The sequence below is a fragment of the Bos mutus genome, chromosome 24 (genome assembly GCF_027580195.1).
Source record: "Bos mutus isolate GX-2022 chromosome 24, NWIPB_WYAK_1.1, whole genome shotgun sequence".
Classification (NCBI taxonomy): Eukaryota; Metazoa; Chordata; class Mammalia; order Artiodactyla; family Bovidae; genus Bos; species Bos mutus.
Window position 1 is genome coordinate 45339860 of NC_091640.1, and position 140006 is coordinate 45479865.

General features: G+C 45.8%; 1 protein-coding gene and 1 long non-coding RNA gene across 2 annotated transcripts; one reads left to right on the forward strand and one right to left on the reverse strand.

Annotated features, from left to right (window-relative positions):
• Positions 1-25624: 25624 nt before the first annotated feature.
• On the reverse strand, positions 25625-75337 carry LOC138985412 (uncharacterized). Its single transcript, XR_011462464.1, has 3 exons — positions 75118-75337; positions 44607-44835; positions 25625-31314 (listed from the first exon to the last, which is right to left on the reverse strand). It is a non-coding gene; the product is annotated as an uncharacterized lncRNA (long non-coding RNA).
• Positions 75338-84632: 9295 nt separating this feature from the next.
• On the forward strand, positions 84633-120267 carry LOC106700695 (urea transporter 2-like). Its single transcript, XM_014477176.2, is given in 10 exon segments — positions 84633-84726; positions 84729-84811; positions 99921-100101; positions 101065-101254; positions 107352-107480; positions 112084-112276; positions 116249-116396; positions 117645-117779; positions 119516-119565; positions 120085-120267. Coding segments are annotated over 10 exon segments (1386 nt in total).
• Positions 120268-140006: the final 19739 nt, after the last annotated feature.

The window sequence follows — 140006 nt, forward strand, 5'->3', positions numbered from 1 at the left end:
CTGTCCTCCACTATCTCCTAGAATCTGCTCATATTCATATCCATTGAATCAGTGATGCTATCTAAACTATTTCATTCTCTGCCAGCCCCTTCTCCTTTTGCCTTCAATCTTTCCCAGCATCTGGGTCTTTTCCAATAGGTCAGTTCTTCACATCAGGTGGCCAAAGTATTCAAATTTCAGCTTCACCTTCAGTCCTACCAACGAATATCCAGGGTTGATTTCCTTTAGCATTGACAGGTTGATCTCCTTGTAGTCCAAGGGACTGTCAAGAATCTTCTCCAGCACCACAGTTTGAAAGGCACTCAGTCTTCTTTATGGTCCAACTCTCACATCCATACATGACTACTGGAAAAACCATAGCTTTGGTTATACACACCTTGGTCGAAAAAATGATGTCTCTGCTTTTTTAACATGCTACGTTTGTCATAGTTTTCCTTCCAAGGAGCAAGCATCTTTTAATTTCATGTCTATAATCACCATCTGCAGTGAGTTTGGAGCCCAAGAAAATAAAATCTGTCACTGCTTTCACATTTTCCCCTTCTATTTGCCATGATTGCCATGATGGGATTGGATGCCATAATCTTTGTTTTTTTAATGTTGAGTTTCAAGTCAGCTTTTTCCCTCTCCTCTTTCACCTTCATTAAGAGGCTCTTTAGTTCCTCTTCACTTTCTGCCATTAGAATGGTGTCATCTGCATATCTGAGGTTGTTGATATTTCTCCCACCAATCTTGATTCCAGCTTGTGATTCATCCAGCCCAGCATTTTGTGTGATGCACTTAACATAGAAGTTAAATAAGCCAGATTACAATATACAGCCTTGTCATACTTCTTTTCCAACTATGACCCAGTCAGTTCTAACTGTTGCTTCTTGACCTGCATACAGGTTTCTCAGGAGACAGGTAAGGTGGTCTGTTACTCTCATCTCTTTAAGAATTTTCCACAGTTTGCTGTGATCCACACAATAAAAGCCTTAAACATAGTCAATGAAACAGAAGTGGGTGTTTTCCTGGAATTCCCTTGCTTTCTCCATGATCTACTTAATGCCGTAATTTGATCTCTGGTTCCTCTGCCTTTTCTAAATCCAGCTTGTCCATCTGGAAGTTCTTAGCTCATGTACTGTTGAAGCCTAGATTGAAGGATTTTGAGCATAATCTTGCTAGCATGTGAAATGAGTGCAATTGTATGATAGTTTGAACAGCATATTAAAGAGCAGAGACATTACTTTGCCAACAAAGGTCCATCTAGTCAAGGCTATGGTTTTTCCAGTAGTCATGTATGGATGTGAGAGTTGGACTATAAAGAAAGCTGAGCACCGAAGAATTGCTGCTTTTGAACTGTGGTGTTGGAGAAGACTCTTGAGAGTCCCTTGGACTGCAAGGAGGTCCAACCAGTCCATCCTAAAGGACATCAGTCCGGGGTATTCATTGGAAGGACTGATGTTGAAGCTGAAATTCCAATAGTTTGGCCACCTGATGCAAAGAACTGACTCATTGGAAAAGACCCTGATGCTGGGAAAGATTGAAGGCAGGAGAAGGGTATGACAGAGGATGAGATGGTTGGATGGAATCACTGATTCAATGGACATGAGTTTGGGCAAACTCTGGGAGCTAGTGATGGACAGGGAGGCCTGGCATGCTGCAGTCCATGGGGTCAAAAAGAGTCAGAGCGCCTGAGCTGAACTGAACTTGAACATTCTTTGGCGTTACTCCTCTTTGGGATTAGAAGGAAAACTGATTTCATTCCAGTCCTGTGGCCACTGCTGAGTTTTCCAAATTTGCTGACATATTGAGTGCAGCACTTTCACAGCATCATCTTTAGGACTTGAAATAGTTCAGCTGGAATTCTGTCACCTCCAGTAGCTTTGTTCATAGTAATGTTCCCTATGGCCCACTTGACTTCACACTGAGGATGTCTGGCTCTAGATGAGTGATGGGTGGCAGTATCCAACTTGATTCCAAGGTTTGAGTAACTGAACAATGCCCAACAGGTGCATACATCTTATGAGTAAATAATTATGATTATTTAACAATAAAATATAAACATTATTTTTTCTTTCAATTTCTGTGTAATAGGACTTAAACACTAACTTGTTTGTTTGTGCCTGCATACTTAAACCTAACTGTAAGGCATTTATTTTGGTCTAGGGGTGTTGTAAAAAAAATATTACTGAGACAAAGCTTGGGAATCTTCGGCATATTCCTTGCAGAATGAAAGGTAATGCGTTGTCTGGTTTCACTCCTGCCTGACTGATCTCAAGCCACATGGTCACTAAGTCACTAGAGCCTGTAATGCCTGTATTAGCTACATCAAGTGTCTGTCAGCTGTCCCTGAGACATTTATATTGCCTTTCACTGTTAATAAACAAAGAGGAGCTTCTTCATAGCTAATATTCCAAACATTCAGGATTATGTTCTTAGAATAAGCTCCTAGAAAAAAAGAATTTCTGAGTAAGATTAGCCCCAGTTTTAAGCTTTTGAAAATTATTTCTGGACTCACTCAGCTTCATTTGAGAATCCCCAAGACAGAGAAAACTGCGCGACACACAAGTAGCACTGAAGTTGTACTAGGAGTACAAGGGAACTGAGTTGAATTGAATCACAATGAAGCAAATCCAAATCAAATTGAATCTCTAAAAGCACAAGGCTATGTTTTACTTCCCTTTGCCTAAAGTTGCCTCCACCTCTGATACAGGCTCTGGCCTCAGCAGTCAACAGCTTTGGAACAGGAGAGCTCTTGCTTCAGAAAAGAAGCTTGTGGACAGATATTTTTTACAAAAGACTTTGTCTGAGCCCTGAAAAGCCAAAGAGCTTAACAGTTAAGTCTGGCCTTGAAGCCAGACAGATTTTAAATCCCCCTGTGACTAGTGGTTGGGAATGTTACTTAAACTTCTGTGACTCAGTTTCCTCATCTGTATAATGGGAACAATAATAGAACCTATCTCATGAGGCTGTGATGAAGACAAAAATGACATAGTCTATATGAATGCTTTGTACAGTGCCTGGCATTTTAAGCTCCCAATGATAGCCATCAATTTTATTTGTTCTCCTGGATGCTTCTGGATGTTCTCAAAGCAAGATGCACCTGGATTTCCATTCTTCCTACAGGCTTGCTATTGGTTGAAAATGTGGGGAAGACATACCAATCCATTCCCAGCCTTCTTAACCCAGGAACTAATCTATTTCCTTATCATGGTCCCTGGATCCTTTTGCACCAACCCTAGGCAGGAAGCACTTTCCAACCCCTTTCTCATCAGAATACTGGCCAGGAGGTCCTGGGTCTCTTGTCCCAGGAGGTCCTGGGTCGAGGCAGCTACCAGAGCAAGCAGTTCTTTGAGTAACAACATCAAGACTATAGTCATCTGAGCTAAGCAAAAGGAAAGCAAAAAGAAAAATCACTATTGATTTTGGCTTAAGAAGCAGAATGATTTCTTTCTTGTTGTCATCATGTTTAGTGACCCATTGCTTTGAGCATTAGAGGCTAGATCCCCACCTGTAACATACTCTTGGGGAGAATTTTCTCAGGAACATTTAGAGACTGACTTTGCATCCCTGAGATGCCCACGTCTCTAGTCCCCTCATAGTTTGTCTCATCCTGCAGTAGTTTCTCCCTGGAATCCTTGGGCAACTTCAGAGAGCTATGAAAAGAGAAGCAAGAAGCTCTAGGATAAACTAAACCAACCAATGGGAATGGCCACAAGTCTCTATGAGTATTTAAATTTCTCATCCTTTCTTGCACCTGACAGAACTCTTGGCTTGGAAACTGGGAGTTGCATGAGTCCCTGCCCTGCCTCTTGTGGGCCCCCTGGTGACAGCTTCGATCCTCATTCTATTCACTTCTGAAATAGGGGTGATAATGTCTGAGAGATGATAAAACGAAGATGACCTCTACGAAAGTGCTGTTAAAATATATATGTAACTAAGAAGGATTTTGATTAAGAAAAAAAAAAGTTGAAGCCCACTATATATTTATTGATCAGGCCTGGGAAGACTTCTTGTAGAAGAGGACTTTAGAGACCAGAATGGGTGCATAGCCGATGGCTAATGAGAAAATCTATAAGGGCCAGAAGGCCCTGGTTGGGATGAAAGAACAAAAAGATTGACCTGGGGTGGACAGAGGAAAGTAAGACAGAAAGATGGACAGGGTAGGGTAGGAAACTAGATTCGAATAAGACTTTGTAACCCAGAAATGGGAGCCTTTTCTGATTAATCAATCATTCAAAATATTATGACTGAGAAACTTCCAAGGGCTCAGCCTGGTGCCAGCTTGATTACAGCTATCAGGGTTGTCTGTAATCTGTTTGTGGGAGGCAGAATTGTCAAAGTCAAAGCAACCAGAGATGATCCAGAAGAGGCAGTGGATGCAGAGCCAGGAGTCCCATGGAGGGTCTCAGAAAGGAGGAAGCGGGCCTGAGGCTGCCCTCATTGCGGGTTCAGGGCTGGAGACGGGCTGGGAGGGTGGGGCTGTGACGTCATAGGACACTCTGTGACCCCTCTTAGCTTTTCCCAATAGTGAATGAACAAGAGTTCCTTCAGTGACAAGACAAGGTGCTGAGGACTGTGACCATAGGAAAGATGATTTTCGATGCGGAAAGAAGAATAGCAGAGGGAACAAACAAAGAGATCACAAATGTTAGCGCCAAATGGAATCAATTAACCCCAACCCAGGGCTTTCATTGTGCAGTAGCTGGAGCATAAATGGATGATGTCACTTAACCTGGGAGGGAAAAACAGGTCTCCAGCCTCATCATCTGGTGACCTTTTGACTCCTTGACGATGACCTAGATGGAGCTAGGGCCTTAGACCTTGGGCTATAGGGACGGGCCTAGACGGCACACTGGGGCACCTGCAGTGGGAACTGTAAATTCCTAGGCACCAGATTACGGTGAAAAGGAACCCTAGGGAGAGGGGAGAGAATAGCACTCTTGATCAGTGCTGTAATAGGGCCAGAGCTCTGCCTCATCTTTCTTCCTATGCAGCCAATTCCCCATGTTTCACAGCCAGTATTCGGGATATGTGTTTCAGCTTGAGTGGAAGTAAAATAGGCCAAAGGCTGTAAATATGACCACAAAGGGCTCGTGTAATGTCCTCTAGATTGGAGCAAGTAGAGAAATAGGAACTTGGCTTCTGATCCATTTATGCTCTGCCCCCAAGGGATACCTAGAGCCAATAAACTCCAGAGCCTCAAACGAAGGGCTATGGTGTGTTGGGCTTGTAATTTACACAAATAGCTGATATTCAGATGTGCCACTGAGTCTGTGCAGATTCAAAAACTGTAGTACTTTGGTCACCTGATGCAAAGAACTGACTCATTGGAAAAGACCCTGATGCTGGGAAAGGTTGAAGGCAGGAGGAGACAGGGATGACAGAGGATGAGGTGGTTGGATGGCATCACTGACTCGATGGACATGAGTTTGAGCAGGCTCCAGGAGTTGGTGATGAACAGGGAAGCCTGGCATGCTGCAGTCCATGGGGTCACAGAGAGTTGGGCATGACTGGATGACTGAATTGAACTGAGATGTGCCAAGAGCAGGGCGGAGCCAGAGTCAGCTGAGCTGTGGCAAGCATTTGAGAAGGCTGGGTCAGCTGCCTTCCCGACTCGCACACCAGCTCTGGGCAGTCCTAGCTATGCCTTCCTCAGACAGGAGACAATTGTGTTCCGCAGACACTTGTGAACATGAAGAGGGAGAGGGAGGGAAGCAGAGGGGAAGAGATCTATTCTGCCTCACAGCTCTCCATCTATACCCCAGTGGAGCGTGGGTCATTTGTTATGCCTAATGAGTTAATGCCACCTTATGTGGAGGCAAAAATGCCAATGAGATGATGGGGTGGGTTGCTATGGGAGACCATGGGACCTCCCTGTAATTTGTACAGCCTAGCAAAGGAATCTTCACGAGAGAAAAACTTGGCTGTCTCCTTCCATCAGGGTAATAAGCCTTTGTGTTTGCACTGAGTTTTATGTATTTCAAGACTTTTTTGCATCTATTGTTATAACTGAGTTTCATAACCATCCAATAAAGTAGGTGGGTCTTAGTGTTACTTTTCCTATATTTCAGGTGAAAAGACAGGCTCAGAGGAGTTAAAGAAATTATTCAAAGTCATGAAGGAGGTAGATGGATATATCTCAGAAGACCTAGTTTGCGAATGTTTTTCCATATGTCTTTTTTTTTAAGAACACATCACCAGGCCGGTGGCAATAAGGGGAGTTTGATCGGTTAGAACAAATGCCATAGCAAGATGGAAATGAAAAACTTAAGGTGAATCCAGAGAAGTCCCAATTCATAGAGGACAAGTCAATAGATCTTGTTACCAAAGAGAAATTTAGATAGATACCTGCACACATTGCAACTGGAAGAAATGACCAAGGAAAGCTGGAGTGGGAGTCTCTAGCTGAACAGGTTAGGGCTCCTTGTCCTGGCCTTCCTACCTTTCCAGGCCAACCTCTCAGCACTCCTCCAGCCACACTGAACCACAGCTGCTCCTTAAATCCACAGGACTCTTCCCATTTCTGTGACTTCTTGAATCCTTTTCCTGAAATTTCAAGTTCTAACCCCTCAACATCTTAAACCCCATAATGAGTTCATTGCTCCCTCCTCTGAAATCACATTAAAATGCTGGGATGTCCCCCATCTATCTCCTCCACTAACAGTGAGCTCTTTGAAGGTAGGAACAGTGATTCAATCATTATTCAACACCCAGCACTTGCCAAGGGACCTGGCACTTGTTAGGATCCCAGCAGATGTTTATTAATTGAATGTTTCCATCATCATCACCATCTTAATTTAAACTAAAATCATTTACTGAGCAGCTCCCCTGAGCTGGTCATTATGTAGGTGACGGGCTGTGAGATGTTACCTCCACACTCTAGTGCTCAGGAAGACTTTTGGCAAAACAGAAAGAACATTTGCACCATACTGAACTCAAGTAAGCTAACTGACATAGGAGTCTGAGTGTGGTGAAAATCTGATCTGTTCAAGGTAGGATCTGAGGAGCCCTGAAGGAAGAAAAGGAATTATGGGACATCTTAAGACTTTATTGAGGGGGCTTCCAGGGTGGGTTCTACGACTGCTGTAAGATCAACATGAGGCAAAGCCCAGTTGTCACCAAGCTGAGAGGTACGAAGACAACACAGCTGTAGCAAAAGAAGAAAATGAAGGACTATTGCTAAGGAGCGCCCAGTCCTGCCAAGGAGTGATCAGAGGAGGGCAAGCTAGAGTGATCGGGAAGGTTCCATGGAAGAGGTAACATGAGCTGGGTTTTGGATTCTATTTAGATAAGGAAGATAGATAGGCAGTCCTAGAATACGGGACGACTGTTAGCCTTGAACTGATAATTTATCAATATGGCTCAAAATAAGCAATGCATAGTTCTAAATCTATCCTCTACCGTAGGACAGATTTCACTGCAGGCAGAAAAGACAAAGATTTGAAACCTCTACTCACATCCAAACATTAATTTCTTTTTTTCACATGAAGAATTAAAGAAAAAAACTAAAACTCCAGATGGATTTTAAACACAGTGGGAAATTGGGTGGCGAGATGGCAGATGGCTATTTCAGCTGCACATGAGTAAAAATAATTCAACTTCCCAATACCCAGGACTTCCTGAACTTGTGAAAACCTCTTCAGGAAAAGTTCAGAGTCACAGCAGACGGAGTTCGAGGCTTAGAGTTTCCCAACAAGAAGAGACCTACCTGTGCTGGAGCAGTAACCCCCAGACCATTCAGGGAGGCTTCTTGCTCACAGACTGCCAGGGCTGACCCTCAACGTTAGCCCAGCCTGATGAAAGTACTCTGGCATTTTTTCCCTATCTTGGGAAAGTGGGAAGGGAGATGAGTCAACTTGAGAGTTAGGTGTGATGAAGACATCAGGAAGCAGAAACTATCTGAAGGGTTTAGTGGTGAGTGTGCCCATTGTAGGGAAGGTGGCCCCAGAGGAGGGCAGGGTGGTGACTTAGAAAGTTGATATCTCTGGGTGTCTGATGGCTGTGGAGTTTGCCAGACTGGCTTTCCTGGGGCAGGCTGGATTTCCCCACATTTACTGTCATCTGCATTTCACCCTAGAGATAGAACAGGAGCCCTAGGTGGAAGCTCACTTTGTCCGTGTGACTTCTACCTGCAGGAACACAGATTTTTTTTGTCACATCTGCTGTATAGGCTACAGGAAAGAGCTGACCACAGGAGTCAGCCAGGCCACCAGGGCATGATGAAGCGGGCATTCTAGGGATCCAGTGCAAGGGACAAGCGGGTAAAAACCAGGATGGGCAAGGGTCTACAGCCCCTAGGAGATTAAACTCCAGAGGAATCATGTAGAACAGGAGTGGTTAACAGAAGTTCCTGACTAGCTGGTCTCTGCTCCAAGGTCCAGAAAGTCAAAGGTACAGGCAGGAGACAGCAAGGAGACCTCTGACCTTAAATGGGGACAGTCCCTTCTGCCCTATGTAATAAGTCCTGATGATTAGGGACCACATTCATTCATGATGTGTGCCATGGTTTCCTGGACAATACGGATTTGGCTGGGCAGTATGCTAGGGGCACATTAGCCAGACACAAGTCACAGCATAACAGAAAGGCTGGGGACATACTGTGACATCAGGGGAAACTGAGTTCTAGAAAGGAATTATTTACTTGTGCTCCATCTGTTTTGGCCTCCCTACTTTTAACAGTGGAGAATGAGGAAGGCAAAGCCATGGGTTCATAGGCAGCAAAGACTCTCAGTGACCAATACAACAGGAAGGTCTCTCCAGGTGTATTCAAGGGACTCCAGGGTCAGGACCAGCCCCAAGGAGAAGCATGTGATGGGATCTGGCTTAGAGTCTGGTCTATGGCCTGGACTGGGCCTCAGGGCTCAATTCTAGCCCAAGGAAAATGAGAATGGGCCTTTCTTCACATGCCACACCACAGAGGACAAATAAACAAATATTAACAAAGGACACTGCTGCTTTCTCTGTTCAGAAAGAGACTCGAAAGTCTCCTTGTATTGATGTGTGATGGGAGGAAGGAGGCTGGGGTTCTGGCGTGAAGGTTATGTCCACCACGCCAACTCCTAAACAGCCAGGCTCTGTGTCCAGCTCGTTCTCACCAACCGTGAGATCCAGATCTTCCCTTCTCTTGCTCCCAGCAGCCTTGTGTCATGTCCAAGTGGGCTGAATGCCCTCAAGAGAGCTCGTGTGACACCCTCTGCCCCGTGTCAATCTCATTTCTTCCTTCTGTCCCCAAGACAACGCTAGACAACGCCTCTCTCCCTGATTCTCCCACGGTCTGGGTCAACCACCAACAGGAGGCTGTGCCTTCTGCCCCTAAATGGCAGCTAGACAGGATACTGGGGACAGCGGAGGCCATCGGGTAAGTGAAGGTAACGTGCCTTGTCAGTTGGCCACCCCCTGAGGCTGAGTCAGGATGGGCAGCGCTGAAGCTGCCCCACGTGGGAGTCAAGGAACCTTGAGGGGGTAGAGGCTGGAGCTCCCAGTCAGGTTCTGCAGGGGAAGCAGCCCCTCATGTGGCCTGTGCACAAAGGAGGGTCTTCAACAGGTGGGGAAAGGGGGGCACAGTCACAGATCTGGGATTTTTCTCAAGGGCCCCTGACAGTGCAATATCACCGCCTAGCATCCCACTCCAGTACTCTTGCCTGGAAAATCCCATGGATGGAGGAGCCTGGTCGGCTGCAGTCCATGGGGTGGCTAAGAGTTGGACACAACTGAGCGACTTCACTTTCACTTTTGACTTCCATGCATTGGAGAAGGAAATGGCAACCCACTCCAGTGTTCTTGCCAGGAGAATCCCAGGGACGGGGGAACCTGGTGGGCTGCTGTCTCTGGGGTCGCACAGAGTCGGACACAACTGAAGCGACTTAGCAGCAGCGGCATTCTTAGAAGGGCTTGGAGCTAATTTGCATCTCACAGCCCTTTTCATAATAAAATCAAACAGATGTTGAAATTCTTCTAGACAAATTCTTTCATCTTGTGTATTTAAAAAAAAAAAAACAAGGCCCAGAAAAGTGAAATAATTCGTTAGTGGCAGATCCATGACCCGTATTGGGATCCCAGTAGCAGGCTTTGGTCCATATATGGCCTTCATCATTAGTTCAGCCCTTGCTTGGGCTTGTAAGATACAGCAGACAGAGGAGAGTGAAATGGACCCTAGCACACTTGGCGAAGTTTGTCAGATGGGAGACACGGGCAGCCTCTCGGTGCTACAGACCATGAGTGACTCCCAGTGCCTTTACCACAGAAGGGGGACCAAGCAGGGTGGGCTTTCCCAGGCTCCCTCCTCCCTGCATATGCATGGTTCCTTTCTCTTCCTTTCTTAGTCCCCCAGTGTCCTGGAGCTGGGACCTCACTCAGAGTGGATGTATCACCTGAGTACACATGGTTTGTCCCTCACACACTACAGATTCAGTGCAGACACCCCAGACAAAAGTCTTGTTCTCTGGGAGCTGGTATTCTGATGCAGTTCGTGCATGCCAAGCCGCTTCATTCATGTCCAATTCTTTGCGATCCTATGCATGATAGCCCGCCAGGATCCTCTGTCCATGGAATTCTCCAGGCAAGGATCCTTGAGTGGGTTGCTATGCCCTCCCCCAGGAGATCTTCCTGACCCAGGGATCCTACCCACATCTCTATGCCTCTTGCATTGGCAGGTGGGTTCTTTCCCACTACCACCGCTCAGGAAGTCCATTCTGATGGGGAGATACGATCAAACATAAATAAATGTGAAGTCAGGAGGCGTTGAATGCTGTAGGGAAATTGGGCTGGGAAGAGGGCTCAGGAGTGCTGGTGGCAGCGGGAGCTCTGTTAGCTGCAGTGCAAGGGGAGGCGGCTGCATGAGGGTTGACTCCTGAGCAGCAACCTGGAGGGGGAGGTGTCTGCTGATGGGGCAAATGGTGTCCACATTTCCAAATGAATGTTCCTATTGCAGCAGCATTTACATACATTTTGAAGGAGTCCTACATGGGTGCCTGCAAGTTGCGTTATTAGGTCTGCAGACTGTTCAATGAGTAGGTGACTTCAGACCTCCTCCTCCACCACCATTGTGGCCCCAAAATAGGGCACTGAAACTCCACGCCCTCACCTTTCCCATTGTGTTGGCCTGCCTAAGGTCTGCTTCCTCAGGCCTCACTGCTGAAAGGTTCCAACAGGCTCATGGGGGCCGGGGTGTCAACGTCAATGATGATAACTGAGCAGGAATTCATGACTTGGAATTGACCCACCGTTGGAATTTGAAAGAACGAAAAAGAAGCCAAAATTGTAGGCAATACATATGTGAGTGTGTACAGTTTGAGGTCAGCTTCTATTCACTTCTGAATAGTCCTTTACTAAGAAAAAGAAGGAGGCGGGGTAAGAACCACACAATAAATTGGTCATTCTTCCCAGATACTATGTATGTTTTAACAGAGACTTTCAATGCTTATTCACAAAACGTGAGTACCCGATAGGGGTGGGCAGACATTCTGAAGCCATATCCAGAAAGATCCACACAATCTGTAGATAAAGATGTAATATCTCTGATTCCAGAAAGATAAGTTTTCTTTCCCTCCTAAAGTCAGCCTTGAACTATGCCTCTAACATGCTTAATAAGAATGTGTGAGATGAAAAAAAGCCATACGAGTGTTCCAATCTGAGAACAGAAAGGCGTGATCATTCAGAAGGAACTCAAGTATTTGGAGCAATAAATAAATAAATAATCCATCCAAAGCCTGTACTCTACCTTTGGATAAATTATGCTTGATTTGAAGGTCAAGAGCGTTACAATAGCCTGCTTCACCAAGGTGCATGAAAGCTGAAGCTTGCGGTTTGGCAGAAGAATTTGCAGGGTATAATTATGCACCCCTTCAACATCCCCACTGCCTTCCACGTGATGTGAAACAATGTGTCACAGTCCTGTACCGTCAAAGCAGTAATTTACAAGAGTCAGCAATTCCACAGGGCAGGTAGGCCGTATTTCAAAACGGGAAAGGAGTTGGGGGGTGTGGAGGCGGGGACCAGCGGATCAATTTACAAAGATCCTGTTTCTCTGCCACTCTGTTGACCTTTCAGGCAAGACCTAATGCCAATTAGCTCCGTTATAAAGTCCATAACTCTTGCGAGGAAGGCCGTGTGTAGCACATGATCATTTTACAATGTTTGCCCTAATTTGCAGCCCCCAAACTTGGACTCTTGGGGCTGCAAGGCGGGGGTGGGGCGGTGTATTGGCAAGCGATGGGAGCAGCTGGAAGGGATCACAGAGCACAATTACTGTCTGCGCATGGCCACATCTGGAAAACAGCTCCGTGCTAGCTTTAAAACAGCATTAATGAAGAATGGAACCTTGTGCTGGGAAGGATGGGGTGGGGGTGATGGGAGGAAATAAGGGGGAGGGGGTGCCCTTCTCCCCAACTTGGTGAGGATGAAAAGACAACAAAGAAAACAGCAGGCAGGGTATAAGACCGAATCCAAGGAGAAGAGGGTGTTGACAAGAAAGGGGAGGCAGGGAGGTACTGTGAGTTTAGGGTGCAGTCTCTAGTCCTCCTCATTTTTTTCAACTTCTAAGCTGGGTATCCACACAGGACTGGCCCTCTCTGCATTGACTGAGCAGACATTTGCCTATGGTGTGAGATCTTACTGGCATCTGGAAAATTCCACCAGTACCAAAGTCTACCACTAAACATTCAGTCCTTTGGTCAAGGGGTCCCCTTTCCTGAGACGTATTTGAAAATGCAGGTGTAGCTTGTGCCTTTCGGGTCTCAGGCACATAGTAGTTGCTCAATAAATATTTGTTGACTATAACTGAATGAATGGGTTGAATAAGACATTTGTGACTATGACCACAAAATTTTGTGACTATGACCTTCAGCTATAAGGGTTACCCTAGACCAGTGATTTTCCATGTGAGGGCAGGAGAAGAGGACAAAAGTTCTTTCCAAGGGGTACAACAAATCCTATGGGGAGGGAAGAAGGTAGCATTTGTGGTTGAGAAAAAAACATTCAATTGTAAAATATAGTTTTATTTTTGGAAAACTAAAGAGTCTGCTCCTAATACAAGAGACTTCTTTAATATAATTCACAGAAATAAAAGGTCAACTGAATCTTCCTGGCTGGTGAGGATTCATAAACTGACCTTAGAATTCAAATGGGCACTTACCATCCCACCAGAAATCAGAGCATCTCTAGATCTTCCAGAGAAGGAGGGGGGTTTATTTTATTGAGGATCAAAAAAGGCTGAGAAACTCTGAGTAGGGGGATTTGAGGCCCCCAACTCCCATCTTCTCCATTGGGCTGTTGCATGTTCCTTCGTTAAGACAGATCAGCCGCTCAGGTTCCCAGGAACTAAAGTAGGACATATTGCAGATAAAACAGGAGTCAGGGAGATAGAAACAAACTTAACCTTCCTGATCTTGGTGCCTGTTTCCCTGCCTGCTCAGTGCTGCATCTTTGGCCTTGTGCAGGCACGTGGAAGGGCATGGCCCAACTTAGCATCTGTTTCAGCGTTTGCCTAAAAACCCCAGAGGCCAGATATTGACCTGGAGAGGTGAAAGAAAACCTATTCATCTCTACCCCTAAGTCAGAAATTCCCCTTATTGTCCCTAAGTCACCCTACACCTCCTGATCAGATGCCTCCAGCAAGCACAGCTCAAGTGCTGCCTCAGCCATCTACCAGCAGAGTGACCTTGACCACTTTACTTAATCTTTCTATGTCTTGGTTTCCTTTCCTGTAAAATGTAGATAATAGTACCTACCTCCTTCACGGGATTAATGTAGGGGTTAAATGAGGTACTATATGTTGTTTTCTCGCTATTTGGAATGTTATATTTCTATTTATGTGGTGCATGCATGCTAAGGTGCTTCAGTCGTGTCCCATTTTTTGTGACCCTGTGGACTGTAGACCCCCAGGCTCCTCTGTCCATGGGATTCTTCCAGAAAGAATACTGGAGTAGGTTGCCATTTCCTTCTCTAATTTATGCAATACAACTTATGTTTATTTACATGTGAGCTTATAGGCAAACTGTGTGTGGTCACAATCAGAATGAGATGAATGCACAGGTCAAAAATGACATAGGCAGTTATTTTTGCTTGAGTCAACCACTCACATTTAGCACCCGTAGAGGGTGATGTTTGCGTCACTTTCACAGTCCTCAAAGCATGCATTCCTACATGCCTTTTGCCAATATTAAGTATAAAAATTTTATGCATATGAGAATTCTTTAAAATACTTCTATCAAAGAAATCATTCCCCATATGTTCCAAATAAGCCCCCAAATAATGTCCGGCTGCAGACCTGAGGGCAGCCAGTTTTCTGCTATAAGAAATATAGCATCAGGCCCTGTGCATAATAAGTGCTCCGAAAAGAGCAGGCACTCCTGGTGCAGGCAGCACTTTCCCTGGAGTTCAGCTCCTGTTGAAAAACCCACATCCTCTAAATTCCCAGTTCTGCCCTAGCAGAAGTACTACCCTCAAAAGGTGAACCCCTCACCCAGACAACAGTTCATCACATCTGTGACATATCACATGTCACATCACATCCGTGACATGTCAGACATGCCGTGCCCTCCACCCTTCTCACCTTCTGTCATCATATCCCCATGCCTCCCATTTCCCTTCCCTAATAGTTCCTGCCACCCTGACCTGGATGCTCCCTGTGCCAGTGTCTCTTAAAAAGGGGGTGCACAGTCAGGCAAGCTGCTGAGCCTTGTTTACACGTCTGAGTTTGCATCTACTTTGCTGCCAGCCCTCTCATGCCGTCAGTTCCAGTACTAAAGCTACGCACACCTGAACTTCCTAAGGAACAGGTATTTGGAAATAGCCTGGAGCAGCTGGGTTTGACTCACACTCTCCTATCTTCCCACCAAAATGTTCCCAACACAGTTTCTTGCAAGGCCTCAATTCCCAGCTTCTATGGGCTTGAATTATAGTGATGAGAAGTTCTTGCCTCCATAAGACATGTCAAAGGCTCCATGTATTGGCCCTGAAGTCTGTGGGTAAGCATCCCCTCAGTGTGGCTTCCTCTCCTACTTTTGCCTGTTTTTTTCTGGTGAGCTTCCTCTCTTTGAAGCACCAGGAGCCTAGGCATCATTTCTTGCCCACTGAATTATTCTTGCCTAGAGACTATTCAGGCAGCTGCAGAGACTGTTCAGGGCTTCCCTGGTGGTTCAGAGGGTAAAGCGTCTGCCTGCAATGCGGGAGACCTGGGTTCGATCCCTGGGTTGGGAAGATCCCCTGGAGAAGGAAATGGAAACCCACTCCAGTACTCTTGCCTGGAAAATCCCATGGACGGAGAAGCCTGGTAGGCTACAGTCCATGGAGTCACAGAGAGTTGGACACAACTGAATGACTATTTACACTTCTGAAGCAGATAAGACATATAGATGAGACCATCCCTAGACCCACATGGCTATGGACCCATGAGGATGCCCTCCCCACAACCCTTAGTCATCTGTAAAAGAGTATATTCACCTTGTATCTGAGGATTTGGCTATTTCCAAGAGTGACGCAGGCATAAGCCACTCTGACTGTCCCTGGCCCAGCACCAGGTGGTGGGCCAGAAACACTTCGGGTATGAATACTTTGTCAATATGGACAATTCTCACTCCTGGCCCACATTCTACCTTTCTGCCCCATCTCTTACTGTCCTTTCCAGCCACTTCCTCGGATGGTATTAATCTGTGAATCTGGCTTACCCCACCCCACGTCAGTGGAACTGCAGGAACTCCAGTATCAGGTACAATGCAGAGAAGGTGGAAATGAGAAAGGAACGATGCCAAGGAAGACAGCTGCGGCGCACCACCCTGGGCCGCGAGCTTGCTTCTTAGGAGCAGAAGGTGCTTAGGAATTAAGGAGGTGAGGAGTAGAGAACAAACCACAATGGCAGTATCCCCACGGCAGGGTCACACATGTTATGTAGGGACCAGTAATGGGTCCAGCCTCACTGGGGTGGGGGGCGCAGGGACATGGAGGTGGGAGCTGAAGCCAGGTAATGGTCACCTGTGTATGCTTGCACCTTGGAGAGAATAAAAATCCGAATTCCTGACAAGTGTCCATTTGGTCATAGACACCAAGGGACATGGGATTATTTGGTCACTAAGGATTCTATCTTCCCAACCAGTCATCAAATCTTTTTGGTTTCACTATGTGCTCAGCACTGTACTAGGTAGATGAAAAGGCATGAAATTATAACCTAAAGTAATCAACACCTTCAGAGAACAGACAACGTAAAAGATGAGATGAGATACTCAGCCACGATGCTAGACAAGGACTCTTGAGTCAGGTGGAGGTGAAGGCAGTGAGCATTCCAAAGGTTAGGAATGGGAAGGTGATGCAGAGCAAAAGGTGCAGGAGAAGAAGATGGGATGCAGGGGTGGGTGGGTGGCGGGGGGTGATGATGAGACAGAGCAGGCTAGAAAGAGAGAAATTAGACAGCGTGTTAAAGTGGGTTGGTGTGCTTAGCTCCCCTCAGCAGAGAGGAGGTCTGTGCAAGGCAGCCAAAGTGGAAGGAACACCAGAAAGATCTTCTGGCTAGTTTGTGGAAGGCTCCAGGTCCGATCCGGATGTTCAGATTTTATTTCCCAGGGAAGTAGGAAGTTGACCATCCCAGAAAGACAAAGCTCTATGGTATAAACGTGTCTGGACCTTACGTTCTCCTCCAAGCATTTCCATCCCAGATTTGATTCAGGGTCTTCCCAAGTTAGATTTATGCTTGCTCACTGTCTTCCAAACATGTGGTTTTGGTGCTCTGTGCCATTTGATCAGATTACTAACATCGGAGGGGCTGCTCTATTTCCTGTGTCCTCTGTGGAGTGACTCAATCCTGGGCTCTGATAGGGGTGCTTGAACCGTCGGTGCCTAGATACTGCCTCTGCCCATGTGTCCACACCCTGGGTCTCTGGGCCACCTGTGAGCCATGCCCCTCTCAGTTCATTCGCTCACTTGTCATTTGCCTGTCCATTCAGACTGGCCCGTGTTGGTCTGGCATCCGTCACGTTGCCACACTGATGCCACTTATTTGTATGGCACTTGGGGTTGATAAACACTTTCACATATTTCACTTGTTTACATCCCAGCAGCCAGCAGAGTCGTGTCATCCTTTTTCTAAAAGTAAGGATTCTGAGACTCAGGAAAGTTAAATGTTTTGTCCAAAAAATAAAAGGTTAAAAAAAAAAACTGACTTGCCATTGCCACCCCACGGACGACGACCCCATGCCCTCTACCCAGACCTCCTCTCTAGCCTGGGCTCCCCCACCCCACCTGCCTTTTCCGGTAAACCTCAGGGCTTACCCCAGTTGCCTCTCCTTCCCAGACACCGGCTCCCTTGCTCCCTCCTGGACCTTCTCCTCTCCTAGGACTGGCTGAGGACTAGGATGTGGGTGTCTCCTCACCTTCCTGGCTGCCTCTGAAACAATACCCTTGCATTCTATGGGATCTGATCCAAGGTCCCTGCCGAGGAGCCAGTGTTAGGAAACCCGGGCTGGAGTTAGCCTTGATCTTCTCTGAAATGCGAGTGAACCTCAGCCTCCAGGTTCAGAGTCCTAGCCCCGCTGCATGCTTTGCTCTCTCTTCCTCAAGTCCTGCCTGTCCCTACCCCTCTCGGGGAAAGAACTCTTTTACACCAACCCTGGAAATTCTGAACAACGTGACATAGGCCCATGAGACTTGCAGAAGACACCAGATGAGGCCCCAGGATTCTCATCTCCTTGCTCAGCTCAGATCCAGTCCACCGAGGTCCTTCCCTGACAGAGCTATACAAAGATAAGACATCCTTCTGGTCACTAAGACAGAAGCAACAGCACAGGGCAGTTTGCAGTCCAGCCAAACAGGCAGTACGGCTAGGAGTTCTTGGACCGGAGGGGCAAGGGAAGGGGACACGTGAATCACAAGCAGGGCCTGGGCCAGACAGAAGGCATTTAAGGTTCAGAGCTCCGTAGGGGAAATCTGGATGCAGAGCAGGTCAGGAATGACTGAGGTGCATTTTGGGGACAGTGAAGAGGCCAGGCAAGATGAAACAAAGGGTAGACCGCCTGTTTGGAAGCCCAGCCAGCAATCAGAGTTCACACTCCTCTTGCAAGCTGCAGACTTGGCTCAGTGATCGTCTTCCCCCTACCCTCTTGTTTCCTGCAGCCCAGCAGGGTTTGGGGAAGACCCTTAGGGAGATCACAGCAAAGTCAATGACCAATTTGCTGCTGACCCAGCCCAGGTGTTCCACGGGCCAGGACAAGAAGTGGTGTCTGTCGCCGCAGCCCATGTGCCCGGGCCAGACAGAGGTCATGTGGCTACAACTCACTGCCAAGGAGGCCGGGAAACAGGGTCCAGGTCTGGGTGGGGATGAAGAGCAGCCCACAGAAGGAACATCTTTCCAGTCTCTACGTCACAGACAGTCATGTATTCACCAAGCCAAATTAGCAAGTGTTAACATTTTCTTCGGAGAAGGCAATGGCACCCCACTCCAGTATTCTTGCCTGGAGAATCCCATGGATGAAGGAACCTGGTAGGCTGCAGTCCATTCGGTCGCTAAAAGTCAGACACGACTGAGCAACTTCACTTTCACTTTTCACTTTCATGCTTTGGAGAAGGAAATGGCAGCCCACTCCAGTGTTCTTGCCTGGAGAATCCCAGGGACAGGGTAGCCTGGTTGGCTGCCGTCTCTGGGGTCGCACAGAGTCGGACACCACTGAAGCGACTTAGCAGCAGCAGCAATATTTTCTTAATTGCTTCAGATTATCATCATGAGAAGAAAAATTACCTAGAAGGAATTAAAGAGTCTGGGATCTCATTCCCCGTTCTCTCCTCTCCCTCTTCAGAGGCAAGCAATGGCGAGATTTGTATGTATTTCTTTCTCATTGCTATGTTCACACATGGATATATTCACGTGGATCCATAAAATGCTATGTAATATTGGCTTATGTGGCACTGAATCTATATAAGTTATATCTTAACCAACATATTGTCTTACACTTTGCCCGTTTCACTCAGCATTTCTGTCCTGGGAATCTATACATATTGATCATTCAACTCCATTTTCATTAACTGCTCTTAAGCATGTCATCATATTCCATATTCTTACCCATACTCCATTAACGAATATTTTGCTTAGATTTTTCTGTTATTTATTATTACATTTTTTATTTTTTCTATTCAAACAAACCTGCATTGAAATCCTATTTCCAGAGACACACAGTTCATTATCCTGTTGTAGAGAAAACTCTGAGACTATTCCAGTCCAAATGTGATTATGAAGCCTCTGTCCCACAAAGAACAGCAAACTAAATACAATGCGTAACACAAAGGGTGCATGCAGACGAGTTCCTGCCTTGGAGGGGCTTACAGTCTGGAAGCAGGGATTAGCCTGTTAGAGCCTGTGTGTTAAAAACTCTAGGATGGGCCCAGGCAGCCCATATACAATTAGGAGAGAATGTGCAGTTGACTCAATACAGAGGAACTGAAGGCAGTGAGATTAAGGGGAAAATCCACATAGATATGGATTTTCTCAGGAAAACTTTCTTAAAAGAACTTGATCAGGGCCTCAAAGAAAACATAAGATGGAAGTTCTCAGGGGTAAAGTGTTCATGAACAGGAGAGGGCATTCCTGGCAAGGGAACTGTCGGAGCAAGTGCCCCGGGGCAGGACTAAGTGTGGAATGTGAGATGTCTGGTCTGGCTGGAGCGCCTAGTGGAGATGAGCGGGGAGCCGTTCTTTCATTTTCAGCGCTGAACTCAGGCCCACTTGCGAGATGGAGTCCACGTGGCCTGTTGCCCTGGGCAGCCAGCCCGGGTGGTATTTTTCCATTACTCTGAGCAGGGAAGAAGTTCAGTCACTTGTTGATAGCAATGTGACCATTCAAGGAGAAAACAATTAGGGATGCTGACCTCTGGGCCCTCGAGAGGAGGGAGGGAAGGAAAAAATTCTCCCGGAGGGAAGGGGCCGGGTGGGAAACATCCAAAGGCTAATTGGTAAATATTATTGTTTCATTCCATGTTTGCCTGCTCCGCGCGGGTCCCTCTGCAAGTGGTGCGTTTAAATCACACTGTCTGACTTTGGCAGGTTTAATTGAGTCGCCACTGAAAAAGAAATTATCCCTGTGCTATTAATTTTTATAGTTCCTTGGGGCTTTTAAAAAGTGTTTGGATTTTCTAGGTCTTTGAAAATGAAAACATTAAATTTTATTAAAAGGAAACGCAGGGGGGGCTGGCAGGGCCCAGGCAGGCCCTGACGAGACTGTTGGTGGAAAGGTTTGGGCCCTCACAGACGGCATGACACCACTTTTGCCCCTTTTAGAACTAGAGTTAGGTGGTCTCCAAGGATGTGTGATGTCAGCCAGGCTCGGGTTCCCCGCTGGCTCACAGTGGGTGCCCTGGTCAGAGCCACCCAGACTCTGTCTCACGTCCAGACCCCCTGCTGGCAGCCACCGGCCTAGGAACAGCTGCGAGAGGCAGCTCCTAGCCAGGGATGAGGGGTACGCAGGACAGACCCAGCGAGGTGGGGCCAGCAGCGTTTACAATTTGGGGAACTGCTTGAGGAAAAAGAATTCAAAATTCCAAATACAAATTCTGCTTGAAAGTGAAATTATATTTATAAGGAGAAGGGCCATCACAACAAATTAAAAACTTGTAAAAGCTGACAAATTCTACAGGCATCACAGAATCTAAAAGAGGCGCCCCTCATCCGTAATATGTTTCTTGCTACATTTTTTTTAGCGACAAACTCTTTGATCGTCTCTTTAAATGAGCATCATTTTCCCATCTCATTTTTATAGAGGGAATACAAAGGTAATTCAATCTCTCCTCTAACAAGTTGATCCGATTTTGCATTTTATTATTCACAGTTTAAAAAGGTTTCTTTCCGTCTCACAATTTGTCACTGGTAATGCCGTGTGAATCTCCAGAATGGTTATCAACTTTGGGAAAACCGCTGTCAAGTGTCTTTCATACATGAGCTATGAGATTTCAGGGCATTTCAACTTCTCTTTTTTAGCAACACATCTAAAATATTCTGTGAATTTATGAAACTTACTAACCAGATTGTCATCGATGTCCTCATTGTAGTGGCGCATAATGAGTTTTATGTTATCTCCGTCAATGTCAGTATTTCCTGTCAAATCAGCAAGGCATTTAAACACGAGGAGTCTGATAAATTCCATGTCAGTAATTCCCATCAAAAAGAAACAAAATGAGTAGTGCATTTATGATTGTATTACTTTTCATGATTGAATATAATCCTGACAAAAGAGAGCTTTCATTCTGAGGAGGCGGTGATGGGAAGAGAATCCTCTGCTCCAAGACCTGACGACTGGAGGACCCCCACCCACCAGCTTCGGGCTTTGCACGAATCACACTGACCCACTCCCCGTGCATCTCTAGGACCCAGCACCCGAGGGCACACTCACTCAGGTGCCCCTTTGTGGCCCCACACGGAGTCTGCTGCACAGGCCAGCAGGGTGTTCCTAGAAGCCTTCTCCCGACGGTGACAGCTAGCAACATATGACTTACAAGAAAATCGACTAAACACCATGTAAATATGTCCCAGTAAACCCACACCAACACACCCCCAATTCAGCTGTCCCTTAGCTAGTATCCAAAGGGGCCACTCTGATGCCTCCAAAATGAGGATAGTACCGTATGACAGGGGCAAGTCAGAGGGGAAAGAAACAGTGATATTAACAGATTACAGTCAACTTTATGAAAATGTATGACCATGTGAACACACTGTGCTGATGGAGGGCCAGAAGTTTAAGTGTTATTAGCCCCACAGAAAATTTACTTCTGCACACTATGGCAGATCTAGGGAGAGGACCTTGAATTAACTATGCATCTGGAGATGTAAAAACAGCACAGGACTTCACACAACCCAGACAGGACAAGGAAACTTAAGGGACTTTGTGTAGGGCTGTCATTGAGATGCAGACCAGCAAGTGGTCAGGGTGTGCGTGTGGTAGGAGCCCAGGAAGGCAGGAGGTGAAACCTAACCTGAGTATGAGTCAGACGCTGAAGAGGAGTGTAGGTGTGTTTGTGTGTGTGTGTCCATGTGTGTGTGTGTGTGTGTGTGTGTGTGTACCATGTGCCTCTGTGAGCCTGTATGCTTGGGCTCACGTCACGTGCCCATGTAGAGAATGTGCAAGGAGGGTGGTAAGGGACAGCATGAAGTCTGCAGGGAGATCGGCCTGGCGTGGTGGTGGACCTCCATCTGTCACATGAGGGGGGCCCTGAGGCCCTGAGACAGCCGGGCCCTGCCTCCGCAGTTGGTCAGAGATAGGACACAGAGCCACTTCAGGCCTTTAGAAACCACGTCCAAGGTGTTCTCCTCCACACCACACACCAGCCTGGCTCCTCTGCAGGGCTGGACCAGTGTACCCTGACCTGCTTCTCCACGGAGAGCAGCCTTCCCCCCAAGGAAAGATGCGGGCGAGTCTGCTGACCTCCTGCCTTCTCGTGCGGTCACGGCTGCTCTGCCCTCTTACTCTGTCTCCGTTTAAAGCCACAGGTGCTGGGTGCAGGCGGGGAGGTCAGTGCAGGGGGATGTGCCTCTTGCTTCAGGGGCAGAGTACTGGTGCTCGCACACTGCTTCCTTAAGGAAATGAAGGAGACGGGGGTCATTTCTGTCTCAGAAGGAAGAACTCTAGGTGGTTTATGTATGCTCTAAGGTGAGGAAATGAGAATGTGGAATAACTCCAATATCAGTTCAGGTTGAAAATCAGGAACTAATAGTAACTTCAGATTGCCAGCCCTGTACTAGGCATTCAGCTGTCTCAGTTCTATAATGAGAATTTTCTCATCATGCCCATTTCATAGGCAAGGAAACTGAGGCTTAGAGAATGAAGACATTTGCCTAAGCCACACAGGTAGAAGTAGCAGGGCCAGGACGGCAATTCAGAGAGTCTGCTTTCAGAGCCTGTGTCTTAACCACTATGATCTACTACCTATAATGAATAAGAGTGGGATAGTGCTCTTGTAAGCTCAGAACCTTGACCAAATCTTGTAAAACCTGAGACTATATAAAACCTGTCTAAATAGAAATCTGATGGCAGCCTTCTCTCTGCTGTCATCTTTCTCGCACACACAACACAGGCCCACATCACTGCCTCCCTGACTTGGCCAGAGGTCCTTCCTATGACTGTCCCTGCCCCAACAATTAAGGCTCTAGCCAGTCAGGTACTGACTTCTTACTCTTGTTTAATCTCCACATAAACCTTCAATACTTGTAGCTTTTGCATCATAATATTTCAGTGTATTAAAGGAAAACTCTCAGGGACAAGAGATTGTATCTCCATCATCAGATAACTGCAGGACTAGGCAGGCTGAGAATACCTCCAGCTTTGCACAGGTCAGGCTTATGAGAGGTGCTGGAAAGGGCAAAGGAGCAAGATGAAAGGTTTTCAGAATGTGTATGTGTGTGTGTACCTTCAAGGGATTTTCAAGTGACACTAAAGTTGCAGCCTTTAGTGGTCGATGGAAGTCTGGTGATTAGTTTGGGGTGCATATTTGACAAGATCTAGAGGCCAACTACACTATTGCTCTATCTCATTTTACAGCCGGTATATGTTCACACCATGTGTGTGTGTACACAACTCACAAGGAGAGAAAGAACCAGAGAATTAGCCTGACACAGGCTGAAGGATACCAGTTCCAAACTTTCTTCATAACTCTGTTTACCATTGTTCACGCCAAGAAGTAAAGACCAACGCCCCCTCCCAGACTGAAGTCATAAATCTCAGGCCTGTGGGAACAGGGCCCACCCTTCCCAGCAGAGATAGACAGAGAAGCTGGCCGGGACACACGGAGTGTGGAAACTTCCACTGGCCTGCATTTGACCTCCCTACCTCCAAGTTCTTGCATCTTAAAGGGACCCTGACTGACAGAGAGCAAGCTGGCTGGAGATCCCGGATCTCTCTGCTGGTTTTGAGGGGTTATCCTTGAGCAGAGGGCAGCTTCTCTGTTTTATTAAAAACCTAGGATGCCTGAAAACTTGGGCAGGGGTCAGAGTGTCCCTTATATCCAGAAATTTGACTTATTTCAACTCTACTTTTAAAAAACCTGAGCTGTCTGGGGTTTAGCTGGGCAATTGTGTAGACGCAGGGCATGCGGGGAGGCAGGACCCCTGGGCTTTCGCTGCCCTGCCCTGAGCAAGCTGCCCACCTTCTGGGCCTCCACCTTTGCCAGCCATTTCATTGGAGAGTTGCTGGGTTCAAAGTCAAAGTGGCCAGTTACTTCAAAAGGAGATCTGTTTTTAAAAAAATGTTAATAATAAAAAATAAATAAATAAACTAGGCAACCACAAATAATTCGTGAATAACAAACACGTGCCAGGGTCTTTAGGAGAGAACAGTGAGGACGTGCAGAAGGGCAGCTATGCTTTCTTAGAACCTGCCCCTCAAAATCACAGGGCTTGCCCCAGACTGGTCCTTCCAGTATCTTGATGCTCAATTACTGCAGTTGAGCAGCTGTCCTCATCCCCTCAGTCAGACCCTCAGGCAACGCCCGGCTCCTGCTCCTGAAAGGCAATAGTGACGAGACCTCTCACAAAGGCAGCATTGGTACCGCCCTCACTGAGGGCAGCCTCTTTTCTCTGTCTTATTGCTTGTTCCTCACATCCCCAAGTTCCTTCCCTTGCATCCGCACTCCCAACAGGGCCATGCCCCACCCATTCCTAATTTGTCTGTCTTCTGCTTTTTGTGGCCTGTGGCTGTGGGACCATGTGGGTGGTGAGTTCTGTGGGTGCAGCTGGCATACCACTGTCTCGTGCCTGGCGCTGTGGCTGCCCAATACGGCAGGAGCCCAGCATGGCCTTGCCTTCAGAGAGCATGCTATGTGGCTGGAGGAATAGGGTGGCTGTTAGAACTGCTGGTTAAATATTCATGGTCCTGTCCCATCAAGGTGTAGGATTATACTTCCTGCTCACTGTGGAGGGTAGAGCTCCAGCCACTGAGTTGTGAGCAAAAGTGTCATGTCACTTCCAAGCCAGAACATCTAGCCGCTGAGGCAAGATCTCAAAAACTCTCTCATCTTTGGCATGAGGACCAGCTACTTCAAGAAGTCAGCTCCTTCAGCACCCTGAGTCTCTGAAGAACAATGTTAAGCAGAGCCCACCCCCTCACCCCCCATAAACCACATCAGACATTTAACATGAGCAAGAAATAAGCCTGGTTGTTTTAATCCCCAGAGATTTGAGGGCTGTCACTGCATCATGGCCTAACCTACCCTGACTGGTACAGAGACACAAGAAGCGGAGGTCTTGGACGAGAGGAGAGTAATAAAGGGCTGGGCATGGTCATATTCTAAATGTTACAGAAATGGTGGTAAATGCCAGATGCAGTGAAGAATTATCATAAGTTGGCATGGTCTGGGGCACTTCCAGGAATTTGAGTAGGATTTTAATTAGGTTGATGAGAGTGGGAAGAAATGTTCACCTCCCCTAGTTCCCATAAAACTTAGGCACTTATTCTAACCTAAATGCACTTCCAACATTTCATTAGTCAGGAGGGTATCAGGCTTCAAATGCATCCCTCATGACCCCCTGTCCCCATCCCAACTGTCTCTCAACACACATTTTCAGTCTTCCATCTTCACATACTCTTACCTCCAGTCTGAGAAAATGTGGTACCCTTCCCCTGTCCCTCTCCAGTTCACCCCCCAGTGCTCAAGGGCCCTACCCCCAATGATCCACCCTTCTCTTCTCCTGTGTGTATACCTCCCTCTCCACTTGTTCCTTGCCAGTAGCCAGCAAATGCTCTCAAATGCCTCTCAGTTTGAAATAAACATCACCTCTAAGCCTTGAACCAACCTCTGCTCTAGTCTGAACGATTAATATACTAATTCTATACTTCCCTATTCCTTCAGAATCCACTGTGAGCTTCTTCCTTACAAAATCAAATTCAAGATTTAGGAATCAAATGCTCTAAAAAGCAACTCAAAGTATATTTATTCCAGACTTCATATCTCATCCCTGGCCAGTGTTAGCCACATCACAATATATCTGGGAAATCAATATTTTATGAAATAAGGATTTCAAGAGGAAAGTTTACCTTGGCTGGCTAGATGTGGGTAATTAGGTATGTGGTAATGACAATAGACCTGATTTACTGTGAAATGCTCATGCCATTATGGTAAAATAATTTGGCTCATTAAATAATGTCTGCCAAGAGTACTGCTCCAATGCACTTATCCGCGCTCAGTGACAGTGGGAGAAAGAGCCCTGGAGAGGCAGTCAGGAACCCTGGGTTCCCATCCCAGCCACCAGCTGGCCAGCTGTGTGATCTTGAGCTTCATGTGCCTTCCTCAGGCTTCAGTTTGCAGCCCACCCACCTCTCCTCTTAATCAAGAGAGTTGGACTAAAAGCCATGCATTGGCCTTTAAAACTGCAACACTATTGGATTCTTTCTCATCTTTTTTTCTGTGCTAAATTATAGTGGTGTCAAGAATGAAGAAAGAATTGGAATTCTATCAATTTGTTCCAGATATGCAGGAACAAAATACTTTTCAACGTATAGCAAGTGTGTGCTATTGAGGGGAACCAGCTGGTGAGCAACTGATCTAGGCTGGTATGCGGTTAGTACCTTTTAATAGAGAGGAAGTCTACATAGAGCTTGGCACTCTGTTCTTGTCCCAGCAATACCTCTGTTGGCTGTATGATCTTGAACTTGTCACTTAACCACTCTGGGCTGCCTTTTGGCTCGAAAATTCCATAACATCTTACATGTTCTTGAAAACCCCATCTGCAATCTCCCCAGACTCTCACTTCACCCTCACCTTGAAATGAAGTTTTTCTTGGAATATGTAGTTAGCCCCTAACCTAAATAGTGGACCCTAAAGCACCATGGCAGAGGTTCTTCCTCTCATCTCCCAAACCAGATCGCCTGGGCCACTTCCTACTCTAAGACCACCCACGCCCTGTTGTTGTAGGTGCTTACTTGCCAAGTCATATCTGATTCTTTTGTGACCCCATGGACTATAGTCTGCATGCCAGGCTCTTCTGCCCAGGAATACTGGAGTGGGTTGCCATGTCCTTTTCCAGATCTTCCTGACCCAGGGATCAAACCCGCATCTCCTGTACTGGCAGGCAGATTTTTTAATTGAGCCATCAAGGAAGCCCCACTCATGCCTGCATGTCCCCAAATACTGGGATCTGAGAGTCCCAGGAGATTAAGAGAGCAGTTTAGAGAATTCATACCTTTCAAACACTGAATCTGCTGTTTTCTAGCACACAGTACATTAGTGACTTGGAATTATAAAATTATTGTAAAAAGTAATCACTCTTCTGAGTTCATTCCCTGGTTAGTTAACTAGATCCCACATGCCAGACCAAAGAGTTTGCCTGCTGCAACTAAGACCCGGCACATCCAAATAAGTAAGTAAACACTTAAAAAAAAAAAGTAGCCATATTTACATAGTGTTGAAGTCTGCAAACAGTGTGACTGCGTCATTTCACTCGATCCTCAGGAGACTCTCCTGAAACCTTTGGCGTATTCCATGGAAGACCAGGGGCTGGGTCTCCTAGAGCACTGTGTGACCTCAGATAATAATGTTTCCTTGTTTCTATATTAAATAAACACAGATAAATTAAGGAGTTTATCGTCTGTCTCTCCACTAGAGTAGAACAACAGGAGACCAGGGTCTTTTTATTGTTGTTGTTCTTTGCTGAGTCCTAAGTGCTACAGTAGGGCCATGCATACAGTAGGTGCTCAATAAAATTTTGATGAATGAATGAAGGCACACTGTATATGACATTTTAAGCTGAAACTTGAGACTCGGGGAAATGGTGTCATTAAAGACACAGCACCTTAAGCTCCAACCCTAGACTCCTTGAAGTTCGTTAGTTCATTTGCCCTGAAGACTGGATATTAGGATATGATCTACCCCCTCTTTACAGAGGAGGAAGAAGAGCTCTATGAACGAAAAACATACTCAAGGATACACAATCCAGAAGGAACAGAAGCCAGGACTAGAACACACATCAACTTGACAGTCATTTACTTCACAAATTCTGTGTGCTGAGAATTGGGTATGTTGCACTTTTAAACACAAGGAAGCCACAAGGGACTTCTGCTCCCAGCTGGCTTCCTTCCTGGCAGCCCTGTTCTTTTTTAACAGTTGTCAATATCCAGGCCTGGGCTGGGGGTTCCTTCCTTCAAGATGTTATGTCACAAAGTCTCCCATTTTTCCTTACAAGTCCTAAAAACAGGCATGCCATCCATTTTCAATTCCAAAGATTTACTGGTAGTTTCTATGGGACTACAGAGAGGAGGACAAACAAGTAAACATGCGAGAGATATAAAGTCTGAGAAATTAGACACACTTTTACAATTACGGTTCTGATCTGTAGCTTCTGACTCCTTGTTGGGCTTTATGTGGAGGTCGTCAGATGCCTATACCCAGAGTCCTCTCCACTGCTCCACTGCACCTTCTGTTTTCTTTCCTGGGTCCATATTTTTTAATATGCCAGCCAAGATCACTCACGTCTGCCACACTCCTCAGCCTGCCAAGACCATGGCAATCTGCTCCATTATTTGAAGAGCCACCAAAACTGAGAGACAACTGATGTCTGAAACAACAGAAACACTTCCTTGTTGAGCAGAATATATCACAAATTGTTGGGGTGGTTGAATACTATCTGTAATAGAACCACTTGGGGAGCTTTTAAAACATAACAGTGCATGGGCCCAAGCTGGACAAGTTAACTCAAAATCTCTGGGGTAGAATCCATGTGCTTTTTTTTGGCTGTGCCACATGGCTTGCGGGATCTCAGTTCCCCAACCAGACCAAAGCAATGAAAACCCAGAAACAAAACCAATAGGCTATCAGGGAATTCCCCTGGTATACGGTCTGGATATGGATTTTTTAAAGCCCCCATGTGATTCCAATATGTAGCCAAGATTGAGAACCTGCTCCCTTTCCTCTGGGGTATCTGAAACTGTGGTTAGGCTAGTCTTTAAAACTACTGGGAATTAATTAACATGTGTATTTAGGCCAATTCCATGGAGCTAGCCAAGGCAGTTCCCACGACAAGCTTCAAGGGTTCAGTCCTCAGACTCTGTCTTCTTCCCTGAAAGTATGTGATAAGATGTCCCCAACATACCACCAACCAAATATCCCACTGATCCTAGAAAAATCTAAAATATGACCAGTGACCTATTCTGCCAGTTTTCTCACTCAGAGTTTCCAGATTCCTTTCCCATCATCAAGACCCTCAATACTTGGCCCCAACATCCTTTTCAAACTTTTTTCCACAACATCCCTCAACATCGACCCAATCACTGGCAGATGACCCCATCTCCACCCCCATTTTAGTTTGCATATTTAATCCCGGCATTCATGCACGAAACTAATCAAAAGTGCCCTTCTCCACTATCTGTCTCTCCACAGCTTATCTTTAAGACCCAACTCAAAACCCATATTTTATATGCAGCATTCTGTGTGACCATGCCAACTCTCAGAAGCTGCTTCCTCTTCTAAGCTTATTATCCATCACATGTACCATTTATTCCAACACCTCGAATACACTATACGGCCAAGTGACTGTGCACTCCCCAGTGGGCTGTAACACCTACATATGGTAGAAACCAAGGTTCCTTGATTGTGCAATCCAGTGTAGAATATTGAGAATCTGAGCTCCCTTGATAATTCTAGGGATTTTAGAAAGAATCCTGCAAGAGTGTGCATGCAATGAACTATTTGATCTTTAAAAATCCTGTGAAGTAAATATCATTGTTATTTTCACCATGTTGCCAGTACAAAAAACTAAAATGAGAATAGCCCATCTTTATCCCCCAAGACACTAAGACAGACAGAAAAGCTGGCATGAGGAAATTAAGACTTAGAGTGAGTCACACAGGCTTTTAATAAAAGAGGCAGAGCCAAAATTCAGAGTCTCCACTGCCAGCTCAGTGCTTTTTTTCAACTAGTCGCCAAGTTGTGTCCAACTCTTTGCGATCCCATGGACTGCAGCACGTCAGGCCTCCCTATCCCTCACCATCTCCCAGAGTTTGCCAACTTCACGCCCACTGAATTGGTGATGCCATTCAGCCATCTCATCCTTTGTCACTCTCTTTTCTTTCTGCTTCAATCCTTCCCAGCATCAGGGTTTTTTCCAATGAGTTGGCTGTTCACATCAAGTGGCCAAAATATTGGAGCTTCAGCTTTAGCATCAGTCCTTCCAATGAGTATTCAGGATTGATTTCCTTTAAGATCAACTGGTTTGATCTCCTTGCTGTTCAAGGGATTCTCAAGAGTCTTCTCCAGCACCACATTTTGAATGCATCAATCCTTTAGCATCCTGCCTTCTTTATGATCCAACTCTCACATCTGTACATGACTACTGGAAAAACCATAGCTTTGACTCTACAGACCTTGGTCAGCAAAGTGATGTCTTTGCTTTTCAATACACGGCCTAGATTTGCCATAGCTTTCCTTCCAAGAAGCAACTGTCTTCTAATTTCATGGCTGCAGTCACCATCTGCAGCAATTTTAGAGCCCACAAAGAGGAAATACGTCATTGCTTCCAACTTTTCCCCCTCTATTTGCCATGATGTGATGGGACCAGATGCCATGATTTTAGTTTTTTAATATTGAGTTTTAAGCCAGATTTTTCACTTTCTTCTTTCCCCCTTGTCAAGAGGCTATTTAGTTCCTCTTTGCTTTCTGCCATTAGAGTGGTATCCATTTCTTCTAAGGGATTCTTGTCCACAGTAGTATATATAATGATCATCTGAATTAAATTCACCTTTAGTTCATCGATTCCTAAGATGTTGATGTTTACTCTTGCCATCTCCTGCTTGACCAAGTCCAATTTGCCTTGATTTATGGACCTAACATTCCAGGTTCCTATGCAAAAGTGTTCTTTACAGCATTGGATTTTACTTTCATCACCAGATATATCCACAACTGAGTGTTGTTTCCACTTTGGCCTGGCCACTTCATTCTTTCTGGAGCTAGTAGTAATTTTCCTCCACTCTTCTTCTGTGGCATACTGAACACCTTCTGACCTGGGAGTGCGGGGGCGGGGAGGGGGGGCTCATTTTTCAGTGTGATATCTTTTTGCCTTTTTACACGGCTCATGGGGTTCTCCTGGGAAGAATATGGGATAGCCATTCCCTCCTCCACTGGACCACATTTTGTCAGAACTCTCCACTATGACCCGTCCATCTTGGGTGGCCCTACCAGGCTTGGCCCGAGCTTCATTGAGTTATGCAAGTCCCTTCACCATGACAAGGAAGTGATCCATGAAGGGGTCAACTAATAAAGTGGTTCTCAAACTTTAGCATACATAAAAATCACCTGAAGGGCTTGCTCAAATAGAAGATCTAGTAATAATGATGGTACTGGTCCAGGGGTCACCCTTTCAAGAACAACTGTTTTTATATATTTCCTAAAAAAAAAAAAAAAGATAGAAATAGGGATTCTGTTAGAAATATAAACCAAAGTCATGTGGAAATAATAAGAAATAATAAATTACTGAGCCTATTTATTTCAACATATGCTTGTCTATGAGAGTAATTTGTTATAAATTGCAAATAAAAACTCAAATTTGTAATAAAGAAATCATTCTCATTAAGACTTCAAGTCAAAATATCAATATGTTCAAAAAGGTTGAAATAAATCCCAGCATGATAGATACATAGTGGATAGATCTATCTATGATAGATACATAATGGAAGAGAAATAAACTAGTGTGATTTAGAAATAGAAATAAACTAATGTGATTAACTAGAATGATTAAAAATAAAAAAAATGGCAAGGAGAGAATGGAAGCCAGACTATCCAAGCTCTTTGCAAATTCCTTTATGTGGGAGGGAGGTTTGTGGCTAACCAACTGATTGCTCCATCAATCTGCTTATTACTTAATCAATAGATCTTTGCCACATATCAACTCTTTACCATTATCCTCTGTGACCAATGAGTGGAATGTGAAAGTGACCCAACAGAGAGTTCCCACTCATGAGAAATATGCTATGCAGCTTCAGATACAAAATATATAACTAAGAAACTTTGAAGAGCATGTAGAAATGCCAGGGTCTTACTGATGAGTCATTCAATGAAGGAATTAATGGATAAACAAAGTTTAAAGTTCAACTTGAACAAGATCTTTAAAAATGGGTAGGATTTGAATGGATGAAGAACAAGAGGAATGGTATTTGAGAAAGAAGGTGTTGTGAGTAAACTGAGAGCAAGGAACCTGCTCACCCGTGTGTGTGTGTGTGTGTGTGTGTGTGTGTGTGTGGTAGAGGAGGGTAGGGAGAAGTAGTGAAGTTTTTACTAGCACACAGAAGGTCCATGGAAGCAAAAAAGATAGTTGTAGAAGGTAGGTTTAAGACAGCAGACTAAATCCAGAATGTTCCACAGATCTTCAGGGCTCTTCCCATAAAGGAGAGGAGCCATGGCTGACTCTTGAGCTGAGAAGACATGTGAGAGAGATTAAAGTTGAAAGCAATACCATCACACAAATACCATCCTACCCTCAAGGGAGAAGGCTGGTCAAAGGCCGAGCTCCCTGTGGTCAACGCAACAGACCAAAGTCACGATCTGTCTCTGCCCTTTGCTCATGCCCTCTCCTAACATCTGCAAGCTGGGGCAAGAGTGCATACGAAGGCCCATGTATGCCATATGGCTACATAGGCAGGAGTGATAAATCAAGATAACAAGTGCAAATTAAATGTATCCCCTCCTCCTCCATCCAAATATATCTTTATATCAACCTGGAAAACCAAGTTTGACTTTAGAATACTCAGTTTTCTGTACCAGAGCCTGGGAAGGTATAGGGTCCGGGGTCCAGCCAACACCACTTTCTTCTTTCCATCCTTGGCTTTGTCCACATTTTAAGGTCCTTGTGCACGTGCATGTGAACTTGCCAGACCATGTGTCCCAGCTCCTCCTCCTGTAAATAGCCACCACCAGTCCAACCCTCAAGTCTTAAGGTACACACAGCACCTGGTGTGTTTTCAGAAGAATGAACCAAAGAGGAAGCCCATGCAGCCCCTGGCAGTGGGCTTGGAACCATTTAGTCAGGAAATTACAGATCCTAGATACCCAGGGTGAAGTCTAGACAGTCAGCTACTGTGAGCATGTCTTTGTGGTCCCTAGGTTTCTTGCCCAGGTGGAAGGCGGCTGGGAGAGGGGTAGAGTAGGGAGCCTGGATCAAAGCCTCCTCTTGCCTGGGTCTAAAGGTGATTCAGCCTCTGAGCTGCTGTGGGTTTGATTTCTACTGTTAACATTCCACAGCCAATCCATCTCCTCCCTTCACACATCTGTCATTCTCTGTGCTAGAAGTTTCTCCCTTCCAGCTAATGAAGGAAGGGTCACCAAATCATAATGCCAGCCTGGGCTCTCAGGGCCACTCTTTGATGGAGAGAGCTCAGTCTACAGGGAGCCAAGCCAAACAAAGCATCCTGCAGGGGTCTCACCTGCAGCGATTGTAGCCCATCACTCATAAGCCCCCCTCCCTACACTCCAGACGTCTGCAGATCAAGGGTTTCAGAAGCCCATCTCATCACTTCCTTTTTAATCTCCACGTTACACTTGTGCCCTCCTTCAAGTGCTCCAAGGTAATTTTAAAGAATATCTCATTTTGCTTTCATTTTGCTTCAGCTTGGCCTTCCCATAAATCAGGGCTGGGGCAGAACTTGAGAGGACTAGGCTAATCAAGACTTCAATCTTGAGAAATGTTTAAATATAAATCAAAAGACTTGAAGGCTCTCCAGATCCTCAATTTTCTTTGAAAGCCTGGTTTGTCTCGTTTTTATTTTCTCCCCTCTTCTTTTTTTCTGATTGGCCATGCTGAGCTCTGAATTTCATCCTGGTGCCCCTAGAAATATTTCTAAATAGTTTTAGATGTTTTCTTTAAGGCATTGCACCAAGCGATACAAGAGGGCTATTACTAACTGCCCTGGGTGGCGGGTAGGGTCAGTCTACAGAATCTTGCTTTGAAGAAGCAAGAATTGAAGAATTTCAATTTGAAGAAGAATTTCAAACTTCAGGAATTAAATGATCCTAAAAGGCATGAACAGTGATTCGACAGCCAGAGCGAACAGAAATGAAATCAACAGAACCATGACTTTGGTCATCCCTCCTGTTTCAGATACCTTTGACTCTGTAACAAACCATCCAAACTTAGTGATACAAAGTAATAAGTCACTCATTGGAATTATCTCTCACAGTTCTGGGAATTCAGTGGCAGTTCTTGCTAGGTGTCTTCTATGAGGTTGCGATCAAAAGATGGCTGGAGCAGGGGTCTTCTCACAGGATCCCACACATACCCAGCACTGGGGTTAAAAAAGGCTCCAACATCACCTGGGGCTCCTTGAGCAGCTCCTTCCTCCCCTGTGTCATCTCTACATGTGGCCCCTCCGGTATGGTGGCTTCAGTATACCCAGACTTCTTACATGGTCTTTTAAAATCTAGGTTTTATAGTTATTGAGGTATAGTGGGATCAGGAGACACTTTCCACTGAAAAGACAGTTTAGTAAATTCACAGATCCCAAGAGAAAGAGGCATACTACACCACAGAGAGCCACACGGGGAAGCACCAGGGTCAGTTAGCGGGTGGGGTAGGGTGGAATGTAGGTGAGAACCTTTACTGCATTTCAATGGGAGGAAATGGTGGAGCAGAGGAAGCAGGCTTAAGACTGGCTAGTTTAAATAATCTCGTCAGGCTCATGGGCATGCGAGCTATCCCTAGTTGTCTGGTATCTGGCCCTGAGATGATCAGAGCAGATGAATAATGGCCCAGAATGTGAAAGCCCAATATAGGAGGTGACTGGGGACGTGGACTCTATCTGTATCAGCTAGTTTGCATAAGAAGGATGTGCTCCCAGGTGAGTTCCTTGCTCTCTCTAGGAATTAACTAATTTTGGAGGGACAGTCCCTTTGGTGTCAGCAAAGCATTAAAATACAGAAAATAAAAAATAGGGGTGATATACATGGTGGCTCAGGGCTCCAAACATGCAAATCCAAAGCTACAGAGAGCTAGGCAGAAGCTGTACTGCCTTTTCTGAACTGGCTTCAAAAGTCAGTATCACTTGTCACCTTCTGTGTATAAAAAGCAAGTCACAAAGGCCAGCCCATAATCAAGAGGAAGAGAATAAGTGTCACCATTTTTAAAATTTATTTTTTGTTGAAGTATAGTTTGTTTGCAATGTTGTGTTAATTTCTGGTGTACATACATGTGTATATAAACCTGAATCACTTTGTTTTCTTTCCTATTGTGGTGTATTACAGGCTATTGAATAGTTTCCTGTGCTAAACAGTAGGACCTTGTTGTGTATTCACTCTCTATACAATGGTTTGCCTCTGCTAATCTCACACTCTCAATCCAGCCCTCCTCCACCTCCCCTCCCCTTGGCAACCACAAGTCTGTTCTTCGTTTCTGTGAGTCTGTTCCTGTTTCATAAATAAGTTCATCTGTACCACAGTTTAGATTCCACATATGAATGGTATTCTATGGTGTTTGTCTTTCTCTTTTTGACTTTTTTCACTTTGTATAATATTCTCTGGACTCATTCATGTTGCTGCAAATGGCCTTATTCATTCCTTTTTATGGCTGAGTAATATTCATATATAGACATGGTACATGTATGTGCATATGTATACACACACACACATGTATATGTATATGCATGTTTACATATACTATGTCTCCTTTACCTGCCCATCTGTCAACGGACATTTAGGTTGCTTCCACGTCTTGGCTATTGTAAATAATTCTTAATGACCAAAGACTTAAATGTAAGGCATGACACCATAAAATTCCTAGAAGAGAATGTTGGCAAAACATTCTCTGACATAAATCATACCATTTTCTTAGGTCAGTTTCCCAAGGCAATAGAATAAAAGCAAAAATAAACAAATGAGACTTAATCAAACTTAAAGGCTTTTGCATAGCAAAGGAAACCATAAATAAAACAAAAAGACAACCTATAGACTGGAAGAAAATATTTGCAAACAAGAGCTACCTTTTGATGGAAGGATTGCCGAAGAACTGGCGAACGTGTTTAAAACTAGCATATCTCCCATAATAGTCTCCATAGCATTAATGGCTAGTAGGTCCTTTCCCCCATTCCATACAATCCAGAAGTCAGAGACTTAAAAGCTATGAAATCCAATTCTCTCTCTCTATTAGAATCACATTTCCCCAACCACAGAGCTAGGCCGACTGTTGTGATTAGAATAATCTTCAGGACTTCCTTAAGCAGGAGTCCAGGAGAGGAATTGTGATCCCAGTGCTGTGAGTTATAGGAACCTGACACAGTGAAGTTCATCAGGTGCTCAGTGTACAAGTATCAACTCTCCCAGGAGATAGTCAACCGTAAGGATGACATCAAGAAAAGAGGAAGCCAGCTCTGCCCTTCAGGAACATGCACTCGAGAGTAGGAGAAAAGTCATGAAACACTTATTGCAGGACATGAAGTTCAGATATAAGATAAACTAGTCTTTGAGGGTTTCATGGAAGACATGGGTCTTAAAGGACTTCTCTGACACTGTCCCATTTCCATGGTTAACTCGCTCCCTTCCAAGGCCCAGCAGCCCCTTTAACTCTGTGAACCAAACCTCCTGATCTGTCCCGCAAAAAATAATGCTCCTTCCCTCCCTGGAGCTATATCATTTTCCACCCTAAAAAGGCTCTTTCTCTCCTTCACTCATTAACATCTTATCCTCCTTTTCAATCCACCTTTTCCATGACCCCTTTTCTGAACACCCTCAGTCAACCACTATCACAGCTACTGCACTCTGAGGATCCAGAACTTCTACTACCAAGCTCAACATGTACAGGTCACTTTTAATACTGTTCATCATCATTTCAGGCTTGATCTGTTTTCCTCCCACTAGATTGAGGTTATTGCCAACCATAAACCACATATTCTGCTTGCCCTGAATGCCACCAACTGTTTCAAAGCCAAATCTAAGTATCTTATATATATTACACTGGGCCACAATGTAAATAAACAGTATATTTAGGGCCCTGGACCAGCTTCAATAGAAAGAGTGTTCTGTTGACTAGTTTTCCATATTGGGACTCCATACAATTTTACTTGAAGGAAGGACTCTGTGATCAACCAATTATTGAAAACCATTGTGGAAACAGCACTGAATTAGGAACTGGAGTTTTGGATCATCAAGCCTCCCCACCTATAACTGCCATTCCTGTCCTACTTCTCTCACAGGGAGTGTTATCAACTAGCTAGTGCTACATAATAAACTACCCCAAACTTACAGGCATAAAAAAACAGTTTAGCTCACAAACTGAGCTTGCCTTGGGTCTAGGACGGCCCTGCTCATGGGCCTGCTAGCATGTGGAGAGTTGGCTTTGGTGGGCTTTGTTCATGTGGCAGCGGTCTTCACTAGGATGAATCAGGTGGCTCTTAATCTCTAGAAGACAAGCCTACACTTATCCCATGATAGTCACAGGAGTCCAACAGATCGAAAAGAAGCTGCAAGGCATTTGGTGGCCTAAACTCATATTTAGCATGATGTCACTTCCAAAAGTCCTACTGGCCAAAGCAAGTCTCGAGGCCAACACAGATCCCTGGGATAAGGAAGTGGATTCTGCCACTGTAGGAAGAGCTGCAAAGGCTCTTTATAGAGGGCACATGTCCAGAGAGAGATGGAAAATTAGAGCCATTTTTGCAATCAACCTCATGGAGGATATGAAGATCAAGTGAGATCACACATACGGAGGTCTTTGAAAAAATATACGACTTTATGCAAGGGATAAACATATTCATGGGAGTTTCCTTTTTCTTATCAATGGGTTGGCATGGTAGTGATGATCTAAGACACATTCTGGTGTTCACACTGACAGGGATGTTTACACAGTAGGGAAATTACTTCCCCCTCCATAAATGGTTTTCTCAGTTATGGTTATTTTCAAATGTTTTAAAATTATGTCTCCTTCAAAAAGAAAGGGGGGAAACCAGCTTTCATGGTTGTGGGTTTGCTGTTGCTCCGCATATGTCATTGCCATGCCTGCCGCTTCCACGTCAGCAGCGTGGAAGCAAGTGACTTACCCATTCATTTACTAGGCATGGGCCAGGCACTAACTCTGCACCAGGCCTGCCACAGGCACTAGAGCTACAAGGACAAATAAGACCCACCCCTGCCCTCAAGGTGCTTATGGATTAGTGGGGGAAACACAGTGCAAAGTCCTGGAGGTATAAACTGAAGCCTGTAGGAAATGTAAAAAGGAGCAGCTAATTTTGCTTGGGGGGAACCAGGAAAATCTTTGTAACGAAAGGAAACGGTGCCAGAGAGAGAGCATGTGGACCACGTGGAGGGCTGATGGAGGGAGGAGCATGTACAGAAGTATGGAGCTGTGAAAAGAGATGGTGAGTTTGTGGAGCCCTGAGGTGTGTCCCGAAACCAGAGTGTGTGATGTGTAAGACAGCATGTTGGGATATTGATGCTGGGGAATAGATTGTGGTGGAGTATGAAGAGGTCACAATACCTCAATCTTTAGGCAGAGCCATGAGATCAGACCTGGAAGACGTCTGCTGGCAACAGGGAGGTGTTCAGTCATGAAGGAAACCAGACGACATGAGCCAGAGTCACAGCAGAGCCAGGAGGGGATAAAGTGTTCATGAAGGGTCATCCTTCTGCCCTGGGCAGGGAGGGTAGAGCTGGGTGTGGGGGGTGGGGGATGAAAAGAACAGCCACTGTTTGAATGGGCACTTTGGGAATAAGGAAGGGAGCTGAGAACAGAGGGCAGGAAGGCTAGGGACCCAGAGGATCAGCCACCTGATAGGCACAGGCCATGAGTGTGCCAACATCCCCAAAGAGCCCCGCACCGTAAGACAGGGCTGCAGGGCTGAAGGACAGGCATGGGCTGACAGGGGAGCAAGGGGTCCAGGGTCCTCAGGGGAGACACCCTGGGATGAGCCAGCTCAGGATCCAAGCTAAGTAGAGAGGCCATAGCGCAGAGCCTCGGGCAGCAGGGGGCTAAGAGAGGGAGCTGAGAAGCAGCACTTGTAAGAGGTAGGCTTCACAAGAGGAAGGAGAGCCAGGGACTGAAGGAGAAGAGAGAATTAGCACGCCACTCATGGCTCAGCTGGTAAAGAATCCGCCTGCAATGCAGGAGACCTGGGTTGGGAAGATCCCCTGGAGAAGGGAAAGGCTACCCATTCCAGTAATCTGGCCTAGAGAATTCCATGGACTGAATAGGCTATGGGGTGGCAAAGAGTTGGACACGATGGAGCAACTTTCACATTCACTTTACTGGTGGTGGCCAGAAGCCACACCAGCACCTGCTCTGAGTCAGAGAGACCAAGTTTGAACTCTGGCTCTGCCGTACACCTGGGGCAGGTGGTACGTCTTCTCTTAGACTCAGTTCCGCTAACAGAGTGGTGGAGGGGGGCTCAGCACCAAAGCAGTCAGTGTGGGCCGCTGCATCCTGCCTTAGCCTCCAGGACAGCTATCCAGTCTAAGGTCTGAGTAGCACAAAGAGAACCACGGTCTGAGCTGCTCCTGTACTCCAGAGAAGCTGCCCTCATTTTCACATCTGTCTGGGGAATAAGCAACCCCTTCGCAAGTACTTCTGAAGGGTCCTTTGGTGCCCACAGCCCATGACGCATGGGACAGCTCTACTTAGAAACTTCCTCCCTGAGCTCTCCGCCCGCTTCTGCATGTTTACAGACTCCTCCCACCTTCCAGCTCCATTAAGCCAGCATCTACCACCAGACAGCCCCTGACATGTTTGAAAACAGCTTCTGTAACTGCCACCACCCTGAGTCTTCCCTTCTTTTTTAACTAATCATGCTAGGTTCCAGACAGACCGATGGCCGAGTTTTCCTGTTTGTATGTTTATCAGAGAAATAGCGTTAGGGAAACATCACTGGAACTACTGTCATGACACGTAATCGATCCATCACTGAGGGTTCAGAAATCAAGGCCTGGAAGGGGCACCTCAGTTCCACCTACTTCCTGGTCGCTCATTAAGCCCTCCAAATCCTGTTTTTTATTGTCCACGTTGATCCTCCAAAAAATTCTCTGTGAAAGAGGACAGGGAATATTATTCCCATCTTACAGACAAAGCAGGGAAGGTGCCAACGAGCTGGAAACTTGTCCTGGGGTTTATTTGCCAGCCGGCAGGCATCTCCTCCTGCCCCTCTCCCTACAGGGTCCCCATACTCGCAGACCTACTGTGTGCTTTGGAGGACAAGATGCAGACCTGAAGGAGCAGGCGAGGACCCACAGCAAATGTCTATAGGTGATCAGCGAAGGGCGGGGGGGGGGTACAGGCTCGAGACTAGGGAGATTTCACAAAAAGAACTTGAAGGAATTGAGTCAGAGAGGAAACAGGAGCTGTCTCTGGAGCTGGGGGCTGGGGCAAGTGATCATGCCATCAGGATGAGGAGAAGGAGGGCTCTTGAGAGCCGTCTGACAGGTGGCCAGAGGAGAGCCATGCTGGAAGAACGGAGCCTCCCTCATCCAGTGGAACTCTGTCCTCTGACTCCCCAAGGATGACTCTAGAGCAGAGAGAAAAAAGCGAGACAAATCTGTCATGAAGGGGTACCTTCTGACAGAAGTGGGCAGAGTGGTGATGAGTGAGCTACAGATGCAAAAAAGAAATGGTCAGACAGAGCACGCACCACCCAGTCCAGCCCAGAAAACCTTTGCTCTTGGCCCACTGGTTTCTGAAGTTTCACGAACCCTTAGTCACGGAGAGATGATGAAAAGAAGGGCTCACCCTGGGCACCTAGTCTAGCTGAATCTCTGCCTCTAGCATCTAAATAGCCCCTGATCTAAGAATAGACTGAGACAACCCCTGACAAGCGAGGAAGGAAACGATACTGGACCAGAGAGGAGAAAGCTTTTTTTCCTTATGCACTACCGACCAAAACCACATCAACAAAAAATAAATTAGGGTTTATTTATGGGAAATAGAAAATATTCTTAAAACCCATGAAGAAGAGACATAAAATAATCAACAACTATTATAAGTGTTGAAACACAGAATCGAATATGACTTAAACATTTTAGAGATGAGAAAATTGAGGTCAAAACGAGGGGATGGTTTTCCTACTACAAACATCAAGCCTCTGGCCACACTCTTCAGTACCCTTTGCTGTAGCATCACTGTGCCACTGGCACCAATAGGCAGCGAGCTTATTTCATGTTCACTCTTCATCTCAGTGACACACTCTTTGGTTCCAAAGGCATCCACCTCCTTAGGAACACTCCAAATAATGACATGGAGCACCCCAAACTCCGCACACAGAGTCTCTGAATCCACTGCCGTACGAGGGGTCCAGGCTGATCTCCTCATCACTCCGCCCAGGCTTTGGCATGAAAAGCCTTATCTCCTTCATGGAATCCCTGACCCCTGGGAGAAGGGGCTTGAAAGGATAAATGCTCTACATTCCAATTTTCCATTATTAGAAAGAGACATTGGGGAAGCGAAGAAGGAAGGAAAAGAGAAAATCTATCTGAGGTTTTTTTTGCATGTTTCACAAAGGCTTCTTCTTTGTGTCCCAAAATTCTCTTCCAGTCTTATCTAACATCACTCCTCTGTCCTGTATCCCACGCTGTGGTGATCCCAAGGTGGAATGATCTTTCCCAGATTCTCTCCTGACAAACTCCTATTCATCCTTGAAGACCCTGCTCAAATAACCCTTCCTCTCTGAAGCCTTGCCTGCCCCTGTGTCTCACCTTTGCCCATACTCTGTAGGTCGTCCTATTCATTTGACCTCACCTTCACCACTGCTGAAATCCTATGGACAGAGGAGCCTGATGGGCTACGGTCCACGGGGTCAGAAAAGAGTCGGACAGAACTTAGCAACTCAACAGCAGCACCACTGCCACAGCAGTTTGCCCCAACTTCTGTTCTCATTCCCACTAGATCCTGAGTGCTCCCTGGAGCAGGACTGTGACTTATTCATCATAAATCTCTATGGTCTAAAACAGTACCTTATGCACAGTGCTTATTCAATGATTGTGGATGAATGAATAAATAAATAAAAACAAGAATATAGGCACTAGGGAAAAGAGACAGAGGAAAGCACACAAAACTCCCACATGCAACCTGCATACCCAGAAAGGAAATCTTAAACAAAACACCCAGAATAGAACTAACAGGGAAATATAATGTGAGGAGTGGTGTGTTGATAAACCAGCTCTTAAAAAATCCTAATTTCTAGCACTCTGCCAATTTTAGTGTTAAAAATCCCACCCATACTAATTTCAAGACGCTAACCTGACCTCACTAAGCACAGAGTTGGGAGGAAAGGCTCACAGTTGATTCTCCCGAGCTGGCATAAGCCAGTTCCGGGGACGGCTGAATGAATGCAAGCCACGTATGTCATTTTAAAATGTCCTAGTAGTCCCTTTAAAATTGTTAAAAAGAAACAGCCAAAATTAACCTTAATATTTTTAACTCAATATATCCAAAATATTACTTCAACGTCCAATCCTTATAAAAGATCATTACTAAGATATTTTACCTTCTGGGTTTCACACAGAGTCTGCAGAATGCCAGCGTTATTTTATACTGCAGGACACCTCCCCTCGGACCTTGCACGTGACCGGCCACCACCGGCGCTGACAGCGCCCGTCTCAAATCGAAGTCAAAGCGACACAGAGACAGGGTGACGGGGACATCCTGCCATTTTAGGATTTTTCGATGGGGATGATTTTTAAAATGGCGTTGTCCTTTTACAACTCGGGCAGAAACGGTGCTTGTCCCGCGGGCTGGATTAATTTCAGAGGGAGCCAGATCTGCTGCACCTTAACAGGACCTCACTGCCTCCTCTCACCCACAGGACTGCTCCCTTGGGAGCCCGAGTGCTTATTAATTACCACACATTGCTTCCAGCTTTCAATGCGCGAGACTGAAGGCAGCTAATGAACCCAGCTGCACCCTCCTCCGCTCCGCGGGCCAATTTAGCATCAGAAATGGCCCTCCCCCTCCCCAGCCCTCCACCTCCCCTCCCCGCAACCCCTCTGCCCTCTTCTCCCCCCACCCCCCGGCCCGGGCTGCTTCTACTGGAGAGTGCGGATCCTGGAGGAGGGGGCTGGATTTCTCAGAAGCCAGATGTGAATGGAAGTGCTCAGAAACGCACCTGTCGATTAGCAAGGGGGCGGCGGGTTACCGCGGTGCGGGGTGGGGGGACGCGGGGACAATGACAATGCCAGGCCTCCTTCTTTGAAAGGCGAGTTCTGCAGCTCTGAAGCCCTGGCCGGCGGACGCTGTGGGCCCTGGGTTCCAGCCCTAGCTCCCTGTGACTTTCAGAAAATCCCTTCATCTCTGAAGTTCGCTTTATGCTTCTGTAAGCTGACACTGAGAATCTGGCAGCAGGTTTCTGCATATAGGACAAAATGATGTTTGTGGGAAATGCTCTGGAAAATGGTAAATGCTGAAATATTCAGATCAAAATCAGCAGGCCTTAATAAGAGATGCACAGGTTGGAGACTGGATGGCTTGAGCTCTTCTCTTGGGTCCCTCAGAAACACGCTGTGGACTAGTCCTTTTACCTCTCTAGACATTTCCCTTAGCACTAGAATGAAAGGGCCCATCTAGTGACACAAACAAGACAAAGTTCCCTTCCCTCTTGTGACAGAGAGAGACAATAGACAAATATGATGATAGTACACTATTAGGTGGAGAAGGCAATGGCACCCCACTCCAGTACTCTTGCCTGGAAAATCCCATGGACGGAGGAGCCTGGAAGGCTGTTAGGTAGTAATAATACTATGGAAAAAGGTGATGTGAGTTAGGGAGAGAATGGCAGGGAATGCTGCCCTAGATGCAGTGATCAGGGAAGGCTACCTTGTAAAGACCTTGAGAAAACAAGGAGTGAGTCACGCACGTATCTGGGAACGGCCTATGCAAAGGCCCTGAAGCAGGAGTGTGCCTGGCTGGCGTAGGCAGGATGGAGAATGCTGTGTGGTTAAGGAGCGGAGCACAAAAGGAGAGGAGGCGGGAAGTTAGGTAGGAAAGATAGTGGGAAGCTGGTTCTCATAAACCTGAGAGGCATAAACGTGGGTTAGGATATCGTTCCCAGTACTTTGGAAAGTGATTGAAAGATCCAGAGCAGAGAAGCAGCATGATCTAATTTGTTTTCAAATGTTTCTTCTGGCTGCCGCGTGGAGCATATTCTGTAAGGGAACAAGAGGAAGCAAAATGGCAGTATCCAAAGGCACGATGGGGGCTTGGACCAGGCCCTGGCTGGCTGCACTCCCCACCCCTACCCCAGCCTGGCGCAAGCTTTGAGTCCATCCTTTGAGGATTTGCTTTGTCTTCAGACCCACAGGTCTCTTCCCTCTGTCCTTCAATCATGTGTCAGTGGTTAGCAAGTGTTGGCTACCATCCTCTGTGAAATAAACAGGGCTCCCACAGACCACAGATTCCCAGGTAAGGGGTGGGGCCCCCAGGTAGGGATTGGTGGGGCACGGTTCAGATTATGGAAAGCAGTAGAGATTAAATGCCAGCTATAATTGTGCCCCTTTATCTACTGCTTTAAGAGCCTGTCATAGATTGTGCATGACTGAGAGTAATGGTATAGAAAAATATTCTTATTCTGCTTTATTTTTAATTATACACTCACAAACACAGGCCCTTAACTGCTACTGAGAACACTGGGCCTGTAGCATACCACCACACAACCAGCTGCTTTTACCAGTGTGTCAGCCCTGGGAATGGGAACCCCCTTCCAGGATACTCTTTCTGGCACCCACCTGGTTATAAGATGTCTTGCCCTGTCCTCTGGTTCTGTCCTCTGTGTATCTCTTGTCTCATGAACCAGAAGGTAGGTTCCCAGCAGACAAGAGCCATATCTTCTTTAACTTGGTTTAGTACTCCTCATTAATTCACCAGTTGATAGATGAGCAGAAGGCAGTAGGATCAAAGATGTAAAAGCTTCTAGGGCGTTGGCTTCAGTTGGTGTCAACACCTGCCCTTGTGAGCCTGTTGAACCAAAAGGAATCTTGGAGGTCATTTAATCCAGCTCTTTGATTTTCCAGAGGAAGAAACTAACCCCCAGAGAGGTAGAGCGGCTGGCCCAGAGCCACACAGCTAGGAAAGACAACTGAAAATGGTGAGGAGAAAACGGCTCACTCTCACCAGCCAACTGTGTTAGCGCTGAAGAAAAGTGCAACAGAAACAGTATTCCATCTCAAGGCAATCCTCACAGCCATTCTAGGCAGTAGGAACAAATGACAGAATTACCCCGATTTTGTAGGTAGAATAAACGAAGACCGAGATTCTGCTGAGTGGTATAGACTATATATTAAATTGGGGAGGTGGGAGAGGGGCAGAGTAACTGAAAAAGCTGAGTTGGTCCTTTCTTAGTTCTTGGAAAGGGAAAAGTTGGGATGAATATGTTATGATGTAAATATGATAATAATATAATATGAATATGGTAATGATATGATATGAATATGATAATGATATGATAGGAATATGACTGTCATTCAGAGGAATTTGAATTCTTCCATGTAGCTTCAGAGAACAGAATGAAGCCCAGCAAAGGCAAAGAAAGAAAATATGAATCTGGGCTCAATAGGAGAGACAGCTATCTGATCATGAGAACTGTCACAAAGGAGAGGAAACTGGCTGAGGGGACAGTGGGCTTCCAGTTGCTAGAAGGGCCTGGGCACCACCAAGAAGACCCCAGATCTTCAGGCACAGTTGGACTGGATGGCCCCTGAATTTCCTTTGAAGCCTGATATTCAGCAGTTCTGTGCAAAGGGAACTTGGCATTGGGTTTCCTCTCTTTGAAACCCCTAGGACTTGCTCCTACCCTCTTGGCTGGAGGCATTCTCCCAAATGAAGTCTTCCCAAAAATGACATGGAAAAGTCTTCCACTTCCTAAGGATGTGATGAAGAGAAATGGCCTTAGGTCATGTGACTTTCATAGGACCTGTGAAACACTTCCTATACTGTAAGCTTAGGGATGTGGCTCAGTTTCCAGAGAGTGTTACACAAACTCCTCTCTGGGTGATCCCTGAGGAGAGGCGGCTACCCACGGACCTCAATGCTGGAGATAAAGCAGTGTGGAGCCCGGGGGATGGACTGCACGACCTCTCAAAGTTCCTGCCAGCTCATTCCAGCTATAATTCTATGATAAAACCATTAGAGGGTCCAGAGGTGGTTTAGCCTCATTTCTCCCATCCTGGTGATTGAACACATTTTTTTTTAAATCCCATAAACCCTAAGCCATAATTCTTTTACAGCAGAGGGAAAGACAGAACAGTCATGCACAGTTTGAAGCAAGGGAGTTGCGGGGAGAGGTTAAAGGGAGAGGAAGGCTTGTTTAGATTGCGGTTGTCTTTTTTCGTTTGGGGTTGATGGGGGGATGTTAAATGTGAAGTTTGATGACTGAACAAAAGCAGAGCAAATGAGAAAAAAAGAACGTGAAAAAACTCAAACCTGCAGTTTTCTGATACACAGAAAGGAAACCCAAACTCTGCTCATTATGGCGCATATTTCTGGCAGATCATAACATTAAATTACAGCCCTGCAGCCTTGGCCGGGACTGGGGAGTTCTTCCCATGTGCTTCCAATTAAGCGCGTTTGAAGTTGCCCTGGATATTTATTTGTAGGGGATTTACTGCACAGAACGATTAAAGTTTGTTCTTGTTAGGAGTTTGGGGCTAGTCTGGGGGCAGGGGAGATGGAAAAGAAGAGAGTTAGCTAGGGAGAACGGGGGACGGCCAGGGTACCCCGTGAATACGTGTGTATGTTAGAAAGTGCACACAAACACACACACAAGAGCCCTTTGTTTTAAACATGGGGAGGGTTCAACATCTCTGACCGTGATTTTGTTTATAGGAAATCCTTTATAATGCACGTTTAGTGTTTCCATATGGAATTCTCTTAGGATATTTCTCAGCACCACCCTCCCCCTCCCCCTTTTTATTTGGATAAGGCAAGAGAAAAGGGACTGTACATTCCAAAGATTCATAGTCATTCCGGATCAAATTCAATGGATTTTGGCAAGAGTTGAAAAACCCAGATGCAGGGCTTCAGCCTCCCGCTGAGCCGCCTCCAGCTGCGAGTGTCTGGTGGAGGCACTTTGTAAAATCATGAAAACCCTATTAAATTCATGAAATATGATATACTGTCGTTTCAGACTAACTTTCCATTGAACTGTCCATGAAGAGAGAATTTGGTTAACTTGCTGAAGAAGGGGGAAGTGGCCAGGCTGGGGCAGGGTGGGGGCCCAGAGGCTCTGTTGAGGAAAGCGTAGCGGTGCTGGGAATCCTAAAGAGGCTGCACACTTGGCGGGTGTGGAGGTCGTGGGAGCTCCTCCAGACCCCAGCAGCACCCAACTTTGGAAAGGTTTGACTCCTCTCAGAGAGGGGTGTCACCCTGACTCCCCTACCTGTCAAGTTGCTGACCACCCCACTGTCACCAGTGAGCTGTCAAGATGACTTTTTAGAGCACAGGAAACTTCAGCTAAACCAGGGGATACTGTTAGGTTCCATTCCCTTGTTTTACAGCTGAAGGGCCCAGGATAGAGGGAGAGAGAAGGATTTGCCTGAGGTTTGGCAAATTAAAACCCCAGGGCTCCTGAGTTCTCTCCACCTCCCAGCACAGACCAGGCAGAGAAGTTTGCCTTGAGCCCCAGCTCTCTCTGCCTCCGATCAGAGCTGCTGACATGGTTTTTTGCAAGAACTCACAGGCCCAGACTCCCCTCAGCTACGAAATGACCCATCCTAAAGGAATTGGACACTCTTAGTTCATTTCCTATTGAACTATAATTCACATCATAAACTATTACATGTTTATTTTCAAACAAAACAGGGTGAGGACTCCCTGGAGGTGACTTGGTTTTGTTTCCTGGAAACTGCCCCAGGACATGGCAATGGCAGTTCACGTGTGTGTGTGTGTGTGTGTGTGTGTGTGTGTGAGTTTGCCTTGCAGAAAGCCAAGTGGGGCCCTTCTTCCTCAGGCCTTGGCACCCCAGGGACCGAAGTCCAGACCTGTAGAATGGAAGGGTACAGAACATCATGATCACTTGTCATCCAAGCAGTTGTCCCTAAAATAGGAATGTCATACTCTGTGGGCAGAACATCTCTGACCCAGCTGTCAGGATTGACTTCAGGCGTGGAAATGATCAGAATAAAAATTGACTTTAATTAAGCACGTATGGTGGCTTCCTAGGTGGCTCACTGGTAAGAATCCTCCTGCCAATGCAGGAGACACGGGTTCGATCCCTGGGTTGGGAAGATCCCCTGGAGTAGGAGGTGGCAACCCACTCCAGTATTCCTGCCTGGAAAATTCCATGGACAAAGGAGCCTGGTGGGCTGTAGTCCATGGAGTTGCAGAGTCGGATACAACTGAAGCGACTGAGCACGGCACAGCAAGCATGTACAGTGTGCTGAAGTACTGCTCTAAGGGCTTGCAAGAGTTAAATCATTTCCTCCTAATGAATAGATGATATAGTAATACTATCATCCCCATTTTGCAGATGAGAAAACTGGGGCAAATTGCCCAAGGTCTCATTAGGGACTAAGATCACTTAGCTGACATAGTCACTGAGTCAGTATTTGAACCTCAGCAATCAGGCTCCAGAGCCTAAGCTCTCAAATGACCCACTACCCTCCCCACCCCACCCCACCCCACCTTCCCCATACAAAAGCGCAGACCTAATTACCAATGACACTAAGGTCTTTACTTCCCCTCTTCTCACCTACAGATGGAGGTATACTTTTTGAAACAAACAGTTCACTCTCGCCTTACCCTTTTGTTATGTAAGTACCCTCTGAGTGCGGCAATGAATTAAGTCACTAAGATTCTAAACCTGGGCTTCACAAACTGTACTGAGCACACAAATTCCCTAGCAGTCTTGCTGAAATGCTGGTTCTTCAGCATGTTTGTGGAGGAGCTGGGGGTCCACAGTTCTAACAGGCTCACAGGTGCTGCTGCTGGGCCATGGAGGCACTTGAGCAGTAAGGCTGCAGGCTATTCACCTGACTGCTTCCCTCCACCAACGGAGACATCCCCCAAAAGGCACGCGCACGGGAGGCAGCTGGAAGGGCCAAAGCCATTTCACTGACTTCACAGCTGTGACCCAGACTAGTCCTCCTGCCGCCTGTGCCTGTCGGGAGAGCCAACAGATTCCCAAGCTTCCAGTCTCAGGCCCTGGGACACCTGGGGAAGGTGCAGAGTCTTTGGGGCCATGAGAAGCCTCTGACTGAAATCTTTGCAGTAGCTGGCAACAGCCAGGGACCTGCAGGAACAGATTCCGGAGTCTCTACATCCCCGGCAGGGGCGGTGATTGAGTATGTGGAATCACTGGGGTCAGGAACGGTCAGCACCAATGCCTCTCCCATGTCTTGAAAGGAAGCTGCTGGCCAAGGGACACTGGCCCAGTGTGGCAGTTTCCACCTTCTTGCTGGCGAGGTTGGACAGACCTTTAGCATTTCTGCTTCCATTTATTTGACATGTAAAATGAGAGGATCACACCAGATACTCTTTCAATCTTTCCTCTCCTTCTCATCTCAATCTGAGTCTCTAAATGCCTGTACAGTAAACAAAAACTCAGCCAGTTGTCTGCATGTCTAAATATTCTGATGTCCTGTCGCCTACGCCACACATCAGGATATCAAATGGAACCAGTTTCCTTTCCATCTGGAGGCAGAACGCCATAAACACAGCTCCCCGTGAACCTGGGCACCCCACCCCACGCCACATTTTGAGAAGCAGATGCAGGAGGTTGATTCCCGCAGCCATCAAGCCTGGGCCAGAGACTGGAAGGTGGAACCTAGTCCCCAGGGCTCTGCTTTACAGCCCAAACGCGCAGTATTGTGCCTGAGAGCTCTGAAGGCCTCCCTCAGCCAAGAGAAACAGGCATTTTAGAGCAGAAAGGGGGCAGCACTTGACCCCTGGCCTCCTCCATCCAGCTTTCTCTGACAAAGGGAGACAGAGCATCGTGGCCTGGTAAGGCGCAGGGGGCCCAGTGGATGGCTGGTCCAGCAGAGCTGGGCTTGGATCCTCGCGCCCCCAGATCTCAACCTGTGTGGTCATCAGCGTCCCTGTGAGTGTCATTCCTGGGGCAACACACAGGCACAGAGTAGGGAGGCAATAAGGTGAAGCTATTCCTTCCTTCAAGCGACTGTTGGTAATAAATCAGATACTTCCCAGATCTGTTCTTCAAACTGATAGAGTCCAAGGGTACCTCTGGAACCAGCATCAACAAACGATAAAAGATCCAGGGTTCTAAATCAGCACTGTTCCATAAAACAAATCATGAGCCATTGATGTGTGTCACATTCAGTCAGTTCAGTCTCTCAGTCGTGTCTGACTCTTTGCAACCCCATGGACTGCAGCACAACCCCAAGGCTTCCCCGTCCATCACCAACTCCCAGAGCTTGCTCAAACTCATGTCCCTCGAGTCAGTGATGCCATCCAACCATCTCATCCTCTGTTGTCTGCTTCCCCTCCTGCCTTCAGTCTTTCCCAGCATCAGGGTCTTTTCCAATGTCAGTTCTTTGCATCAGGGGGCCAAACTGTTGGAGCTTCAGCTTCAGCATCAGTCTTTCCAATGAGTGTGTCACATACAACATTTAAAATTTTTTACTAAAAAAATGTTTTAAAAATTTTAGTGTATTACATCTTTTAAAGTAATAGTTCTAACTAATTTTAATAACATATTTTTAATTTAGCCTAATATATCTAAAGTAGTATCATTTCAACATGTAATCAACATTAAAAATTATTAATGAAAAATATCACATTCTTATGTACAAAGTCTTTGAGACTCAGTATACATTTTACATTTACAACATACCTCAATTTGGACTAGCCGTATTTCAAGTGCTCAATAAGCATGTGTGGGCAGTGATGACTTACCAAACAGGGTGGATACGGAAGAACTGCTTGGCACCCTGCCAGTGTGGTGGCGCTGCGTAGCATTTAGCTTCTCCATCATCTCCTACACCACCCCCTCAGCCAGTCCAAATAATAATCCTATTACTAACAATAAAGCCCTAAGAATAACGTTCTTAAATACAGTGACTAGGCATTTCCTCAGGGCTTCCCAGGTGGCCCTGGTGGTAAAGAATCTGCCTGGCAATGCAGGAGACATAAAGGGTGTGGGTTCAATCCCTGGATCAGGAAGATCCCCACTCCAGTATTGTTGCCTGGAGAATCCTACGGACAGAGGATCCTGGTAGGGTAGCAAAGAGTCGGACACGACTGAAGCAACTTAGCACACGGGCGTTTCTTCAATCTTAGGCAAAAGGAGTTTTAGAAAAGTTTTAGAAAAGTTTGCTATTTTTATTGTTCTCTAGTATTCGACCTAAAGAAGAATGCTGGACTTGTTCTGCACATGCTACTTGAGGATTTTAACACCGCCCCTTCCCAGCCAGACTGTCACCCCTAAGCTCCTTCAATAAAAAATCTCCGGAACTATGACTGACCAATGGAGAAGACAAAAAAAAGCACCTGCAGGAGCTCCTCAACTGATGAATGCTCAGTGTTGTTTACTTTTTTAAAATGTGATTTAAAGAAGGACCTTGAATACCAGAGCAGAGGAAGCTGGTAGGATAGACTGCAGGGCTACAGGATTTAGAACAGTCAGGGCAGTGGGGCCAGAAGGATGGCATAGATTATTTGCTACCATGGTACAGACTCCAGCGCAGGGTACTGGGCTAGAGGACTCAATGATGCAGAGCTTTAGGGGTGTGCTATAGCAATGAGGGATTGAAATATAAGGTATATCATAGAATGTTGGGCATTAGCTATGAGACTCAAGGGATCCTGGGGTGAAGGGAAAGCAGCGTTTAAACAGCCCATGTCCTCCTCCAATCGGACAGCAGTACTTCGGGTCTCCCGCACCAGCCTCATGGCGGGCCCACCTAGCTTTCTTCGGTCCTCATTTTATCATGAGGATTGCAAGGGCCCACTTGCCATACCATTCCTCCCCTCCTTCTCTCTTCTCTCTCCTGGATGGGTTATTACTTCTGCCAAGAGAAGAAGTCAGGACAGATGGGTGAACCGGGGAGAGTGGGGTCTGTGATACCAGGCCCCTCATAACTCTTGGCACCTTATGAGTCTCTTCCTTGTAAAAATGTGAGTTAATATTTACTAGCCTGATAGGCTGGAGGCTGAACCAGATGTCTTCTAGTTCTAAATTCTGGAACTCCAGGAAACAAGCCAAGAATTCTATAGCCCAAGTCTTGCTACCAAAGTGAGACTCCTGCACATGGATTTCATGGCTCACCACCACCCTGACTCCACTGCCCTTGGCAGCGGTCACACCTGTCAGAACAGGCTCCTTCCAGGCGTCCACCTGCCATCCTTCCCCAGGCCACACACACACACACACACACACACACCTACACAGAGATCCACACATACACACACACACTCTATACAGAGATGCACACATATACACACACACCTACACAGAGATCCACACATACACACACACACTCTCTATGCAAAGATGCACACACATACATACACACCTACACAGAGATGCACACACACACACTCAGTGTCCTCCCATCTCTGTCAGCCTTTAACCCTCCAGAAACAAATGCTCCTTTCTTCCAGACATGACCCTTTCCTCTTTCCAGAATTTGCCCAGACATTTATTCTTCCATGAAACTTTTCTGCATTAATCACTCCAAAATCTGATCACCTCGTGTATTCAACCATCCCTTCCATAATTTTACCTACTTCCTCAACCACCTTTTTCAGCTATTTCCTTGCATTATAAAAATAATAGTATTCTTTACACCCTTTCAGTGTGTTTGCATATCTGTGGAAGTACCAAACATATGTTATACAAAAAGCAGGAGCTAATTTAAAATGAGCTAAAAACTGATCTCCACAATGTACGCATGAAAAATTAGTGATACTTCACTTATTTAGCATTTAACAATGTGGCTGACCCTGCACTAAGTACTTTATATGCAATATGTCAGTTAATCAGGAACCCTATAAGGTAGGTTATTTATATTCCCATTTTATAGAGTTTTAAAAAGCTATGGCATGGAAGGTCCTAGAATGTAAAGTAGGCTGACTTCACACCCCACAGTTTTTCTTCCATTCTACGCTATCTTTCCATTAACCAGTAACTAAACTGAGGGACACAGGCATTGAGTGATTACCTGAAGTCATATGTTGATGCCAGAAACCAGGTACTTTCCACCAAGTTCACAGGCTCTTTGAAGCTTTGCAATTGGATTCGCCCCTCCATGTGAGAGACATCTAGAAAACAGCTAAGGCTTTAACAACAAAGCCTCAGTTTCCCCTTCTTCAAGAAGAAAATAGTAGTAAGTACCCAGCAGTGTTGCTATGAGGATGAGAACTAAGAAGATTCTCAGGCGTTTCCTGGATGGACCTAAGTGCTCAATGGCAGCCTCCAGCGTCTTCTCTCCCTCCCAGCCCTTCCCTCTCCCTCCCACACACTCAGGTGGCATTGCAGGCATCATCATTTTTCAAGTTGCCTGACTCAGTCCTTGGGAGCCAGCATCATACTGAGCCCGCTGCCCCTAGCAGATGCATTAAGAAGATCTTTGCCACCCTGACAACCCTTAAGACAGTGCAGAAATGGGATCATGGGGCCCACGTTGCTCGTGCTTCATGGAAGCCCTCCTGCTGAGCCATGTAGATTACATCCAAGAAAAAGAAAGCCACACATCATCATGGGTGGAGGTGCGGGGTTGGGTAGAAGGGAAGGGGCGTTGGGGGGAGGAGGCCTCCTCAGCTCACAAGGACCCTCCCCCATCAGCCCTCCCTTAAACTCCACCTGTGCACCCAGTTTCCCTCTCCTATCCCTCCATGGCAGCATGAGGCTAAATTAATTAATGTGGGTAAACCATGTGGAAATGTTTGGCTTGCCAAGCGCTCTCGGTGAGTTTGAAATACTACTGGAAGCAGTCGAAATTGGCACAGCTATCTGGAACAAAATTGATCTCACCCCCAGGATTCCTGAGATTGAGTTTGGTTAATTGATACATATGCAGATAGAGCAGGATCTTCATTAGAAACTTGGTGGATATATTTCAAGCCCTTATAGGGGAACAGAGAGTTGTGAGAATTAAAAGCGATGGGAAAGATAGCAAGGATGGGGATTCTCCCATGATGTGATAAACCCACAGAGAATTGCCCAAGAGTTAACGAGACAGCTGGGGCTGCTGCTAAGTTGCTTCAGTCATGTCAGATTCTGTGAGACCCCATAGACGGCAGCTCATAAGACTCCCCCGTCCCTGGGATTCTCCAGGCAAGAATACTGGAATGGGTTGCCATTTTCTTCTCCATAACTAGAGAGAGGGAGTACTTATAAAGTGAGATGCACTGGGCTAGGTTGATTTGGGTCTCTGAGAGGCAAGAATCAGTCCTCGCATTGTAGGGACATGTACTTTGGCACACACATTGGTGGATAGAGATGTGCTCCCCTTCCCCGGACAGACTCATCTTTGCTACTGGCTTCTCCATGGGGCTCCTGATGAAGGAGGAAGAGGCACCTTCCCTAGGGAGTGACAAGACTGCAGGGGAACAAGAGGTCTTCTCCAGGCAAGATGCTGGGTTTGGTTCCCTCATAGCTGTTATCAGTTGGATCGGCCAGAAAAATAGAACCCAGGGGAGCTTAGATAGATAGATAGGGACAGACTTATTGCAAAGAACTGGCTTATTGCTATGGGATTGTGAGGGCTACTTGGCAAGTCCAAAATCTGCACAGGACTCTCAAGCCTGCAGTGAAGCTGCTATCCACAGGTAACAGTTCTTTTTCCCCAGAAAAACTTCAGCTTGTAAGGCTTTTTGAATCAGGCCCACCCGGATCATACTTAAAGTCAGTTGATTATGACTTATATTATGTCATTATTAGATTATGACAGCAACATAATCAGCTGATTATGGACCTTAAATGCACCTACAAAGCACCTTCACACCAACACCCGATAAGTGTTTGATTGAGTAACTGGGGACTGGAGCCCAGACAAGCCGATGCACCAAACTAACCATCACAGCCACCTGCCCTCCTCGCCAGGCAGCCCAGCTCCTCTATGGTCAGACCCTCAATCACCTCCTGAAGTCTCCCCTCCTCAAGTAGCTCCTGGTGTCCCTGTCCCCCAGGAATGGCCTTTAAGCTGTCTGCCAACCAACCCCACCTGAACCTCAAATAGATCTCCAAGGTGGCTGCCTGAATGACTTCTTTCTGTGCCTCGTTTCTCAAGTGAGTTGCTGAACTATCTCTTGGCTCATCTCCTTGCATCCAAGTCCATGTTCCCCAGTGAACTTCTAAGCTATGTATAAGGCCAGCCCTTTCTGTGCTAAACCCCTTCAGAGCTCCCACAGCTCCCGGTGATCCTGTAATTCTCCCCTGCCCACCTGACCATCTTTGTTGCGACCACCCTGTGCTTTCATGGTTTCTGGACCAAACCCACTCAGCCCTCAATCCTGATGAAACCTATGCTGCCCTCTGACCATCGCCCATGTCTTTGCCTTACCACCTCTTCCTCCCCATTGAAGACTAGCTCAGAGCACACCGTTCTCGGGTGTGGGAAGCCCCTTGTCTAGACTCCCTCAGCACCCCTGCTTCCCTGCACCGGGCACTCATCTCTCTGTGGCATGACTCCCTACCTGCCATCTGCCCCTCCACAATCCAATGAGCATCTCACCTCTGCCCCCAGCCCCAACCCAGCACAGGCCCCAGCGTCTGTCTGGCTCACAAAGTGTGTTTCATCAATATCGGCTGAATTAGTGAACAAGGTGTTTGCCGGTAAAATTACCCAGTGCCCCTCTGTTTCACCATCAGCTCGTCTAGCGGCGTTCCTCACTTTCTTCCTCTTCCCATAGTTCCATCTGAAATTTATTGGGGTGGGGAAATGATATTTTTCTTTTCCCTCTCCCTTCCCTGTCAATTTAAGAACTGTTTTGAGCAATAATAGTGTCATGATAATTTATGGCGTAAAAAAGTTATGGCCTGAAGCTGGGGCCAGTTTCAGGAACTGAAAAAGCACAGGAGGGCTGCAGCCAAGAGGGTGAGATGGGTGTGGTGGGCAAGGGGCTGGATGCTGGTCTGACGCGCCATTCCCTTGGAGGCTGCCAGGAGCCTTGGCAGGGTTCTCACAGGGGAGGTACGGGCTCTAGTTATATTTTAGAAATGCTCTCCACAGAGGATGGGCAGGGAAGCCAGCTACCCAGCATTTGAAAAGGGTGAGGGATGAAACTAGGCAGGGGCACCCTTGAGACCAGGAAAATCAGCAAAATTCCCGGTTCAAAATCTGGGATGAAAAATAGAAAACCTGCCCATACAAGCAGGTGTTCAGGCATTTTCACAGAGTAAATTACTTTGCAGTCCCAATCTTTGCTCCGTTCATTCAACAAGTATTATTTGAAATGTGATTTCTTTTAAGTCTAGAGATACAATAATGAGAAAGACATGGTTCCTCCCTAGGGAGGGGAGTACTTCATCCCAGTGGGAGGGACAAACAGCAAAAAAAAAAAATGAAGGTTACTAGAGTGGTGGGTGGTGGTGAGCGTGTGGAGGAAAGTTTTGCTGGGGCTGCTATAGTAAAGAGGGGGCTGGAGGATGCATCTCTGAGGAGCCATGGCTAACCAGGGGAGGGTATTCTAAGCAGAGGGAACAGCACATGCAAGTGTCCTGGAGTAGGCGTGAGTTTGACGTGTTCGAGACAAAGAAGGAGGCAACAGGAAGAAGATGATGTCAGAGCAGTAGCCAGAGTCCAAGTCCTAGAAGCCAAGTGGGTAGAACACTTCTGACTTATATCTGAGTGAGCTGATCAGTCCCCAGGGGATTTTGAGCAAGAGTAGGTTTCCAGCTACATATCCGAAGGACCACTGACTGGACTGACTCAGGCTGGACTGAAGTAGAAGGCAAAGACACAGGTCCTAGTCAGATGGCTGTTCACATAACACAGGAGGGACGTGATGATGCCCTAGGCTTGGCCACCTAGCAAAGAGGTGATGAGAAAAGCTGATTGCACATGTGATTTTTAGGAGACGCTAATAGGAATAATGGTCCATCTGGGTGTGGAGTATGAGAGAATGTGGGACCTGAGTCCCTCTGGGCCCACTCTGTTTGGGCCACCATAAAAAAATGCCATAGACTGGGTGGCCTATAAACAACAAACACCTATTCCTCACCAGTGACGTTGCTCAGTCATGTCCAACTCTTTGAGATCCCATGGACTGTAGCCTACCAGGCTCCTCATGGAATTTTCCAGACAAGAGTACTGGAGTGGGTTGCCATTTCCTTCTCCAGGGGATCTTCCTGACCCAGCGATCGAACCCAGGTCTCCCACATTGCAGGCAGACACTTCACCATCTGAGGTACCAGGAAAGCCCCTATTCCTCACAGTTTTGGACATTAAAAGTCAAAGATGAAGGAGCCAGTAGATTTGAGATGTGGTGAGACCTGGCTTCCTGATTCCTAGAGAGTTGTTGCACTGTGTCCTCATATGGAAGAAGGGACTAGGGAACCCTCTGAGGCCTCTTTCATAAGGGCACTAGTCCCATACATGAGGGCTCCATCCTTGAGGCCCAATCACCTCCCAAAGGCCCACCTCTCAATTCATCACATTGTGGGTGAGGCTTCAAAACATTAATTTAGGGGTGACTTAAAGACTCAGTCTACTGCTGTGAGTGACTGTCTATCTTACTGAGACGGGAGAACCTTGAAGGTTGGTCAGGTTTGAGGAGGTGCAGGCCACCCAATGCACACCCACCCAAAGATATGCAACACACCTTGTATTTTACTACATGGAATCTTCTATATATGGGCACCCATGCATTCACACAGCAGCTGTGACTCAAACATACCATAGAGACCTTCAAGCGTCTTCTGGTCAGAACTGAATCAGCAGAGGTTTGCTGCTCAGTGTGGATTTGCCCAGGCTTTCCAGCTGGCGGAGTGGTAAAGAATCCACCTGCCAGTGCAGGAGACACAAGAGATGTGGGTTCCATCCCTGGATCAGGAAGACGGAGTAGCAAATGGCGTGCGTATGTGCTGAGTTACTTCAGTCACATCCAACTCTTTGCGACCCTATGGACTGTAACACACCAGGCTCCTCTGTCCATGGGATTCTCCAGACAAGAATACTGGAGTGGGTTGCCATGCCCTCCTCCAAGGGATCTTCCCTTCCCAGGGATAGAACCTGCACCCCTTATGCCTCCTCCATTGGCAGGTGGGTTCCTTAACGCTAGCGCCACCTGGGAAGCCCAGGAAATGGCAACCCGCTCCGGTATTCTCACCTGGAGAATTCCACGGACAGAGGAGCCTGGCAGGTTACAATCCATGGGAGTCACAAAGAGTCAGACATGGCTGAGCAACTGACGGCACACGCATGTAGATTTGCCCACGTAGCTTATTTCTATCACTCGTTGCCCATCCTAATGTGTAATTCAGAGCCTCTCTTCCCTGTTTGAAATGACCTTTCTGCAGAGAGGCAAAAAGACATTTGAGACAAAAGGGCTTACTTAAAAGGAGCAAGATGGGGAGGGAGCAGAGCCTCATCACCATGAGGAGGGGCCAATGTGGAAGACTGGGTCCCCCACCCTGAATTTCTCCTATGGCTGTCTTGTTTGGTTTGTATCAGCAGGGCAAAATGATGACTTGTGGGGGGCCCTAGGCACTTGACTTTCATAAGTCCCTTCTTCCATAAAAAAAATTAAAAATTGTATTTTATGACTGCGTTGGTACCGAGATGAGCGACTGAACTGAACTGAACTGGTACTGAGATAAATATAATCCTGGCTGAATTATATGCATTTTTACTTATGATTTTTAAAGAAACTAAAGCATTTTTGTGGACCCTTAAAAGTATTGTGGGCCGTGCCTGCTATGCCCAATGGGAAAGTCACTCTGTGTACAGGAAGGGAAGGAGGGTGGGTCTGGAGGAGCTCTGGACATCAGAAGAGCCAGGCCTTCATCCTGATTTCTGGACAATGAGCTTCAAGAGCCCTGATCAGTCCCTCAACCTCTCAAGGCCTCTGTCTCCCCACCTTTTGGAGGGCTGGAATTTGACTATCTCTAGGCTATCTACTGGGCTTCCTCAGTGGCTCAGCAGTAAAGAATCCACCTGTAAGGCAGAAGACTTGGGTTTGATCCCTGAGTAGGGAAGGCCCCTTGAAGGAGGGCATGGCAACCCAATCCAGTATTCTTGCCTGATAAAGCTCATGAACAGAGGAGCCTGGTGGGCTCCGTAGGGTTGCAATGGTCCATAAGGCTGCAAAGAGTTGGACACAACTGAAGTGACTGAGCATGGACAGCTGCCTACTAAGCAGTAACTTTCCAAGATTCTAACTAATGTGCACAGACCTCGAGCTTCATTTTTAACTTTCTGACCCCAAGGGAGGGCTCTTCCCCTCAACTACAATATTAAACTTGTTTTTGTTTTCTGGATCTCCTCTCATCAAATCATGTGCTTGTGTGTTCAGCCACTGATTTCCAAAAAGCAGTCATAAAACCATAATGAGTATGGAGATACCAATGTGGAAATGACACAGAGAAAGCCATAAACATTCAAATAAATATATAAATATAAACAAGTCTATAAACCAAACCCTGGAGGTATTTTAAACACATAATGTAGCATTTATATCTCTTACTTTGCACAGCAGAACTTTCAAAGGAAATTCATTTAATTCTATTGCTCACACCCCTAACCCCCATCCAGGAGTAATCGCTAATAACCAGTGCAATTACCGCCTCCCTTCTGATCGAGAGTTCATTTCAAAAGCTCGTTCTTGAATTCATTATCATGATGGAAATGAGCTGAATCGCAGTGGATGTGACCATATGACGATCCCCTTGCTCTCCTTCCAGTTGGATTCAGTGAGATGCCTGCCACAGCCCTGGCCCTGACCTGCCCTGTCTGTTGCAAACATAGCTAGTTACCTGTCAATACCTGGCCCGATTTAAAGAAGCATGTCTGGAGTTCGGAAGAGATCAGATCGTTCTCTATTTTGTTGTGAGCTCGACGGGTGGAGGGTCGCCCCTGGGGAACCTGACTGCAGCCCTGCTGCTTCAAAGGAGCAGAACCTGAGCGTTGGTCAGCACCTCCAGCTGGAAATGGACAAGACTCTCACTGAGCACGCCCCCACTGGCCCCCACTGGCCCCCACTGGCCCAGCTTTCAGGTGCTTGCTCATCCGAAACCCTCCCCACAGCCCCAAGGCTATGCAGGGTCAGATACAGAGCCTGTGGGGCTTCGTGCAAAATGAAACTATGGGGCTCTTGTCCAAAAAGTGAGAGAAATCTAAAATGAAAGTTACTCAAACATAAAAGTTTTTCCGCTCTTCCTTGGAGTTGTTTTCTCACTGTCTCACCTTCTTGGCCTGTCATGGTGTTTTTATCTGATACTATAATGTTGCACCAGCCAGGTGAATGCAGACTCTCCCAGACACCAGGGGTTGCACCCTGCCACTCAGCACACAAATAAAGGCCCACTGGCTACCAGATTCCCATCCCCCAACCCTCAGATGCACATACCTACCCCAGAGTTGAACCAAGCTCTTGACCCCAGCCTTTTGTGAACAATGACCCCTCAAGGAAATGGCCACCTCTGGGTCAGGATTCACTTGGCCAAGATGCCTCGGGGGCATCATCCAGCTCTGACCTCCCACCCCTGGACCTGGGCACCTAGACACACCTGTGCAGAGAAGGCAGCAGCCGTCCCCAGATGCAGGGCAAAGAGGGAGAAGCTAGGCAGGGCCATGGGCACCCAGAGACAGGGGAGCAGTGAGGAGAGACCAGGGGAGGCAGCAGGAGGTAGCACCGAGTGTGAGCTGAGGATCCAAGCCTCCCCACCTCGTGACCCACTCTCCTATCAGACTTCACTCACAAAGCACAAATTTAAGATTTTTAATAACTTAAGGTATGTGAGTTATGAAGAGTTTCAAGATGGCAATTATAGAGCATCAAACCTCAAGCCCAGGCCCTCTTAAGCTCAAAAGCACATACCCTCGCATTGGTCGTGTGCCCATGAGGCTGACTCTGGGCCAATATTAACCACAACCTTCATTTTGCACATGAGAGAACTCATGGCCAAAGTCATGATGCTGGGAAGAGGGGGTGAACACTGAGACTCAAACTCAGTCATCTGGCTCCAGAGCCTCATTCTTCACCTCATCACTATGCTGTCCTTTATTCCAACAAATTTGGCTGGTCCTGCCCAGGGGTATCAGCACCTTGCTACGTCATCTTATGGAACAGGCAAAAGAGAGAGCAGACCCCAACACACACCATCGTACAGAAACAGGCACTCACTGGCTGTGTGACAACGGACAGACCCTTAGTCTCTGTCAGCCTAACCGGCAACATGCGGGTGTTGTGGGAAAAAACACAGAGTCATCAAAGTCCATTGTATACAAGCACCGGGGTCATCTAAAATAGAGAAGACAGGCGAGAGAAACTGACCAGAACCATCGCCTCCTTTACGGGACTTTCCCCAACCCCTTGCCAGGCAACTGACCCCAACCTTGAATCTCCGGAGAGGACAGTGTGCAAATTTTGTAATGCTTTAAACTGCTCAGTGGCCACACAGAAAGGGACAAGGTTGGACCAATTCACCACTCAGATCACTTTAGTAATGTTTTCTGAGTCCGGGCACAAATGCTTTGATCCCATCGGCTAATTCCAGCAGAGTTTTCTTCTGTACTTAGTATGATGGGCTAGTGATCCAGAGGATGCCCCCAGCCCAGCTGACATCTGTGCCACTGAGCAGATGTTTGCTGAATGAATACCATTGGAGGAAGAGTCTGCATGATATTTTCCCTCAAATGCATTGATCAGACTGACCCATTAGTAAGCACTGCTTGGGGAACAAACACCAAATCTGTAATATTGATATCAGCCAGGGTTTTTGGCCTTCCTCAATCAATAGAAATTGACTAGAGGCCACACAAGAAATCCAGGCAAGGCTTCATTTGGGCCCCTGCTGCAGCAACAGGGAGCAAGAGCAAGTAACAGCTTCCCTTGTTTGTGGGCTTCCCGAGGGAGTGGGCAAACCTCTTCTTTACATGGGGTGAAAGTAAGGGTGTGTCCACGTGTCGGGCTACAAGGGTGGCTTCAGTGGTTTGCCCACCCCTTTGTGGTATATGGTGCAGGGGGTATGCTTAGTACCTGGTTTTGTTCCTGACACCCAGTTTTTGCTCCCAGCTCTTTGGAAGTGGAGGGTTTGTTTTTTTGGTCTTTTTGTATCTTTTGGCCCAGAATTTGCCCCAACTGCACAAGCATGCAGTTATTTTTAGTCCCATATAGTTTCTTTGAATTTTGTTGCTCAAGGAGACATTTGTCCAGGTGTAAAAATTGCAGCAGTGCAGCAAAGGGTCCAGGCTGTCTCAATTCTATGAGACACAGCCTTGGTGACCCTCAAGCTCTTGAGTCTTTCCTGCTGAACTAAAGTGCGTGACATGTGCTTCCTCAGACACGGTCGGGGTGCATTTCCTTTGGTCTTATCAAAGAAGCTGTTACTTTGGCAGGGCTGTCTGAAGGATCTGAACCATCAGAGCTTTGTCACTGGCCACTGCAGCAACTCTCTCTAAGTGAGGGTGTGCATGGCCATACAAGATGCCCAAGGGTCTCTGTCATTCTGGGATCCAGGGGCCTGTTCCAGGAGTGTCAGTTCACTGCCTAGAGCAAGCCAAACACATCCAGAAAATTGCCAGGACTTCAGCTCCAAACTTCAGCCAAGGATGTTTAATTCACAAACTTTGCAAAGCTGTAGATGAGGCCTGTGACAGTCAGGGGTTGTTGGGACCGTGAAACAAGGCAGCACATGTGAAGTGCTTGGCACAGGCCTGGCTCACAGTCCTACTGAAGTGCCAGTCTCTGAAGGGAATGTAATCTGTCTCGGGGAGGGTTAGTGACCGGAATGATTTGCCACTCCTTCCTGAGGGGTATGGACTTCCCTGGTGGCTCAGACGATAAAGCGTCTGTCTACAATGCAGGAGACCTGGGTTCGATCCTTGGGTCAGGAAGATTCCCTGGAGAAGAAAATGGCAAGCCACTCCAGTACTCTTGCCTAGAAAATCCCACAGATGGAGGAGCCTGGTACAGGCTACTGTCCATGGGGTCACAAAGAGTCGGACATGACAGTGACTTCACTTTCTTTCTTTCCTGAGGGGTATTAGAGGCTATTATTTGCCCTAGAGAGGAACAGCATGAGGGCATTAGACACTGATGAAGGAAGTAGGAGGGTGGAAAAAGAAGTTTGAGGCAGGCTGAGGAGCACAGATCATGGAAACTGAACACACATTTTAGCAGTAGATGTGGCTTCTCCACAGTCTGGCTCTGGACACCCTAAGGACAGAGTTAGTGTGAGGTCTCTGCTGTAACATAGAAAGCATCAACCCTGGAGATTCATTTCTGCTGCCACCAGCCTCCCCAGAGACTTAAAACATGGAACTCTAATGGGGCACATAGATTTCTGTTCCCTGGAGAAACTCAGGTCCTTACAGAGATCAGAAGACATAAAAAAAAAAAAAAAAAAAATCACTCAGGGTCTTTCAAAGAGCTCTCCTCTTGATTTTTTGTTTCTTGAGGCCAAACAGCCTGTACTTCCTCCTTGTAAAAGGCAGACTCTGAGTGCTTTCTCCAGAGCAAAAATCGGTTGACACTCCCCGCTGATGGATTCAAACATTTTGACTGAACTCATTCAAATTCCCGTCAGTTGAGTCAATTGATGTCATATCAAATAACTGTCAGCACAACCAGCCAAGTCGATTAGACACCTGGTCTTTTTAGTTAGCTGAACTTGTTATGTCTAAAAACAAAAACAAGAAAAATCAAGATAAAAATAGCTGATCGATTTAGTTAGCAAATGACTAATAAATTCTATCAAAAGAGGACATTTTTGTCAAACTTCTTTGATTTTTTCCACTACTAATCTACTACATCCACTAAAATCCATCAGTTGTGTGTGTTGCGGGGAGGGGGTGCAGTATTGAACAGATATGTCAGCTTGCTGAACAAGCAGGCAAGTGAACATCAGAAATGAAATCTTCTGAAAGATGCCATCAGAATGGCCACAATATCATGCTCAATCATCCACAATAACGATGAGAAATGGGATCCTGCAAGAGGTTCGACAGATAACCCCTAATCACACAACAATTTTGTGTTGAAGACCATTTTTCCATTCTCCCTAGAAATTCCCCTTCCTGTCTCTCATTTGTCCATAATTGATAAGAAAATGGGGTGATTGCCTAGAGTCTGAATGTGCCTGGATTGCCCATCAACAAACAAGCCAATGGCAAGTGCACTGAAAACTGGAAGTTAGAATTTACTGGGCCTCCTTGCATGTTCTATCACACTGAATTAATTCTGAAAGATGTGATTCCTACCCAAGTCCAGAGGATTATGATAAACTCAGTGTTGAAAATAGTCAATTTTTGACCTGAAAAAGTGAAAAGTAAAAGCATTAGTCGCTCAGTCGCGTCCAACTCTTGGTGATCCCATGGACTGTAGCCCACCTGCCTCGCCTATCCATGGAATTCTCCAGGCAAGAATACTAAAGGGTTAAAATCAGGTTCTTTCTTGGTTACAAACAAAACCTTTAAAGCTGGCCTTTGGCACTCTGCTTCTCTGCCTTTACTCCCCTCCCTCCCTAGCAGCTCCCCACCTCCTCCTAGATCCCGTCCCAGGATCCTCGGGGCTCTAATACTGTCTGAGAGCTGTCCCCAGAGGGGGAACCATTTACTAGACCAAGTCACACTGAGGGATGTTTGGCTCCCTGTGCTCTTTCCAAAGCTGCCTGTTTTTCAACAGAAGGTACCCAAAGAGGTCTATGTTTAGCTCAGAAGAGTAAATTACTAATGACATACAGTGGTCCCTCCATACAAGCAGGGGATTGGTTTTTGGACCCCAGTGTATACCAAAATCTGCAGATGCTCAAGTCCTTGTAGAATGGCATAGTACAGTCTGCTCTCTGTATCTGTGGATGCAGATGCCACAGTATGGAGAGCCAACTGTAATTTCAGAGTCCAGGTGTCAGCAGACATGGTTTTAACAAAACCAGGTATTGTAGAGAGACATCTTGCTTAGAGAATCAGAGAGTATTCACTCTCAAAGATATTCATACAGAATTAAATGACCCACTTTGGTCTGATTCAAATTTTCCACTAGTCAGATTTTTCTCCTGGTCATAGACATTGCTGCAATGGGAATAAGCTGATTATTTATTGCTGGTCACATACCACCTACAATTCACTTTTCCAATTTTCCTGTGCTGCCTATACAGTGCCACTTTGTCAGTCCCTGCAGTTTATTGACTGTTTTCTGATGGCTGGGGTAAACAAATTACTTCAACAATGGCTGTGGTTCAAAAAGGGCATTGCTTGCTGGGTTCTAAATGATGGACAGGTGTGTGAGATCCAATTGGTCCTAATGTCAGGAAGCAATCCACCATCACAGCGGGCAGGGTACAGTAACCCATCCTATCAGGGACATGATTTTGAATGGTACATAATATCTACCTTTTTTTAAATTTGAGCATCAGACAATATCCAGATCAAATGATTTCACAGATAAACTATTCCAAATTTTCAAGTCTACTTTTTTAGCATACACTGAGAATATACTGCACAGTAACAACTCCACTTTATAAATGCAATAAAATCACCAATAACCAAGAAGTTCACATTATTTCATTAAGCCAGAGTTCATTTATTGGATCTAGGGCAGATTCTTAGAGCATCTAGACCTAAGTCTATGTGTAACTCAGTGGTCTCTGAATTTCTTTACTATGCAATTATACCAGAAAATATTTTTGAGCAGGCACTCCAATATGGTTGTTTAATTATAATTTATATTCATTCACTTATAGCAGCCAATATGCCAAGGCACCATACACACTTAGGTGAGGGTCATTTTTAATGACAGTGAATGTAAATCCTTTATAAAGTCAACTTCATAATTTTGACCCTTTTTTGGCCTAATTCTCATCTTGGCTAATTAGGTTGCTATTGCCTTTACTTCCTAATGTGGCTGATAATGAGTTTATAATCAGAACTGAGGAAACAATAGTCCCATCCCTTTCTTGGAATTTATGTGGGCTTATCTTATTCAATCTTTCTTTATAAACTGAAGTCTCTGTGCAGGTGTCATTAATTAACTGTCCATTTTGTGTAAATCCTTAAAAAAAAAACACATAGAAGTTCTAGTATTCTCTAGCCACATCCCAGTGGACTGTCTTATGTACCCCTCCATATGAATACCCCCGTTTAGGAACCACTGGCTCTAGTTCATCTTAAAATACAGCCTTTTCTGGAGAGAAGGGTAAAGAGGGTCACTGAGACCAAACCAGACTTAAAGTCCTGCCCAGGAGTTTTGGCAACTTGGGGGCACTGGGAAGCATTGAAGAGTCAGAAGAGGATATGACCCTATTTACGTTCCTACAAGATTATGCTGGATGAATCTAGGAGAATGGATCGAGGAGCATGCACAGATATCAGGAGGTGTAACAGGAGAAGTGATAAGGTTGCAGCCTTTTAAATGGAATGAAGTGGGCAGATTCACAAGATAGTAAAGATCTGGTTATTAATTAAACCTGCCCAAGGTTAAACATCCAGTAGGCAGCAGAGCTAAATTTAGATCCCAGGTCTCCTCGCTCCCAGTACAGTGATTTTTCTTCTGATTTGCCATGTCAGAGAACACCTGGTCCCTCCGTTTTATCCTCCCTGGGGGAAGCTGGTGATCGGGAGCTGAGCCCGGACAGCAGCCTGCAGTTTCCAGGGGGGTGATGAAGGAAGGCAGCAGGAAAGGAAAAGCACTACCTTCTCCAGATGTATTTGTCTTTACAGGATCCATGAGGGGGCTCCATGAGAGTCTGTGTTCTGGGAATTAAATCCTATATTGAAACAACACACTTTCCAGTGATAGCAAACAGAAACTCCAAGAAACTGTTCATTCAAACCTGCTGCTGCAGCTGCTAAGTCGCTTCCGACTCTGTGTGACCCCATGGACAGCAGCCCTCCAGCCTCCTCCGTCCACAGGCTTCTCCAGGCAAGAACACTGGAGTGGGTTGCCATTTCCTTCTCCCATTCAAACCTAGGCCTTACTGAAAAACATAACCCACCCTGCTGAAGGGTGGAAAGTGATAGGTACGAGCTTGGGAGAAGAAGAAATGGGCTCTTTTACTCACTTCCACCCGGGCAAAAAGAAACTCCAAGAAACTGTTCATTCAAACCTGCTGCTGCAGCTGCTAAGTCGCTTCCGACTCTGTGTGACCCCATGGACAGCAGCCCTCCAGCCTCCTCCATCCACAGGCTTCTCCAGGCAAGAACACTGGAGTGGGTTGCCATTTCCTTCTCCCATTCAAACCTAGGCCTTACTGAAAAACATAACCCACCCTGCTGAAGGGTGGAAAGTGATAGGTACGAGCTTGGGAGAAGGAGAAATGGGCTCTTTTACTCACTTCTACCCGGGCGCCCTCATCTCTCCTCTGGCCTGTCTGAAATTCTTATTTCTTTATGCTAAAAAAGTTACCTCTTCCAAAAATTCCTTTCTTATTTCCCCTTCCCTTATATCCCCTGCTCTAACTCTGAACACTGAGTTTTTTCTTACAGCATTTATCAGTCAGGGTTCACTACATGAAACAGAAAACCCTATAGTCATTGTAAGCAAAAAGGGATTTAACATATGTATTTATTTAGGGCTTACAAAATTTGAGGCAGAGTTGTAGGAGGAAGCTCTCTAGGTTGGGCCAGAAATTACTCCTGGACACTACAAAACTGATTTACCTCTGAGACCACCACTGAAACTTGAATTCAAGAACCCACCACTGTATTCCAAAAATCAGGATGCCAGAATCACAGTCACTACACCTACACCTACTGCTTCTCAAACCCCACAAAGCTGGCGGCTGAACCCCCTGAGTGGCAGAAAACATCATATGTTCATGACCTAACTTTCATCAGAAAACAGTTAAAGACTGCTACACTCCTACCTTCTAAATTTTTCCTGCTGCTAAGTTGCTAAGTCGCTTCAGTCGTGTCCGACTCTGTGTGACCCCATAGATGGCAACCCACCAGGCTCCCCCGTCCCTGGGATTCTCCAGACAAGAACACTGGAGTGGGTTGCCATTTCCTTCTCCAATGCATGAAAGTGAAAAGTGAAAGTGAAGTCACTCAGTCGTGCCCGACTCTTAGCGACCCCATGGACTGCAGCCTACCAGGCTCCTCTGTCCATGGGATTTTCCAGGCAAGAGTACTGCAGTGAGGTGCCATTGCCTTCTCCAAAATTTTTCCTAAATATCTCTAATTGAAAAAAAAACCTGGTTTTCTTCTAGAGCCTAGCTGCAAGGGAAGCTGAAATTTTTGATTTTAGCTTTTCAGGCTATTGGGTAAAGTAAGGTACCCTAGAAGGAAGACTGGGCAAGCCAAGCTACAGGCTCCACCCCACCATGGGAGTTTTCCAAATAATGCAACCTACATCATTTTCACATATCTAACCATCCCTTAGTTCCCAGAGAACAGAAATCATATATTTCATGTTCTTCATGGGTACAACCTTACAAATGAGAGGCTCTTGTTAAGGAAAGCCAAATAATCAAATAATGAGCACTTTAACTGTGTCAGTACTTTCTCATTTTGCTTTCTGATTCTACTCCTGGACTTAAGTGTTGTCTCTGCCTCCCTGAAGGTAATATTGGTTAGTACTTCTCAGGTATGTCCCTACAGAATGAGCCACAGGGCTGGATATATACATTTCTCAATTAGTGGGTTGATTGTATTTCACAGCTGACTCCCAGTCAATATTTTTTCCCAGAAAAAATTTCTGCCCCGTGAGGCTCAATTGATAGGAAACAAATTTCCTGCAAAAGTGTGAGGCAAACGGATCTTTTTTATAGGTCCTGTCATTACATTTTTGCAGCAGACTACCTCCAAGCTGGTAAGCAAGTACCCGCTGCACAATTCTACAGGGTTGATATGAAGGTTAAATAAGATCACATAGGTTAACAATACCTACCACGTTGTAGGTATTCAATAAATATTGGTTCCTTCCTTCTCCCCAAGAACCTTTTCCTCCATTAAAAAATATGCCTTTCTATATTCCTGCTAATAGACTGGCTAATCAGATCCTTGAATAGGTATAAATGGCTGATGTATTCATTATCTACTGATGTGGAACAGATTCCCCAAAACTTAGCAGCTTAAAACAACAATAAACTTTTATTATTCTCAGAATGTCTTATCCAGGAATCCAGGAACAGCACAACTGTGTCACTCTGACTTAAGGTCTCTAATAAGACAGCAGTCAGGATGTCAGCAAGGCTCATCTGAAGGCTTGGCCAGGGCTGGAGGACCCACTCTCAAGGTGACTTAGCTGGTGAGCTGATGCTGGTTGTTGGCAAGAGATCTCAGTTCCCCTCCATGAGAAATTCCTAAAGCTGCTTGAGTGTCCTTATGATGTGGCAGCAGTCTCCCCTAGAACAAGTGAGACAGAAGTGCGAGGCTGTCTTTTATAACAAAGCCTCAGAGGTCATAGACCATCATTTCTACATGTCCCACTGGTTAGGCGGATAACTTCCAAGATACGAGGAGGTGAAGAGTGTTGAGGCCCACCTTGGAGGCTGAGCTGCCACATTTAATAATAGCCTAATCTATTAGCTCTTTTTTCTCTGGATAGATAAATATAGATGATGAGTTTGAATTACAGTTAAAGAATAAAATGAAATGGTATAAACCTTAACAAGGCAAAAACAATAATAGTAATAAAATTAGTAAACACTGATAAAAGTTTAAGAAAACCAATTTCCTCATTTTTCTTAGTGAAGACGTAATCAATATTACCTAAGTATGAAACCTGGAATTTTTTTAATACTGAATTCATTATTTTTTTCCAAATAACTTTTCTGTTTTTTTAGCCTTAAAGATTATAAAAAGCAAAAATATTTCCCATGATAAATAAACATTTATCTGAAGTTTAGCAGTTTCCATTTTTCTTTTGTTGATGTCACAAAAAATTAAATATAATACTTTTAACTTTAAAAGATAGCTTGTAAGGCATGATCCTATTTCTAGAAAATTATTCTTGTCTGTCCATTCTCTGGCTACTTGTGAATAGAAGAGTTGTTTGGAAGGATAGTTCCCCAATGTTTATGATGACCTTTTATGCATCTGCACAATGGAATAAGAATTTGCTCTCTTCTTGTACTCATCAATAATTGATGTTTTCACAATGAGTATATATGATTTTGTGAACATGATAAAGAGGGGCATAAATTAAAAGAATATGATTATTGGGTGGGCTATATTGTCAACTCATTTTTAATGTGTATTTGCAAAAATGTGCATATCTTAAAACTTCAGAATCCCTTGAAGATGTTATAGATGGGTCATCGGTTTTTAGAGGCATTTTCCTAACTCTCAGCCTAATGAGAGTGTAGACGTAATGCTGCCAAAGACAGTGGTGGGTTCAGCTCCCCGCGAGCCATTTGTCTTCTCCCAAATCAGTGATCCTCATGTGCACCACCAATCAAAGCCAAACCCCTTGTAGAGGCAAATCACTGATCAGGGGGGGTCTGTGGAAGCCTAGAATCCTGAGTAAATGCCACTTCTTAATTCACAGTTGGTTGCATGAGCTTTGTGCAGGAAGGCATTAGGAACGTTACCAAAAAATGAACACAGTCATCATGTAGAAGGAAAAGCCCTAGGAGAAAAGAGAAGTGCCTAGGAAACCTGAAAAATGAAAGAAAACAGGCTATGAGATCCCTTAACAGCAATTCAAAGGTCTCTTAAAAGTTGATGTTAGGGAAATGATGATATTAAAAATATTTCTACTAAAAAAAAATAAATAAAAAAAAAATAAAAATATTTCTACTGACAGACAAGTTTCTGGCTTCCATGACTTTTTTCACCCTTGGTCTACAATGGTTTCTCACTGAGCATTTGACTGGGACAACCCCTTGTCATATAGGCTTGTCCTGAATATTGAAGGACTTTTAGCCTCTCCAGTCTTTCTCCAAAACATTCTAGGGATGCCCCTCATCACTGAGACCACCTGCATAACCTACCCTGCCCTCGTGGCAACCAGACAGTCCCATCCCTGGGCCTTTACAGGTTATCTTCTGGTTTCCATTTAGACAAGAGGGGCTTTCTCACTCACTGTTGAATTTCCAGTGACTGGGCCACAGTAGGTGCTCAACAAACACTTTCAAATGAAAAAGCAGTATTCAATATAAGACTTGCTGCAGAGAAACTTTGAAAGATTAACACTTCTAAATATTTACATTATCCAATCCACTCTCTTAAAATCCCTGGTGGTTGGAGTCTTTAGAATTTGTGGACAACCCCAGAACATGCGGGGTGAAGGGAGGTAGGAACTGACAATGGCTGACACCTACCAAGTGCTGGGCAGTGCACTAGGCCCTCTGCACCTGGCCTTGCGAGGCAGTCACCAACATCCTGCTTCACAGTGAGGGCGGACCGGGTCCGACGTGGCACCACCATGAGTGGCAGAGCTGGAGTCTGGCTGAGCTCCAGACTCCATGTACTTTTTGTTCTGTCCCAGTGGAACTTGCTCATAACCCTCACCCCTCCTCTCAGATAAAGAGAAAACACATCTTCGGAGATTTCACAACAAGCTCAGTTTACTTTCCAGTGATGTCCAGACAAATTCCATCTCTTCAGATTTTTTGGCCGTTTAAATATAGCCAACTTAGCTCTCCCATTACCTCAGTCAAGCCTCATGGGGTCAGAGGACAAGCATCTTGGCAAATGTGTTCAGCCACTTCCAAATGCACACATTCCTTGTCACTCAACTGAGGCAACCCCAAGTGACTTCTTTGGGCATCTGAAGAAAGCTCGTTTGGTCAGTCTTATTAGTCATAAGGGGGGAGCAAGGGCAGAATGAAGCTGGAATTGTTAAGCTCTGGTTTTCCTTCTTAGATAGCTGGCCCAGGGTCCATTTCTGAGTTAAGATGATATGCCAGGAGCCACACATAGGCCAGTGAAGAGAAGTGCTCAATTCCTCTGCTCCATCCTTCACTTGATTCGTGGAAGTGGGAGGAGGAAGGAAGCCAGGCCAGGGGTGTGACAGTGTGAAGGTCGTTGCCCCTTCAGAGCAGAGACAACTGGCTCCGGGGCGTCTATCGGCCTCGCCCGGTCGGTCTGCCTGCTTCCTCAGCCTTTCCTTTACGACCAGCGTGTCAGCGTCTCTTGAGCTGTGACCACTTTCTCATCTGTCCTCGCCTCAGTCACACTTTTTCCCCTTTTCATCTTCTTCCTTGTGTCTGGAATTCTCCAGTCCTCCACTCTTGCCTTCCCCTCTGCCCATCCCAACAGTATTTCTCTTCTCACTCTCTCCACGAAAGGTCCCTTTCCACATCAGGTGGGGGGCTCTCTGTCCTCCCCTCTCTGAGAGTCCCACTAATCACTTGATCCCCCAGGGGTCTTCCCTGGTGCCTCCTGCTGCCTTCAGCCCCCACTGAAGTTTCTGGAAAGGCTGCATGAGGACACCACCACCAAAGCCCCCTAACTTCCACTCACCCCAGTGCGGGGCCACACTTCTGTTCTCTTTAGGGCTGGTCAAATCAACAGCCCTTCTGTGTCTCCCCTCTTTATGGCTCTCATATAGATTTACAAGGCAAGGTGAGCACTGGATTTCAATATTCTAACAACTGAATGAGCCTCTGTTTCCATAGGCAGTACATGTTTATTTCTGAAATTGTGCCGCCCCATAACTTGCTTCCTCAGGAGTAGGCTGTTGCTATGACCTGTGCAGCTTGCATTTGGGAAGCAGGGACTTAGCTTCTCAGGTCAAGACACACACACTGGAAAAGACTGGGGTGTTTGACATGTCCTTTCACCTGGAGACAGAGGACGTAGATTACGTTTAACTCTAAATAACCTCTGTTTTGATTTGGTTTTGCTGTTCCTATATCTGTCTGGTTTTGCTTGTTTGCTGAATGCTTGGACCACTAAACAGAGGTTCTGAAATGAATGAAGGTCTTTTCCAGGCCCTCTGCCACCATGCCCAGGGGAGACCCCTGCCCTTCAGAACTGAAAGAGCAGACCTGGGGCTCTTGCTCAAATGCAGATTCTGCTTCTGCATGTGGGGCTGAGCTCCTGTATTTAGAACTGGAGCTGCTGCTCATCACTCTCTTTGACCAGACAGCAAGGGCAGACACAGAGACCTAGGTCAGAACGTCTCTATCTGCGCGACATCAGTAACCCTGGGGAGTTTTGAAGCATCTCACTGCACCTCCAGACCACTCAAGTCAGAATCTCTGGAGAAGGAGCCCAGGCAGCAGCATTTTTAAAGCTCCCTAGAGGAAGATGATGACTTGCGTGTCAAGTTTGAGGATCTCAGCTCTCAGGGTTTAAAGGAAGGAGAATTCACATCTGGCTGAAGGGAAAGGGGAGGCGCTTTGGAAACAACTCTTCCCTACTTAGTTCCCACCAAACCAGCTGAAACAGTGGCTTGGGTTCATCATGTGCAGAAAATGGCTTATGTGAAGCTAATTGTGAAGACTGGGAGACTGAAGGAAAGCCAACTCCTAAGCACATTACTGAGAAGCACTGTCTGAAGTCACAGAGGATGGACAGGCAGGAAGCTGCCCTGGGAGGATCAGCCCAGCTGGTCCTTCAGCTGATGCTGAAGAATGAACCATTAACTGACTCCCCGCCCCTCTTCTCAGCACCCCTCACCCCATTCTAAACACCTCCACTCTGTCCACAGAGGCCTTCAATATTCACCTGACTCTGTTTTACCTGAGTTACGAGGCTCCAAGGACAGCACCTGATGGGATCTGTCCTAGTTTCTGCAACCTCCCAGGGACAGCCTGACTCCCCACTCTAATCGGTGTTGCTTTTAGAAAACAAGCATCTGTGTAGGAAAGAAAATTATCAAGGTTTTATGGAAAAGAAAGGGGGTAGCTCAGAGGCCTTATGCACGTGCCAAACGAAGCCCTTTGGAGAGCTCAAGTACAGAACTCTCTCCCTGCCACAGGGCTGGACCAGGCTACACGCCACCTGGTTACACAGAGTGCCAGCTCACACGGTGGTCCAGCCTGAAAGGAAGCGTGTGTTTGTACACACTGCATTCAAAAACCCAAACCATGTACAGTCAGGCCCTTGGTCTCTGCCTGGGGGCAGAGGGCCATCCTTAGAGAAGAGTCCAGGGGTTGTCAGTCCGGGTTGTCAGCAGGGTTGACAGTGATGCAGGAAGAACCAGGTCCGGGCATTAGGAGGCAGGGTCAGCGCCAGCTCCCATGTCCACCCCATGTGACTTCAAGCAGCGACCATCACTGCTTTGGACCTGTAGTGAGAGGAGTACACCATTCTACCACTCTCCCCACACTGTGGGACCGTTTGAGGAAACAAATGCAGTGATCATCAGGAAAGTGCTCTGTCAAGTATGAAATGCTGTGTGCATGAGGTTTACAGCAGTGCAGAATTGGTAGGGTTCATAGTGTGAATGCTGTGTGTATATGTGTGTGTGTGTGTGAAAGAGACGTGTGTAATTCTTGTGCTGTGAAACAGATCCCAACCACCACACAGGTCAGAGTGCCTCGGACAGGATCAGGGCGGATAATGGAGAATAACAAGCATGCCATAGAATGGAGCCTGAGGGGCCGTGGGGCCAGTGGAGACCGCCCCCAGGACAGGAGCATGTGCTCAGGTCCAGCCCTGAGGCCGAGCCATGGGGAGTAAGGACAGCACCTTCAGTGCTGCTTAACGTTTCCCCCGAGAAGCCCCAAGTGATGGGGGCACACGAGACCTCCTCCCAGGTGAACAAACCCAAAGCAGCCTTTAGGTTGCTATAGACTTAGAAATGTTTGGGTTTTTTTTTAAGTAAAACTTTGGCACTGTACTCTTTTATAAGCCATGCTTGCTTAAATATACAGCTATTTCCTACCCAGACATCCAGAGCAGAGTGCTGTCCTGTACTCTGGGCCCCCGTCACTCCCAGGCCCAGAGTGTCACGTCCAGAGGTATGAGGCACCCAGACCTGGAGCAACTTGGAAGCTTTTTGAGCTGTGGTGTGACCTGGTGTTTTAAGATCCTTTGTCCATCACCAGTGGGGAGCTGGCCTGGCCCAGAGGGAGAGAATAGACTGACACAGACAGAGGCCTCGAAGGAAACAGTGCTGGCCTGGTAATCACTGCTGTTGGCACGGTGAGGCAGGAGTTCCGTACCCGGCACATGGAAGGGCCATCCCACTTGAAAAGTGTCAGCTGAAAAAGGTGTGGTGAGCCCCTTTGAATGTCCTTCCAAACACAAGCTACTATCTAAGGAAGAGATCAAAAGTCTGGTCTCTTACCTCTGCCCCACGTAGAGTCTTGAGACTTCCAGCAGAGGGCCCTGGTTAAATTCCCAGCTGCAGGCTCCAGGCTTGGCCCTGCAGAAGAGCCTAGAAAGATGCAGCCCCCAGCACGCTGGCCAACAGCCATCTAACCCCAGACAGTCTGCAGAGGGCCCAAAGAAGCTGTGTCTCCTGACTCCCGTCCACCCGGCCTGACCCTCTGGCCCCAGTGAGTCAGGCTCCTCTGAGCCCACATCAGACTCACTGGGCTGGAGCTGCCAAGAAAAGCTCTGGGCCGTCCCTAACAAGAGGGAGGGCTCAGCCAACCTCTTACACAATCAGCCCTGAGAATGGCACCTCTCACCTTGGCCCCGCAGCTGGCCAGGCCCCTTCCCCCATTCTCCAGCTTATCTGTCTAGAGACCAGGCCTCTTTTGGCCTTATCCCCTCCCTGGTCTCCCTGGGGATGATCCACCAGCCCATGGGCCTATTCTGTCCCCATTCCGGTGTCCACTGAGCCCTGCACAGCTAATTTCTTCCTTTCAGCAGCTATCCACCAGCTCAGGGATCACCCCGGAGCTCCTGGCCCAGGAACCAGCCTGACTCAGCAAGGCTGAGTGACATCCCTGCCTTCGGTCCCTCTGTCACTGCATCAGGACAGCAGAGTCTGGGGCCTTGACTGGTGAACCAAACCGAAGGAAGCTCCAGAGTTCCATCCCAGAGAAAGGAAGGCTTGAAGTCAACATCTGAAGTGCACTCATGTGAGACAGGAAGGGCATGGACACACACACGGGATAGACAAAACTGGAACCCACAGTGGGTAAAACCCGGGGGCTTGATGTCAGCTCCATGGGTCCAATGGTTTCTGGTAATCAGAGATGTTCACAGTCAGAACAACCCACCTCACAGGGCCATGGGACCCCTGCCAAAAGTCAGAGGCACTCAGCTCCTTCATTGTTTGAGAGAAGCATCAGTCCAGTTCAGTTCAGTCGCTCAGTTGTGTCCGACGCTGCGACCCCATGAACCGCAGCACACCAGGCTTCCCTGTCCATCACCAACTCCCGGAGCGCACCCGAACCCTTGTCCATCGAGTCAGTGATGCCATCCAACCATCTCATCCTCTGTCATACCCTTCTCCTCCTGCCCTCAATCTTTCCCAGCATCAGGGTCTTTTCAAATGAGTCAGCTCTTTGCATCGGGTGGCCAAAATATTGGAGTTTCAGCTTCAACATCAGTCCTTACAATGAACACCCAGGACTGATCTCCTTTAGGATGGACTGGTTGGATTTCCTTGCAGTGCAAGGGACTCTTAAGAGTCTTCTCCAACACCACAGCTCAAAAGCATCAATTCTTCGGTGCTCAGCTTTCCATATAGTCCAAATCTCACATCCATACATGACCACTGGAAAAACCATAGCCTTGACTAGACGGACCTTTGTTGGCAAAGTAATGTCTCTGCTTTTGAATATGCTATCTAGGTTGGTCATAACTTTCCTTCCAAGGAGTAAGTGTCTTTTAATTTCATGGCTGCAGTCACCATCTGCAGTGATTTTGGAGCCCAGAAAAATAAAGTCAGCCACTGTTTCACCATCTATTTGCCATGAAGTGATGGGACCAGATGCCATGATCTTAGTTTTCTGAATGTTGAGCTTTAAGCCAACTTTTCACTCTCCTCTTTCACTTTCATCAAGAGGCTCTTTAGTTCTTCTTCACTTTCTGCCATAAGGGTGGTGTCATCTGCATATCTGAGGTTATTGATATTTCTCCCAACAACTTTGACTCCAGCTTGTGCTTCTTCCAGCCCAGCGTTTCTCATGATGTGTTCTGCTGCTGCTGCTTAGTCGCTTCAGTCGTGTCTGACTCTGTGTGACCCCATAGACGGCAGCCCACCAGGCTCCCCCGTCCCTGGGATTCTCCAGGCAAGAACACTGGAGTGGGTTGCCATTTCCTTCTCCAATGCATGAAAGTTAAATAAGCATAGGATATGCCTTTTGTTCCTAAGGTTCTAAAAATTATGGAAACTCCCCTTTTCCATAATTATATCAATTGCAAAGTTTTAGGAAAAATTAATCAAGTCAATAAATAAAACCTACTAATCACTTTTCCTTCTCCAGAACTCTGCAACCTCAGTAACTCAGTTGGGTGAAAGATGATGTTAGATCATTTGATGTTCATCCCCCACGACAAGGTCACCAGCAGATTTAAACCCAACATGTCTCAGGCTCTTCGACTGTGCACTGATTCACACCAAAAACTCAAGAAGCCCCCACAGCCACAGGCTCTTCTCCTAACTGCAGGAATGTGCCAGGGAGGGTGCAGCCTCTTCCCACTGGGCAGGGGCGTGTTCTTGCATTGCAACCAGAAACTGTCTTTTAGAGAAAAGAGCCAGAAGAATTTCAAACTCAGTACAAGAGAGTGGGCACCATGTTTTCTATGTTGGGAAGGGAACTTGGGTCCAAATATATGGACTGAGGACTCGTCACAGTCTAGCTTCTAACACCCAGTTTCGCCTTTCCTTGCCGGCTGCCCCCTGCTCCAGCAGGGCCCACAACTGGGATTTCCTGGCACAAACCAGGTGTGTATTTTTTTCAGGCATTTCCTTGGCTGGGGTGTTCACCTCCCTCTTGCCGGTTCAACCAAGTCCTGACATGAAGGCCTGAGCCGGTCTCCGCCAGCTGTGGGAGGTTGGGGGACTGCCCTGCGCTCCGACAGCGGCCCCTCTGCCCACACCCCACCCCGACCCTGCCACTTTGCCCCCACACAGACAGTCTGCTCCCTCTCTCCCTGTCTCTGCAGCTCCATGCTCTCTCTGGGAAGCCAAGGGCACACAGTAGGTATTCAACAGGGAGCATCTTCACAAAGAGGAGAGACGGCCCAGTCTATCGGGGGAGCCCCCTAGCGGGAACACTTGGAGAGTCCGGCTCTGGGGAGAAATAGGAGGCCAAAGCAAACAACCCTTTGTGTCCACATTTCTGAGGGAGAGGAGGAGGTACAGGCAGCCAAGGAGAGCGTTCTCACGCCAAGCAGATAATTATGTGTTCTTGGAAGCAGGTTTAATGGACTGGCTCAGAGCAGAGCTGGGAATGGGCTCTGAGGCCTGCCGCCTTCAGACGGAACGTGGCTCGGGCAGCCATTTCCCCGTCCAGTTTTAACAAGTGGCCGACGCCTTATGGAAACTTTTGAAAGGCGCTCTGTTTCAGAGCAGCCAGCTTGCACTTCATCGGGTTGCTTTAGCCATCTTTCCCTTCAGCTTGGGAGCACAGGAAGAGAGGAAACTGAAAAATCACTGAGCGCCTACTATGTGCCAAGAACCAAGTCAGCAGTTTCACTGTCCTAAGAACCCTGTAAAGGGGGAGAAGCAGAGGCCCACAGAGCACCTCGTGGCAGAGAAGAGAATGAAACTGGGCATCTCAGCTTCCGCAGCCTGTGCTCTTTCCAAACACTGACCTTCTCTTTACAAGACCTTTTTTCTGCTGCATGTCTCGCCCCTACCCCAAAGCCAAAATTCCCCCATTTGTAGGATAAACATTCCCATGGCAAAGGAACGCTGTGTTCCCCAGAGGAGATGCAATCACGTTGTTCCTGCTGAGGTTATGTGGGCTTATGAAATAGGACACTGTGCTGAGGGCCTGGCCCCAGGCTGGAGGGTGGCCCCCCTTCTCTGCCTCCCCCAGCTGTGCCCTGCAAGGCAGTTGGAGTAACAGACGAGCCCTGGGTGGGAAACTGGGTCTAATCTTGACTCTATAGCAAGCTGCTGGTTTCCCTGGGTCTCTGCTCCCTGCAGCCATCCCAAGGCAGCAAGCTTGCTTCAGAAAGTGCAGAGAGCTACATCCATGTGAGAAACAACTCTTGGTCTGCTATTCTGGGCCTTGACTTCTCCATCTGTAAATGGGAATATTAACTGCACTTGAGATACTCAAAAGAAGAGAAGATAGAGCCTTTTTGGAAAGACTCTGGAGAGTACTTCCATTGTGCAATGATCCATTCTTTCCATAATTATTAAACATATATTGAGGGTTTATTATGTGTCAGGGTTTCTGCTGGGCAATGCAAATACAGAAATCAACATGGTAACTGGCCCTGTTCTTAAAGGTCTCATGATGTATACACACATTCTTCATCAAAAAATATATACATGTTTGACGTCCCATAGTTGGAAAATAATTCCTACTCCGGTCTACTTGAGTTGCATCACTATGACTTTTGTCATATGTCCTTGATTATAAAATATACATCTTTCTCATATTTTAGCATTTATTAAATCAGAGTGCATCTTGCAATTCTAATTGGCAGCATTTTCTTCTTTCATGGTAAGGCACAAAACAATAACACAATATTCAGTTGATAACATCTTAGATTCAGTGCAATATGTTTGGGGGAAAAAGTTTTTTTCAACTGGATTTTTAATGTAATTCACAGACATTGAATTTAACACAAGTTCTTTCCAGAACATTTCTAGTACATCCAGATATGTAGTGTCATGAAGATCACGTGGCTAGATATCGCCCCTCACTTCTCATCTGATGACTTGGAAGGATTCATACCATGCTGTGTTACCTCTTGGCCACCAGAGGGAGAGAGTGCATTGGGAAGGGACAGATTCTCAGGCTTGCTGGCTTCCGCTCTGCTAAACCTTTCCAGCGTGCCCCCTCCAGGGCCGTCTGAAACTCACTGAAATTCCACCTGCAGTCAGGAAGGAAAGGCCTCTTCCAGAGCCATGGAAGCACCAGAAAGAAGAGTTGATCATATATGAATGATATTTGCAGACCTATGCTAAACGCCAGCCATGGTTTAAATGAGCTATTCCTGGGAATGGGAACGGCCCTAGACAGGGCAGAGTTTGGCAGTTCTGCCTTGAAGTACAGGTGGCCCCTCAAGTTCTCAAGACCTGAGACCCACAGTGATTTATAAAGTTATCCCACTCTAGCAGTTACCTGTAGCCTTCCATCCTTTCTTCCTCCTTTTCTTCCTTCCCTCTTTCTCCTTCACTGAACTATTTATTGGACACCTACTACTTTATTTTTCTGGGCTCCAAAATCACTGCAGATGGTGATTGCAGCCATGAAATTAAAAGACACTTACTCTTTGGAAGGAAAATTATGACCAACCTAGACAGCATATTAAAAAGCAGAGACAATACTTTGCCAACAAAGGTCTGTGTAGTCAAGGCTATGGTTTTTCCAGTGGTCATGTATGGATGTGAGAGTTGGACTATAAGGAAAGCTGAGCACTGAAGAATTGATTATTTTGAGCTGTGGTATTGGAGAAGACTCTTGAGAGTCCCTTGCACTGCAAGGAAATCCAACCAGTCCATCCTAAAGGAGATCAGTCCTGGGTGTTCATTGTAAGGACTGATGATGAAGCTGAAACTCCAATACTTTGGCCAAGTGATGCGAAGAGCTGACTCATTTAAAAAGACCCTGATGCTGAGAAAGATTGAGGGCAGGAGGAGAAGGAGACGACAGAAGATGAGATGGTTGGATGGCATCACCGACTAGATTGACATGGGTTTGGGTGGACTCCGGGAGTTGGTCATGGACAGGGAGGCCTGGCATGTTGCGGTTCATGGTGTCGCAAAGAGTCGGACACGACTGAGCTACTGAACTGAACTGAACTGAACTACGTGCCAGGTTCTGTGCTAGGAGCTAGGAGATACAGCAGTATAAGGAAAAATACTCGTCCCATGAGAACATGTGACAGACAGCAGACTATCAGAGAAGCCTTGTCCAACAGGTGATAATTAAGACAAAGACTGAGGGAAGAGCAGGAGTTATCTAGGTAAAGGGCTAGGGAGAAGCCTTCCAGACAAATGGACCAGCATTTGCAGAGACTGGACATCACCAGATGGTCAACACCGAAATCAGATTGATTATATTCTTTGCAGCCAAAGATGGAGAAGCTCTATACAGTCAGCAAAAACAAGACAAGGAGCTGACTGTGGCTCAGACCATGAATTCCTTATTGCTAAATTCAGACTGAAATTGAACAAAGTAGGGAAAACCACTAGACCATTCAGGTATGACCTAAATCAAATCCCTTATGGTTATACAGTGGAAGTGAGAAATAGATTTAAGGGCCTAGATCTGATAGATAGAGTGCCTCATGAACTATGGAATGAGGTTCGTGACATTGTACAGGAGACAGGGATCAAGACCATTCCCATGGAAAAGAAATGCAAAAAAGCAAAATGGCTGGGGAGGCCTTACAAATAGCTGTGAAAAGAAGAGAAGCGAAAAGCAAAGGAGAAAAGGAAAGATATAAACATCTGAATGCAGAGTTCCAAAGAATAGCAAGAAGAGATAAGAAAGCCTACTTTAGCGATCAATGCAAAGAAATAGAGGAAAACAACAGAATGGGAAAGACTAGGGATCTCTTCAAGAAAATCAGAGATACCAAAGGAACATTTCATGCAAAGATGAGCTCGATAAAGGACAGAAATGGTATGGACCTAACAGAAGCAGAAGATATTAAGAAGAGATGGCATGAATACACAGAAGAACTGTACAAAAAAGATCTTCACGACCCAGAAAATCACTGACCTAGAGCCAGACATCCTGGAATGTGAAGTCAAGTGGGCCTTAGAAAGCATCACTACGAACAAAGCTAGTGGAGGTGATGGAATTCCAGTTGAGCTATTCCAAATCCTGAAAGATGATGCTGTGAAAGTGCTGCACTCCATATGCCAGCACATTTGGAAAACTCAGCAGTGGCCACAGGACTGGAAAAGGTCAGTTTTCATTCCCATACCAAAGAAAGGCAATGCCAAAGAATGCTCAAACTACCGCACAATCGCACTCATCTCACACACTAGTAAAGTAATGCTCAAAATTCTCCAAGCCAGGCTTCAGCAATATGTGAACCATGAACTTCCTGATGTTCAAGCTGGTTTTAGAAAAGGCAGAGGAACCAGAGATCAAATTGCCAACATCCGCTAGATCATGGAAAAAGCAAGAGAGTTCCAGAAAAACATCTATTTCTGCTTTCTTGACTATGGCAAAGCCTTTGACTGTGTGGATCACAATAAACTGTGGAAAATTCTGAAAGAGGTGGGAATACCAGGCCACCTGATCTGCCTCTTGAGAAATCTGTATGCAGGTCAGGAAGCAACAGTTAGAACTGGACATGGAACAACAGACTGGTTCCAAATAGGAAAAGGAGTTCGTCAAGGCTGTATATTGTCACCCTGTTTATTTAACTTCTATGCAGAGTACATCATGAGAAATGCTGGACTGGAGGAAACACAAGCTGGAATCAAGATTGCCGGGAGAAATATCAATAACCTCAGATATGCAGATGACACCACCCTTATGGCTGAAAGTGAAGAGGAACTCAAAAGCCTCTTGATGAAAGTGAAAGTGGAGAGTGAAAAAGTTGGCTTAAAGCTCAACATTCAGAAAACAAAGATCATGGCATCCGGTCCCACAACTTCATGGGAAATAGATGGGGAAACAGTGGAAACGGTGTCAAGACTTTATTTTTCTGGGCTCCAAAATCACTACAAATGGTGACTGCAGCCATGAAATTAAAAGACGCTTACTCCTTGGAAGGAAAGTTATGACCAACCTAGATAGCATATTCAAAAGCAGAGACATTACTTTGCCAACAAAGGTTCATCTAGTCAAGGCTATGGTTTTTCCTGTGTTCACGTATGGATGTGAGAGTTGGACTGTGAAGAAGGCTGAGCACCGAAGAATTGATGCTTTTGAACTGTGGTGTTGGAGAAGACTCTTGAGAGTCCCTTGGACTGCAAGGAGATCCAACCAGTCCATTCTGAAGGACATCAGCCCTGGGATTTCTTTGGAAGGAATGATGCTAAAGCTGAAACTCCAGTACTTTGGCCACCTCACTGGAAGAGTTGACTCATTGGAAAAGACTCTGATGCTGGGAGGGATTGGGGGCAGGAGGAGAAGGGGAGGACAGAGGATGAGATGGCTGGATGGCATCACTGACTCGATGGACGTGAGTCTGGGTGAACTCCGGGAGTTGGTGATGGACAGGGAGGCCTGGCGTGCTGCGATTCATGGGGTCACAAAGAGTCGGACACGACTGAGCGACTGATCTGATCTGATCTGAGGTAAAAAGTGCTAAATGGAGGCCAGTGTGGGGCCCAGAAATGAGTAGCAGGAGAAGCACAGGACAGGCTAAAGCACAGTGGAGTCAGTGATGCAGAGCTTGAGCACCATGCTAAAGGTGTGGTGTAGCCATTGGAGGGATTTAAGCAGGAAACATGTGTGGACTTAAATGTTAATATGATGAATTTGACTGCTGTGGGGCACAGCTTGGAGGAGAAATCTGAGAAGAAGTGGGAGTAAGCAATTGGCAGTTATTTGGACAAGTGGCAAGAGGTGATGGTAACCAAGTGGTGATACTGGACATCAAGGTGTATTTTAGAGATAGTTTTGGATTGGAGAGTGGAGGAGAAGGGAGTGTGGAGTTTGATTCCTGAAATGTCTAAAGAAGAAACTTGGAAGGGGGATGGGAATTTTCCTGGGATTGGCCCCTTGGAGAGAGGAAGACAGGACTCAGGAAGGAACATTATGAGTTGTCTCAGTGTATTAAGTCTAAGCTTCTGTGAAGTAAAGAATTAAATCTGAGAATCCAGTTCTCAAAGCTAGGCTGCAAATGTTAGACTTAGGGGCCATAGGTATGTAGACGGGAGATAAAGCCGTGGCAGCAGGGACCAATGGGGAAAACTTTAGATCATACTGAGATACAACTCCATGCAGACCCAAAACCACCTCCCAAAGAAACAGTAAATTTAAATAAGACATAACTGAGCTGGGGGAGACCAAAAAAGAACGTCAGAAACAAGAAGGAAAGAAGTATAACTACCATGACACAGCCAGACTAAAGTGGAAACTAAGACATTGTGAAGAGGTTGTTCTAAAACCAAGCCCTGACATAAGCCCTGGCCCAGTGATGAAAGGAAAAGGGTCTCACATGGAGGAATCAGTGTGCACAGCCTCCAATGGGTCACACAAGAGCCGCTTACTGCTCCTGGGGAGAGGAAGGAAATAGAAGCTGGAAAGGGCATTGAGGGCAGAGGGGAGAGAAGGGCACTGCAGGCCAACAGGCAGCAATATAGGCTGCATAGCAACTAAGAAAATGAACTTCTCCTAGAGCCCTCCTCAGGTGGAAACCCAGATCTACATGTATGTATCAAGGGGAAAATGCATGTGCATCTAATTACTGCAATAAAACAGTACCATTGGCAATATGAAAGAGGGAGAAAAAATATTTTAGTGACCAGAAAAAAAGAGATATATTCTTACTGAGTGATCAGGGAACTCTGCACAGCAGAAGTGGACTTTCTTCTGGACTTGAAAGAATGGGTGGATTTTGAACAATACAGGTCATGTTGGTGGAGGAATGGCTCCAGGCCCCTCTGGTAGCACAAGTGACTGGAATAGTAGGTCCCTTGTTTCAGAATAGACCTCAGGCCTCCTGTGGCCCCCATCTAGCATCAGCCAAGTCCCTGGGGCTCCATCCTGACTCACTTGTTCTTTCCCTTTCCTTTTACCAGTTTCGTGACTGATGAGCAGCCAAAGCCTGAAAGAGATGTCTGATGCTCACACTCACAGCAGCCCTCTCCTGGCAGAGCCTCTTTCCAGCAAATACAAACTCTACGAGTTGAGTTTCCCAGCCCAAGCTGTTCCCCCAACTCCCAGGATGCACACCCAGCCCTACCTCTTCTAGAAATGCCTGAAGAAAAGGTGAGGAATGGCCTTCCCAGGATGTTTCCCAGGTGGGGGTGGGAGGAAGGGTGGAGCATGTGTGATCTAATGCCTATAACTGTCACACTGGGGGAGATTCTGCCCACCCCCAATACAGCTCACATCCACAATCAATCCTTCCTGACCTTAGATGGAAAATGTGACTCTGTGTGTGACGTGATTTTAAGGACAAGTAGAGAATGCATACTCTATACACACTTACAAGTCTTCCAACCAGTCCCCCAAATCTTTCTCCTTGTATCTGCTCCATGAATTACTCTATTGTCTCCAAAAGGAAGGCCTCTTTCAAAGCAGGCCTTTAGTATTCCTTGGACCCAGCATCATCAAGGCAGCATAGCTACCAACTCAGTGGCCAAGGACCCAAGACTGTTAAGGTTATTAATGAAACGTAATTCAGGTACCATAAAATTCACCTCTTTAAAGTGTACAATACACTGGTTTTTCACATATTTACAAGGTTGTGCACACATCACTATTATCTAATTCCAGAATATTTTAATCACCTCACAAAGAAAGTCCATACTCCTTAATAGTCAGCCCTCCTTTCATCTTCCCCACCTCCCAGCCCTGGCAAAACCACCAATCTACTTTCTGGATTTATAGATTTGCCCATTCTATATATTTTATATAAATGGAATCATATAATATATGCCTTTTGTGATTGCTTCCTTTCATTTGGCATAATATTTTGGGTTCTTTCAGTAATCATTCCTTTTATGGCCAATAACATTTCATTGTATTTGCTGTTGTTATTTAATCATTGTCATGTCCAGCTCTTTGCAACCCCATGGACTGTTGCGTGCCAGTTTCCTCTTTCCTTCACTAACTCCAGGAATTTGCTCAAATTCATGAGCACTGAGTCAATGATGCTATCTAACCCTCTCATCTGCTACCACCCCTTTCTCCTTTTGCCTTCAATCTTTCCCAGAATCTGGGTCTTTTCCAAAGAGTCAGTTCTTCACATCAGATGAACTGACTCATCTCAAAGTACTGGAGCTTCAGCTTCAGCATGAGTCTTTCCCAGGAATATTCATGGTTGGGTTCCTTTGGGATTGACTGATTTGATCTCCTTGCCATCCAAAGGACTCTCAAGAGTCTTCTCAACCACCACATTTCAAAAGCATCAACTCTTCGGCACTCAGTCTTCTTTGTGGTCCAGCTCTCACATCCTTACCTGACGACAGGAAAAACCATGGCTTTGACTGTACACATCTTGGTCAGCAAAGTGATGTCTCTGCTTTTGAATATGCTATCTAGGTTTGTCATATCTTTCCTTCCAAGGAACAAGCTTCTTTTAATTTCATGGCTGCAGTCACCATCTGCAGTGATTTTGGAGCCAAGAAAATGAAATCGGTCACTGTTTCCACTTTTTCACCTTTTGTTTGCCATGAAGCGATGGGACTAGATGCCGTGATCTTAGTTTTTTTAATGTCATTTAAGTCCAGCTTTTTCACTCTCTTTTTTCACTCTCATCAAGAGGTTCTTTACTTCTTCTTCATTTTCTGCCATTAGAGTAGCATCATCTGCATATCTGAGGTTGTTGATAATTCTCCTGGCAATCTCAATTCCAGTTTGTGATTCATCCAGCCTAGCATTTTACATCATATAATCTGCATATAAGTTAAATAATCAGGGTGACAGCATACAGCCATGTCATACTCCTTTCCCAATTTTGAACCAGTCAGTTTTCCATGTCTGATTCTAACTGTTGCTTCTTGACACACATACAGGTTTCCCAGGAGAGAGGTAAGGTGGTCTCATACTCTCATCACTTAAAGAATCTTCCACAGTTTGTTGTGATCCACCCAGTCAAAGGCTTTTGTGTAGTCAACAAAGCACAAGTAGATGTTTTTCTGGAACTCCCTTGCTTTCTCCATGATCTACCGAATGTTGGCAATATGATATCTGGTTCCTCTGCCTTTCTAAATCCAGCTTATACATCTGGAAATTCTCAGTTCACATACTGCTGAAGCCTAGTTTGAAGGATTTTGAGCATAAGCATGCTAGCATGTGAAATGAGCACAATTGTACAGCAGTTTGAACATTCTTTGGCGTTGCCCTTCTTTGGGATTGGAATGAAAACTGACCTTTTCCAGTCCTGTAGCCACCACTGAGTTTTCCAAATTTGCTGACATACTAGTTGCAGCACTTTCACATCATTATCTTTTAGCATTTAAAAACTCAGATGGAATTCTGTCACCTCCACTAGCCTTGTTCTTAGTAATGCTTCTTAAGGCCCACTTGATTTCATACTCCAAGTTGTCTGGCTCTAGGTGAGTGAGCACACCATCATGGTTATCCAGGTCATTAAGACCTTTTTTTTGTATAGCTCTTCTGTGTATTTCGCTACCTGTTCTCAGTCTCTTCTGCTTCTGTCCTTACCAAATAGGTCCTTACCATTTTTGTCCTTTATGATGCCCATCCTTCCATGAAATATTTCCTTGATATCTCCAATTTTCTTGAAGAAATCTCTAGTCTTTCCCATTCCATTGTTTTCCTCTATTTTTTTGCATTGTTCCTTTAAGAAGGCTTCCTTTTCTCTCCTTGCTACTCTCTGGAATTCTGCATTCAGTTGGGTATATCTTTCCCTATCTCCCTTGCCTTTCATTTCTCTTCTTTCCTCAGCTATTTGTAAAGCCTCCTCGGATAATCACTTTGCCTTTTTGCATTTTTTTTTTCCTTTGGACGGTTTTGGTCACTGCCTCTTAGAATCTCTGTCCATAGTTCTTCAGGCATTCTGTCTACCAAATCTAATCCCTTGAATCCATTTGTCATCTCCACCGATTTAAGTCATATCTGAATGGCCTAGTGGTTTTCCCTACTTCCTTCAATTTAAGCCTGAATTTTGCAAAAATGAGCTAATCATCTGAGCCACAGTCAACCACAGGTCTTGTTTTTGCTGACTCTATAGAGCTTCTCTGTCTTTGGCTGCAAAGGACATAATCAACCTGATTTTTGTATTGACCATCTGATGATTTCCATGTGTAAAGTCATCTCTTGGATAGTTGGAAAAGTGTATTTGCTATGGCCAGTGTGTTCTCTTGACAAAGCTCTGTTAGCCTTTGCCCTGCTTCATTTTGTACGCTAAGGCCAAACTTGCCTGTTTTTCTGGGTATCTCTTGACTTCCTACTTTTGCATTCCAACCCCTAGTGATGAAAAGGACACCTTTTTTTGGTTTAGTTCTAGAAGATATTGTAAGTCTTCTTAGAACCAGTCAAATTCAGCTTCTTTGGCATCAGTGGTTGGGGCATAGACTTGGATTCCTGGGATGTTGAATAGTTTGCCTTGGAAATGGTCTGAGGTCATTCTTTCATTTTGAGGTTGTACCTATGTGGGGCTCTTTTGTTTATGATGAAGGCTACTCCATTTCTTCTAAGGGATTCTTGCCCACAGTAGTAGATATAGTGGGCATCTGAACTGCATTCACCCATTCCCATTCTTTAATTCACTGATTCCTAAGATGTCAATGTTCACTCTTGCCATCTTTTGCTTGACCATGTCCAGTGTATCTTGATTCATAGACCTAACGTTCTAGGTTTTTACAGCACCAGCCTTCACTGTCACCACCAGACACATCCACAACTAAGCATTGTTTCTACTTTGGCCCAACCACTTGGTTCTTCTGGAGTTATTAGTAATTGCCCTCCACTCCTCCCCAGTAGCATATTGGACACCTTCCAACTTGAGGGGCTCATCTTCTGGTGTCATATCTTTTTGCCTTTTCATACTGTTTATGGGGTTCTCAAGGCAAGAGTACCTAGAAGTGGTATTTCTGGGTCACATGGTAAGTCTACATTCAACATTTTAAGAAACTGATAAATTGTTTTCCAAAGTGGCTGCATTAGTATTTATTCTCACCAGCCATGTACACATTGTGCCATTCCACCTCCTCAACAAACTGTGTTGTCTTTTTTATTATAGTCTAGGTAAATGAGTTTAGGTGATGGAGAAGGCAATGGCACCCCACTCCAGTACTCTTGCCTGGAAAATCCCATGGACAGAGGAGCCTGGAAGGCTGCAGTCCATGGGGTCGCTGAGGGTCGGACACGACTGAGCGACTTCACTTTCACTTTTCACTTTCATGCATTGGAGAAGGAAATGGCAACCCACTCCAGTGTTCTTGCCTGGAGAATCCCAGGGATGGGGGAGCCTGGTGGACTGCCGTCTATGGCGTCACACAGAGTCGGACACGACTGAAGTGACTTAGCAGCAGCAGCAGGTAAATGTGATGGGAGAAGGCAATGGCACCCCACTCCAGTACTCTTGTCTGGAAAAATCCCATGGATGGAGGAGCCTGGTGGGCTGCAGTCCATGGGGTCGAGAAGAGTCAGATACGACTGAGCAACTTCACTTTCACTTTTCACTTTCATGCATTGGAGAAGGCAATGGCAACCTACTCCAGTGTTCTTGCCTGGAGAATATGAGGGACGGGGGAGCCTGGTGGGCTGCTGTCCATTGGGTCGCAGAGTCGGACACAACTGAAGCGACTTAGTAGCAGCAGCAGCAGCAGGTAAATGTGATGGAGAAGGCAATGGCGACCCACTCCAGTACTCTTCCCTGGAAAATCCCATGGGTGGAGGAACCTGGTAGGCTGCAGTCCATGGGGTCGCGAAGAGCCGGATACGACTGAGTGACTTCACTTTCACTTTTCACTTTCATGCATTGGAGAAGGAAATGGCAACCCACTCCAGTGTTCTTGCCTGGAGAATCCCAGGGACGGGGGAGCCTGGTGGGCTGCCGTCTCTGGGGTCGCACAGAGTCGGACACGACTGAAGTGACTTAGCAGCAGCAGCAAGTAAATGTGAAGGGACAGCTCACTGTGATTTTGATTAGCATTTCCCAAACAGCAAATGGGGCTTCCCTGGTGGCTCAGTCGGTAAAGAATCTGCCTGCAGTGCAGGAGACTGCTTGCAATGGAGGAGATATGAGTTCAATCACTGGGTCAAGAAGATCCCCTAGAGAAGAAAATGGCAACCCACTCCAGTATTCTTGCCTGGGAAATCCCATAGAGAAGCCTGGTGGGCTACTGTCCATGGGGTCACCAAGAATAGGACTTAGCGACTAAACCACCACCAATGGCAAATGATCTGGGGACATCTTTTCATGTGCTTACTGGGCACTTGTATATCTTCTTTGGAAAAATGTTTTTTCAAGTGCTTTGCTCATTTTTAAATTATGTCACTTGTCCTTTTATGGTGGAGTTGTAGTCATTCTTTTTACATTCTGGATATTATACCCTTTCCAGATATATAATTTACAAATTATTTCTCCCACTCTGTAGGTTGTCTTTTCACTGTCTTGATAATGTCCCTAGAAGCACAGGGTTTTTAATTCTGATTAAGTCCAATTAATCTATTTTTTTCTTTGATTGCTTATACTTTGGTGTCATATCCAAGAAACCATTTTTTTATCCAAGGTCAAAAGATGTACACCAATGTTTTAATTGAACAGTTTTATAATTTTGGCACTTACATATAAGTCTTTTATTCATTTTAAGTTACTTTCTGTATATGATTTTAAGTAAGGATACAATTTCAGTCTTTTAACTAGTGAGTATCCACTTGTCCCAGCACTATTGTTAAAAAGATTATCCTTCCTCCATTGAATTGTCTTGATAGTCCTATCAACAATCAATTGACCATAAATATATGGGTTTGTTTCTGGGCTCTAATTTCTATGGGTCCAATTTATATGTTTATTCTTAAGACAATACCACACCACCTTGAGCGCTGGAGCTTTATAGTAAGTTTTGAAATCAGGAAATATGAGTTTTCCAACTGTGTTCTTCTTTTCAAGATTGTTTTATCTAATCTGAGATCCTTGAATTTCAGGATCCTAAAATTTATATTTTAGGATCCAAAATATTTATATTTATATTTATAAATATTTATATTTATATTTTAGGATCCTAAAATATAAATTTTAGGATCCAAACTTCAATCTCCACAAAAAAATAAATAAATAAATAAAAAGGCAACTGACATTTTGATAAGGATTGTATCAAATCTATAGACCAATTTGGAGAATATTGTATCTTAACAAAATTAAGTCATCCAGTCAGTGAGCATAAGCTATCTTTCTTCTTATTTAAGTCTTTAATTTCTTTCAGAGATGTTTTGTAATTTTGAGTGCACAGTTTTACACCTCTTTTGTTACATTCAATCCAAAATATTTTATTCTTTTTCATGCTACATAGATAGAATTGTCTTCTTAATTTTATTTTTGGATTGTTCATTGCCAATGTATAGAGATAAAATTTGTTTTTGTATGTATATTGATTATCTATCCTGCAAACTTGCTGAACTAATTCATTATCTCTAACAGTTTGTTGTTGTTGTTTTTTTGTAGATTTCTTAAGGTTTTCTGTATAAAAGGATGTCTTCAAATAGAGATAGTTTAAATTCGTTCTTTCCAATTTGGTTCCCTTTTGTCTTTTTTTTTTTTTTCTTACCTAACTACTCTGGTTAAAATTTCTAGTACAATGTGGAATAGCAGTGACAAGAACACACATCTTTGTCATGTTACTGACCTTAGAGGGAAAGCATCCAGTTTCACTATTAAGTGTGATATTAGCTCTGAATTTTTTTTATTATTAGGTCAAGGAACTTCTTTTGTATTCCTAGTTAGTTGATTGCTTTTATCAGAAAGGTTGTTGAATTTTTCAAATAGTTTTTCTGTGTCTGTTGAAATAACCATGTGAATATTTTTCTTTATTAAACAATCTATTGATAGTTTTTATAGGTTGAAACAGTCTCAGATTCTTAGAATTCTCTTTGGTCATAATCTTTTTTATATCGTACTGGATTTGTTTTGCTAGTATTTGTTAAGGATTTTTGCATCTATATTCATAAAGCATATTGATCTATATCTTCTTTCTTGTCATGTCTTTGTCTGGCTTTCATATCAGGATAGTACCAGCCTCATAGATTATTTTAAGAGGCGTTTCCCTCTCTTCTGCTTTTTGGAAGGTATTAGAATTAATTCCTTACACATTTGGTGCAATTCACAGATGAAGCTACCTGGACATGGGTTTTTCTTTGTGGGAAATTTTAGTTTGGTTTGACTTAGTTTTTAGCTGATTCAGTTGCTTTACTTTTTTAGGGATCAATACAAGTTTTCTATTTCTTCCTATCTCAGTTTTGGTAGTTTTTGTTTTTCTAAGAATTTATACAGCTCATCTAGGTTATCTAATTTGTTAGAATACCATTATTCATTTCTTTATAACCCACTTCTTTGTAATCCTTTTTATTTCTTTAAGGTTGGTAGTGATGTCTCCTCTTCCATTTCTGATTCTAGTAACTTCAGTCTTCTCTTTTTTTTCTTTGTCAAACTAGTTAAAAGTTAAAAGGTCAACTTTGACCTCTCCAAGGAACTGACTTTTAGTTTTATTGATTTTTATATTGTTTTTCTATTCTCTATTTCATTTATTTTCATTATAATCTGTTACTTCCACTCACTTTGGGCTTAATTCACTGTTATTTTCTACTTTCTTAAAGTGAAAGGTTAGTTTGTTGAGATATTTCTTCTTTTAACATAGGCATTTACGTTTATCAATTTCACTCTATGCACTGATATAGCTTCATCCCGTAAGTTTTGGTGTGTTGTGGTTTTGTTTTCATTCATCTCAAAATATTTTCTAATTCCTCCTCTGATTTCCTCTTTGATCCATGGATTATTTAGGAGTGTGTTCTTTAATTTTCACATATTTTACAAATATCCATGTTTGATTTTCTTTTTTCTTTTCATTTTTAGCTTTAATCCTTTCCCAGTGGATCTTTTTTGTATTTTTACTATTTTTAATTTAAATTTGTTTATTTTTAATTGGAGGATAATTGCTTTACAATGTTGCACTGGTTTATGCAACATATCAATATGAATCAGCCATAGGTATGTGTGCGGCCCCTCCCTCTTGCGCTTCCCTCCCACCTCCTGCCCCATCCTACCTCTCCAGGTAGGATGCACCAGATTTGAGCACAGGATGCACAGAGCACCAGATTTGAGCTTTCTGCATCATATGGCAAATTCCCACTGCCTATCTGATTTTACGTATGGTAGCAGATATGTTTCAACATTACTCTCTGTTTGTCCCACCCTCTCCTCTCACTGTGTCTGCAAGTCTGTTCTCTGCATCCCCTTGCTGCTCTGCAGATGGCTTCATCAGTACTATCTAATTTCACTCCACTATGGACATCACCAGATGGTCAACACCGAAATCAGATTGATTATATTCTTTGCAGCCAAAGATGGAGAAGCTCTATACAGTCAGCAAAAACAAGACCAGGAGCTGACTGTGGCTCAGACCATGAATTCCTTATTGCAAAATTCAGACTTAAATTGAAGAAAGTAGGGAAAACCACTAGACCATTCAGGTATGACCTAAATCAAATCTCTTATGATTATACAGTGGAAGTGAGAAATAGATTTAAGGGCCTAGATCTGATAGATAGAGTGCCTCATGAACTATGGAATGAGGTTCGTGACATTGTACAGGAGACAGGGATCAAGACCATTCCCATGGAAAAGAAATGCAAAAAAGCAAAATGGCTGTCTGGGGAGGCCTTACAAATAGCTGTGAAAAGAAGAGAAGCGAAAAGCAAAGGAGAAAAGGAAAGATATAAACATCTGAATGCAGAGTTCCAAAGAATAGCAAGAGAGATAAGAAAGCCTTCTTCAGCGATCAATTCAAAGAAATAGAGGAAAACAACAGAATGGGAAAGACTAGGGATCTCTTCAAGAAAATCAGAGATACCAAAGGAACATTTCATGCAAAGATGGGCTCGATAAAGGACAGAAATGGTATGGACCTAACAGAAGTATAAGATATTAAGAAGCGATGGCAAGAATACACAGAAGAACTGTACAAAAAAGATCTTCACGACCCAGATAATCACAATGGTGTGATCACTGACCTAGAGCCAGACATCCTGGAATGTGAAGTCAAGTGGGCCTTAGAAAGCATCACTACGAACAAAGCTAGTGGAGGTGATGGAATTCCAGTTGAGCTATTCCAAATCCTGAAAGATGATGCTGTGAAAGTGCTGCACTCCATATGCCAGCACATTTGGAAAACTCAGCAGTGGCCACAGGACTGGAAAAGGTCAGTTTTCATTCTAATCCCAAAGAAAGGCAATGCCAAAGAATGCTCAAACTACTGCACAATCGCACTCATCTCACACGCTAGTAAAGTAATGCTCAAAATTCTCCAAGCCAGGCTTCAGCAATATGTGAACCATGAACTTCCTGATGTTCAAGCTGGTTTTAGAAAAGGCAGAGGAACCAGAGATCAAATTGCCAACATCTGCTGGATCATGGAAAAAGCAAGAGAGTTCCAGAAAAACATCTATTTCTGCTTTCTTGACTATGGCAAAGCCTTTGACTGTGTGGATCACAGTAAACTGTGGAAAATTCTGAAAGAGATGGGAATACCAGGCCACCTGATCTGCCTCTTGAGAAATCTGTATGCAAGTCAGGAAGCAACAGTTAGAACTGGACATGGAACAACAGACTGGTTCCAAATGGGAAAAGGAGTTCATCAAGGCTGTATATTGTCACCCTGTTTATTTAACTTCTATGCAGAGTACATCATGAGAAATCCTGGACTGGAGGAAACACAAGCTGGAATCAAGATTGCCAGGAGAAATATCAATAACCTCAGATATGCAGATGACACCACCCTTATGGCTGAAAGTGAAGAGGAACTCAAAAGCCTCTTGATGAAAGTGAAAGTGGAGAGTGAAAAAGTTGGCTTAAAGCTCAACATTCAGAAAACGAAGATCATGGCATCCGGTCCCATCACTTCATGGGAAATAGATGGGGAAACAGGGGAAACAGTGTCAGACTTTATTTTTCTGGGCTCCAAAATCACTGCAGATGGTGACTGCAGCCATGAAATTAAAAGACGCTTACTCCTTGGAAGGAAAGTTATGACCAACCTAGATAGCATATTCAAAAGCAGAGACATTACTTTGCCAACAAAGGTTCGTCTAGTCAAGGCTATGGTTTTTCCTGTGGTCATGTATGGATGTGAGAGTTGACTGTGAAGAAGGCTGAGCGCCAAAGAATTGATGCTTTTGAACTGTGGTGTTGGAGAAGACTCTTGAGAATCCCTTGGACTGCAAGGAGATCCAACCAGTCCATTCTGAAGGACATCAGCCCTGGGATTTCTTTGGAAGGAATGATGCTAAAGCTGAAACTCCAGTACTTTGGCCACCTCATGGGAAGAGTTGACTCATTGGAAAAGACTCTGATGATTGGAGGGATTGGGGGCAGGAGGAGAAGGGGAGGACAGAGGATGAGATGGCTGGATGGCATCACCGACTCAATGGACGTGAGTCTGAGTGAACTCCGGGAGTTGGTGATGGACAGGGAGGCCTGGTGTGCTGCGATTCATGGGGTCACAAAGAGTCGGACATGACTGAGCAACTGATCTGACCTGATCTGTGGCCAGAAAACATATTGTGTATGATTTCAATCCCTTTACTAATGTTTTTAACCATAAAAATGTTTTACTTATTTGATGGCCCAGCATGGTCTATGAGCTTCCCAAGTGTTGTTGTTCAGTCGCTCAGTCATGTCCGACTCTTTGTGAACCAATGGACTGCAGCACACCAGACTTCCCTGTCCTTCACCAATACCTGGAGCTTGCTCAAACTCATGTCCATTGAGTCAGTGATGCCATCTAACCATCTCATCCTCTGTCATCCCCTTCTCCTCCTGCCTTTAATCTTCCCCAGCATCAGTATCTTTTTCAGTAAGTCAGCTCTTCTCATCAGGTGGCCAAAGTATTGGAGCTTCAGCATCAGACCCTCCTAGTGGCACTGTGGTAAAGAACCCGCCTGCCAATGCAAGGGATGCGGGTTCGATCCCTGCATTCCCTGGAGAACGAAATGGCAACCATTCTTGCCTGGGAAATCCCATGAACCGAGGAGCCTGGTGGGCTACAGTCTCTGGGGTCGCAAAGAGTCAGTCACAACCAACCACACATGCACACAGCATCATCCATGTTGGAGAAGGTTCCATGTGCACTAGAAATGGTATATTCTGCTGCTGTTGGGTGAAGTGTTCTACCGATGTCTATTTGGTCTAGTTTATTAGAGTTGTTCAAGTCTTCTATTTCCTTGATCTTCTATCTAGATAGTCTATCATTTTTTTCAAATGCAGTATGGAAGGCTTCAATTATTATTATTGAATCAATTTTTCCTCACGTCAGTTCTAAAAACTACTGCTTCATAAATTTGGGGGCTTTGTTGTTAAGCATGTAGTGTTTATAATTATTATATTTTCTTGGTAGATTGATCATTTTATTATTAAATTTTTCTTTCTTACTCTCTAGTAACAATTTTTGTCTTAGCAAAAGGTCTATTTTGCTGATGTTAGTATAGTCACTCCAGCTTTTGTTTTGTTTTGGTTTTTTTTAGTAACTGTTTACACAATATATCTTTTTCCATCCTTACAATCAATTTATATTTTTGAATATAAAGTATGTTTATTTTAGAGAAGATATAGTTGTATAACTTTTTAAATTTTGTTCTGCAAATTTCTGTCTTTGAAGTGTGTAATCTATTTACATTTAATGTAGTTACTGGTAAGTTAGGATTTATGCCTGCCATTTTGCTATTTACTTTCTATATATAATATACCTTTTCTGTTTATGTATTATTTCACTACCGCCATCTTTTATCTTAAACAGGTATTTTCTAGTGTATCCTTTTAATTCTTCTGTCCTTGTTATGTATATGTTTTAGTTTTTTCTCTGAGTAGTTGTCCTGGATATTACAATTAAATGTCTTAATATATAAAAATATAGTTTGAATTAAATTCAACTTAATTACAATATTATACAAAGCTATGTTACTATGTAACTCTATCCCTACCACCTTTGTGCTGTTATTGTCATACAAATGACATCTTTATATATTGTATGCCCATCAACAATGGAGCTGACTGTAGCTCAGAACATGAGCTTTTGTTGAAAAAGTCAGACATATTGAAGAAAGTAGGAAAAACCACTAGGCCATTCAGATATGACTTAAATCCGTGGAGGTGAGAAATAGATTAGAGGAATTAGATTTGGTAGACAGAGTGCCTGAAGAACTATGGACAGAGGTTCGTAACATTGTACAGGAGGCAATGACCAAAACCATCCAAAGAAAAAGGAATGCAGGAAGGCAAAGTGATTAACCGAGGAGGCTGAGGAAAGAGAAGTGCTGCTGCTGCTCTAAGTCGCTTCAGTCGTGTCCCACTCTGTGCGACCCCATAGACGGCAGCCCACCAGGCTCCCCTGCCCCTGGGATTCTCCAGGTAAGAACACTGGAGTGGGTTGCCATTTCCTCCTCCAATGAAGAGAAGTGCAAGGCAAGGGAGATAGGGAAAGATAGACCCAACTGAATGCAGAATTCCAGAGAATAGCAAGGCATATGCCCAAGCCTTTTAAAGCCCCCTTTGGACATCCTAGTTTTTCCTTTTAAGTTTTTGATTAGCTTCTTGTTTTCCTCAATTGTTATCCACCACCTCAGGCACATTTTTTACCAGTGTTCTCATTGCCTTAATGGAGGGGAGAATTTGAGGGGCCTCAGTTCACCATTTCTACTGGCATCCTCAAGATATTTAAGTTTTGATGCAGGGACGAGGTTAGAGAAATCTGCAGAACATTAAAGTACAATAGAAACATAATGTGAGCCACACATATAAGTTTAAATTTATATTACTATGTTTTAAAAGTAAAAAGAAAAGAAACAGATAAAATTATTTTATTTTTTATAGACGTATAGCTGGTTTACAATGTGTTAGTTTCAGGTGTACAGCAAAGTGATTCAGTTACATGTGTGTGTGTGTGTGTGTGTGTGTTCTTTTTCCGATTCTTTTCCCTGATAAGTTATTGCAATATTTTGTAAAATATTGAGTATGGTTCCCTGTGCTATATAATGGGTCCTTGTTGCTTATCTATTTTATATATGGTAGTGTGTATATACGGAGAAGGCAATGGCACCCCACTCCAGTACTCTTGCCTGGAAAATCCCATGGACAGAGGAGCCTAGTGGGCTGCAGTCCATAGGGTCGGGACTGAGCGACTTCACTTTCACTTTTCACTTTCATGCATTGGAGAAGGAAATGGCAACCCACTCCAGCGTTCTTGCCTGGAGAATCCCAGGGAAGGCAGAGCCTGGTGGGCTGCCGTCTATGGGGTCGCACAGAGTCGGACATGACTGAAGTGACTTAGCAGTGTGTATATGTTAATCCCAAACTGATAATCCCTCCTCCTGTTTCCCCTTGGTAACCATGCTTGTTTTCTAGGTCTGTGTGCCTGTTTCTATTTTGCATGTAAGTTTCTTTGTACCGTTTTCTTAGATTCCACATATAAGGGATATCATATGATATTTGTCTTTCTCTGACTGGCTTACTTCATTTAGGATGATAATCTCTGGGTCCAGATGTTGCTGAAAATGGCATGATTTCATTCTTTTTATGGCTGAGGAAGAGTCCATTGTATAAATATACCACATTTTCTTTATCAATCCATTTGTGCAACTGATGGGCTCTTACGTCGTTCCCATAGTCTGGCTATTGCAAATAGTGCTGCAGTGAACACTGGGAGGCGTGTATCTTTTCAAACTGTGTTTTCCCCTGTGTGTGCCTAGGAGTCGGAATGCTGGGTCATATGGTAGCCCTGTCTTTAGTTTTTCTACATAGCGACTGTACCAATTTACATGCCCACCAAGAGTGTGGGAGGGTTCCTTTTTATTTGCACCTTCTCCAGCATTTATTGTTCATAGACTTTCTGATGATGGACATTCTGACTGGTGTGAGGTGATACCTCACTGTGGTCTTGATTTGCATTTCTCTGATAATTAGTGATGCTGAGCATCTTGTATGTGCCTTTTAGCCATCTGAATGCCTTCTGCGGAAAAATGTCTGTTTAGATCTTCTGCCCATTTTTTCATTGGATTGTTTGTTTTTGTGATGTTGAACTGTGGCTAATCTAAATTGAGATGTGCTCTAGAATATATTAGTCTCTAAAATATGCAAACAGCTCATACAGGTGAAATTATTTGAGTAATATGTTTTATTTAACTTAATATGTATGAATACATTATTATTTTAATATATAATCAATAGAAGGCATCATTGAGGTCTTTCATACATTCTTTTTCCATACTAAGGCTTCAAAACCTACTTAAGCACATCTCAGTTCAGATTAGCCACATTTTAAGTGCCAAGAGCCACATGTTCTACTGGCTACTGTATTGGAAGACATAGTTGTAGAGCAAGGAGTCCTGACCCAAGGGTTCATAAATGGATGGAACTTAGATGGAGAAAAGAATTTATTTTCACTAACCTCCAATGAACTTTAGCATTTACTTCAATGATAAATAAGCAATAAACAACAGCCACTTTAGTAGTACCTGGGATTTTTGTCATTGCCACAGTACTGGGAAGTAGTACCTGGGAATTTTGTCATTGCCACAGCTTCTCCCAGGAAGCTGACCCCAAGATGGAGATGTGGATCTAAGATGTTTTCTGGGGTCTGTCCCTGGGTCAATACCTGCAGAGAAGTGAGACTGGGTGGAAGTTGGGCTGTGATGTAGTCACAGTAAAGGTCGCGGGTGAGCCTACGTGAGCTCTGGAGCTAGAATGGCCCTATACAGTTGTCCCGAGTTGACATCCCACATAGTCACTCATCTCTACCTTGGAATTATACTCAGTATTGGTATTGGATCTACTGCCCCATATGCACATTGGGTTTTTAAAATATTGTGAGAACCGCCTTTCAATATAATTGGTTTTCATTGCAATCTCATTTTATGCATTTACAAACTTTCTAGAAAGAAGTCCACAGGCTTGCCAAACTACCAAAAGGGATCCTTGGACACACAAGGTTAAGAACCCTGCTATGAGGAATGTGTAGTGGTCCTGGGAGGAGCAGGCCTGCATGAAGCACTCTAGACAGCATGGCACAGTGGACATTTATCTCATAATCCCCCATCTCCAACAACAACAAAAAAAATCTGACAATCTTCCCTAGCCCCAAATGCCCCTGCTCTCAAAAAGCTCTGTTATTTAATGTTTTATCATGGTTCTTCCTGAAAGGATCTCCGGTCATCCAATGAAGAAAGCCACATTGTGAAGATTGAAAAACCCAATGAAAAGGATACAAGAAGAGAAACTGGGGCAGCCCCTCAGGACTCTGCAGGCCAAGGGGGCATCGGTCTCTTCCAAGCAGTGGGCTACCTCACAGGCGAGATGAAGGAGTACAGGAGCTGGCTGAAAGGTAGGTAGATGTCCAGGGACGAAGCAGCCAGGCCAGGCCAAGGAGCCGGCGCCCCGCCTGGCTTGGCCTGGGGAAGCTGCTCCCTCACTTACCCATGGCAGGTGTTCCGGCCCCAAGCTGGCTCCGGTGAGCATAATGTATCCTCCCATCTGAATTTCCATGATTCCAGAATTCAGTGCATTTCACTGATTTTAGCTCTTTGCCAGTGCTTCACTCCTACCTGGAATAGATATAGGGCAACCATAGTAGCAACATGTAAGCCATTTTCTAACAAACTAAATGGTCATTCTTTCACTTATTCCACAGTCATTTTTTACGTGCCAAGAAAATACTGGCCTCACCCTCCCCAGTGTTCCAGGTTCTTTCCTTTCAACATCATTCATCTCCCAGTTTCCCTTAACTAATGTTGCAACAAATACCCCCCACCCCCCTCTCCCTCACCTGCCGCCCACTTGTACAGGTTGTCCTGGAAACCAAACCAGAGAATGAGACAGAACATATGTCAATCTTCAGTGTCAATGCATAACTCAATGCTAATTTCACAGCTGGGCTAGTCGTTTCTTTCCCAGATTTTTTTCCCTCCAGACCAGTTTCTTTCCTGCTCAGATACCAGCCCTCAACTGAGCCATAGAGTTCTACACAAAAAGAGTTTCCTTCCCTCCCCACCTCTTCCTTTGGACCAATAAATCTCCCTTGGAATGTTCCTAGGGCTTCCTTGCCAACCAAGCTGATGGCTGGAACAGCATTAAATTGGTCTCAGCATGGCGCTCAGTCTGTACAACAAAACTGACACCCACTGTAGACTGACTGCCAGGCCACTCAGAGGCTCAGGCTGGGCACCGGAGGAATGAGAGGCAATGTCCCCACTAGCGCTCCCTGTCTGCTTTGGTTGCCGCGCCAACCAGCGGTCCGGCAGGGAAGCACAGGCTCAACCCTGCTGATGACTCTGCCTGTCTCTTTCAGATAAACCCCTGGCCTTCCAGTTCACAGACTGGGTTCTGAGGGGGGCCGCTCAGGTGATGTTTGCCAACAACCCTCTCAGCGGGTTCATCATCTTCATAGGGCTCCTGATCCAGAACCCCTGGTGGACAATTACGGGAGGTCTGGGGACCGTGGTGTCAACTTTAACTGCCCTCATCTTGAGCCAGGACAGGTGAGTTCCTCTCTATGGGGGCCTTGGTTTCTCGGAGTAGAAAGGTGGAGAAGCAATTACTTGAGTGACCAGCCAACTGTATCCAGTACCAGCCAACCAGTTTCCTGAGAATCACCTTTGAACATGTCACTGGAGTTCTTCACACAGTGTGCTCACAGCAAGTGACAGCTCCAGGCTCCATCTGACTGTAGAGCCTTCTGGAAACATTCCCTCAAAGGCAGGCGCAGCTGTTCTTCCTTCATGGAGCCTACAATGCAGTTAGGAAGATACATCTAACAGACAAGAAATGTCTCTGAATAATACTAGGCAGTATACATACTGGAGAGTTCAGAGCAGGCAGACATCTCTACGTGTTGGGAAGGTTAGAGAGGGCAGCCTATGGGAGAATGGAAGGCCAGCGGGCAAGAGGGTAGTGCCAGGGTGGTTTGGAGAAGGGAACCAACAGAAGCCGGGAAGCACAGTGGCAGGCCAGGGGAGCGGCCAGCTCTGCACCAGGGGCCACAAGTCCCGGTATCGATAAGTAGCATTTTACTGAACTGCCCTTTGCCATAAGTTATGGTTCCCAAACTTTCCTGATGGCCAGAATCACCTAGAGTGCTTGCTAAGAACTGTAGTTTCTCACTCCCCACCCCATTCTCCATCCTTCCCAGAGATGTTCCCTTTCAGCAGATCTGGATATGGGGGTGGTGTTTTAAATAAGATTCTTCTGGGTGCTTCTGATGACCAGAGAGGTTTAGGAATGCCCATGTCCTCAATTTTTTTTTTTAATTTGGGGTCACAAATACATTCACATATCATAAATGGTCAGCAGCATTAAAAAAATTTTTTTAATTAAAATAACAGGATAAAATAAAACAGATTAGAGTGATCCGTATGTAGTAAAGGTAAAGTATTATTTTGTGAAATTTTTGTTTCAATCATGTTGTGTGTGTGTGTGTGTGTGTGAGAGAGAGAGAGAGAGAGAAACTGGGTCATACTATGAAATACATTCCTTCCTTACTGTGGAGTACTGTCAAAAAGATTGAAAAACACCTTCTTGCCTTGTTACCTGTGGTTCTTCCTGCCACTTCACAAAGCAAACAGTGAAGGTAAAAGCGTTCACATTTTGCAAGTGTGAGAAAGGAGGCTGGGAGTTGCTCACGGATGGTGCCATGGCGAATGGGTGGCAGGGCTCAGATTTAGACACGTGGCTGCTCCCGCTGGCACGTGGACAGAATGGACAGCAGAGCCAGAGGCCCCTGGTGACCCCAGAGCCTGGGGAATGATCCAAGCTGCTTGTGTTGTAACCAGTGCCACACTCCTCCAGCCACCCGACATTCCAGCTCCACCAAGACACACGCCAGCTCTAGCTGGGAGGCCATTCCAGGTCAGATGGATGAGAGGCTGAATTCTTTGGGGTGTAGTTCTGGCGAGTGACAGGAGAAATGCACTCCAGCCAAGATCTGTGTCTTGGCTTCTAGCACTGGGCTCCTTATTCCTTGCTGCCATTTACCTAAAGCCTCACAGCAGCTGACACATAACCGGCCTCAGACAGGATCAGCTCTTGTCCTTTCTGCTCCATCGTTGTTTGCCAAAAATCCCCTGAGGTGAATTCCATCTAGCCAATCTACAGGTCATCTTCAAGAAGCCCAGGTTCCTTCCTGATCTGACAGTTTGATTCTCCTTCTTCCCTACTGACCATAATCCACTGGAAAACTTGCCAAGTCATTCAAAGAGCAACTCTTTGAATGATTTTTTTGCTCCCAATTTTACAAGGGAAACACACACCTTGTCTGCCTAATCTTCCCAAATGTCTTGATTAAGAATCTAAGACAAGAGTGCATTAGGTAAAAACCCAATCCCTCAGCCAGATTCCAAAGCCTTCTCTGACAGGCCTCACCCAACCTACCACACAACATCACACTGTTCCCAGCTGAGAGCTTTTGCTTCTGCCTATCTAATCCTGTTGTTGTCGTTCAGTCACTAAAGTCATTTCTGACTCTCTGTGACCCCACGGACTGCAGCACACCAGGGGCCTCTGTCCTTCACTGTCTCCCAGAGTTTGCTCAAATTCATGTCCACTGAGTTGGTGATGCTGTCTAACCATATCATCCTCTGTCGCCCCCTTCTCCTTTTGCCTTCAGTCTTTCCCAGCATCAAGGTCTTTGCCAGTGAGTAAGCACTTCGAATCAGATGGCCAAAGCACTGGATCTTCAGATTCAACACCAGTCCTTCCAATGAATATTCAGGGTTGATTTCCTTTAGGACTGAATGGTTTGATCTCTTTGCAGCCCAAGGGTCTTTGGTGCTTTGTCTTCTTTACATCTATACATGATGTACATGTACATCTCACATCTGTACATGACTACTGGAAAAACCACAGTTTTGACTGTATGGATCTTTGTTGCAAGCTGATTTCTCTGTTCTTTAATATGCTGCCTAGGTTTGTCATATCTTTCCTTGTAGCAAGCAAGCTTCTTTTCATTTCATGGCTGCAGTCATGAAAGTGATTGAAAGGGCAGTCCACAGTGATTTTGGAGCCCAAGAAAATAAAATCTTACACTGCTTCTACTTTTTCCCTTTTATTTGCTACAAAGTGATGGAACCAGATGCCATGATCTTAGTTTTTTGAATGCTGAATTTTAAGCCAGCCTTTTCACTCTCCTCTTTCACCCTCATCAAGAGGCTCTTTAGTTCCTGTTCACTTTCTGCCGTTCGAGTGGTATCATCTGCATATCTGAGGTTGTTGATATTTCTACCAGCAATCTTAATTCCAGCTTGTGATTCATCCAGCCCAGCATTTCACATGATGTACTCTGCATATAAGTTAAATAAGCAAGGTGACAATATACATGCTTGTCATTCTCCTTTTGCAATTTTGAACCAGTCAGTTTTCCATATCCAGTTCTGTTTCTTCTTGACCCTCATACAGGTTTCTCAGGAGACAAGTAAGGTGGTCTAGTACTCCCATCTCTTTAAGAATTCTTCATATTTTGTTGTGATCCATAGTCAAAGTCTTTAGCATAATCAGTGAAGCAGAAGTAGATGTTTTTCTGGCACTCCCTTGCTTTCTTCATGATCCACCGAATGTTGGCAATTTGATCCCTGATTCCTCTGCCTTTTCTAAATCCAACTTGTACATCTGGAAGTTCTCAGTCAACATACTGCTGGAGCCTAGCTTAGAGGATTTTGAGCATAACCACATAGCATGTGAAGTGAGCACAACAGCACAGCAGTGTGAACATTCTTTGGTTGCCCTTTGGGTTTGGAATGAAAACTGACCTCTTCCAGTCCCGTGGCCTCAGCTGAGTTTTCCAAATTTGCTGGCATATTTAGTGCAGCACTTTAATAGCATCGTCTTTTAGTATTTCAAACAGCTCAGCTAGAATTCCATCACTTCCAGTAGCTTTGTTCTTAGTTCTTCCTAAGGCCCACTTGACTTCACACTCCAGAATGTTTGGCTCTAGGTGAGTGACCACACCGTCATGGTTATCCAGATCATTAAGACCTTCCTTCTGTAGTTCTGCTGCGTATTCTTGCCACCTGTTGTCAATCTCTTCTACTTCTGTTAGGTCCTCCTTTGCGGTGCCCTTCCTTATACGAAATATTTCCCTGATATCTCCGGTTCTCTTGAAGAAACCTCCAGTCTTTCCCATTCTGTTGTTTTCCTCTATTTCTTTGCATTGTTCATTTAAGAAGCCCTTCTTATCTCTCCTTGCTGTTCTCTGGAACTCTGCATTCAGTTTGGTATATCTTTCCCTATCTCCCTTGTCTTTTGCTTCTCTTCTTTTTTCAGCTCTTTGCAAAGCCTCCTCAGACAACCACTTTGCCTTCTTGCATTTCCTTTTCTTTAGGAATGTTTTGGTCACTGCCTCCTGAATGATGTTACAAACCTCTGTTCATAGTTCTTCAGGCACTCCGTCTACCAAATCTAATCCCTAAAATCTATTTCATCACCTCCACTGTAAAATCTAATTCTACCTCCTGCAAATCCCTCCTCCTCCAGGGAGCCACTCCTGACTCTCCCAGTGTTCTCTGAACCCTCCTTTCTCTTTGAACAATCACAGAATATACCCCCATACCATATGGGATGGTACTCTGCTTTCTGAGTCTGCTCTCACTGGCTATGTTGAGAACAAGAATTCCATCTCCGATGTTTCATATTCTACCACAGTGTCTAGCAAAGACTCCAACTTCATTTCTGGAAGGTCAGTGACATGTTCTACATCATAGGCTCAAAGCTCTAAGCACCCTCCATACACACATCATTCCGAGAAGCCCCAGCTTCACCACGGTCCCCACTGATGTAGCTGCATACCCTAATCATGACCGCCACCACTCCCCTCCACAATGCCTACCGCCCTATCCCCACTCCCCGCTACACCCCTTCTCCCTGTCCACCCCTCTTCCCCCTACGCTGACTCCCCGATCCTTACTTCTCCTCTCCCACCCCCACTAGTCCAAGAAGGCACTTTACCACTGCAGCCTCAAGTTCAGCAACAATGATGCCGCAGTGTCCTGGAGGAACATGGTTCTAATGAAGGTCTTTGGGGGCATTGAGATTGAACCTCATTTTATATTGTTGATGGTCAGGGTAGGGATGTAAGCTGATGGGTTTCCTTTTGATGATCAAACCAGAGGCCACCAAAGTTTTGGTACAGAAGGGTCCAGGAGAGGACTTGCCATGGGGAAGGGCAACTGTGGGGGCAGCCCTTAGATGCCCCCCTAATTTTATCTCCCCTGAGCTCCTTTATTTGATTCCTGCTGCTCCTATACACCCTCCTGCCAATATGGGTCAATGGTCTCTGCTCAGTTTTCCCAAATCAGCTGTTATTAAAACTAAAAGAGGACTAAATTCTAACACGGAACAGAAATGAGAAAATATGGAGAAAATGCAAACACCCTTAAAGATAATGATTTTTTTTCCCCAAAAACATAGGTTTCTCAGGTAGTTATTCTAGTCCTGAGGAGATTCTGAACTCCAGTGGTCTTTTCTCTTGCCCTGTTATTTCTCAGCCCCCCGCCTGCTCCCAGGAGCAGCTAAAGACCCAGCTGCCCGAATCCCATACAAGTGTCCCCACACAAGTCCCCCATGTTCAGCTTCTCTTGTTGGAAACTAGATACGCTTGCGCACCCTCTCCCCTGCCTCCCACTCCCCTAATCTAGCTGAGCTGATCTGCTCACTCCACAACTGGAGGCCCCCCTGTTCTAGACCTAAGCCGTGGCCTCCGCCAGGCAGGAGCCTCCTCTGGTCAGAGCACCCTTCCTCCACTACAGGACATGATGCTTCCAGATGCCTCTGCCTGTGAAACAGTCAGTACCTGGTAGGATTTAACACGCACTCACAGCCATTCAGCAGCTCCTTGTACAGACACTGTTGACACTCACATCAGATGAGCATTGGCCCCATGAAGCTTTCAGTGGAGGGCAGCGGAGACCACAGCACACAACTCTCATTCTCTGTGGGGGCTTTGCAATGCTATTTGCCCAGTCTCATCCCTTGCCCAGCAGAGCAATGGGAAGGGTCAAGGGCAGAGTTCACTCAGATCAGGGAGAGTTTGGGTGCACACGGACATCTCTGATGAAGCAGAAGGAGGCAAAGCTTGGATTCTACGGCACCTCTGGTCTTCCTGCCATGCCGGGCGTGGGGAGGAGCATGGGCCTCACAGCGAACACCCCTCGTCAACTCTGGGGACAACCTCAGACAGGAGAAAGCACTCAACGTCAGAAAGTCACAGTGTCACACAGCACAGTCAGAATACACGCTCTCCTCCCTGCCTCCCTTCTTCTTCCTGCCCTGTCTCTTTCACACACACGTGTGCATGCACACACACATACACCTTCCTGGTGTCAGGTTTCTATTAGATTTCCCTCTACGTCAAGGAGCCTAGCTTGCCCTGACTTGCAAAGGAGATCTTATACACAAAGTGCATCATTTAATTCCAGATCAATGAGAGTAATCATGGTGTGTGTGTGTGTGTGTGTGATCTAGAAAGATACCGGCAGCAGGGTGACTACCCAATATTCATCAAATGAGCTGATTTTTTTTCTGTGAGCACCAGGAATGGGCCCGGTGAGTGCCCCCAAATTTACACGGTAACTGTGTTTTCACCCCCAGGGCCGCCATCGCCTCGGGTCTGCACGGGTACAACGGGATGCTGGTGGGAATGCTGATAGCCGTGTTCTCTGAGAAGTTAGACTATTACTGGTGGCTTCTGCTTCCTGTGACCCTCACAGCCATGTCCTGGTGAGGCACCTCCTTCCTTCTGCTTAAACACCTACAGGGACCCAAGGCGTTGTGTCTGACACTGGCAGGGGGCCCAGTGTCTTCAAAGGCTGCCTTGTCTCCCAGGAGTCCATGAGTTCAGTTGTAACACGAGGGGGGTCATTTTGAGTTGGGAATAATAGGGACCTTTCAAAGGCCAAATGCCACTTTTTTTAATATTGGCTATTTCTTTATTATTTACGGCCGTGCTGGGTCTTTGTTGCACATGGGTTCTACAGGGATGGTGAGTGGGGGCCACTCTGCCTATTGCCATATGTGGGCTTCCATTGTGGTGGCTTTTCCTGTCGTAAAGTAGGCTCCAGAGTGTGTGGGCCTCAGCAGCTGTAGCACAGGCTCAGTTGTCCCACAGCACGTGGAATCTTCCCAGACCCGGGATTGAACCCGTGTCCCCCGCCTTGGCAGGTGAATTCTTAACCACTGGACCACCGGGGAAGTCCACCACATAGGTTTTACTGTCCTGATGAACTCCTCTTTATGATAGGCTTACTAACGAGGGCTAACACTTACCAAGTATTTTCTAAGTGCTACGCAAGGGAGGGCTATTACTGTCCCCAGTTTACAGAAGGGAAGGGGAGGCATGCAGAGGCTGCGTAACCTACCCCAGGTGATAAACCCAGAGTCCGCACTATTCAACTCCAGGCTACACGGGAATCATCTATCCAGCGGCCTAACCGAGACCCAAAAGCTGAAATTTCACTTCTAACAGAATCAGAGAGCTTGCTTGGGACAAAATGTCTCTGTTTAAAGCATAGAATCTTTGAACAAGAAGCATCAGTTGAGGTCTTGCTATGCGATCGCCTCATTTTTCAAAATAAAAAAGTCAAGATGAAGGGTGTTGGGAACAAATAGGCCTTTTACACACATGATACCCAGTTCACTTGAACCTGCGGTGTCTGTAGCATCACACCCACTGCCACTGGTCACACCCACTACTACGCAGTGACTGAGAGCCTCAGGGGAGCCTGTGTCCCCTAGTCCCTGAGCTCTACAACTCTCCGACATGCCATCTGATTTTTAACATCTTTCTCTGGTTTCAAAGTCAGGAGTTACTAAAACCCGTTAGTTTAATTTAGTTTAAGTGCTGTTCCAGCGCTTTTTAGTAGTGTTTGCAAATAAATTAAGACATTAAGCATTCTGGGCAATTTACATTTCTTCTTAGGATTTCCTCTTTAATGTATCAAGACAAAATGTTAAGACAGTCATTTCTGTGGTGATTTCCTTAATGCCCCCCACACGCCACGCCGCAGAAGGAGGAGGGCCTGCACCCATTTGGTTTATAGCTGCAGAGATTAAGCCCTTAAGCCACGGTGCACTGGGTGCCAGTGTGTCTACAATGCACTCGCCCTACCCTCACTTCCCAATTTAAAATGAAAAAAAAAAAAAAGAGCACCTCTACCCTGGCACTTCACTAATCCATTCATTCAGTCCTAGAAGCCAGTCCACAGGGCAGAGACTAGCAGTGCCAGAGTTCCCCAGCAAACTACAATTTGCTGAGGGCCTTCATTGTCCGGGGACTGTTCTAGATGGTGGGGACAGCTGTGAGCAAGAGAAGGTCTCCATCCTCTGGGAGCTTACATTCTTCTTGGCAAAGAAAGAAATAAATTCATAAATTGTTCATTAAAAAGATCCTTTCAAGATGTGGTAAGTGCTTTAAGGAAAGCAAAACAGGGCAAATGGGAAGGAGTGGTCCAGACTTGCATGGTCAGGGAAGGCCACTTTGCAGAGGGGATATTTAAACAGTCACCTAAACGAGAGTGTACCTGCCATTTGAAGTCGCAGGCAGAACCAGCAGCATGTGAAAAAATTCCAACTAAAAAAGCATGATGTGTTCAAGAAACAAGACCAGTGGGGCTGAAGCCCAGTGAATGAAGCAGGGGTGGCAGGAGGCGAGGGCAGAAGTAATGAGGGCCATGTCCCAGGCACCATGTGACTCCAGGGAGCCTTTTTATTAATTGAAATATTGTTGCTGTACAATGTTATATAAGTTACAGGTGTGCAATATAGTGATTCACAATTTTTAAAGATTATATTCCATTTATAAATATTATAAGATATTGGTTATATTCCCTGTGTTGCAAATATATCCTTGTAGCTTACTTTGTACCTAATAGTTTCTACCTCTCCAGTAAGCCTTTCGATTTTTACTACAGCTGTGGTGAGAAGCAGTTAAAGGGCTTTAAGCAGACGAGTGAAAGGATGTGGATAAATTTAAACAAATCTCTCTCCTTGCAGTGTAGAGTGGATTTTAGCTGGAACAGGCATGGATGCTGGAAGCGTAGTTAGGAGTCTGCTGCAATAACCCACAGAGGACAGAAATGTTTTGACTAGAGCCATGTCCATGAAGGCGATGAGAGGTGGCTAGGCTTAGGGTATATTTTAAGGACAGTGAAGGCAACAGGATATTCTGGGAGGCTGTGGAGTATGATGAGGCAGGGAGGAAAGAAGACTCAGTGTGCTCCTATAATCTGCCTGAGAACTTGGGCTGATGGAAAACGCAGTGGAAAAAAAGCAAGTTGGTGGTGGGAGACAGGACACAAATCAAAAGTTCTGTTTGGACACATTAAACTTCAGTCTTCTGAGTAGAGATGCTGAGAAAGACATTGGATGTGCAAATCTGGAACTTAGTGATCTGGTCAAGATTAGAAAATAGTAGCATATAGAAGATACTTCATCCTGGAGACTAAAGACAGTCACGCAGAAAGAGAGGGTTCAAACAGAGAAGACCCAAGACAGAGCTGTAGGATCCTCCAACATTTAGATGTCTGGCAGAAGAGGGGAAGAACCGCCAAAGGGGACTTGAGGAGCGCCTGCAGAAGCAACTGAGTGCAGTGTCGTGGTCGCCCTGACAGAAGGCTCTCAATCCCTGATGGAAGGGTTCAGGATCCAACTGTCAAATGAAAGGGGCAGAGACTGACCATGGATTCAGCAAGAGAGATGGCATCTGTGAGCTGGACAAGAGCCATTTCCATGGTGTGGGTAGAACATATACCTGATAGGAGTGGGTTCAGTAAAGAAGGGAAAGAGAAAGATTGGGGACAGTAAAGACAGACTAGTCTTGAGTGTTGCTGTGCAGGAGGCAGAGAAATGGGGCAATAGCTGGAGTAGAAATCAGGCTAAACGGGGGAAGGTCTTTATGTTAGAAGGTGCTAGAGCACTTTGGCCTTCCCAGGTGGCTCAGTGGTAAAAAAAATTCAGCTGCAATGCAGGAGCACAGGAAACCTGGGTTGGATCCCTGGGGAAGGAAGATTCCCTGGAGTAGGAAGTGGCAACCCACGCCAGTATTCTTGCCTGGAAAATCCCATGGACAGAGGACCCTGGGGCGGGCTACAGTCCATGGGGTCGCAAAGAGTTGGACACGACTGAGCGACTGAGCACACACGCACTAGAGCATGTTATGTATTTATGAGAGTGACCTGGAGAAAAAGGAGAGGTTGAAGCTGCAAAAAAGAAAGGACAGAATTGCAGGAACCAAGACTTTGAGACAGGCTGGATCCCAAGTACAAGAAAAAGAATTAGCCTGGTAAGACAGCAGGAACAATCCATTGTATGAAAAGGCAGAGAGGCAGTTAGAATATGAATCTTATGGTCAGGAAGATGAGGCATTTCTCATCATGTCATTTCTGTTTTTCTTAATGAAGTAAAGCAAGGTGGTTAGTGAAACTAAAGGGAGACAGAAAGCAAAGATTTGAGGAGAAAGGAGAAAATGTGAAATAGTTGTCTCAGAAAATTGGAAAGTTAATTTGCTAGGGATCTATAGTAGGGATTAGGGCAGGCTTAAATGCCTGTTTGAGACTGAGCATCCTTAATTAAAAGTTAACCAATCAACCGTATCACATGAGTTCAAGTTTGGCCTGCAGCTGTGCACCTGTGCAGCTGTGGGAGGCATAGGGCATTGGATGCCAGGTGATGGTCCTTTCAGAAGAAACTGAGATGAGGCAAGGTAAATTTCCTAGTGCTGCTCACTCAGCCTTTAAGTGTAGGAGTTCGGATTTGCACCTCACTCCCTCTTTCTCCAATATCCGTGCTCTCTACAAGGAAGATGAAAAGAAAACAGAAAACACAATCAACTGAAGGTTTCATTTTCACGTGCTGATTCCCAGAATAGTTCCAAGCACTTCAGCTGAATTCAAGCCTGCGAGTTTCCTATGTCCATAGCAGCCTCCCCCTAGAAGGTTATTTAAAGCATATATTCTAAATGTCATCACAGCCCAGGATACATCATGATGTACCTTGTAATGACCCAAAGGCAACACATGCCATTTTGTAAGGATTAGATTTTGTTTTCTTGGTTTAAGAAACAAAGAAATATATAAATTATTTTATAAAGTTTCCTACTGAAAACAAGTTATAAGACTTTTAAATTTTGTTTCCCAAAGATGTAGACTTATACTGAACACTGGCTTATATCCAGTCCCAGGTCAGTGGACCACTAGGTTCTCAAGGGAGACAGGAATGACTGTCAAGGAAAGGGAAACAGTGAGTGGCCCAGTGACCAGAGCGGACTAGACAGTGTAGACTGAAGACTGATCACAGCAATTAAATCTTTTCTCTCTTTCATCTCCAGCCCCGTCTTTTCTAGTGCTTTGAGTTCCATCTTCAGCAAGTGGGACCTCCCTGTCTTCACGTTGCCCTTCAACTTCGCCGTGACCCTGTACCTGGCAGCCACCGGCCACTACAACCTCTTCTTCCCCACGACGCTGGTGGAGCCTGTGTCTTCAGTGCCCAACATCACCTGGTCGGAGATTGAGATGCCCTTGGTGAGTTGCCAACGGCAGGTGTGTGGGGGCCTGTTTCCACTGCAGCCATCTCAGTCACCACTTCGTGGATTACTCAGGCTCTCAGTTTCTCTGCACCTCGAGTGAATGATGCATCTTAGCAGAGAGGAGCACGGGAAAGGGTCACTGCCACTTCCATAGCTTCTTTCCATAACCCCCTACTGGAGACCTTACATGTGCCAGGCTTGTCATCAGGCCCTGGGCATACACAGAAAATAGGACAACATCCCTGGCTTCAGAACACCTACAATCTGCCCAGGGAAACAGATGATAAACAAGGGTACAGATAAGGGTTAGGCTGGCAATACAGAATGGTGGCTTTGAGGGGAAAATATTAAATAAGATGAATAGGTGGGTGAAGGGTCAAGGCACTGAAATAATATTTAAAATCAGGAATTTAAAGATATTAGCAATAGGAGAATTTCCTGGATGTTCCGTGATTAAGACTCCAAGCTTTCACTGCCAAGAGCCCAGGTTCGATCCCTGGTTAGGAAACTAAGATCCCACAAGCCACGAGGCATGTCCCCGCCCCTGCCAAAAAAAAAGATATTATCAATAGAAGATGGGGGTAAATTTTTGTGTATTTTCCATATCAGTGGCTCTCAAGCAGGAGTGACTTTTTTTCCCCTCTTAGGGACGGTGAATGTCTACAGAAATGTTTTAAAAGTCAAAACTAGGCGGAATGTACCACTGGTACCGGACCTCCTACAATGCACGGCCCTCTCCCCACAGCAAAGAACTAGCCAGCCCAAAACGTCAGTAATGTCGAAGCTGAGAAACCTTGCCTTATGTCCTGATATCCACAAATAGACAAAGGCATTTATTCTACTGATCTCTAGAAATCAGAGATAAAGGGATATAATAAAAATCTCACACAAGATTAAATATATAGAACTGTAAAATTTTGACCTTGTTAATGCGTATTAATGGACAGCCCCATGGACTGTAGCCCACCAGGCTCTGCTGTACATGGGGATTCTCCAGGTAAGAATACTGGAGTGGGTTGCCATGCCCTCCTCCTGGGGGATCTTCCCAACCCAGGGATCAAACCCAGGTCTCCCACATGGCAGGCAGATTCTTTACCATCTGAGCCACCAGGGAAGCCCTGTTAATGAATATAGGCATAGCTAACAGCTTACCCTGAGCAAATTTATTATGTACCAGTCACTGTTCAAAGCCCTTAGCTTACTAACTCATTTAAACCTCACCATAACCCAATGCTAACTACCATCATCCTCTTCTGCAGATGGGAAAACTAAGGCACAGGGAGGGTTAGTTGCCCAAGATCAAGCTGTAGCTGGTGCTTCAAATATTGTTCACAAAATCTGATTTCTGAGCCCTCCCCACCCAGCCTGGCCCTGCGTCTCGATGTGCTTAGTGTGGGGCTCGGTGTGGCCCTGGTGCCAGGCGGACACCAGGTGGCATGCACAACGCAGGCCCTGCAGGCTCGGCCACACCCTGAGCCTGAAACTGTCGGGAAAGGAAGGCCTCCCCCGACCCTCATGGCAGACACTGCTGCCAACAATGCCAAACTTCTTTTTAAAGTTTTTGTCTTGTTAGAAGTTTTATCTGGGGCTGGGGCTGGGGCTGGAATGGGATCAGAGGCAGGGTTAGGACCTAAATCCAAGGCAATGGAAAAGACAGAGCCCTGTGTTTAAGTGAAAACCCGCTTTCTCAAATGGAAAACTACTGGGGTCAGAGCAGGAACGAAACGAACTGAAGGATCAGCCATCTGCTGACTGGACACACTGCCTCAGGGCACAATCTGCTGTCCCTGAGCCCTGCGGGTGAAGCTGGTCTGAGTGACAGCCACAGGGTATGCGGTACTGCAGGAGAAAAAGGCCCACTGAGCCCCCAACCCGCCCTGCGTGGTGAGGCTGTACCATCCGCTGCTGAGAGACCAGAGTAGAGACAGCCACGTAGAAGAGATGCTTCTTGTTCATCTTCAAACAGTAAAAAGTACTAGGAGTCAAACCCAGGTTCCCTGAGGCCCAAGCTCACCCTCTGAGCTCCCACGCACCGCCTCTCTGACCACTGACTCCTTTCCCTCTACACCATCCAGATCTGAGTTTTGACCAATCAGTGCCATTTCTGTCTTTCTCTTTAAAACAATGAGGGGAGTGATTTCTGTTTTGTTTAGCTGGCTTGTTGTTGTTACACAAGAATTATCCAGAGTACAGAGAAGGCCGGTCCTTAGGAAATTTCCACCGCACACCTGACTGCCCTTTGCACCAGGGTGTTGGCTGTAGCTTAGAGAGCAGCATGGACGGGTTGGGGCCCCGGTTCACCAGGCTGAAGTTTGGATCCCAGCAGAGCTTCATTCTAAACTCAAACTTTACTCCAAGGCAGCTTGCCCCCTCATTTTTCTCATTCTTGCCTCCTTGGACTTTAAACCTGGCTTCCCAGATGGAGCAGAGGTCCCTGGATTGGAACAAAGGATTTTCAGGGTTCCTTTAAATAAGATAGGGCCCGCACCCTGTGATTTCTTGCACAAGTCTATAGGCTCTGGACCAAACAATGGCTGGTGTTTAAAAGGTCATACATTCAGAGGCAAGAATAGACATAGTTTAAAAACTGTCTGGGACACCTCAAATTCTCTAAAGAAATCAGACTGACTCTAGAATTAAATCAAGTTGTTAAAAAGAACAAAATTTCATCAAAGGGAGAAATGCAATGAACTCCCTATATCTACAGTAGATGATGACTAATCCGGTGGTCCCCAAATTCTGTTGTAGATTAGCAGTACCTGGTGCTCTGGCCATGCCCCCTCACACCACTTAGGATGTCTGGGGAGGTGCTAGGCATTAATATTTTTTTACAAAGATCTTTAAGTGATTTCAATGTTCACAAAATTTGGAAACCACTGAACTAATCCACACTATTTATTAAGCACCTTTTATGGCCTCAGCTAAAGGAGTCCTGTCCTCAAAGAGGTCACATGAGCTGGTAATGGAGGAAGGAGCTGGCAGAATTTTGAAGCTGGAAGATCGTTAGGCAGCCTCCTCGTGTTACAGAGATGGTCACACACAAACTTCTGCAGAAACCCCTAAAAGCTGGGGCTCATGACTCTGGGCCAGTGTTCTCCCTGCCCTGTCAATCTCCCTCTTTTCCTTTGTCCCCTCAAAGAACTTTTTGCCAAAATGTGGATTATTTGGATATTTTTTTTAAAAAGCTATCTTGATATCACTGACAAATCAATCATCTCCAGTTCCAACATCTCCCAGTGACTCTCAAGCCCAGGGATCCGGTGCTTCGTGATGTTCTCCAGATATTTCTCATGCTACCTGTCTGCTGAGTGCTCCTGGAGAGCAGGGGAAGTGCTCCTCTTCCTTCCCGGGCTCCCCCGTCCCCGGGGTAGCACCGAATGTGAGCAACCAAGAGACTACGGGTCAGGCTCAGAGGCTATAGCCTGGGATCGGCCACCATGAGCTGGGTGATCTTTGGTCAAATCATTCATCAAAATGGCCTAGACAGAAACCAACACAATTTTCTGTAAAGCCATTACCCTTCCATTAAAAAAATGTATAAATTTTTTTTAATGGCCTAGAATATTTCCAGAATTCCTGGAATATTTCTAGGATTTCAGAAGGTCTAGAGGAAGCCCCGTTTTGCCCTGAAACCTCCCAGTGGCAGTCCAGGGAGGCACCCTGTAGACCCCCAAAGCAAAAGCCACATGTCCCTCAGAACCACCTGGCTCCAGCCTCTGTGCTGGGGACCTGCCCAGTTTTGCATGAGGGATGCTCAGATGCCTGCCAAGTGGTGGAGTGAAGAGCGATTTGTTCCAGCTCGTGCCTTCCCTTCCACATTCTCCCACACGCTCGCGGGCACAGCAATCCTCCCATTCCACACCATGACCCCTCCCCCCCCCGGGGAAAGGCTCAGTCCTCACCCTGAGGCTTGGTCCTTGTATTATCAGCCCACACTCCACTGACCTGGATTTTGTTGACTTTGCAGCTGCTACAAGCCATCCCTGTCGGGGTCGGGCAGGTGTACGGCTGCGACAACCCCTGGACAGGTGGCGTGTTCCTGGTGGCCCTGTTCATCTGCTCACCACTCATTTGCTTGCATGCAGCCATTGGCTCAATCGTGGGGCTGCTGGCAGGTAGGCCAGGGCGCCCCCGGCTCAGCAGGGGTCATTTTCCTGAGGTCATTTCTCCCAGCACACAGTAAAGAGTCTAGGCTTACTATCTTCTCTGAAGTTTTTAGACACTGTCAGGGCTTGTGACTCATTTTTTCCTTTCTTGAGTCTCCAAAATATAGCAGGTTGTATAAAGTGAAGTCGCTCAATCGTGTCCAACTCTTTGTGACCCCATGGATGGTAGCCTACCAGGCTCCTCCGTGCATAGAATTTTCCAGGCAAGAGTACTGGAGTGGGTTGCCATTTCCTTCTCCAGGGGGTCTTCCCAACCCAGGGATTGAACCTGGGTCTTCCGCATTGCAGACAGACACTTTACCATCTGAGCAGGTTGTATGGGGAGATGCAAAAGGGCTGAGACCTACTGGCCTGTAGCCCCTGGGAGCTGAGGGGTGGGAGGCAGAGGGGAATCCGGTGTGGGTGGGGAGCACTAGCAGACCCAGTGGGGTATAAACGACCTAGCACTTTGAAATTTTGACTAAGCTAACAGGAAAAATTTTCTCAAGAATTGGATTGTCATTTGACAAATGTGATTTAATTTCTACGTAGGTGTCTATACACACATTCACATATGTAAACAAAGAGAGTAGAGTCAGAAATGGACCGTGGGTGCTTTGGGAATAGGAGCCTGTTGACTTCTCCCAATATTTTTCAAAAATTTCTTGGAAGCACAACTTAAAAAAAAAAATGTTATTTGGAAATAATTTCAAACTTAAGAAAACTTACAAAATTAAAAATAGTCTGAGAGACACCCACAAATTCTTCACCCAGATTCACCTGCTGTTCACATCCAACCCCTTCTGCCGTCTCATTTCTCCGTCTGCATGAATCTATATGTGTCTAGACTTAATTTTTCTCAACCAGTTGAAATCTTTCTTGCTAAAAATGCAGCTGATCTGGCCAAAGCAGTGGGGCGGGCCTGCAGCCCCACCTCCTTGGCCCACCCTCACACTCACCCTCACCCTCACCCTCAGAGGTATGACCAGAAGTAGTCATACCCCTGAGTGAAATATTTGAAAAACAGTGGAAACCACTGCTCTTCCCCCACTGTTGCTTTCCTAAGACCAGATGCCCTTTGTAGAGGCTCCTCCGATGAGCAGGTATTGGGGGGGGAGTCAGCGACGGGAGGAAGGGCACCTGGGGACTGGCACCAGCCGGGGTGGCCTTTGTGCTGTGACCTCGAATCAGCCAGAAATGCAATACCTTGTCCAACAGCCCTGACGGTGGCCACGCCCTTCAAGACCATCTACCTGGGCCTCTGGAGCTACAACTCTGTCCTCTCCTGCATCGCCATCGGGGGCATGTTTTACGCCCTCACCTGGCAGACCCACCTGCTGGCCCTCGTCTGCGGTAGGTATCGGGGAAGCTGGCAGCCAAGCCACTCTGCTGTTCCTTGCCCTTCCCCACTCCCCCGGTTGTGGATACCCATGTGGATCCTCATCAGTACTGAGCAGTAATGATGGAAGGACTGTGGCTGTGGTCTTACCACTAAGGGATTTAGTGGGGGTACCCTAAGAGCTGGGGATCTGAGGTTCTTCCTCTGTCAGCTGGCATCACCACCACTATTCCTCATGAAGCACTAAAGTTCATGAGGAAATCACACACGCATTTCCTCGTGTGCTAGTGGCAACGTTCCTGGCCTCAACAACTGTTCTCACTCAGCTGCTATCGACTGGGCACCGCCAAGTGCTAGGCCCCCGGCTAGACCTGGAGGACACAGACCACATCCTCACGAAGCCATGGTCCAGCAGAGGAGATGTAATCGCCCAAACTCAGGGCAATTGTCTGTGATATCTAAAAAGACCATTGGAAAGAGCCAGTGAGATGACGTGCCTGGGAGGCCTGAGGTCCCAGAAAATAGTCACATAGCACTAAAGGAGCTGATTTCCATTGAGTAAACAATGCGCTGTGTGAAGAGAAATGGACCACAGGCATGATTCTGCACCCCAGGGCCGCGCTCTGTGCTGGACAAACAGCACTCATTTCATCCTGCCAAGGCCACTGCCAGGCATGGATTTTTGCCCCATTTTACAGGTGAGGAAATGAGACCCAGAGGGGTTGACAAACTTGTCCAAACACAACTATTGATGGCAGAAGTGAGATTCAAACTCCAGTCCCATCAGCCTCCCTGTCCTGGAGTTGCTTATATCCTCTGGAACCAACAGGACACTAATACGCAAAACTAGAGACAAGTGAAGGGTATAATATCATCCAGAAGGGCTTTTTTGTTTGTTTTCCCCCAGTTAAGTGTGGGAACTGTAAATGCCTTCTGTGTCTCTTGTACCCGCCTCAGCATCCAGCTGGGGTCTGGACTTGGAGCCAGTGGGCTCAGCAAATATTCACCAAGTCAAAACTGCCAGGTATTTTGAGGATGAGACTGTAACTGTCTATGATCCTCAGAGAGATGGCCGATTCCTATGGCTGGAACCACCTGGGAAGGCTTTGGGAGGAGGCTGGAGCTTATCTCAACCCTTTCAGGGTGGGATTTGGATAAGCAAAGACAGGGAGGGGACAGGTGTTCTGGACAGGGAAACAGAGCAAACAGAAGCAGAAGGAGCTTGTCCAGAGGCACCAGGGCTGTGAATGAGTTCCCCTCACTGTCCTGGGGGTCCTCATCTGTGGGTGAAGCCAGGTGCCTGGCTCAGGGACCCAACATGGTCCAGCTGTGAGGGGACTTGGTGAGGGTTCCACAGCATCACAGCGGCTCAGAATCTTGGACAAGAGGGACTTTATTCAGAGTTCATATAGTCTGACAACTCATCTGTCCAGACAGACAACCACCCAGCCATCCAGTCTGTGCTAGAGCATCACCAAGGGCAGTGTGGAGTAGTAAACGATGCTTATTGACCCCAGGCTCTATGCAGGGCTACCATGGAAGTGGGGAGGGGATAAAGGGATATGCAAGCTTTCATCTCTAACCTCAGAGAGCACACAGCCCAGTGAGAGATGGGTCACAAGCAAACACGCCAGATTTCAGGGTGTGGGGCCAACATGGTGGCACTGGGGCCGGGGTGGAGCCCGCTCTTAGGGAAGGCTGGGGATGGGCCCTGGGAAGCTGACTCCTGATGGTCCTTGTGTCTCCACAGCCCTGTTCTGTGCATACATGGGAGCAGCCCTCACCAACATAATGTCAGTGGTAAGTCTGGGGTCTCCTGACACCACCCTAAAGTGCCCCAACCCAACCAGGGCTTCAGGACATTTGGAGTCTTGTGAGTGGGTTCTGGTCACTAGCACTCCACACAACAGCCTGGTCAAGGTTTATTCAAGGTTTTCCCAGAGAAGGACTGGCCCTGGCATATTTTATGTGCCTCTGAGGGGTGTGTTTGTGTGGATGTGTGTGTGAAAGAGAAAGTGTTGTAACTAGCAGTGGAGAATATGGGTGGACAGATGGAGGTACTCATGTTTAGCCGGAAATGAGAGATTGTCTCTAGGGGATTTTCAGCTCCATCATTAGAAGAGTCTGATTGTCCCCAAAGGGACCAACATTTCAGATTCAAACCAACCATTCTGGCAGATCAATCCAGAAGCCAAGGGGAGGGTCGCTAGGAAGGCAGTCACTGGGGGAGGGTCGCCACTCTTAGCCCCTTCCGCATCCTTCTCCTGCAAGGTCCCAGGAGCCCAGGAACATTTCAGATCCCGGTGTTCTTGCTTTCAGGTTGGTGTGCCACCAGGCACCTGGCCCTTCTGCCTCTCCACACTCACCTTCCTGCTCCTGACGACCAACAACCCCACCATCTACAAGCTCCCACTCAGCAGAGTCACCTATCCAGAGGCCAACCGCATCTACTACCTGACAGTGAAAAGCGGGGAAGAAGAGAAGTCCTCCAGTGGTGACTAGCCAAGTTATAGGCAGAAATGCTCTTTGCCTGGACCGGGGTCTGCTCCCTGTAATCTCAGCTCTGGGTCAATCAGCTGCAGCACTCACTTACTTTGCCTCTCCTCGCGCCTGTGTGGAACAAAACACACCTATACCTCCCTCTCCCTGACATTGATTTTCTCTCTCTGCCCAAATCGCCTTAACTCTCCACTGTACACTGTTAGAAGAAGTTGGTGATGAGTTCCTGGTATTAGTAGGAAGGCATGTATTTTCAACGTCAGTGACTTAAAACAAAACCATTCTTTGTATTTTGTCTTTTGTAAAGGTGATTCAGAGATGATCTTCTTAGCAGGTTTAACTAAATAATAGAAGCTATGAAATTAAACGTGCTGAGTGGTTCCTGAGTGGGTGAAAATTCAGGGAATGCAGATGCCAGAGTGCACAGAGCTAATGACTGGTGGGTACATACAGCTTTACATAAAAGAGAAATTTCAGATAGAGAAACACAGTTTGAAAGTCAAAATGGGGACAGTTAGGGCATTGAACGTGTCTAAATAGGGACTCAGACATTCAGGGGTCAGAGTAAAGGGCAAGAGGATATTCTGTAGCAGGAAGTAATCAGTAAGTTAGGCTCCTACATGACTCATGATGAAAGATTGGCATGTCTCACTGCAGGTCAAGCCAGCGACTTTGAGCAGGGAATTCAGTTGAGGAAATCACCTGAGCTCAGTATGTGAGAGGTTGGAGAGATCTATTTCATTTCCCAGTTTGCCTGTGGGTGTTGGAAGCTTTATGAGATTTATGATACTTAAATGGTTAACCTTGAGTAGAAGAACAAACAATTATCAGTGAATTTTGTAATTTGTCTTCCCAATTACAGGCATTAACTTACTTTCAATCTTTGTTTAGATACAGACCAGGGGTTGTCAACCTTGTCCTGGAAAGTGTCAAATTTCAGCTCTGGAGGCTACACAATCTCTTACAAATACTCAAGCCTGTCATCATAGAGCAAAGTAGCCTTAGACAACATGTGAATGAAAGAGGGTGGCTGTGTTCCAACAAGACTTTATTAAGCGAGAAGCTAGATTTGGTCCACAAGCTGTAGTTGGCTGGGCCCTGCTATAGACGATCAATACAATAAGGCTCAGGGTCTGGAGATCCATGTGTGACTTAGGAGCTGGTGGGAAGCGGGCAGACTCAAAGGACACCACCAGGATCTCTACATCAGACAAAGCCACAAGGCATTTACATGCTGGGCAATAGTGTAAAGAGTCTTAGGAAATCGAGGGCACCCGAGAAAGGGAGATCAGGGTGGCAGGAAGCAGGAAGATCTGCCCTGAGGCTCTTTCAGGGACTGACAAGCCCAGTGATGAGCACCAGGGGGCGCAGTCTTACACCAGCCCCTCCGTCCACACAAGGGTCTAGGAACCACCCCTCAGGCTCACCCTCTGGGCTCCTCGCTGCTTTGCCTCTGCCAGTTCACCACCACGGGAGGAAGAAGAAAACTGGAGCCCTTCGGTGCAGGGTTTCTAGGCAAGAGGAGCAGGGAGGCGCTGGAACCTCAGGGCTGGAAGGAGCACGCAGGCCAGGTTGTGCCATCATACTGTGACCCATGACCTCCATTTGGAGAAAGAGGGCTTTTTGTTTCCTGACAGGCTTCCAGAGGGGACTCCCTCACGTATCCTAGCAGAAGATAGAACCAGAAACCCTATTCGTTCATTATGGGCAAATTGTGGGAAATCCCCTGTTCTCTCCATTAAGCCCTGAGAATCTCCACCCAGAGCACTGGATCTGATGGGAACAGTCCTTTAGCCATGCTTCTTATTGGATTCTCAGGAGAGGAAGACTATCTGGATATGAAAAATGCTTTCAGCTCAGTTGGACGAGATTCTCTCTCCCCTTCCTTCTCTTCCTACACCACTTCTTGGTTTGTCATTTACAAGGTAACATGTGGGTCACAGTTATCTGGGTTGTTTTCCCCTCCCAAGTTCCTGCTTTAATTCTCCCACAAGAATTAAAAGTTAACTGTGTTGCAAGCTGCCAAACTTGTTCAGAGAAAAATGGATAAAAGCTAAGTTATTCTGAAAATGGAAAAAGTATGTCCAACAAATCTGGAAAAGCCACACGGCCCCAGAAACTCTATAATGCAGTGTGATCAAGATGGCCAGGTATTTATGCACGAGTAAATGTTTTTACACATTATCTGCTAGTATGATGTAAGAAAAAAATGGACAAAATGTATTATTAATCAGTGAATTACCTTGCCTCTGCCAGTTGTACAGGAACTATAAAATATATATATTTTTTAATCCTTTGAGGCTAAGATGCTGAAAGTTGATGATGTTTTCCAAATGTGGTCAAACAATCTCCTCTTGAAAGCAAAACAAGTATCAGTCATTAAGCCAGACTGGTGGACAGAAGCGGCATCTCTCTCTTGGGCATGGCTGAGAGTGGGCAGAGGTGAAAACCCTCTAAGAAAACTCTGCCCAGCGCAGGCCACTGTCCACAGGCTGTGGACAGATGTCCAGAGGTCCTCTTAAGTAGTCCAAACAGCCCCAGCACCTGAGAGCTAACTCCCTAGTGTTATCTTGTCCCCCCTTAACCAGAGCTTCCCCCTCTCCTGGCCCTGAATGAACATGTTGAGAGCCCTAACCTTGCAGATTCTCCCCACCAGCATGGGGCACTCAGAAGCAGGCCTCCAGGAGGGAAGAAGGGCTTCTGGGAACATGTCATAGCTGTTTTCCTACTATCATCTCAAACTACCAGCAGCAGCTCTTGGATGTACAAATGATATAGTGAATGGTGAAGTCGCTCAGTCGTGTCGGACTCTTTGCAACCCCATGGACTGTAGCCTACCAGGCTCCTCTGTCCATGGGATTTTCCAGGCAATAGTCCTGGAGTGGATTGCCATTTCCTTCTCCAGGGGATCTTCCCAACCCAAGGATCAAACCCGGGTGTCCCACATTGTAGACAGACGCTTTACCGTCTGAGCCACCAGGGAAGTAAAAATAATAGTTGAATATAAGTGTTTATGGTTGAACAGAAACAAACTACTACTCTCTGAAATTCAAGAAAGTAAGAATGTATGTGTGGAGTGGATCATGGAAAAAGCAAGAGAGTTCCAGAAAAGCATCTATTTCTGCTTTACTGACTATGCCAAAGCCTTTGACTGTGTGGATCACAATAAACTGTGGAAAATTCTGAAAGAGATGGGAATACCAGACCACCTGATCTGCCTCTTGAGACATCTGTATGCAAGTCAGGAAGCAACAGTTAGAACTGGACATGGAACAACAGACTGGTTCCAAATAGGAAAAGGAGTTCGTCAAGGCTGTATATTGTCACCCTGCTTATTTAACTTATATGCAGAGTACATCATGAGAAACGCTGGACTGGAAGAAGCACAAGCTGGAATCAAGATTGCCGGGAGAAATATCAATAACCTCAGATATGCAGATGACACCACCCTTATGGCTGAAAGTGAAGAGGAACTCAAAAGCCTCTTGATGAAAGTGAAAGTGGAGAGTGGAAAAGTTGGCTTAAAGCTCAACATTCAGAAAACGAAGATCATGGCATCCGGTCCCATCACTTCATGGGAAATAGATGGGGAAACAGGGGAAACAGTGTCAGACTTTATTTTTCTGGGCTCCAAAATCACTGCAGATGGTGACTGCAGCCATGAAATTAAAAAACGCTTACTCCTTGGAAGGAAAGTTATGACCAACCTAGATAGCATATTCAAAAGCAGAGACATTACTTTGCCAACAAAATTTCGTCTAGTCAAGGCTATGGTTTTTCCTGTGGTCATGTATGGATGTGAGAGTTGGACTGTGAAGAAGGCTGAGCACCGAAGAATTGATGCTTTTGAACTGTGGTGTTGGAGAAGACTCTTGAGAGTCCCTTGGACTGCAAGGAATCCAACCAGTCCATTCTGAAGGAGATCAGCCCTGGGATTTCTTTGGAAGGAATGATGCTAAAGCTGGAACTCCAGTACTTTGGCCGCCTCATGCGAAGAGTTGACTCGTTGGAAAAGACTCTGATGCTGGGAGGGATTGGGGGCAGGAGGAGAAGGGGACGACAGAGGATGAGATGGCTGGATGGCATCACCGACTCAATGGACGTGAGTCTGAGTGAACTCCGGGAGTTGGTGATGGACAGGGAGGCCTGGCGTGCTGCGATTCATGGGGTCGCAAAGAGTCGGACACAACTGAGCCACTGATCTGATCTGATGTGTGGAGTTGGGGAGGGCGGGCTTTAGCAGAAGTGCTGTCTTAAACTCTTTTTTCCCTAACAAACCCCTTTCTCCCTCTCTCCACTGTCTCCTCCCTCTGACCTAGCCATCTCTCCCACCCATTTTCATCTGTCCTACAACACTGACAAATTCTACTATCGTTGTGAAACAGTGTTGTTCTGCTGCATTTTTAAATGGTCAGTTTTAATTATCTCTCCAGTATCTTCTATGATAACTGACATAATCAAAATCTCTACTTCAAACAGGGAGCTTGCTAGGAAATAATCCATTTTCTTTAGTTTTAAAATTTTATTGCCAGAATATTATTCATAATGTTCTTGTGGTAATTTGTATCTCTCCGGTTATCTGCGACTTTGTCTCCTTTTTCATTTCTAATCTTATGTAATTTTCTCTTTCCCTTAGGCTTGTGAGGGGTTCATTCATTTTATTGATTTTTTTCAAAGAAGCAGTTTAGAATTTATTTGTCCTTTTCTACTCATTTCGATTTGTTTTTGTTTCCTTTTCCTGTTTTCTTGTGGTTTATTTAAATGTTCTCTTCTCCTAATGTTTTTAAAATTAATATAAAATTCCCTTATTTTAGATCTTTGCCGTTTAACAACAAAGACATTTAAGTCTATTAATTTCCCTCAGTTACAGCTTTAGCTGTGTACTATAGGTTTTGGAATAAAGTGTTCTGTTTTCATCGGTTTTAAAAGTTTGTTATTTTACTTTTTATTTCTCTTTGAGGCAAGAATTTTTGAAGAATGTATTTCTTGATTTCCAGCACTTTAAACTTCTTGATGTTTTTCATTTTCAGCTTTCCATATCTACTTTTATAGGATTATGAGCAAAGAATATGGTTGGTACAATCTTTATTTTCAAATGTTATGCATTTTTCTTTGTAGCCAAGTATATGATTGATCTTGAACATACAAAATGCAGATTTTTTGTCTGAAGGAAATGTATATTAAGTTGATTTATTAACTGCATCATTCAACTCTTCTATGCACTTATTTACTTTTAGTCTATAAATCTTAATTCTGAAAAGGGCTTATTAAAATTCAACTATAATTGTATCAGATCAGATCAGATCAACTTTTTTTGTATTTCTGAAATATTTGTCTCATATATTTAGCAGCTACATTGTTTGGTACCTATGGACTATAATCATACAGTATATGATTTTTATTTTTTATCTTAAATTTTATCTTTTACTACTACAGACTGCCCATTTTTATGCTCATTAATGCCTTTAACCAAATTCTGATTCAGTTGACATTGACACTGCTGAATCCACTTTCTTTCTGGTATTTCCTTATCCTTTTATTTTAAACTTTATCATTTCCTTTTAATTGTATCACTTTCTTTTAACTATTTCTGACCTCATTCACTCATTCATCCAGAAGACGTTGTATGAGGAACTATTTTAATATCACTCAGGCCCCCTTGATAACAAACCAGGAAAGAATCAGACCGTTTACTGCCTTCAAGGAATTCACGTTATGGGGATTTGCCTGGCCATGTGAGTAATCTTACTTGAGAGGATGTCACCACAGACTGCCTGAGCCACATAAGGTCACAGCACCAGTTTCATGATTTTGAGTGGTGAATGAAATTTCTTGTTGGGTTAATCTTCTGTTTAGGAAAAGTATCAAGCATTATGTTAAGGGTTTCAGGAAAATGTCTATGCCTCTTCTCCTCTTGTTCTTTATCTTGTTATTACCTGCCTGCCCAAACACTCCCAGCTGTCCCTTCAGTTCAAGTTAAATGTAAACAGTTAAAATGAAAACTGTTAAAATGTAAACAGTCTTGGGAAGGTAACATAGTAAGCATGATCAATCACTTGCATCTTAGGTTGAAGGAGTCATTTCTGAGAATTGGTTGGATGAAAAAGGAGAGGAGAGTACTAAGGAAAAAAATGGTAGCACATTTTGAGAGTGTCTTTGGCAGGGGAGAGCATGCTGAGATGGGGCCAAGCTGGAGGAATGAGATATGGAGGGCCTCTGTTCCATGACGAACTGTTGTATTCGGCTTAGAGAAGAGAAGAAATGCCTGGGGCCATGACTGTGGAAGAAGTTGTCATTTTACTCAACAGTACTTCAGAGCATAGAATAAGGACCACTAGATGGAAGTGATAAGCAAACAGGCATTGAACCAATGGAAAGGGATGCTTTTTCACAATGGAAGTTGCCTGAGAAATGGTTGTCCATTTCTGGGTGAAACTCTGGGTTCAGGAGAGGGGCAGGAGACCTATTAGAGATGCTTGCTTTTAGTAGGGGTAGACCAGATGACCGTGGCAGCCTCTCTTCCAATTTCAGGTTTCAGTGATACTATGGCCTTGAGTTCCTACAGAGAAATAAGGAGGAGGTATGATTAAGGTGGTAAAAAGTATGAACATGAAGACAAATATATCAAAAATATACCGTTGCTGCATTTATAGGTTTTCCTAGAGCTTGACCGGTTAGCCATTTGCTCAGTCTATCAAAATGCTCAATATGGCTACTTGTGTGGATGCAACCTGAGGGAGCAGCATCATTTAACTGTGCCTTTTCCTTGACTTTCTCATCTTTATCACTTTCCTCTCTCCAGGGATTCCTCTTCTGGTCAACCCTATAAGATCTGCCCATCAAGAAACTCAATCTTCTTACATCTGTGGCTACATCAAATCTGTGTGTTCTTTCTGTACGAGTCTTGAGCTTTGTCTCCTTGGGTCATAAATATGGTAAGGGCCTGGGGACAACTATTAATATAATCTAAAACCAGCTAAGAGTTGGCAATTTCAGTGTGGTTTATTGATTTCCACTCAATAAACCACAGTCTCATCTGGCAACTTTAAAAGGCATTCACTTTTTAATATGAGATTTTTCAACTTACTTGGCTTTTCTTGCCTCTTGTGATTCAAAGAAAATAGAAGAATCTGTAGGAAACAATTCTATTCCTAGTGCAATTAGAATTCCAAGGCCCCAAGGCGGGGGCGGGGGGCATTGCTAGATAAGTCCTCTTATTATCTGTGAACTGGTAACTAGGAGCCACCAGCCCCTCCTCCACAGGCTGCTGAAACTGAATGAATCAAGGAAGTAACTCTCCAAGGAGTGTCTAGCTCAGCTTTCATTCATTCCACAGGAACTCTAGCCTTTTCCCTGGAGGAATCTGACCTCCCCAAGTCTGGCTCCTAGAGGTCAGTGCAGGCTCCTGCCCCTACAAAGTTGGAAATGCAGAGTTGAAGCCATGAGCATTATGAAGAAGATAGTTCTGAAGTAAATTCTGATTGACCAAGCCCACCAGGAGATAATAACCGGTACCCATAAATTATCTTGGGGATCCCCCAGTATCAAGCTGTGGCCTTTGGTGAGACCCTTTGGTGGCAAGCATCCACCCCAGTCTTCTGCTTTCCAGGAGCACTCAGTTGCCCCTCCCTAACCTGGTGTGTGTGACAGACACCACTCATCTGAGGACGCAGCTCCATTTGGCTCCTGAGATGTGGGTGAATTTCCTGGATGGCTCCTCCCTCCTGAGTACTCATTTCCTGTCTTTTCTAATTGGTCATATGTTGTTCCTGGGTAGCATCTCCCTGTTACTTTCAGATGCATACGGGGCTGAAGTGAAGAATGCACCACTGGAAGTTCAGGAGTCTTCAGGAGAGGCCAGAGCAAGAGAGGGCACGAGGTGGGCCTCCTGAGTTTAGAGAACAGCAGGCTGGGGGACAAGGAGCGTGTCATCAGCAGATGGCCACAGGCCCTGAGCTTCAGCACCAGAGGAAGGCCCCCGTGTGGGAGCTGAGCTCCAGTCAGCTCCCCACCCCTCCCTGGAACGCAGGGCTCCCCCCGCTCGTCTCTTTGCTTTCCTTCCTCAGAAGGGCCCCCTCACCCTGTGATCAGGACCCCTCTCTGGCAGTTCCAAAACACCTGGCCTGCTGGAAAGGGGGCCTTTGACGTCAGCGGGGAGTTTGTCTACTCAGGTGTAGCTAATATCCTCGGTGTGAGTTCTGTTTCTGAACTTGGGCAGCCACCTCACACCCTGTCACTTGAGGGGGTGGGGGTGATACGCAGTTGCTGCTTGACCCTTCAGACTCACAAAGCCAAACAGAACATGTTTGTATTGGGCCTCCTTCCCAGACTCCAGCCCACCAGACCCCCCCAACCACCACCACGGCTGTCTGGGACCCGGGAGGGTGGCTTCCCTCATATATAGAGCTCAGAGTCCTTTCTGGAGACGGGGGTTAGGTTGTGCCCTCCTTACTCTGAAAAGGCCCACCAGGACCCGGTCAGCAGAGTCAGAAGGAGAAAAGGTCTAGAAATTTCCACAAAACCAGAAAGAAGGCATCTAGTATTAATTAGGCTGTGCAGAAATATCCATCTAGAAACAGATGGCAATAACATTCCTCGGCCTGTGCCCTGCCTGTGTGGGGGATTAAGGAAGTTCATTGAGGTGGGAAGGCAAATTGGCCCCTGAGGAGACGACACTTAGGTAATTGCCTTAAAGGCATATACTGGAGCAAGAATTCTAAGGAAAGGGGTGATTGAAGGTGATGCCTGAGGAAGGACAGAGAAACTACCTCCAGGCAGTCCAGGCTCTGCCCCTTTAAAGGAAACCTGCCTGATGGGGGCACCATGATGGCCAAGGCCAGTCTTCCCCAGGGAGTTTAGGAAAGTCAAAGAGTGAGCGTGCTGCAGGAAGAGCGCTCCTTTTCTCTCCTTCTTCTGCCATATGGTGCCCTTCCTCGAGTGGAAGCCAAGCACCAGGCATAAGGTGAGGAAACACGAGGGGAATTTATAGAAAGTCAGCCAGAGGATGAGCTGGCGGGCTGTGGGAACTGAAGAGGTTCAGTTTTAGGGAGAAGTCCAGCGCCTGAGTTGAGGACCAGAGACACCACCCAATTGGAAAGAAGTTTCTTCCCAAATCCCAGTGGTCTGGATTCCTCCAGACCTGTGCAAGAAATCCAAAGGAACTCAGGTAAGAGGTCTGGGGGAGAGAAATGAATCAGGTAGACCCTCTAGCTGGGCTTCCCAGGTGGCTCAGTGATAAAGAATCCACCTGCCAATGCAGGAGACTCTGGTTCGATCCCTGGGTTGGGAAGATCCCCTACAGAAGGAAATGGCAACCCACTCTAGTATTCTTGCCTGGGAAATCCCATGGACAGAGGATTCTGGTGGGCTACAGTCCACGGAGTCACAAAGAGTCAGGCACGACTGAGCAACGGAACAACAACAGACCCCCTAGCCAATAGGGCCATCTGACTTTTCAAAGAAACAGAAAAAAGAAAGGTCAGTCTCTTTCTGTTCCTTTTCCTGCTGAGCTGCAGAAAGACAGTCCTGGGAATGGGGGCCCTTATTAAGAACTCCAGAGAGAGTTCAGATCCTGGAAGCTTCAAGCTGGAAGAGCTCTTAAATAATTCTATTAATAGTTCAAACCCCATGAGGAACCCCATGGCTTATCCAGGAAACTGTCCAGGTGATAAATGAGCCTGGTCAAAAGCCCAGGTGTCCTAACTCACAACACTGAGCTCTTCTTGCACATCTGGTGATGGATCTAAGTTAACCCATCAGCCTCAAATCCCCTTACCACCTACCTGTTCGCTGGATGAGCCTTCATATTTATCATCCTTTCCACAACTCTCCAACACACAGCTCTGACATCAGTGTGATTCCCAGGGCAGCCCCACGTTGAGCTGACTGTGAGATGCTAATGCGGTAGGTTTGAAAACCTTGTTCCCAAGAGTCCTCACCTGCTGCTTCCAGGGTGGAGGTACCTGGTCCAGAGGCACCTTAGCCTCTCACCTCAGGTCCTATACTCCTTCCACAGACATGCCAGTAGAACTAGAGCATCTCAGTATCCACAGACATCTTCATACAGCCCATCTCCTCAGTGGCCCTCTCTTTCATGGCCATCTGAGATTACTTTAGACATGTTCTGTGTAGCTACAGAGTGATGTTTCTGGAAGATAGGCAGCCATTCCATAAGGAACAATGTCTCAGGACACTGACATTATCTGATCAGAGAATGAACAATCTGGTATGGCATGTGATCTCCTCAAAACTAGTGCTGAAGGATGGGAGCCTCAGTGAACTTGCTGAGATTAGGCAATCCTGGGACTTGGAGAGCCTGTGGCCAGTCCTCTGCCTGCTTTCATGTACCCTTTCTCTCAGGCTTGTACAGCATCCACACTCTCCTTTAAAAGGGGAGGGGAAAATAAGTTTACTCTCAAGTGCCAACTATATCTAACTGGTATTGGTTGTCTGGAGATTTGTATTAGAAGGATTCTGAGGCTGTGTTGAAACTTACTGGGAAAGAGGTCTATGATCAGTTAGCTGTGTTTGCCACAGACAATGCAGGGAAGAAGCGGCAGAGAAGGGAAACATTGCCATAAGAGAAAAAGCAGGTACACAACAGCCCAGAATTTTCTTGGCCTGTCACTGGATAACACAAATGTAATGGCACAGGTGGATTCTTTCTGTTTGTTTTTGGTAACTTTTGTTACTCCTTTTAGGATATGAAATACTTCGTAATTTTTTAAAATAAAAAGATCACAAGTCCATTGATATCATTTGCAAAGGTTCCAACAGTCTGTAAAACATCTATATTGCAGGAGTAAAGAATCAAAACCAGGAGGTTAAAACATAGCTCTGTAACTAATCAGCTATTTGGCCTCAGGAAAGCTGCTTTTCTCTGGGCCTCAGTTTTGTTTTGTTTTGTTTGCTAATACCTAGATCCAAATTCTGGAGAAGGAAATGGCAACCCGCTCCAGTGTTCTTGCCTGGAGAATCCCATGGACAGAGGAGCCTGGTGGCCACAGTCCATGGGGTTGCAGAGTCAGACACGACTAAGTGACTAACACACACACAGACCGAAATTCACTTGGTTATTAAAGACTGATAGTTCCAAGTAGTTTCATTGGATTGTAAAATTTTCATGTACATTGTAACTATCAGTATAAAACTCCCCCGTGGCCCTAACTTCAAAAGATGGATCTAGAGTACCTTGTGCAAAGAAACAGAATGATCCGTTTGGCCATATAAATCAAGGATGGCTTCACGGAGGAAGTGGAACATAAACCAGATGATGAAGGCTGAACAGAAACTAGGCAAGAAGAGGCAGAGAGGGCCAGAGGCAAGGCCAGAATGCCAAGGCAGGGTGTGTGTTGGGCAGCAAAGGGTGAGTGGGACGATGAAATCAGCAATATTGTAGAACAGCTGGAAAGCTTGGCTGAGCAGTTTAGGCATTAATATACCCTTGGCAATAGGGAGCCATGGGGATTGTTGAGTGAGAGAGTCACGTAATGATATGCCTAATAACTGAAGCACAGAATGGATTGAAAGGAGGGAAATTAACAACACAGACACACGATTCTGAGGTGTGGCCTGGGTGTGAATAGGGGAAGGAGAGTGAAATCTCACACAGAGGAAGGTCAGTCAGATGTTACCCCAGTTACCGATGGGGCGCTCTGACCTTCACACTCTCCTCAACCTCATTCATGAGGTTGTTATAAGGTTAAACGAGGTTGAAACAGGCACCAACTCATTTATGCTAGTTAATGTCTTCATGGAGTGAGACAGAGACTCCCAAGTTCCCCGGTTCCTCTAAGCCTTCCTCTCCACCTCTATGAGGACGTGGCTACTAGAGGAAGGACTGGATCAGAGGGCTGGACTGGATATGCTGAAAAGCCTTTTCCAGTTAATGTTCAATGCCTCTGATAGTTAATAGAATGATCTTTGAAAATGTCAACTAAACACAACTTCACAGAAAAAGATAACACCTCATTTACCACCCACAAATGTCTGCATCACACATACACACACGGCAGCCTTGAAAATTACACATCACAGCGCAAAGCTCCACTTCTGCATGGGGAAACGTGTGCCCAAATCATGGCCGAAGTGTTATCCTGTAGCGCTGGATGTAGGAAAAAATCAAATTATATCCAATTGTTGCTTCAAAAAATATCCTTCTGGTGTAGTAGCTAGGAAATTGCCTCATGATGTTATGGGAGTCTCTACCACAGTAAGCTAGAGAAATAAGAGACCTAGGGATCTATGGAGAGATGATGAAAGGGTCTTTACAGTAGGTTCCAGATCCTCTGTACGTTGGGCATTGCTAGTGATAGATGGTCGGAGAAGACAATGGCACCCCACTCCAGTACTCTTGCCTGGAAAATCCCATGGACGGAGGAGTCTGGTGGGCTGCAGTCCACGGGGTTGCGAAGAGTCGGACTCGACTGAGCGACTTCATTTTCACTTTCACTTTCATGCATTGGAGAAGGAAATGGCAACCCATTCCAGAGTTCTTGCCTGGAGAATCCCAGGGACGGGGGAGCCTGGTGGGCTGCCGTCTATGGGGTCGTACAGAGTCAGACACAACTGGAGCGACTTAGCAGCAGCAGCAGCAGTGATAAATGGACAGCATTGGCCCACCTCCAGGAGGCAGGAAAACCTGTTCAAAACCTGAGAAAGACAGCTTGTAGAAAGTGTTCAGGTAGAGACTTGTTTGAGTAAAGGTTGATTATTAGTAAAATAGACTAGATCATTCTTCCCCTTCTGAAAGATGTCATATACGATTTGGGTTTGGTTTTTTTTCCCCCTCAAAGGAACTTTAGTAAGCTTCAAGCTTCAAAATTGTATCTGACAGGTGGGGTCTTCTGTACAATGACTTTTACCCCTGATATTTGAACAGATGGCATTTTCTGTGTGTTAGCAATCAGTAGACACATAGATACTATGGATACTACTCTCCAGGGGAAAAAAAAAAGTGCTTTTAAGCAAATCATTGTGGCTCATGACTGTTCTTTCCTTCTCTGAATCAATGAGAGGATAGCATCCCTGGACTCTTGCCTCTTAAGACACAAGATGCTGGCAATCCTTGAGGGCAGGGACTGTGCCCCTGAATTGGACAACCCCAGTATGATGCTACCTGCACTGGGACACTTAAAAGTCTGGTTAGAGAAGGAGCTAACAGCAGTCCCTATGCCAGGTGGGCACGCCGAGGAGTTACTCAGCTGCTAAGGTTTGCCTGCAGATTCTTGAGGACAGAGCTTCCCAGAACATGTGTAGTTGGGCCAAGAGAGCAAAGCCCTTGGTCCTCGAAGAAAACAGAGGGGGCCTGGCATGGCCCGAGTCCCCAGTATCAGGCTGTAAGCATCACCATCTGTTTGCTGCACTGTGCCACACAGTGCTATTTTTTGTGTGCCATGATGTTAGGGGGAAAGCCGAAATAAACCCCCAAAGTGAGTCACTGTTAAAAAATTTTGTTCTTGGGCTTTAGAACACCCAGTCCCCCACCTTCCAAGCAGCTTGGTGGTTTTCAGCCACAGGGTATAACCTCTTGCTAACCAAAACAAATCTTATGGAGCAAGATTTCTGTCTCCAGTGGCCTGTTTCATGCTCTCTCATTAGCTGTGTTCTTCCATCCACTCATGAAGGATTTCTGGCCCTCTGATTGGTTGGTCACAGGCGGCCCATCACTTTATCACATCTATAAATTTCTCTCCAGGCAGTGCTGAAAACAGTCAGCTCTTGCCCATCAGTTTCCGAATCTCTACACACCTCAGCCATCACCATCGTGAAGCTGTGGAAGGCTCTCAATTTCAATATTTACCAAGCACTTAACATCTACAGTGAGATATATTATTTCTTTAATAGTTCATACCCTGAAATGGTGGTTCATACCCAGCCAATGGTGGTTCATTATACCAGTCAGAAATTAAAATGTCTAGGGTGATTATCCCTCATTAACATAGTCAACAAATACTTCTGAGTGCCTACAATATGCCAGGATCATGCTGGGTGCTGGGGATGCCAAGAAAAACCACTGTAAGGGGAAAAAATGGGCTGTCAAGGATCCTATGAGGGTGACAGACAGGAACACGAGGTAGGAGTGGGTGCTGGTATGTGTAAGCTGCCAGGCCTGGCCTGACATGAGGACCCACTCTGCCCAGAGCACAAGCTGTTCCAGGGACATGGCCTCCCCGAGGAGCCGGCTCCCTGATGTCAGCATTGCAAAGTTATTCTCCCCAGCATTTTGTGAGCATTAGTCTCATCATTTGGAGAAGGCAATGGCACCCCACTCCAGTACTCTTGCCTGGAAAATCCCATGGATGGATGAACCTGGAAGGCTGCAGTCCATGGAGTCGCTGAGGGTCGGACACGACTGAGCGACTTCACTTTCACTTTTCACTTTCATGCATTGGAGAAGAAAATGGCAACCCACTCCAGTGTTCTTGCCTGGAGAATCCCAGGGACGGGGGAGCCTGGTGGGCTGCCGTCTATGGGGTCGCACAGAGTCGGACATGACTGAAGCGACTTAGCAGCAGCAGCAGCAGCAGCAGTCTCATCATTGTAACAACGTGAGAACGAAATAGGAGGTACCCTCCAAAATACCTGTCATTCTGTTTAGGCTGGGTTTGCAAGGCCAGTCCTATAGGGTCTGTAGATCTCCTTCTGAGTACCACCATGCTTGCAATGGGGGAAACTGTCAATGAAATTTGGTGACTTGCAAAATGCAGTGCAGAAATGAGTGATGCTGGTTCCTGGCCAGCATTATCATTGTTTTCTTTTTTTCCCCACCACACCAATGGAACATTTCTTTCTAGAGCATTTGATAGATGTGTTCATGATATCCTTGAAATTGCCTTTATCTGTTATGAAAGTCCGGAGAATCTGTCCCAAAGGTAGTGGTAAATTTCTATCACCTCAGCTTTAAGTATTTTCACAGCCTTGGGAAATTTGTTATTTTGTCTCCAGTCTTCCTTGTGGCACTTGTTCCCACCTGCCATCCTCATCTCTTGGCCAGCACATCTGGAAGAGTGGTCACCCTCCCTGGGTGGTCAGTCTGTGGCCTGAACTCTCGTCCTGCCCACAGGAGACCAGAAGCAACACTGTATCAGACCACATTTGGGGCCACCTCCCCGATCGCCCAAATAAGAACAAAACGTGGGTTCAAGGAAAAGAAAGATACTCTCTGTTTTTGTTTTTGTGGCTGGGACATCAGTTCTAGGAATGCATGGTAATATGGACCCTGATCTACTTTCCTGGATTCTGAGCAGGCAGCACAGTCTATTGATAAGAACTGAAAGCAAAGGGCCAGGGCAGGAAAGGGGAGACAGTTTTTCTATAGATCAGCAAACTGGGAGCCAGGAGACCTGAGAGCAACTCCCGGCTGTGCCATAATTAATAACTACATGATCTGGGAGGGGTGGGGGGCAGTAATGCAATTTCTCTGGACTTGGGAAGTAGACTGTAATTTTGAAGATCCATGCAATTCTGAGTCTCTGATGCTAAATAAGGTCAATATATTTCTCTATGCAGAGGGTGACTGGGGTGTGAGCATATGAGGGATGAAAAGCACTGGGTGGGCAGAGGTGCCCTTCCAGCCTTCAGATGTTCCCTGTGGACTGGCTATGGAAGAATGCCCTGCTTTGTCAGATGATGCAGTGATACCCTCTGGGTCCCCATCCCCCTGCACAGCACCTGCGGAGGTGCCTTATTCACTTGTGTCTGACGTACCAGAGCTTCTCCAGCCTCTGGAGTTAAGGCTCCATGGTGACCCACAGGCAGGATGCTGAGTGAAATAGATTTTTCCCATCCCGAGCCTAGAGGGGAGGGTCATGTTTGAAGTTTCGTGTTTCAATGTTTGAAGTTTCATGTTTGAACTTTCAGTCTGAAATTATAAACAAACCCGTTTCCTTGCTCGTGCACGTGCCCCATACTCTGGTTGCTGATGCTATATTCTCAGCTTTGCTAAAGCTGTTTCTACATGAGCAATGTGATCTAGACCAGTTTTCTCAAACTTTAATTTGCACACAAGTCAGTTGGAGATCTTGTTTAAAAAAACAAACTTATTCCAGTTCCTTGGGTCTGAGATGGGAGCTGAGAGTCTGCATTTCTAACAAGCAGCCTTGGATGTCCGTGAAGCCAGTCCACAAACCTGACACTGAGCAGCAAAGATGCAGAGAAAGGAACTGAGGGCTGAGGGCCATGTGACTCACTTAGAGTGCTTCAGAAATCACCAGAGCCTAAGTTTTCCATCTTTCGGAGATAACAACGCCCCAAAAGTATCCAAAGGTAAAGACAGTGCAAGAGCTCTCCACTATTCCGGGTAGCCATTTGATCATCTAACTCCAGAGTTCACTGGAACCAGAAGCAGAAAGTGTCAAAACTGCATACCTTGGGGACCACCAAGTACCCAAATTAATCAGCATGGGGCGCGCTTCATAACAAGCCATCAGGTGATCTGATGCTGTCTATTCTCAGGCTCCACTTTGAGAAACGCTGCCTAGGTGGTAAGCTACTCTATTTTCACCGCGGGTTTCTAGTAGCTGATCACAGCCTCAGGACTCTTACCTCCCACAGGGCAAACCAGTGTGCCCAGAAAGCACCCGGGGAATCTGGTTGGACTGTGGATTCTGATTCCATCAGTCTGGGTGGAAGCACAGGTTCTGCATTTCTAACAAGATCCCAGAGAAGGCTGATGGCGCTGGTCTGGGGACCACACTTTGAGTAGCAAGGCTCTAGATGAGAAGTTCTCAGCTCCAACTGCACATTAGGGTCATCTCTTAAACACCAGTGACATTAAAATTCTGACTTTTAAAATTGGTCTGGGATGGGAGTCAGACATTTTTTAAGCACTCAGGTGGCTCTTATGTGCAGGGAGTATTGAGGACCCTTCCCCACACACACACACTCTTTCTGCAGCAGATGGAGACCAGGGCACTGGCCGAAGGACGGGAATGGGCAGTGGGCTAAGGTCCATCATTCACACTAGTCCGAAGCCCAGTGAAGGAGGCTTAGAGCAGTGCCTTGCTGGGAGAACAAGGCAGGCTGGCCCATCCGTATCTTGACACCGATAGGTATCTCTGATGTGGTTTCTGTGAGGAAAGGAAGTGGAAGTTTTAGCAGGAAGAATGGGAAAGAGGGCTTTTTCCGTAGACACTAATGCAGTCACTACTGCAGCTCGGACTGCACTGCTCCTCCAGCTCTGCATGAATTTCCCAGCGCTCTCTGCCTCTGGGGGTGGACCAGGGTGGAACACTGACCTGTCTCGTTTTGCCCCTGGCCAGGCAACACTGAGGCAGAGCCACCCTCCACGAGCCCCAAGGCGGATGAGGGCTCGGAGGCCGTGCTCCCCAAGCCCAGGAACGTGTTCCATATCGAGTGGTCATCCATCCACAGGAGGAGCAAAGGTGTGTGCCTCCCCACATGGCTCCCAGGGGGCCTTAGACCTTTTCACCTCTAAAATGGGGACCCTGGCAGCACCTCTATCACAGGCAGTGGGGAAATCTGTGAGGGTGAGGTTCATTCTCGTCATCCCCCAACCTCTGACTTCAGCCATGGGTCTCAGAGTCTCAGCCAGGGATGGGGAGACGGGAACTGAGACAGGCTTTGTCAGTCTTGGCCAGGAGGGTTGCAAACTTGATGGCACATTGGAACCACCCACATCCCATGCCCAGAAACGCTACTCTAGTTCATCTGGGAGGCAGCCTAGGTGGCAGAAGAAGCTTGAACAGCTCTCTGTAAGGCAGCTGCCTGGTGGCCTGGTGGTTAGGATTTGGTGCTTCCACTGCAGTGGCCTGGGTTCAGCCCGTGGTTGGAGAACTGGTCTGTAGGCCATCAGCAGGTGTAGCCAAAATACAAAAAAATAATAATAATAATTAAAATTAAATAAAACATCACATTTAAAATGATCCCCAAAAACTGCAAATCACAACCACGATGTAGTCATGATGGTCAGGCTTCTAGAGATAAAATGTTCTCTCCTACAGCTGTGAGGGGAGGGTCTCCCAAAGGCCAAGAGGAGGTCCAGAGTGCAGCCAGTCAGGAAAGCCAGAAACCTGGATGCTGGGTGCGGGGGCAGGTTGGGGCAAACAGGGAGGAGGCAAGGGAGGGTTGGAGGGTCTCCAATCAGATGCAAGGTGGGAGCAGTCTCATGAAGGCCTAATTGTGCCCCCCAGAGAGGACCCCTTTGGGCCAGAAGTTTGACAGAGCCCCCAGGGCATTCCCAAGGAACAGAGCATAGTTTGCTTCCCAAAGTTAATACTCTCCCTACAAACATCTTCTTAGGATGGTGTTGGAGGGCTGGGGTAAAGGAGGACCTGGCAGAGAGCCCTGCACTGAGACTGGGAGAAGTTAGTAGGAGCTGCTGGAGAGTTGGCATTTCAGACAGAAGCAGAGAATCTCTCAGGATATCACACACACTGGCCTCAGAGGCTAGAGTATCCTCTTTGCTTCCTGCTCTTCCTTTCAAACTTCCTTAATTTGTTTCCCCCACTTAACTTCCCAACCACCACACTGGTATTTGCAGTTCCTGTTCCTTCAAACGAGGGGTCACAGGGCCATTGGTGCATCTCTTCCAGTATCTAAGTGCCCTGAAATCTCAAATGCGGACTGAATGGCCAATTGTCTAAAGATTCTCGGCATCTAGAGCTCAGACTGCCATTCTCACACTTGACCACAAGAGGACATCAGAGCATCAACAGCAAAACTTCCAAAGGCCTTTCATGATATTTAAACACTTCTGAAATTCCTGATCTTTACAAATAGATTCTCTCATAGTAATGAAAACACTTACAATGAATTTTCTAGAATAACAGGGACATGCCAAAATCTGTTTTGAGTTAACAACATGGGTATCCCTTGTGTTAATCCAACCAGCCACTGCTGCTTAAATATCTAAAATTCTGAGACATAATCCTAAAAAGACCAAAGCAGCTTAGGTCATCCAGGTGGGAAGAGTTGTAGTAAAATTTGAACACAGACCTTGGATGGTTCGGGCAGCTTAATGCTTTATGAGCAACAACACCTTATAAATACCAGTCTTTGTGTCATGTAGGGAAAGAACCCTGGGTTCAGGGCTCATGAGTAGCTCTATTTGCTCATCTACAAAACACAGGAGTTGAGTAAAATCAGAGCCTCTTTACTAAAAGTCAGCCTAGTCTCTGAATCCCCTAAATTCCTGTAAAATGTCCTGTTTACATCAAGATGTGCATTTTTTTCCCCAAAAAGCTTGCCCATGGGTGTTTGCAATAGCAGAAGAGGGGGCCTTCCTGTGTAAGGAGACAAGCCCAGGGCATCCTCAGTGGGCCAGGAAGTGCTGAGCATTCCAACTCAAGCCTGGCAGGAAACTTGCTGCAAAGATGCCAGGGTACAGGTCCTAACTGATGGTGCTCTCTCCTTTCGACTCCAGTGTTTGGTAAAGGTGAGCAGCAGGAGAGGCACCCCAAAGACCCTTCTCCCCGCCTATACCGGAAGCCCACGGTCGAGCTGCTGGTGAGTAAAGAGTGGCCTGAATCAGGGGTGGCGCCTGCATCCTAGAGCCTGCCAGAGCCTGCCACAGAGTAGAAAAACCAGGTTCGGAAAAGACATCCTCTGAATTAGGCAAACTTTTCTTGAATTCATATTTCTAGAAACATAATTACGTGGGATAAAGATGTCTATTTTTCAGTTTACTTTATAAAATCTGCTGCTTCTTTTATTTGATTATGTTGTGTTTATCCTTCTGGATCCAGCATTCAAGTATTTAGGAAATAAGTTGGTGCTAATTT